General features: G+C 37.8%; 1 long non-coding RNA gene across 1 annotated transcript; it reads left to right on the top strand.

Annotated features, from left to right (window-relative positions):
* The first annotated feature begins 38,808 nt into the window (after positions 1–38,808).
* LOC112611062 lies at positions 38,809–124,886 on the top strand. Its single transcript, XR_003116535.1, has 4 exons — positions 38,809–38,888; positions 56,892–56,959; positions 121,137–121,322; positions 124,647–124,886. It is a non-coding gene; the product is annotated as an uncharacterized LOC112611062 (long non-coding RNA).
* Positions 124,887–144,179: the final 19,293 nt, after the last annotated feature.

Here is a 144,179-nt window from a genome sequence, read left to right as displayed (position 1 = left end):
GGAGATTGAGTTACCTCTGTTCTTCATTTACTCATTACTAGCTTAGTGATTAGTTTTTGAAATGAAATTGTATTCTTAATTAAGTATACAATGTTGCAATCTCAAAAAAATATGGTAACTTGTAACTTACAATATTAAAATGCTTCTAAAGGGCAACAACTTAAATATTTCCAAATAGAAAATGAAGAGAAAGAAGAAAAAATTAACTAAAATAATTTTACAGTTATTTTTTCAACTCATTAATAATCAGTTTGCATAAACTATGGCAACAAAGAGAAAAATCTAGTTTAATCAATTTTTAAAATTAGAGTCTCTCTCGTTTTTTTGTTTTGTTTTGTTTTGTTTTTACAATAAACTTTTTTTTATCAAACTTGTTTGCCATGTTAAAATAACTGTTGATTGGAGTTCATTTTGTCGTGAAAATCATTGCACCGAGAAGAAACAGTGTCTGGCTTGCCAGATTATAAATAATGCGGTAATCTGGAACTGCATCCCTTTCCATCTAAGATAAAAGTTGTTGAATAGAAATAAAATCAATGATTTTGAATTCAGACAAATGGCTTCAGAAATCTTTGCAAAATAACCGCTTTTAGTGATCCAAAGGGTCTTATGAATTTTCTTGGGAATAATATCTAGCAAGTAATTCCAAATTTGATAACAAATTATCTTACATTTTAGTTCCTTTCTCACCTACTATCACTTTTGTTGAAAGATTACCCTAAAATTAACCTAAAAATAATCTGTCCTGCATCTCAGTGATGTGTGTGTGTACCCTCACCTCATGCTCAACGTTTTTCTTTCTCTCTGGACTTCCTTACTTTTCTCTAACTAACAAACTATCGTTGTTGTCATTCTGACTTAAGAGGTTTCCTTTATGCCTTTTTCTCATCTTTTCCAAATTCAGTAATGAGAAACTCACGGTTATTTTTTCTTGTCATTGATAACTCATTTTAATTCCCACTGTTACCATCTTGGTACCAGAACTCATTACTTCACAGCAAGACGATTTTAATAATTTCTCAGCTGATCTTTCTTGATCTTGTTTCTGGCCTCTCCAATATTTTCTGTATGCCACTACTTGCTTTATTCAGTTCATCTTTCTACTCAAAATCCATCCAGATTTCCTCATAATTAGTAGAATAGCTTTCAGATTCCTTTAGATTTTCTTTAAGATTTTCCACATTCAGACTGCAATCTACTAATCTAACATATGGTTTTGCTCTGTATCCCCACCCAAATCGCATCTTGAATTGTAATCCCCACAGGTCAAGGGAGGGAGATGATTGGATTTGGGGGACAATTTCTCCCAAGCTGTTCTTGTGATAGTGAGCAAGTCTCACGAGATCTGGTTGCTTGATAAGTGTGGGGCTCTTCCCTCTTGGTGCTCTCTCTTCTTTCTCATCTGTTGGCATGTAAGACGTGCCTGCTTCCCCTTCTGCCATGATTGTAAGCTTCCTAAGACCTCCCCAGAAATGTGGAACTGTGAGTCAATTAAACCACTTTTCTTTATAAATTACCCAGTCTTGGGTATTTCTGTATAGCAGTGTTAAAATGGGCTAATACAGTAACCTCATTGATTGGCTCACTCAGAAGACATTTTTAAGAGCTACGCTGTGCCAGAGGCTGTGCTGGGAACTTGATGTATCAAGTTAAGGAGTATGATTATCGGTCTTGACAAGCTCACAATGCTTCTCAGCTGAAGGACCTTAGAGGCTGGTAATGCTTTCCATTACTCCCTCCACAATTTCAAGTGCTATTTTTTGATTTAATAACTAGTTCATTCACATTGTTTTTCCATGAAACCTTCTCTAACTATCCCAGTCCATTTTGGTTTCTTCCTCCTCTGAACTTTCATCTTATTACATTTACTTATGATAATCTAGATCACTTGTTTTTAACTGGGGAGGACTTTGCTTCCCAGGAGATGTTTAGCAATTTCTGGAGACATTTTTAATAGTCAGAACATGCTATTGGCATGTAATGAATAGAGGCCAAGGAAACTGCAAAACATTCTAAAATATGGGGACAGTCCCCAACAGCAAAGAATTATCTGGCCCCAAATGTCAATAGTGCCAGTTAAGAAACCCTGATCTAGGTAGGTGTTATCTATATATAAGCCTTATTTCCAATTATGCTGTAAACTTATTGAAGTAGAAACCACTTATTTTTCCATATATTTTTCTTTCTTTTTAAAATCATAGCGTAGGCTGGGTGCAGTGGTTCACACCTGTAATCCCAGCACTTTGGGAGACCAAAGCAGGAAGAGTGGTTGAGAGTTTGAGACCAGTCTGGGCAACATAGGGAGACCCCATCTCTACAAAAAATTAAAACATTAGCTAGGCATGGTGGCATGTAGTCCTAGCTACTCAGGAAGCTGAGGTGGGGGGATTAATTGAGCCTGGAAGGTCAAGGCTGCAGTGAGCCATGTTTCTACCACTGCACTCCATCCAGCCTGGGTGACAGAGTGAGACCCTGTCTCAAAAAGCATAGTGTAGTGGGTTAAATGGTGCGCCCCCCCAAAAAAAGATATGTCCACATTAAATCCCTGGAACATGTGAATGTTACCATATTTTGAAAAAGGGTCTTTGTAGATGTCATTAAGTTAAGGATCTTAAAATGAAGATATCAACCTGGATCATTTAGACAGGCACCAGATTGAATGATAGACAATAAACAGAAGAACAATAAATGGTCCTTATAAGACATACAAAGAGGAGATGCATAGACAGGAGAGACATACACACAGAGAGGAGGAAATGTGAAGATAGAAGCGGAGGTTGCAACCACGCAGCCACAGCCCAACACACAGAGGTGAGGAGAAAACAGAGATGGAGATGGAAAGGATGTGGCTACAAGCAAAGGAAGATAAGGATTGCCAGAAGCCACCAGAAGCTGCAAGAAACAAGGAAGGAGGATTCTCCTCCAGAGCCTCCAGAGAGACTGCAGTCTGCCAAAACTTTGCTTTTGAACTTCTGGCCTTCGGAACTCTGAGAGAGTAAGTTTCTGCTATTTTAAGCCACCAGGTTTTCAGTAATTTGTTATGACAGCCTCAGGAAATGAATACACCTAGTAGGAACAATGCATTCATTACCCATAGTGGGTGGTTAATGAATATATCATATTTATAATGAAAACCGTCTTTCTTCTTTGTAGAAGTTCAATTATGCCTTCTTACAAAAATTAATCAAATTAATATTCTTGTACTTCGCTATAACTTTCCTCAGTTAAACTTCTAGATGTGTCAGCACAGGCATACCACTTGCTCACATGAGAAGCCACCCAATGTAAATATCAGATGCCAATGCAAATTCATATGTGTAAGTAGTCATTAATTTATTTAAAATATACTCCATGTAGATGTACTTTAATGAAAACTTAACCTACCCTGCTAAACTTAACAACTATAAAATATAATTTCATACTTTAGAAGTTGGTTGTGTTTAATGTAGCTTGTAGCAACATCAGCTTTAATCTCTAGATGGCACTATGTTATAAGGAATCAACCCAAAATCTGATAATACAATTTTCATATAACTCTTCTTGGAAATGAAGAAAATTGTGCTGCTAAAAATCTTCTGAGGAATTATATACCGCACAACGAAAGTCCGATTTTACTAAATATGGATAGGCTTCTAATTTATACATTACTGTGGGATAAGGAAAGATGATAGGGGAATTGAGTTCTTAAAACATGCTAGTCAACAGTAAAAAATATGTCATAAAAGTTGTTCACTTATGCTTTTGGATTATTTTGTGTACATTTTGTTGGAAAATTATATATAAACAACAGAGCTAGCGCTAGGATTCTTATATGAGAATGTCCATGTAACCTAACACTTTATCTTTGATAGTTATAGGTGAAGAATAATGAACTACTTTTCACTTTAGCTTAAAACATAAACAAGATAACACATTTGCTTTTTTAATCATTATTGAAATTCCAACTTTGGTCTCAGTAGAAAGACAAAGCTACTTGTATCATCTTTTTCTTAATTCTCTTCTTTACATTCCTGACCTCTCCTCTGAAGAATATATTTTGCCTTGAGTCTCTAGTGACTTCTAGGGATTTAAAAAATTCTTTTAACTTCCCAAAGCCTTTAGTAATGAGATTTTTCTCTATTTGCATATGTGGTAAATTCAATGAGGCAATCAATAATCTCTTATCTAGGATTTCTTCACTTTCATAGCATTTTGAACCACTCCTAAAGTACACTTTTTCATTTATTATCTTGTATTTTAATTATCTGCAAATAGGTCTTGCCATCTCTATAAAATTATACGCTTCTGGGGGGATGGCATCCTGACTACCTTTATGTACCTGCTATGTGCTTAGTAACTTCCTATTGAATTAAATGGATTTAGTAGCACACAACATTATCCTATTCAAAGTGAAAAAAAAAAAAGCAAATTTGTAAGTTGACTTTCAAAAACCCCCAAAACATCAGAGTATCTTTGATTGAAGTATAAAATGAAGGTTTCAAATAAAATTACACATAATTTTCTTGGTGAGATCAATGATTTATGCAATAGTTTTTAGGTAAAATTTGAGTACCTTCAAAACCAGTTTGTTTGAATTTTTGTACTCTCTATGTACAAATAGAAAAATAATCTCTATCATCACCCCTACCAATCCCATTCCCTTAACCTTTACTCTTCCTTCAGATCTCAACTTATCTGCCAATTCTTGCGGGAACAATTCTTTCATCTTCAGAAAGATGCCACATTTCTGTGTTCCTAAGTCATACCACCTTTCCCCTGTTATAGCACAAAATTAGACTTTCACTGCTTATTTCTTTGTCTATGTCTTTTACTAGTCTTTAAATTTTAAAAGAACAGGAATCATGTGTATTTTATTTACTCTTACAAGCCCAGCACCTAGCACAAAGCCTGCTGCATCTTAATCCACACACGTGGATATGGGGAGACGGAATGATTTCAGGATGAAAGGAAAACATTTACATTGTTTACTTTACCAATATGTTGGGATATTTATGAAGTGCCAAGCACTTGTGTATTCTAGACACAAACAACAGAACAGTGAGCAAGGCAGAAACTTCCCCTGCCTCCATGGAGCTTCCATTTTGGTGGGGCAAAGACAGGCAAGTCAACAAATAAATACATACGTAAACAACTGAATACAAAATAAAGAATTTGTAAAAAAAAAAAAAGCTAAAATATAATAAACAAATAAGTATATAACATACATAAATTAGGTAAGCACATGTGATGAAGAATGATGGAGACCAGGCCTGGTGGCTCATGCCTGTCGTTCCAGCACTTCGGGAGGATGAGGTGGGAGGACTGCTTGAACCCAGGAGTTTGAGACCAGCTCATGATAATTTGAAACAAAAGATGATGGTACTTAATTATAGCACATTGAATTAAAAATACGCAGGGACATTAGTAATACTTAGTAATAAGAAAGAAGGAATAAAGGAAGAGGGGTCCAGGCAGGGTAGCTCATGCCTGTAGTATCAGCATTTTGGGAGGCTGAGGCAAAAGGATCTTCTCAGCCTGGGAGTTTCAGACCAGGCTGGGCAACATAGCAAGACCTCATCTCTACAAAATACTCTAAAAAAAAAAATCAGCCAGGTATGGTAGCACATTCCTATAATCCCAGCTACTCTGGAGGCTGAAGTGGAAGGATCACTTGAGCCCAGGAGTTGGAGGGTGCTGTGAGCTAGGATTGTGTTATTGCATTCCAGCCAGGGTAACAGCGTGAGGCCTACCAATAAATAAATAAATAAATAAATAAATAAATAAATAAATAAATGTGATGAAAACCTTTCCAAGAAGATACAACTGAGACAAAATCTGAATGAAGTGGATGAGGGGAAGGGTACCTGTGTGTGTTTGTGGAAGGACATCTCCTTCAGAGGGCAGTTAATCTGATGGGCATGGAAGCAGAAGATTGCTTGGTGTGTTCCAGGAACAGGCGTGAGGCTGGAGTGCGTGAACAGGAGTAGCAGAGTGTGGTTGGAGATATGGCTGGAGAGGAAACCTGGTGTCAGATAATAAAGAACCTTGTAAACCTGACAATGACTTTGGATTTCACTGGCTATGGGAGGTCCTTGTACTGAGGTGGTGGTGATGGCGGTAGCAGGCATAGCCAGATTTGGTTTATATTTGAGTTGGAACTGTCAGAATTTGCTGATAAATGTGGAGTGTGAGGGAAAGGGAGGCATTAAAGATGACACCAGGTTTTCGGTGAAGGCAACGGGAAAAATGGAGCTGCTGTTTATTGAGACCGATAAGAAGTAGAAGTTTTAACTTTTTGAAGCAGATATGGGGACAGAGAGGCTTTTGCTTTTAAGGTAGGAGCTATATCAGTGTGTGTGTATGCTAAAGGAAGTGATCCTCAAAGGTGGGAATGATTAAAGTTGCAGAAAAGAGGGGATAATTCCAGGAGTGCTCCTCTATTTGCTGAGAAGAGCTGTGAACCTATACAGGTGAAGTGGTTGCCTCAGATAGTTCACCCCATGTGCAAGGAAGGACTGTAAGGGTACAAAGGTACAGATGCAGAAAGATTGGTAGATTTGAAGCTGAGAGTACATCAAAGCTCTTTTTGATGCCTTTTATGTTAATTAATGAATCAATAAATATGTAATGTTTCTGAGTCATTGCAGGAGGCTATGAAGAAACCCTGAGTAGCCTGGCAGCCTAAGGGTAAGTTCTGAAGTCAGAGAGACTTAGGAATTGATTCTCAGGTCCTCCACTTAGTAGTTGTGCAGTTTTGAAAAAGTAGTATCTCTGAGTCTCATTTAGAAAAAGGAAAGAAAAAGGCCACCATTTATGAGACAGTCGACCATCTGAGAGCCAGGAATTTGTGTTAAAGCTTTACATGAATTACTTCACTTAATCTTACAAAATATATATAAATCAAGTACTACTTATCTCCATATCTTGATGATGTGAAAAACCAAATTTGGGAGGGCTATAAGGATCTTGATTAGGATCTTGATTGTCACTCATATCAGATGAGTGACAGAGGCGAAATGCCTCTGGGGAGGCAGACCCCAGATCTCATGCTCTTAAATGCTAAATTAAATTACTCATTAATAAACTTCATGGAAATACCAGCCTTTGAATGAAACATCTGAAAGTCTCTAAGATAGCTTTGGGTCTCATCCGTCATATACCACCGCTAGGCAAAGTTCTGAGATGGCCCTCAATGTTCTCTGCTCTCTGGTGCATATACCCTGTATAGCCCCTGGATTTGTGAAGATGAAGATTTTGGTCTCTGATTATATTATGTTCTATGGCAAAGTTGACCTTTAAAAAGGAAGATTGGCCAGGCGTGGTGGCTCACCCCTGTAATACTAGTACTTCAGGAGGCTGAGGTAGGAGGATTGCTTGAGCCCAGGAGTTTGAGACCAGCCTGGACAACATGGCAAGATCCTGTCTCTACAAAAAAAAAAAAACAAAAAAAACAAAAAAAACCAAATTAAAATTAGCTGGGTGTAGTGGCACATGCCTGTGGTCCCAGCTACTTGTGAGGCTGAGGCAGGAGGATCACTTGAGCCCAGGAATTCAAGGCAGCAGTGAACTATGATCACACCACTGCATACCAGCTTGGTTAACAAAAATGTGTGTGGCCTCAAGGACCACACAATGGCCCTGGGGGGCCTCTAGGAGCTAGAAAACCCTCTGCTGACAACCAGCAAGGAAACGTGGACATCAATCCCACCACCACAAGTAGCTGAATTCTTCCACTATCCTGAATAGCTTAGAAGTGGAATTTTCCCCAAAGCTTCCAGATAAGAACTCCATTTGGCCAACACCTCAATTTCAGTCTTGGGAGAACCTGAATAGAGAACTCAGTCACAGACTTCTGACCCACAGAACTGTGAGCTAATAAATGGCCATGGCTTTATGTCACTACAATTGTGGTAATTTACCACGCAGCAAGAGAAGCGTAATACAATATCTCAAAGATTGTTGTGAAGATCAAGTACCCAGTATTCCTACTTACTTATCAAATGGAGGTAGGAGACCTGCAGGACTTATTTTCTGGTCAGAATCCTGCTGACCAAAACAGGATCTGGTCTAGACAGGTTGAAATGAAGAAACTGTCAGGAACCAGCAGATGATGAAAAAAGAGATCCCAAGGTGCTCACTGCTCATTAGCATAAGACACTCCCATCAGCACCATGACAGTTTACAAGTGTCATGGCAATGATCTGCAAGTTACCACCCCTTTCCATGGCAACAACCTTGAGGTTACCACCCCTTTTCTAGAAAGTTCTAAATAACCCACTCCTCAATTTGTATTGACTTACCCCTTAATTTGCATGCAATTGAAAGTGGATTTATGTGACTATAAATGTGATTGACAAGAGCCCATATGTGGCCGACTGTGGGTGCACTGCCTCTGAGTTAGCTCTGCTCTACAAGGAGCAGTACCATTCAGTGAAACAGTGCTCTCTAACACCACTGGCTTGCCCTTGAATTTGTTTCTGGGTGAAGCCAAAAACCCTCCCTGGCTAAGCCCCAATTTTGGGCTTGCCCATCCTGCAATAAAACCATAGTAATTTTCTTGAGAAAGCATTCATTTTCAGTCAGATTTCATTCACTTGAGAATGGAGACCTAAAATAGCAGAAAAGCCTGAAAAGAGCAACTGGTTATGGAAGCTGAACAGATCTGGAAGAAAGCCCAGATGTGAGGAACACAGGAGGAGGTGGTGTGTTGGAAACCCATACATGAGCCATGGGAAAATAGGAGTGGCTATTAAGGATCCTCAGCAAGTTCACACTCTAGGGTTCTTGCTGTGGTACCTAAGGCTGAAACTAAGGGGCGGTTCTTAAAGTGGAGGGAAGGTATTTAGGGTGGCTAGAGCCAAAGCAAACTTGTGTGGTTGCATTTCACTCTGGCTTTGCCCTTAATATGCTTTTCTAATTAGACTTTAATGTTTAGTCACCTAGGTTCAAAGCAATGCTGTTATTTTTGCTGGTTTTTTGTTTTGTTTTGTTTTTTTGAGATGGAGTCTCACTCCGTCCCCCAAGCTGGAGTGCAGTGGCGCGATCTCAGCTCACTGCAAGCTCTGCCTCCCAGGTTCATGCCGTTCTACTGTCTCAGCCTCCTGAGTAGCTGGGACTACAGGCACCCACCACCATGCCTGGCTATTTTTTTTTTTTTAATTTTTAGTAGAGATGGGGTTTTGCCGTGTTAGCCAGGATGGTCTCAATCTCGTGACCTTATAATCCACCCACCTCAGCCTCCCAGAGTGCTGGGATTGCAGGCATGAGCCACCGCGCCAGAGCAATGCCGTTATTTTTAAGTCAGTCCTTCTACAAGTCATTGAGTCTGATTAATGATACATTCAAATATTTCTTACTTTTCCATTTCTTATGCTTGCTCCTTATTTTAGCACTTTGTCTTCTGGTAATTGGTTTGCTATTGCAAACACTTCCAGGCCATTTCTGTGCATCAGACTGATCTTACCCGAACCTTTCACTCCTCACGGCATTTCCTTGCTCGCAGCTTCTCTGCCTGGGACTCTGTCTTGCCTAGAACTTTGAGTTGTAGCAGTCTTTTGGTCTAGCTCGATTCTTGTATGAAGAAACTGAAGCCAATGCAGTGCACTTGTTAGAGCAGCAAACAGGGCCAAAGGAAGGCCTAGTACAAGATCTCCTGATTTAGCTCAGTGCTTTTGTCCATCACACTATTCATATTTCTCACAATGGCTTCAAGGTTTTCCTCATTTATTTCCAGCCTTACCCCACCACCTTTGCTGTCTTTACTCCTCATTGTGAATCTCCCACTCCAGACAGCCCCATTTCCTCTCTGTCCTGTGAATGTGTGGGACTCACCTTATTCCACTTAGTGGGTGCCCTCTTTTCTCCTTTGCCTTTCTAATGATGGTGTTTATGCTTGCCTGTCACTCTACCAGCACAGATTTCTTCTTTCTCTGAATTCTGCCAGCATTCACTGTTTCATTTCAGACATAAATGAAACTTTATGTATCATTGAAACATAAAGTTTACAAACCACCTTATTTGGTTGTAAATGTTTCATGGGTGCCTGCCTTATTTTCCAAGAAGATTGTACATTCCCAGATGATATCCACAGTTTCCCTTTTATTTGTAGCCAGTTCTATGCCTCGTACAGAGTAAATAAATAATATATTGAATTAAATTAGTCTCAGTGTTCTGCACTGTTTACAGATTAAATCGCGATCATTTATTTAGGGCCTATTAGGTATTAGGCAGAAGGATAAAAGGTGAGTTAGGTTAAATCTCTCCTCAAAAGGAGCCCACACTCTAATGGGGAATTTGGGCAAGTGAATTGGAGAGTTAAATACATTGGAGAGTTTTGAGGTTATACTACTCCGAATACCAATCCAATTATTACAGGAAAGTGAGATGTCATGGCTGGTCTTGCTCTTGGCACGGCTTTTCTCCAGATGAGACTGATGATTCATGCAGGGATTTTACCCATGCTACATGTTACATTAGTTCCATGCTCTAGCCAGTTGAACGCACTCAGAGAACTAAAAAATGTTGCAGCAAAGCCACATTTTAAGGACTTGCTGTAGCACAGATTCAATTATTCTGGGTAAATAACTTATCTGATTAGATGCCCTATTGTATTTTCATTTGAAAAGTGCTCTGATCCAGAGCCAGTTAATTAAAAATCCATTTTCAACCTGATCTTTTTCATTTTAAACAAATATGCCCTTACCATATTGTGAACAATTTAAAGTTTAGAATGTTGGCCCTTCAGAAACATGTTGAACTTAATTATAATAAATTATGTTGCTTTGACACTAGCTACAAATGAAAACAAATGTTTTTTACATAATACTTTCTAAAAAGGCAAAAATAAATAAATAAATAAATAAATAAGACTGAAAAGTCCAGTTGACAAATTGCAACCGGTCTGCACTAGGATGCTTTAGTACATCATTCAGTATCACTGAAATGTAAAGGAGCTTTGTTAGGATTTTAAAAATTGAGGACTTGGATTCCTACCCAGTTGCAGTAACACAGGGTAGCATTGTTAGTTCTGATTCAAGTGCAACTGATCAAAAGGTTATTGAATATTCCTTGTCTCTCTGCCAACTCTGAATGTCTTCTCCCTGACTGGAATATTTGGATCCTGTTGTTCATTAATGCTTATCTTACATTCCACTCACTATCATTATCTACCTTTCTCAGTAATTAGCTAATTATATTTCAAGATAATTAGTTTAATGAAAGTGTGGGAAGTATGCAGTAAGAATCTAAGTGATATTGTCATGACCTCTACGTGTAGATTAAGTAAAAAATAAGGGACACAAAATACACAAAAATAAGGAACACTTACAGTATTATGCATGTTCAAATGATAGGATATACTTTAGTGAAATATCTCAAATAATCTCTAGTCTCCTTTTTGTTTCTACAACTCCTGGAGAGTATATAATGGTCCATTGCATGTTAGAGATATGAAATTATTGTTTCAAGCCATTAGGGCAGCTTTTTGGCCCCTATAGTTGTAATTTATGGTGTTCTGTTTATGGATTTCTCAAATACAAATAAAGAAATGCAGCAATTTAGGAAAATGAAGTGAAATAATGTAAGATGAGTAAAGTAGCTTTATTAGTAGATGCAATATAGCCACACTTGTAGAATTTCTCTACTTTTTAAAAAAGAGCATATTAAAAAAAAGAGCAAGTTGAAAGTAAAACTAAATGCTTATTTATTACCTTGTGATCCATTCATTTGTAGCTATGTATGTATGCATTTACATATGTATGTCCTTGAATGTGGCACTTTGCAGTTTGCTATGGAAGAAGAAAAGTATATTAGACATGATTTCCATCTGTAAGGAGGTTATTTCTCCTTAATGGCAGTTATGAGAATGTGCTTCTCAGTTCTCCAACTCTGTGGGTATTGAGTATGACTGACTGTGTTAGTCCATTCTCGTACTACTATGAAGAAACACCCGAGACTAGGTAATATATAAAGGAAAGATGTTTAATTGACTCACAGTTCTACATTCCTGGGGAGGCTTTAGGAAACTTAGAATCATGGTGGAAAGCAAAGGAAAAGCAGGCACCTTCTTCGCAGGGTGGCAAGATGGAGTGAATCCAAAGAGGGGAAATGCCAGATGCTTATAAAACCATCAGATCTCATGAGAACTCACTATCACGAGAACAGCATGGAGGAAACTGCCCCTATGATCCAATTTTCTCCATCCAGTCCCACCCTTGACACAAGGGGATTATGGGGATTACAACTTGAGGTAAGATTTGAGTGGGGATACAAAGTCAAACCATATTACTGACCAAGGACTTCTGCTGTTGTGCTTTGAAGGCCATCACTGCCACCATTTGCACTGTGCACAAGGAAAATCATACAGTTATCACAGCCTTCCAAGCTACGGTTAAATTCTCCACACTTCCTAGTGACTGTTCTCAGCTGATGACTGAGTATAGCTGAGATACTAAAACAGCTTATTCCCAGAAGACATGAGACTCCTAAGATAGCGCAATTTGGATTAGGGACTCTCCATGAATATTACTGGACCTTCCTCTGACTGCATCGCAGTCTAGGACGATTCCACCCAAGCTTCCTTCCCACTCTTCTTCCTTTGGGATCAGACTTGCATTGTATTTGAATAGTTCTTCCAGCCTCCCGCTCCTTATTTTCCTGTGCAGACACATTTTCCCCAGTAAAAATCCTCACATGCTTAATCTTGTCTTGACATCTTATCTTGGAGGACCCAGACTAACACGCTAGATGAATAAATCAAATATTACTCCGGAAAAATTGAAAACAACATTATCAGTAAGTACAAAAGAGGAGGAAATGGGCAATACAGTGGAAGATGTCACAAAATGACATAAAGTACTTGATTCAGATAGGTAAAAAGGGACTGATACAGAAATTGTAATGCATAACGTGCTTTGGGTACAGTAGGCATCGTAACTGAATGGAATACAAAGAACTGAGGATATGCTGGAAAGGTTTATTGAAATCAGATTATGGAGGAACTTGAATTTGGCTGGTCTTTTTTCTCTACATTTCTTTTGAAAATGTGGCAGCAGTGGAGTTCCAAGGATTTGAGAATGCTGGACACTAGCTGGCGTTTTCTTTCTCAGACTATCAATATAGGGGCAGGACTAACGTCTAGTGGAGTTCAGCAGCCCAGGAAGAAAGTTGTGAAAAGGAACTTTAACTCTGGACTGGGATTTGGGATCCTAACCACTTTGTAGTTTCCCAGTGAGCCAAAAATGTAACTACACATGCATGCAACAGATTGCTTTTGGGAATCAGACTTCAGTTCTGCACAAGAACAAGCAAAGGGGCTTCTTTCACTTCTTTCTTCTAGAAATGGGGTAACAATGAGCAGTTATGGGCTAGAGTTGAAAGGTTTTGTTTGGCAATCCAAAACAAGGTTTGTTTGACAATGAATGTGCTTTAAAAAATCCAGAAATTTAACATTGAAATCTAATTTTGTGACTGTTCTTGAATAATCAGTTTATGTGAACAGAGTTTTATTCTTGCATGGTCGCAAAACTAGAGTTGAGTAGCAATCCCTCTGTTTAGATAGGGTAAGCGTTCTTTGGTATACCACAATCCCCACTTCACCCTATTGTCTAACATCTGTTTCATGTTGTAAATCTATAGTCCTGTCCAGTGTTTGTAATTTTTGAGTGTATGACCCCAATCTAAACTTACACTTAAACTTTAGCTTTTTAGATCCTCCCACGTTAGTGTCGAAACCTCATACCGGTTCAGTCGCATGGGCAAGGCGTTTTGCTTTTGGGCAATTACTTTGTGTATATGAGTTAAAACAGCTGAAATGCATTGGATGCCTGGGAAATTTGTTGTGAGATTTTCTTGTTGACCAAGACATAGAAGGCTAACATTTTCTACTAAGCTGCAAGAGGAATGAATTGACAATCATGGCAACTGAGTTTCCATGCAATGATTGTTGAGAACAATGGCTGGGGAGTCTTACTCCAAGGAATAACCTGAGTGCTTTCCTCCTCTACAGGTGCTGAGGAACATCAAGCATTACTTGAAAACAAGTGCCCTCAAACTATTCAATATGTTATCACGTTATATGTCTATGTTATGTGAGAGCTTACATAATCTTCCTTTAAAGGTTCAAAAACTTTTATTCAAAGACCACAGGAGCCACCTACTCTGTGTCTCAAATCACGAGGCTTATACTTGATTTCTCTAGTCACGGCACCTACCTTACAGATCCATAGATTGGAAATCAGCAAACTTTTTCTATGAAGTACCAGATAATAAACATTTCCAGTTTTGTGGCCCATACAATCTTTGTCACAACTATTCAACTTGGCCCTTGTAGCATGAAAGCAGTCATAGACATTATGTAAATAAAGGAGCATGGTTGTGTTCCAATAAAACTTTATTTACAAAAACAGGCCGTGGATAGGATTTGGCCAGCAAATATAGTTTGCCAACACTGCCATGGAGCATAAGGAAAATGATACACTTATCACAGCCTTCCAAGCTACAGTTAAATTCTCCAAGAATTTAGGAAGTGTTAAAACTCCAGCCACCACTCCATGTATTCCAGGTCCCTTCCCTCTCTGGTTAAAATGTAAGCTTCTCCATATTTCTACAATATGCTTTCCAGAAAACTCTCATTTTTTTCTTCCTAACTTCCTCATGAACTCTCCAAGAATTTTGTCATTCCTAAGCCTCTGTAGTTTCTTGGCCTTACCGAAAGCCTGGTTCTCTCCCTGAGCACACCACCTCTATAGCCTGTGTAAGTGAATGGAACAACCGGAACCTGGAGCCTCAGGTCATTGACCTTCTCATGCTCAAATAACTGAGCTCTGGCAACTCCTGACAACCTCCTGTGACATTTCCATTGCCTATATTATTTCCACATTTCTATCTGCAGTCCTGAAAAGAATTTCAACTTGTTTATCCTACCGCATGACTGATAGCCTTTTAGAGACCTAACAAAGAACTCAAACTCAGTATTTCCAAAACAGAATTTACTATTGCTGCCCCTAAGTCTGTTCCATCTTCATCTTCTCACCTCAGAAAATGACTTCACTTGACTCTCATTGCCTTAGTCCCAAGCTTATCTTGTTCTCTTTTTCTTATTCCCCACCTTCAAGTCACGAAAACATATTCCAACTCTCACCTTGTCATTGTCACGCTTTAGAGTATTCTACCTTTGTCTCTTCCCTAGATTACTGCAATGACTACCAGCAACTTGATATTCCTGAGGCCCACTGTTTGTAGTCTACACATAGAAGCCAGAATTGACTTTTAAAGCACGAAACAGATCACTCCTCCACTTTAATTTTCTGACATTAAAAAAAAAAAAGGAGCAAACTCCATGCATTTTTCTATTAGACTGTACACATTATGGCCTGTGTCACTTGGATGTCATTCTTATTTTATAATTTGAGATGGAGTCTTGCTGGTCACCCAGGCTGGAGTGCAATGGCTCAATCTCAGCTCACTGCAACCTCTGCCTCCTGGCTTCAAACTATTCTTCTGCCTCAGCCTCCTGAGTAGCTGAGTGGATTACAAGCACCCACCACCACGTTCGGCTAATTTTTGTATTTTTGGTAGTGACGGGGTTTCACCATGTCGGCTAGCCTATTTTCAATCTCCTGACCTCAAGTAATACCCTGCCTCAGCCTCCCAAAGTGCTGGGATTACAGGCGTGAGCCACAGCGCCCCATCGCATGTCATTCTTAAGCACTCTTCTCCGTGTTTGCTCCCCCTTGTGCCGTGGGCCTACTTTCCATTCCAAGCTCATTCCCATCTTAGTGCATCTGCACTTTTGCTCTGTCATCTTTCCAAATTGTTTTTCCCTTCATGCTTCGAAGAGTAATATTTCTTGTCATTCAGATTTCAACTTAAATGATGTCTCCCCGAGATCCTGACCTCTCAATAGAAAGTAGGCACCCTGTCGTTCCGTATCCCTTCGCCATAATTTTCTCTGTGGTATTCATCACACTCTTTGCCATTTTATCTATGTTTGTTTTATGGCTCCTCCAGTAGAACGTGAGTTGCAAAGGAACAAGAATTGTCTGCTTATTCGATTACATTGGGTCCTTAGTCAGTTGATTCATCACCCCTTCTAGTTTTCTCTCCTTGGTTTTGGTTGTAAATTGTCTTGATGATCATTTCAGCAACTTTCCTGCCAATTGTTCAGGCCTCTTTTCTTTTCATCACACCATTCTGCCAAGTTGTCATCCCTGGATGAATCTAACTTCTACCTACTCTGTGCCAATAGTCTGTCTGATAAGATTTGCTGCAGAAAATTACATAACCAAGATTGGTACCATTATAAATTTACAGTCATCACCTCCCCTGGGCTCTCATTGTTGCCTGGCATTCTTAATATATTTCCCAATTGGCTCATGCTGATGTGCATCACAACAATTATTTCAAATCTCCACCCCTTCACTCTCACCAAATAACCTCACCCCGATTCCATTTAAACAAAGTCCCAAGAGAGGTGTTTTTACACCTTCCACTACCAAACCTACAAATCTTCCTTTCTTCCTTCCCCCCTGTCATATGGGCAGAGGTGGTTGTTTCTTGGATGTAACTGCACTCTTATTTTTGCTTTGGACACTATCCTTTCCCCTCTTTCAGGATCTTGACCTATTAGTTATTTTCTGTTCTGTTTCGGACACTTCCTCCCCTTACTGGCCCTTCCTCACTCATTGTTCTTGATAGGTTGAATTCATTTTCAGTTCCTGGCCTCCAACAACCTTACTCTCTTTCTCACTCCTTCCTTTTTCCACCTCTTTTGGGATTTCTAACAGCTTCCTCTGCCTGCATCATTCCCTCTTCTGTTCCTCAGTGCCCCTTCCCCTCATATCATATGGTTAATTCCCTTTCCTACAGATTTTAGCTTAGATGTCCATTCTTCAAAGTGGCCTTTTCTTTCTGCAGACTGTATTAGGGCCCTTACTATTGCATCTATATAATTTTAATTTTCCTTTTTTAACCCCCATCATAGTTGTAATTATTTGTTTAATATCTGTTTTCCTTGATCAGGGAATGAATGCTCCATGAGGGAAGGGACTGTGTGTATCTTGTTCGCCCCTGATATTTGTACCTGACACAGCACTGGCATCCATGCAGTGGATATTTGTTGGATGAATGAATAGAAGAAAAAGGAAAGGAAGGAGAAAGGATGACAAAGGAAAAGGAAGAACAACCAAAAAAAAAAAAAGCACATCCGAAAGCCTGAAGCTGATAAGACCGTATTAATTTCATGTCTCCTTTCACTAGAGTCACCCTGTGGCTCCCAAAAGATGGGAGGCCCTGGCCTTCCTATCAGGTATGTGGTCCAGTCTCAGTGCATTACCCATATGGGTGATAAGCATTCTGAGCTGGCTCCAAGCTCCTCCAGCCTGATGTGCTTAATACTCCATCTCCTAGTATTGTTGCCCAATGAGTCTGATGTGTACTCAGACCTCCCTGAGGGTGGATTTAGTGTGGGGACAGGGAGGAGAATGTTGTGCTCCTCTTAGTGGTCATAACCCCTAACAAGGAAGTTTTGGGTGGAGGGGAGAGATTAGAGTTTGTAGGGGTAGACTGGGCTAATAGGAGGATATTGCAATGGATGAAAAGCGAGGTGATAAGGATCTATGTTAGAGCAGTGAGAACTCTGGCTTTATACTGTTAATCATGTGTATACTACTGAATATTAACACACAGCTTAAAAATCACTAACAACAGAAGACTAATTCAAACGAGTGTGCTCTTGTGTGTTTCCACCTAGGGAGATTAGGCTAAGAAATTATTAAAATAAAAATAAAAAGCTAATTTGAACATGTCAAATTGGCTTAGTGAATAACAAGAACTTTGTTTTAAACAAAGGAGGACATATTCAAAATATCAGATTACTGTTTTAATTAGTAACTAGGGTTAAAAGAAAAAAAGAGAGAAAAGAAACAAAAAAATCCCTTCAGAATTCAATTATAGAATCCTCTTAGATAAATGCTATGTGAATTTGATTTTCCTTTTATAATCTTTACCGTGTCACATAAAGAGTAGCAGATGACATAAGCAGATGGACTTGTGTTATCTGCTACTGCTTAAAACCTTCTCTAACATTTTTTTGGCCATATTCATAAACATAGGGTATGGTAGAACTAACTTACATCTGTTTAAAATCCTTGGTAACTTCTGTTAAAATTTATTTTAGTAAGTTATAATATGGCAAGGCTTTTCTTTTTTTTATTATGGACAATATTCTATCCATTTTAGAAATAAAGTCTGAGGTATATTTCAATGCTTCTAGATAACTATGAGTTTGAAAAAGGAAATGTGCCTTTACTTGAGCTTTCATATGGGTGAGCATTCCTAAGGGAATCATTGATTTTGGATGACAGTTTCAATTCATGGAGGAAACGGGAGAAAGAGATGGAGAGTCTCGTTTTAATTCATAATTTCTATAGCTTTTCACAATTTTCAAAGCATTTTAGCACCATCAATTTCATTCTTTACCTAGGCTTGGCATTTTGAGAAGTAGTATGTTTTTCAAATGAGCAGAAAACGAACCACTCTGTGTGCATTACCTTCATTGACTTTATCTGAGAAAAAAAATGTAACCATCACCACTCTTTACTTGGTAAGAATTTACACAGGGAATTGCTTGAGCATTGTACCCAGGAAATGTCTTAAGAACTCTTAAATAATTAATCTTAATGAAAGGAATAGGTTAATACTTATGTAGTTATTGTTCAGGTTATGAACAAATTCAAATCTAATGAAATTTGTGTTTACTCCAGTAAATTTTTAAAGAAAATTATGTATTAAAATAGGACCTCTAATAAATGTAGAACTAAATAGCAGTAACATATATACTGTCTGAAATAATAGTCATAACTTTCAAGTTCTGATTATATGACTACTTTTTTTGTTTTAGAACAAATCTGATGACAATCTAAAATTGTCTTAAAAAGCAAGATTTAAAAGTTAGAAGCTGTAAGCCTCAAAGAAGCTCCAGGTCAAATGTAGTTACACATAGAAAATGTGTTAGTGAAGTATACATTCACTTTCAGGCAAATACTCTTAAAAGAGTTTCTTTTGCAGGGATCATTGAGGAAGGACAATTCCTTCAGTTATGTCTGGATTGTTGCGGCAGGTCACTGATTTCAGACGGACTTTATGGAGTCCTAGCGTCCCATAGAATTCCCTGAGAGCCTCTCAGAGGGTAGCAGGGAGATGAGAGGGAGTTGGCTACTTGGAAGATATCCTAAAGCATACAGTTGAAACACAATTCCAAGAAAGTAACCACATAAACCACATTGACTCAGTAATTTTTGTTTTTTGGCAGATACCTAGCCAGAACAGAAAGAAATAAAATAATTATAATAAGAAAATATCATAAATAATTTTTGTGGAGAGCTTACTAGGTCCCAGGTACTAGAATAAATATCTTATATATATTAATACATGTAATTTTCACCTCATCCTCACTAGGTGGCTAATATTATTATTATCTCCATTTATGGTTGAGGAAACTGAGGCAGAAAGTAATGAAATACCTTGTTCAAAGTTTATCCAGGCAGCAAGTGGTAGAGTCCAGATTGAGGTTGACTCTAAGCTTCCCCAAACTTCTCCCTTCTAAAGAGCAGCTGTGCCTTTATATTTGATTTATTGAGGTCTCACTTAAGATGTTTTGTTTTTTAAATAATGTTTTGCTACTAAACACAACTAATAACCACCATACAAAATAAACAAAATAATTACTTCTTAAATAAGGATGTTAAAACGATGAGCTACACCAAATAGCAATCAGATAGATCAGCTACTGTTTTCTAAGCATTTGGGCAGTTATTTCTATTTGAATTCCACCCAAGAATCCCCATATAGTCTCAATGTGTTTTTGAGGTTATTTTCGTGTAACATATTGGCATTAGAATATTTATAACATGCTTTTCTCCTTGATTCTTAATCGTCCTAAAAATCCTCCTTGTACAATTCAACAATTTGCTAACAAAATTTGCTAATCTGTTCATTTTCAAGACAATGCAAAATAATTATTCAATATGTAAGTGCATTAAAATGATGTCAAGTCACTTTTATAGGACCAGGAACTAACAGCGGGGGAGTCTTAGCTAGTAGCAAACATAGATCCTGAAGTTTATACCTGTTTTGCCATTACTGTACTCAACAGCTCCAGATGCTTAGAATCAGGTCATAGAGAAAAGTCCAAGTTGATGGGTCAAATGAAAAATGATACTTTAAAAGATTAAAAGTCAAGAATTCCCAAGCAAGAACAGAAAAGATTGGTTGAGATATGAATAGCAGTCCTTTTGTGTGTATCAGATATTTTTGGTTTCTAGTACCTGAGGATAGAAGAGTCAGCAATACCCACAGATATACCCACTTATATTCCACACCAATGTGTTTACTTCCAGCTCTTAATGATGGAGCTGAAGGCCTACAATTCAATAGGACCATTAGATTAATAATGTCACCCAGGGAATACATCAATGCCAACCACTGTTTCTCAGCAGAGAAACCTTCTCATTCTGAATTCCTGTGAAGCACTTTCCTTCTTTGTTGGCCACACAGTCTGAAATATTTAGTTCACCATGGAAAAAGATAAAAACTTCAACTCTATCCATTTTTTTTCAAGCTAAAGAGAAATAAACCTTAATGCCTCTCAAGCTTGTGATAGGTGACCTTTGTTGTCTGACAGGAAAATGAAAAGCCCCCTATTTTTATATTTGGCTTAATAAGGTACTTGAGGTAGTATGCTCAGTAGCCAAAACTGACTGGTGATTTCCTTTCTAGATGACCCATTAAAATTGGCTGGAGATAATGAATTCATCCATCACTTATGACTAAGTGTACTGTCCCCTGCATGCACTCAGGATAATAGCATTTCAAAATGAAGGGTATTAAAATCATCAGATAAATCTAACATTACTGAGGAAAGTCATTTCAAAATGATCACCCGGAGGTCATCATTATGCACATTCATGCCAGTTTCCAACTGGTCGAGGCCCAGAATTGGAGAAGGGAGCAGGGCAAGGAACAATTTCTTGTGAATGACATCACGATTTTTTAGCTACTAGGTTGCTCAGCCTTTTTCAGGAAGAAAGAGACTGAGATAGAGAGAGATAAGAATGTTTTTCAGTTCCAGGTTTGTAGAAAATTTTCCTACATTTTACAAAACTGAACCTTTATTTGTTTTATTAATATGAAGCCATATGAAGTCATATTTTCAGAGAATAGGATGAAAATGTGATGAAAGGCACACAGCTTTGACACAGATCCAGGAGAAGCTGTCTCTAGCATAAGAGTGAGGCCTAACTCAGCTTCAGTCTGGACTCTACCACTTGCTGCCTGGATAAACTTTGAACAAGGTATTTCATTACTTTCTGCCTCAGTTTCCTCAAACATAAATGGGGATAATAATAATATTAGCCACCTAATGAGGATGAGGTGAAAATCACATGTACTAATATATGTAAGATATTTCTCACAGTACCTGGGACCTAGTAAGCCCTCCACAAAGGTTATTCATGATATTATTCTTATCATTGTTTTATTTCTTTCTCTTCTGACTAGGTATCTGAAAAAAATAGTACTGAGTCAATGTGGTTTTCATGGTTACTTTCTTGGATTTGTGTTTCAGCTAAATTCTTTAGGATATCTTCCAAGCCAGCTTGCATTTTCCCTTATTAATTGGATTTCATAACACTCATGATCAGAAATTACTCTTGTTTAATCCAACTTACCTATTACTTTGGGAAACATAGAATACTGAAAGCATAATATTGGATTCAGTTTGTTGGTGGGGGGTGGTAGAGCAAGGAGTCTGGAATGATAAGAACCCTCTGGAATATGAATGGTCTGATGTTCTTTCATTGTGGAAGGTGATAAAAAGACAGGATAGGAATGTCAACCTATCTCAACCAAAACCTTCTATCGTTCGTTATGGGTGACTTGTTTTGGTAAAGGAACATGGTGGAGCAGAATGGATGTTGGAGAAGATACTACAACCAGTTTGCCTATAAAGCAAAATATGCCAAATTCCCCTAATCTGCCTTCTCCCTATTACCCTGAGATCCTATAGAGCTGAAGTAGGATCCTCCTTCCCACTAAACGTATAGGGAACATTCTCATTTGTTTTCTTTTCATTGGATTAAGAGACTATAACCACCCACTGTGTACAGGACAAACTTGCTGATGAAAACTTTCACATATTTGTGGCCCATCTTTATTAAGAAATATCTATTTAGCTAATTTACTCTTTGTTTAGATCCTAGGACTACAAATATAAGTAAGACATAATCCTTGCCTTCAAGGATCTCATAGTCTAACAGAGGAAAATCCTATGATAGAATGACTCTAACAAGTAACAAATCATTTAAGCGTAAAAATTGTTCTAGAAACTGAGAGGAGGAAGAAGCTGGTTGACCAAGTAATCAGTTGCTGCTGACCAATTTTTATAGCATCAGTGAAAATTCATTCATTTAAATGAAGCTCATTCAAAGAGACAGATGGTCTCAGAAATTAAAATATCCCTAGATGGCTTTCCTGAGTTAACATATTTTGATAGAACTGAATAAAAAGAAGACTTCTTTAGGCTTTAATGTTTTCTATGTTATAGCACTGAAAGAGGTGATTCTTATTCAGCAAGGACTTCTTCTAGGCATTCTTGGTCTCTATGTTTGCATTTTGATTCTATTAATATTTATAGAACAGCCACAGGGTGCTCAGCGCAGTCACCAGTTATATAATTTCATTGAGTTTCACTCTTAAAAAGCAATGTTGGAGCATCCAACAGGGATAAATATTTATTGGTGAAACTATGTATCAGAAGAAATCATTTAAATTCATTACTCACCATGCCCCTGAGCTATAATTCTGTAGTATTGGAGGCAAAACTAAGAATAAACCCCCAAATGCCATAACTTGGGTTTAGAATTCAAGACAACAAATGTGGCTATGTAAATTCTATATTTCACAAATAAGATTATTATTCCTTACCATAGTAAACTGAAATGTAAAAGATAGGGGAGGAGTGAGATTAAATGTCTTAATGTGATAGTTAATTGAATTATAAGCTGCAAGTTTTGTGGGCCACTTCTACTAAACTACATACATTGAAATATATTTAAATATAGTAAAATTTTGGTTGCAAGGTAATACATAAAGGTCAAACAGAAATTAGATTGTATTTAATATATGTATCTATTCATCTTTTCTTGTAGATACTTTTACATTTACGCCTCCTCACTTTACCATTTATCACTCTTCCCACCAACACCATTCCCTGGATGGGTTCAGAGTTCCCAACTTAAAAATTCATTCTCAATTGTATGACTAATCTTTTTAACAATTGTTATTATTTTGTTAAATATATATAACATAAAAATTACTATTTTAACCACTTTTAAGTGCACAATTCGGTGGCATTAAGTACATTTACAATGTTGTGCAAACATCATCACTATCTAGTTCCAGGAAACTCCATGCCCATTCAGCAGTCACTCCTTCCTTCCCTCCTTCCCCTAGACCGTGGAAGCCACTAATATGCTTTCTGCATCTATGTATTTGTCTATTCTGGATTGTGTGGCTAATTGAGATGACTAGTGCTGACCTGAGAACAAACATTTTGGTGCCTGGGATGCTGACTTCATTCTTATTCTGGGAAATGCTTTCAAAATTTTACTTCTTTTTAGCTTTGGAATGCATGTTCCAACACTTACCATTACTTGCCCTGCTGTAGGATACTGACTTTTAACTCTGTATTGCCTTTGAGCTCACCTTCTGTTTATATTAGACACCCAAGTTGTTAAGAATGCTATCTGTGAATGGCATGTGAATGTAAATGGCATGAGTGTAAATGACATAGGTGAATGAATGTAAATGGCAATAGGATAGTAGAATGAGTAATTAATTCAGAGGAAGAGAGCTACTACTTAGGGTTTACTGTCCAACATGATCTTAAAGTTCAACACATGTTTATTGAGACCTTCCTAAGTGCAAAGTGCTGTAAGTGTGTGAAGGTAAAATTTCTGGGGACTATGGATGGATGCACAACACTCAGTCCCTCCAATGATAGAAAAGAAAATAAAGGACCATCTCTCAGGCCTCACCAGCAAAGGAGGCCCAGCACCTTACTGAACTTTGGGATATCAGAGACAGTATGTCTCAGCTGGCCATTCTACTTGATCCTTTATATCAGCTATTCTGCAAATCCACATCCTTTGAATAGCACTTGAATCAATGGGCATCTCTGAAAGTTGTCCAAAAATGCTTTGACTGATGACAGTTCACATGAGTGGCAATTTTGCCTATTATAGTCTCTGGGAAAGGGAGGCCATCTGAATTACTTATGCAGATGCTTATGGTAAGTGTCTGTTGTAAGATGAAATTGACTGCTGCGAAGCTACTGATCGAGCCTGCACTGACCTGGGGGACAGCACTAATAACTGGATCCTTCAGTGTATCAGAACTCATAACACATTGACCATCGTAGACTGGGCACAAATTAAAAGACTTTGTACTTTGAATACAGAGCTACCACTGCATGAAAGATTTGTGACTTTCCCCAAACGTTAATGGGAAGGCCACTTTGCATGGGCTCTGACCTCTGCTTACTCCTGGGAGTCTATCAGGCATATGGCTCCTTTGGGGGCCATAAAGGTGGCCTGATTGCTGTTGATACTTGTCAGGGTATGGAGTTGTTGCAGTCTGATCAGCTGACTCTGGTCACACTATTGTGGCCCTTGAACTAATCGAATGTGTCATGGTTTTGGCTTTTCAGACCATTTTTAGTCTGACAATTGTGAGCCTTCTAACACAAAAGCCACATGGCAGTGGACTGATAGTCAAAATATTCAATAGCCTTTGATGCTCTGCGCTTTCCACAGGCATCTGGTATTTGGTGCATTGGAATGGCCCCCTCAAAAGTTGACTGAAATACATTTTGACTCTACCTCCCTCACCTTCTTCTGATCCATACACCTTCGTGAAGCAGTTTGCTCACTGAATGCACTATTCTCAGATATTCTCAGAAAAGGATTATTGCCTTTAGACCACTTCCTGGGTTATGATCAAGGCAAAAAGCATTGGATAGGGAAGTTATACAGACCTACTTTGAAAAAATTGGGATTCTGTTCCAACCATGCCTGGGCATGATTCTTCTTTCTTTTTCCTTAATGACATCCACATTTTAGTGTGGTTTATGCCTCCATTGGCTGGCAGCCTGGCCTAGGAGATTCAAACTTTATTTGGTTCAGCCACCTGGAATCTATTCTTGAATTGACATGATCCAAGATCATATGGCTAATGACCACTTGGATAAGTACATTAGTCATGAATTCCCACAAAATGGCCCACATAAGACAAAACAGAGAACATAACGGGTCTTCGAAAGATTTAGTAAAATGCCTTTATCATTCCTGTGGCTGGCTCTTCATGATGAAATGTCTGGATGCAACTACGGGGAGATTAGAAAAAAAAGTAAAGCTACAGCTACTGGACTAGGACATGCTTTTTTGGGGAGGTTTTGCGGGGAGGTGAAATTAGAGCAATGACCTGGAGGGAAACACTGTAGGCCCTGAGAAGTACAAGAGAATGAGGGACATTAGTGATCACTGACTTTCAGATTCAATACTGGAACTTTTTTCACAAAGGAAAATACTCTAAGGCTCTCTGAAAGTTTTGTAAACACCTCGAAATAATTAACTAACTGTTGGTCTGTCATCTTCTGTCACATGATTTTGACTATGATTTGATCTCCACTCCCTAAAACTTTACCTGGGAGTCTGTTGGAAACATCAGGGAGGGCCGAGCTCCTGCACTTCCCTTGCAAAACACCCCATCAGTACCTCAGAATATCATTTCTAACCCCATTCCTGCAGTCATTGTAGTGACATGGAAAAACAGGCGGGCTAGACTGACACCCTGAGGCAGTCTCTTCAGAAACAAGGAGTAGATTCAATTATTTGAACTGAACTGGAAATCTAAGCCCTGCCAGTTACCTAAGAAATTGTGTTGGAAGCACTGCCTCCTGTTTCCTTAATTGATATAGGTCCCAGTTAGGGGGCACTGACATTTAATTTGGTCCCAGTCTCTGTTCAGATTAAGTACTGTGGCTGATGAAGTGGTGTACTCAAGAGAAGATTTACCAAAAGACAAGATAGTATAGAAATGAAGAGGCAATATCATTGGGAGACAGTTCTTCATGGGTTTCTTCCTTTTCTGCACATCTTATGAGCAGAGGGACTAATTCACCTTTGTTCAGGGCTCTCTTTTAAAGGATTTTTGTGTGGCAAACAGCCTCAGAAGTTGGAGCTATTTTCACCAAGTACGTGTTACTGTATATTATAAAACACTGGGATTTCCTAAGCTCAGGGTAACTCTGCTGTAATGCCATTCACTCCAGGTGCAGGTGTCACCTGACCCTTTTTACATTGCCTTATGGGAATTGGGACTTAGGGGTCAGCACAAGAAAATTGACACTCTGACCAATGCTCTTTCTGTGAGAAATAAACTGTGCATTGTTTCTGACCCAGGAGTCTCTTGTCTTCTGTCAGCATCCATGAAACTGGCAGAAGCTTGCTCAACTTGCTAGCTTAAAAGCAGGTTAAAAATTTTAGACTCTACTATTTCTTAAGAAGCCTGCCCTGAAATAGGGTCTAAGCTGTGATGTGGATGATGCTGTTTGTGAAAATAAAATTTCCAAAGGTTGAAGCCAGATCCACCAGCCAGAATTGCTCATGAAAATATAGATCATTCTAATATGCTTTGGAAAATCAGACAAATTAACTTGAGGTTTGATGATTGGTTTTACTTAGAAAGTATGACTTTTTGGTGGGCTAATCAACTGCCTTTCTATTTTAGCTAAATTGACTAAATAATATGATCCCATATAATCATATTCCTTAACCAAAGAGCCAAAACACTAAATGTTTCTTGGTTATAGCAACTAAGCATAAATAACTGTGAATTGCTGCATACTTGAATGAGTAACTAGAACACAACTCTCATAATATAAAACAAGATAGAAAGAAACCCAGTTTTGCAAACTGGGTTATAGTTTTGAAGTTAAAGGAAGGCAGGGATCAGGTCCCCCATTTTCAGAAAGAGGCACCATTGTGACAGTGTAAATTGATTTGAGAAACAGTGCTGAAAGCCCATGATGAGTACTGAAGGACACTGGATTAAGGTCACAAAGATGATTCACAGCACAAATGGGGAGTTTCAGGTCGGCAGAAAGAAAATCCATTGAGATGCGTAACTGAGAGAGTGACAAAACTAAGTCCCACAGAATGTGGCAAGCTGGACAGCTTAAATATATCTTTTCAAACTCATGCTAACAGGGAACCGATTAATATGTTGCTAAATCTGAAGGTGTGGTATATTGGAGCTAGGAGGTGGTGTGCATTCTGCAATCAGTGGTTGAAAATGTTGGGAAAATCAGGGAAAGGGAAAGGAGTCAAGGAGTTGCTGCCTTCTGGAAACTTAGTATCTATGTGAATAGTACACACTGAAGGAGCTGAGGGAGGGAAGGATAGAAAACAGAAGACTGTGCTCCAGGAACTGGGAAAAATTACCTGAAGGAGAACTAGGATAGTGCCATAAGCATACTTTCTCTGACCTCATAATGGTTTTCTTGGAGCTTCTAGCATGCTTAGACTCATCTCCACATGCAAAGGACAGAATGTTTATTGTTATTCTTGGTGCCATTATTATTACATGAATATATATGATTATGTCACACTAAAATATGTCTTTGGACGAAAAAGTAATGAAATTTTGTCATTTTGTTACTTTATCAAAAAGTTGAAAGTCACATGAATTCATTTTATTTCTATTTAGCTCTGAAGAATAAATTTGAATTCTTTCCTTCAGTGGCAATATTGCTTTTAGTAATTTCTATCAAAAGACGACAGATGAAATAATTTTGGAAAGATGATTTGGACTAAGTATATGGTTTCATTAATGGGGTCTACAGTATACATTTGCCTCATGAAAATATGAATATGTATAAAACATACTTGTAAATTCTGATTTCCTAAATTACACCAGCCTTGGGGAGGGATAGGAAGATAAAACTTGGGTAACCTTCAGAGTGGCATTACTCAAGTCTCAAGTCAGATCTTGAAGTTTGTAACTATACTTACTTTAGATTGCAAACTTTATTATGTTTCCTATTTTATAGGTAGGAAAAATGCCGATTATTTAGGGAAATAGATACTGAACCAAACTCCAACTGAGAGTTGGTTAGAGAAAAGCAGGGATCGGGAATCCTATTAGCAGATGAGGGCTTTCACAGATCTTGGTTCCCTCTCACTTCTATTTCTCCATTATTTGCATCTTATACATACTTTTTGTGCCAAATAAAAATACATCTCAAATGCAATGTGACATTCCCCAAATGAGGATCATCCCTTTCCATTTTGAAGTAGGATGACTCTGTTATTGCAAGAATGACTTCCTTCCCTTCGTTGTGTTCCTCCTGTTATAATAGTGCCAAGACACAAATATGGTTATTCAGCAAAAAGAGTTAGTTCTGGTTTCTGCTACAAACCAACACAGAAAAAACCCCAGAAAACTGGCTCAGTCATTCAAAGCCAAGGTTAAAGAATTCTTTTTTCTAGTTTTGATTTAATTTGGGTGCCACTGCCATGTGGTCACAAATATCCTTTGCTCGACCAAACTTCAGTCAGGCTTCTGAAATTTCTCCTCAGCCCATCTCTGTACTTCCTTATAAAATCCTGGTTTAGCAAGGCGGTTTAGCAAGGCAGTTTAGCTGGATATCTGCTCACACCAGATATCTGATTGGATTCTTCATCCCTCACCATCCCCCAGGTGAGGTCTCATTACCCTGGCCTGCATTCAGCAAGAATCCTGTTAGGTCGGTTTAGCCAGAATCCCCCTTACCTCTGATGTTTCCTCTTAGTAATTTTCCATCCTTTGACCCCCCACTTTGCTCCTTGGATGTAAATTCCCACCTGCCCATGCTGTATTTGGAGTTGAGCCCGATCTCCAATGACTACAAGACCCTATTGCAGTGGTCTCTATACCTATTGCAATGGTCCTGAATAAAGTCTTTCATACTGTGCTTTAATAAACATCATTAAATTTTTTTTTTTTTTTTTTTTTGAGACGGAGTCTCACTCTCGCCCAGGCTGGAGTGTAGTGGCGTGATCTCAGCTCACTGCAAGCTCCGCCTCCAGGGTTCACGCCATTCTCCTGCCTCAGCCTCCTGAGTAGTTGGGCCTAGAGGTGCCCGCCACTGCACCCGGGTAATTTTTTTGTATTTTTTAGTGGAGACGGGATTTCACCGTGTTAGCCAGGACGGTCTTGATCTCCTAACCTGGTGATCCTCCTGCCTCGGCCTCCCAAAGTGCTGGGATTACAGGCGTGAGCCACTGCTCCCGGCCTAAATAAGTGTTTCTTTAACAACGGTGTCACTTTGTCACTTTTTTTTTTTTTTTTTTTTTGAGACAGGGTCTCACTCTGTTACCCAGGCTGGAGTTTGGTGGCTCTATCATGGCTTACTGCAGCCTCAACCTCCCCAGGCCTAGATGATCCTCCCACCTCATCCTCCCAAGTAGCTGGGACCACAGGTGCACACCACCACGCACAGCTAATTTATGTATTTTTTGTAGAGATGGGATTTTGCCATATAGCCCAGGTTGGTCTTGAACTCCTAGGCTCAAATGACCCTCCTCTCTTGGCCTCCCAAAGCGCTAGGATTACAGATGTGAGCCATCATGCCCTGCCTACATTTAACCAACAATCTTGCCATGCCACTCATGTGGCAGTACAGGGAAAACATCTTGGGTGTCTGGAACAGGATAAGTAAACACCACAGTGAGGCAGAATCGGTGGCCACCGCCTGGTGTGAACCTGGATAGTGAGGGTTAAGGCCTCTCTGTACAGTATCATCTTCCCAAGTCAGGAAAGGGCCACTGATTTGACATCACAGCTTTCTCTCCCTGGATTCAGAACACTGTTTTCTCCCTAAGAACCTCACAGGAAGGCACAAATATACTTCCAGGGTAATATCTAGCAAGAGAAAATAAAATAACAATCTCAAGACTGCCTTTAAGGAGCAGTAGTGAAATTATTCCCATACTGAGGGGGTAACATTTTAATCCCCAGCTCACTTATTGCCTAATTTGCTGGGGTTGATTCCTTTGTATTCTTTCAGAATTATTAGCTAATATTTTAATAAGGGTCACTGGGAGATGGGATGTGATCATTAAACAGGGAAAAGAGGAGCTTCACACACAAGCTTTAGTCTGCTTTTCAGTTTTGCCCAAAGTTGGATAGGATCCAGAGACTGGAGAGGGTCTCGGTTCCTCCCCACCTTCACGTTTCCACTATCCACATCTCAGGCACACTTTGTGCATCCAACAATAATACACCTCAAATGCTATGCTGTTTCCTGAGCATCTTAAGGAGCTTATTTTTATCATGCCAAGAACTTTCTGCTTTCCATGAAAGTAGTTCTTTTAGTTAGCACCTTGAATATTCCTTTTTCTAAATTCTTGCTCTCAAATGAAGAACTGCTTTGAACACTACAAAAAATCTAAGTAGAGAAGAGGACTGGGAGAAGAACAGACAGTGGCCATCTGTTGCTCTGGCTATACTTATGCAAATTGGGAAAGCTGTTTCTTTTCTTTTTTTAAAAGATATGTTTAATTTTGAAATTATATAAATGTTTAAAGTAGCTAAAAAGCCTAATATTAAACTAATAATTTATCTCAAAGTTTATGAAACATTATTGACTTTACTCACCTTCTAGCACATAAACATACCTTCTAGCAGATAAACATCCAAATAAATATTATCAAAATCAGATTACAAAATGGGAAGCTTTATTCTTGCTCAGTTAGGAGTATCATTTTCTGAAACTTTTTAGAAATAAACTTTGGCAATTGGCTTCAAAACTAAATTAAAATTAGACCAAACATTATTTTTACTATATAATCATATTTTTCCCCCAACTTTTCATCAGACTTGAAGCCATATATTTCCTAGCTGTTTTCAAAATTCAAATCTGTTATCAACACAATTTGTTATATTTTATTTTTCAAGTCATTTTATTTTAGTTTCAGAAGAGATCCCTGATTCTATAGAAGTAACAATGAAAAAAATGTCTAAAGCCACCAATAAAAACCAATATTATAAAAAGTATTATAAAGGGTCAACAATTATTTGGGTGTGTGGCATATGGCAGGTTTGTTTTAAAAAGTCACTTTTCTGAATGTTATACTGCATATATTTCTCTGTTTTCAAAACCAATGTGATTGAGGAAATCAGCTCTGAGTGTCAAAAGAACTTCCTGAGTTTTCGTTCGTTTGCTTCTTTATTGTCGCGAGATCGTTTATTGCTTACATTGAAACATTTATTTATTCTTCTATAAAGATGCCAGTGCCAGAATCTCAGCAGAGAAGCAGTCAGTAGATGTAAGAGGTTCTTTTCTGAAAGAAATAGATTCATGCTTCTTGTCTAGCATTTATGCAGTTATTCTGATAATGAATTTCTAGGTCAATTTTGTGAGTGGAAGGTATACAACTCTCACAACCACAATAGGCATTTGGAATCTGTAGTAAGAAACACTAGACAATTTGAAAACAAAGTCAGAAACAGGAACTCTTAATGAAATTGATAACGAATATTCAATATACAATATGAAAGATAGCTAACTGCAGAAATCATACACTAAAGAAAAAATAATAAAATTCACCCATTCTAAGAAGGCATTTGTAAACATTTTAATAACACCAAGTTGTTGTTTTAATATTTAAACCTCATCAAGATAATTACAGCAATTGAATTCAGTGGGTCCAAATGCCAGTCCATGGATAAACTGCATCAGAATTACTTGGGGAGTTTTAAAATTGTTTCCACTTTAAACATTTTTGATATAGTCCCTAGGGCCTTACTTTAAAACTATTGAAGCAAAATTGCAAAGACCAAGGTATCTTTAATTTAAAAAATATCTCAGGTGATTCCGATACAGTTTAGCTATGGACAAGGACTACATTTGAGAACTCCAGATGCAAAGGAGAGTATCCTTAGCAGTTGTCTCAGAGAAACTGCAGAGCAGAATAGCCTTTAGTGATCAGAGATGAACCCGCGATTCCTGCTTTAAAAAAGCTCTGTGTCAGGGGAGAGGGGTTGGAGGTTGCCAAGAATGGGTTCTTTGCAGATGCTGAAGAGAGAGAAACCTGAACAACTCTGAAGAATCTAGATGGACTCTGAAAAATATGGAGGCTTTTACTGAGTATTAGAGGATGTTAAATTCAGCAGGTGATGGAAGACACAGGCAAGACACTATGTGTGCAAAGGGAGGGATAGGTCTATAAGAGAACATGTAATGATCTCTTAAAATGTTTGCTGGGCCTCTCTCCTTAGAGTTAAATTTCCCTGCAGGGGATCTTTGGCAGATGTCCTTTGAGCTGAGAGCAAAAGGGCAAAGGGCATGACCCTTGCCCTCTGGCTGGTCCCTGTATTCTCTTATGCAGCTGTTAGAGATGCTTATCAGCCTTCAAAGGTTGCCCGCAGGGAATCCCTGCTGGGTGCCTACTGCCACGTAGAAGTCCTTTTCTTTAGGGAGTCTCTCTCAAGCTAGAGGCAAATCTAACCAACACGTGTTTAACCTAGGACAGTATGTAAAACCCTTTTGTATGCACCATTTCATCTAATCTTCACAACAATTCTGCAAGACAAGTATTATTTCTCAACTTTTTTTTTTTCCTTAGGGGATTAAGTCACTTGCTTAAGAACACAAACAGCTAATAAGCTGTGCAGCAGGAACTCAAACCTATGTCTTGGACTCAGAATCCTGTGATCTTTGCTCTACATTTATAAAGCCCCTCTGCTTCTGAGTAAACTGATGAAATTGAGATTCTGGGTTTATAAGGCTGAAAGCCACACCTGCACTAGTCCTACTTCCACCTTGCGATTTTAAGTTTCCTTGGAGTGTTCTTTTAAAGGACTATGTGGATCTCAGTAAAAGCACAACAAATATTTGTTAAAAAATAAATGGATATATTTTATACTTTGAGAGTCTTTGCAAAGTGTATCGAAGTTAATCTTCCTTAAAAGTTCAATTCAGAGGAATTTTATCTCTTCTATGTCTGAAAATTATGCTCCCTTGCCTTTAATTAACGGAGGACAGTGCCTTAAAAATAAGGCTTTCCCAATGCAGAGAGCAACATACTAACAGATTGAAATAAGGTAAGCTACTGGTCCAAGGGTGTAAGGTTGAGAAGGGAAAATACAAAATAGTGGGTATCAAGACCTGTGTGAATAGAAGGGGAGCTAGAGAACAGGCTTACAAAAGTGACAACGAGGACATTTTTATAATGATGTCGAGGGTTTCCCCAGTCTACACCTGCTATTTTCGTAATTTCTTTATGAATACTTTGAGCTATTTAGCAAATTGTAGATCATTCATACTCTTTCACTTAGTCCTCTGACTTCTATTGCCAACCTAGCAACTGTTGTTTTCCTCAGCAGAAATAGATATAAAAATAAAGCATCAGATCAAATGTGCTTAAACGCGGTGATCAAATTCTCTTAGAGAGTGGCTTTAAAAGCCGGATGCAGCTGAGCCCATTCCTTAAGCAAAAACATGGAAACCCAGTAAGTAAAACAAAAGCAGAGCTGATGTAATAAAAACGGGGTCAGGGGGACAAACCTCTATTTCATCACATCCTTCGGGGCGACCTCTCCTCTAGCAAAGGAGAGCCACTTCTGGGATTTGAAACGAGTTGAATTATCCTGTTTTGTTTTCTATAATACAAACAACGGGACCTAGAATCTATTTTTTTGAATGTCTTTTCTGGCTCCACTAAAAAGTAGAGTTCAGGACAGTAAGGAATCCGGGTGGCACATAAACTAAGTCCCATGAAAATGGGAAGTGGGAAAACTGACACACATCTAGTAGCATTTCAATAGCAACAAAGAACTATTTTTCTTTGAGAATTTTCACAGTGAATATAATCTCATGAAAGAATAAATGTTCTGTCATTTTCGGAATTTAAAGAGTGGGATGAATAACTTTTAAAAATACTGAAAAGTGCATTGTATCTCTTTGATTTGTGGTTTAGCTCCACCATCCATCATAATTGTAGGCGATAGGAAGAGAATCTTGATCATGAATCTACCCGTGCTCTTGTCAGCGCTGCTGTCCTCAGATAAACATAATTTGTTTCTACTATTTATTTTTTTTCTGAAAATATTTGAATAAATGGAAACATAGAAGCATTTATTTTAGGCATATTCTTTTGTAGAACTGAGTGGCTTTGGAGCTTGTTTAAAGCTTGGCCAACCAAAAATGGAGAGAGGAAATTATATGTACATTTTATAATATATAGTAAACTTTAGGTCAGCTTGCTTTCTACTGGGCTAGAGGACATTAGATCCTTTTGTGCTTTTGTAAATCACAGGATGAGGTATTTATGAAGCTCTTATGAAAATTACATAATTTTCAAAGTGCTCTTTCTATTAAGGATATGTGTATTTTTTCACTGAGTAATGTTTCACAAGCAGCATTCTTCTGTCTATGTGCAATAGTTAGAAATCTTGAAGAAAGGAGATTCAACTGAACTTGGACCTGCCATTGTTGAGTACTTCTCACTTATAAATTAGATTTACCCTTATATGATATACAATTTGTTTTTTTATTCAGTCAAATTCCTCATTCACTTTATGGCATTTCTCTAGTCTTGGCCTTTTAGGCATCCAAGTTTTTCAGAACTTTAGTCCAATTAAACATCTCTGAAAATATTCATAGGTATATACCAACTATCTCTGAATCCCAGAGAAAATTAGGAGATGCTCGGCTTATTCTCTTTTTGTAACTAGCTCTTTTTTTTTTTGAGACAGAGTCTTACTCTGTTGACCAGGCTGGAGTGCAGTGGCACGATCTCGGCTCACTGCAACTTCTGCCTCCCAGGTTCAAGCAATTCTCCTGCCTCAGCCTCCAGACTAGCTGGGATTACAGGCGTATGCCACCATGCCTGGCTAATTTTTGAATTTTTAGTAGAGATGGGGTTTCAGCATGCTGGCCAGGCTGGTCTCGAACTCCTGACCTCAGGTGATCCTCCCGCCTTGGCTTCCCAAAGTGCTGGGATTATACGCGTGAGCCACTGTGCCTGGCCGTAATTATCTCTTTAGAAATAAAAAGTCTTCTAAACTTATCTCCATTCTGTATTGACTTGAAAGGCCATTACATACACAATAAAGCTTAGAGGTATAAATACACAATGTAAAATGTCTGTTTTTTGAGTTTTTTCTTTTCTTTAAAGTAACTTATTTAGAGGTTTCGGGGGTACAGAACACTAAGGAAGACAGCACAGATTCAGTAGCAAACAATTCCTGCATATCAGAGCATTTCTTTGAGGAAATATCATGGAGAGGATGTATGAAAATTTTAGTTGTCTACCTAAGAAAAAGCTACCATGTTTTTATACACAGGGACTCAAAATAAGTGTAGCCACCAATTTTATTTTTCCACATAGTCCTTTGGCATTAGGTGGCAAGTCAGATGATGTTGTTGCTAACACCCTCCTTTTCGGTCCTTACAATAGAGATGGTAATTCCTAAAATGGCTATGTAAAGAGGGTGTCATGAAAATAACCTTAAAAATGAGTGCAAAAGTTGAAAAAAAAAATGAATCCAGATTATGGGCTCATTCCACAAGAATGAATCAAACAGGGCTGATATTCTTTTCTAAATGCAGATGAGTGTTGGAACGGCATGCACGTTCTGAAAGGCTCAGACAACCTGAAGTTTCATTTTTTTGAGCCCTTCAAAGTTTTGGCTTTTCAGAGAAAGACTAAAGAGAGGAAATGACTCAGCATCATTGAAAAAAGGAATAGATCAAACTTGAACTCAAAAGTTCTATTTTCAGTTGAGGAAGTCTTGTTGCTAAAGCACAGATCTGTTCGCAACTTGAACACACTGAACAAGCTCCACTTCTTTTGCAACCTCTATTCTTACAACAGAATATGTGTAGATGTGTACCCCTTTATAATGCTCTTGTTTTGCATGCAGTCAAATGGTTATGAAGTTTTTGTACAAGAATTTCCGTTTGAGGCTAACCTTTATTCCTGAAGTGTCATATATAGTTCCTCTTAAAATATTTATTGCTATTACTCTTGATTCCTTAATGTGAGGTTTGGTAGAGCAGTAACTGCCATCTCTTACCGTGTTGTTATCTTAGTTGCCAACTATACTTTTCTATTTTTTAGAGCACTTTTACATTCCCAGCAAAATTGAGCAGAAAGTACAGAGTTCATATTTAACTCCCTGTCTCTGCAAATGCACAGCCTCCCCCACCGTCAAGGACCCTCACCAGATGGTACATTTGTCACAACTGATGAACATATATTTATATTTATCACCCAAAGTCTATAATCTCCATTAGGGTTCACCCTTGGTGTTGTATGTTCTATGGGTTTTGACAAATGCATAACGCCATATAGTAACCATTAAAGTATCATACAATATCACCTTAAATATTCTCTGTGCTTCACCTATGGATATATGTGTCTCTCCCTCTCCCTCCTCCCAGCCCCTGCCAGCTACTGCTCATCTTATTGTCTTCATACTTTTGCCTTTTCCAGAATGCCATCTAGCTGATATTATACAGTAGGTAGCCTTTTCAGAACAATTACACTTTTGGAAAACCCAAAGTATTTAGTTGCATATCATAGAATTCATTTCTAAATTCATGGCTATTTTTAAGATTAAAAAATTAGTAACAATTGAAAATATAGTTATTTTAATATGATATAAATATATATGTGTTTCATATAAAATAAAAATACATACGTATTCTTTGCATGATCGCTGCATCCAATGTCACGGGCCATTTTCAGATCCTGAAAGAGGCAAACTATTGTCTTAACTGTATTCATATGTAGTTTCCAAATCTCCTTTTTCTGTATTCTTAGATAAGATACCTGCTAAGAAAAAAGACAAATAAGGCTAAAATATTTGAAAAAGAGAGATTTACTTTTTTCACTTTAAGATTCAGTTTTTCAATTTTTATCTACTTTTCTGTCAAGAAAGGAAATCCTGATTTCTACCAGGGTCATGACTTCTTAATGTATTTCCTGCCTAACTAGAATTTAGAAGACTTGAAATTTTCAAAATGGATTGCTGGAGGCTTAATTTTTTATTACTTATTTTAGGTTAGCCGTCTTGTTCCTCCAAACTAAACCTCGAGTAGTTTGGTTTATGATTACCCTGGCAGCTGTGAAACAAGGTGACAAGGAGGTCTTGTTTTTGTTTTGTCAGAAGTAACTGTTAGGGACCTTGTTAGGCTGTAGTGATTTCGTCCCTCTACATGGATGGTGTTAAAATCTCCTCATAAAGTGAAGTTTTAAAATCTCATAGTAAAAAAATCAATTTTCCTTTGAACTGCCAACCAAGTTTCCATGTCACATTTGTAAACGTCATTGTGGTGAAGTGAAAACTGCTTGAGAACTCCTAGAGAACTGTGGAAAGAAACACTTATGTGTGAGTTTTGCTAGCTGTCAATTCTTAAATATGGAAGCCTAAGACGAGAAAGTGATAATATTCAAAGAAGAGGAGGGATACTGAAGGAATAAAAGAGTGTGTTAAGCTTTGTTCCATGTGTTAATAATGTTAATACTTTTTAATTGTTATTAAAAATTTGGTAGTTGGCTCTTCTTTTTTTATCAATGAAATGTCAATTAATTTTGAGAATAATTTTCAACGCCGTGTGAGATTAAAAAAAAAAGTCACAAAACCGAGAGACATTATTACCTGAAGAGGAAGTGGTTTAGGAAACTTGTCAATCACAGTCATGACTAGGGAACCACTTTGGTCACCACTTCCGATCCTAACTAGCTGTTATCTGGAGAACAGTTAGTGGCACCCAAGCTAGATGTCACATTCATGACAATTGCTTGCGGTAGGGATGAAGAAAATGGATTTAAGATATTTGTCTATGGAGTATGTTTTATTTTAAAAAATCAACTTTAAAAATTACTTGTAAAATATTCTAGTCATCAGCTGACCTTAAAATGTAAATGTTCTTTAATGGAAAAAATATTCCTGATAAAGTTTGCATAAAACAAAGAGTGTCAAATGCTGTTGAAAAGTAAAGCAGATTTCTAATCTAAAATAAACCACCTCAGTTATATGATATACTGATAAGCGGACTGGTTGAAAGTTACAGAAGAATTAGATACGACATTAAAAACGTACGTCTGGACAAATGATAATTTGTTAGAATGCGGTCAAAAGCGAAGCATGCAGAGGTGCAGTCTAATAAAACTTAACTTTCAAATCAATTTTCTTTTTTTTCTTTTTTGAGACGGAGTCTCGCTCTGTCACCCAGGCTGGAGTGCAGTGGCGCCATCTTGGCTCACTGCAAGCTCCGCCCCCCGGGTTTACGTCATTTTCCTGCCTCAGCCTCGCGAGTAGCTGGGACTACAGGCGCCCGCCACCACGCCTGGCTTATTTTTTGTATTTTTAGTAGAGATGGGGTTTCACCGTGGTCTTCATCTCCTGCCCTCGTGATCTGCCCGCCTCGGCCTCCCAAAGTGCTGGGATTACAGGCGTGAGCCACCGCGCCCGGCCGAAAATCAATTTTCAACAGATGTGAGTGCTCTCAAAATTCTCAATGTATGAGATATCTTTACAAGAATCATTACTTATTACAAATCCTGGCATAGTTCTGTTTCTTTTAAATGCAGCAGGGCGAAAATATGTTATCTTATCAGCTGCCTCCGGAACTCCGGGCGGTATTGTTTTGTTTATGCAACATTCACTAGGACAGGGAGACCCTGAGGGAATGGGTGTTGGCAGGAATGAAAGTAAAGAAGGAACAGTTCTGCTTCTGCGAGCCAGGTGGAGAAGAGAGGGTTGGAAGTGAACACTACCAGAGAAGTAGTGTTGGAAGTGAGGTGGGTGTCAGAGATGCCAGAAAGGTTAAAGCCTGGAGTGCTACATGGCATAAATCTGTCCCTCCTTGGGACCCCCAAATCTCCAGTAGAAGTTTTGTTACACTTAATAGGCCTGATTTTTGTAGCTTTTGGGAGATAGGATAGAAGAGGGACCTTTGTTCTATATTTGGGATGACCCCAGGATGAAAATATAAAAATAGGCATGAGACATATGGCAGGGGTAAAAAATTCAACCTGAGGAAGAAAACCGTATCAGAAGAGATTATGAGAATTTAAGGCACACCTCCTCCTCCTCCATTCCCAGGAATTTGAATATAATTAGGGAAGATGTTGAATTTCCACAATCCATGCATTTGAATGTTTGAATTAATCTTATTTAGATTTTAAGTAGTGAGGAGACCAGGTGACATCATCATTACACAATAAAGTGTGATTCCGTCCATGATTGTGTTTGAAACTTCAGAAGAGGTCTTTTGCCCATGTTTTTAGTGGATTTTCTTTTTCATATTAACGTGTAGAAGTTCTTTATATATATGAATACTAATTCTTGGTCATATTTTTCTACTATATGGCTCTTTATTGCTTTTATAGTATCTTTTGATGAGCAAAAGTTGGAAGTTTTAATGAAGTTGTGTTTATTAATATTTTTCTTTATAGTTGGAACTTTCAGGGTCTTAAGAAATCTTTCCCAGTTCTGAAATCATGAAGATAAACTGTCTTCAACAACTAAGTCTTAGTGTTGAATCCATTTAAAGTTAATGTCTATGTATGATACAAAGTGTGGATGCAATTTTATTTTGTTTTACCTTTTTGCCATGGAAGTGATAATAATGAATATCTTTGTCATTAAGCTGCTTTATCTTAAAGTAAATGTTCTCAATGTTTTGCCATTAAGTGTGGCATTTATTTTAATGCTATTTTTATACATGTTCTTTTCAGGTTAGGAAATTTCTCTCTTGCCATTTTCTTGTTTGTTTCCTTGCTTGGATTTTTTATGGGTGATGCTGAATTTCATCAGCCCCCTTTTTTTGTATCCATTGGGGTAATAACATAATTTTCCTTTTTTATTCTTTTAGAGTAGTAACTGATTTTAATACTTTATTATTATTAATTCAATCCTATGTTTCTGAAATAATTCCAGCTGGGTCTTGACATATATACACTTTTAAACAATGCTGTGCTCAATTTGTTGAATTTATGCTCATAAGTAAGTTTGATAAATACTGTTTTCCTTGTTTTTCCTTGGTATCACAGCTTGAGCGCGCCATCTCAAGCTTGAGAACTACATTCAAAATGTGTTGAGGAGACTATTACTTTTCTATTCTCTGAAAACTTGTGTAGGATTGGAATTATCTGCTACAAAGCCATTTGGACCTAGTGTTCTCCTTTGGAGAAGATTTTTAACTGCTGATTTAATTTCTTTAATGGCTCTAAGACTACTAAACTTTTACCTGCTCTTTGAGTAAATTTTGGAATTTGTATTTTTAAAGGATATATCTATTTTTGACGACATTTTCAAGATATTTGACATTACTGTTGCCCCTAAAAACTTGTCGCCTTTTTAAAATCTCTGTAGCATGTACTGTAATGTCTCTTTTTTATTACAAGTATTTTTTATTTTGTGTCTTCTATTTGTCTTTCAATTGATCTAGCCAGAAGTCTTTCTGTATTATTATTCTGTCCAAAGGCTTAATTTTTGGCATTGTTGATTCTCTCTATTGTATGTTTTCACTTCTCATTGTTATGATTTTATTTTTAATATTTCTTTCCTCTTATTTTCTTTGCTTTTGGTTTTCTACTCTTTTTCTAAATTTCTGGGTTGCACACTAAACTTATTAATGTTGAATGTTTCTACTTCTCTAATGTAGGTATTTCATGATATATATAATACTCTATGCATCAATATATCTATGGCAAGTATTTTTTGTTGTGTTGTGTTGTGTGTGTGTTTCTTTCATTTTTGGTGTCTTTATTTATTTATTTATTTATTTATTTTGAGACCGAGTCTCACTCTGTTGCCCAGGCTGGAGTGCAGTGGCCTGATCTCGGCTCACTGCAAGCTCCACCTCCCGGGTTCACGCCATTCTTCTGCTTCAGCCTCGTGAGTAGCTAGGACTACAGGCGCCCGCCACCACGCCCAGCTAATTTTTTGTAGTTTTAGTAGAGACCGGGTTTCCCTGTGTTAGCCAGGATGGTCTCGATCTCCTGACCTTGTGATCCACCCGTCTCGGCCTCCCAAAGTGCTGGGATTACAGGCGTGAGCCACCGCGCCCGGCCGTCTTTTTTTTCCTTTTACTTTTTTCTCCTCAACTTGTTTAGAAGCTATGTGTTCCGCGTCTATTCTTCTAGAAGTATCAAAACATTTACCTTCATCCTGAAAATTACAAGAACCTTAAAATGCTTTAACTTTGATCTTACTTCCTTTCTAATTTACATACGGTGGTACCTGATATTTTAATTCTGCTGATCTTTAAAGACAGAAATTAAATGCTACTATTTTATTCAATCAATATTGTTGAGATTTAATAAAAAATTTAACGATATCTCTGCTTATGATCCCTTCTCATACTCAGACCTCCTCCCTGGTATTATCTTTATTCTGCCTAAAATACATCCTCAGACTTTCCATTATTAAGGATTTGGGATGACAAAATGATTTTTCGTTTGTTTCTTTCTCAAGGATTTGGGATGACAAAATGATTTTTAGTTTGTTTCTTTCTCAGTTTTTGTTACAGAGATTCAGTTTTACTTCATTTACTCAAAAGAAGGAAGTAGTTAAAAAGACAGGCTGTGGGACTGAGGGAGGGAGAAAAGTTAATTCATCTTAAAAGGTAGAGAGTTTCTGTTTGCGATGATGAAAAAGTTGTGGAAATTGATAGGAGTAATGGTTGTACAATGTTGTGAATGCACTTAATGTCACTGAATTGTATACTTGAAAATGATTAGAATGGTAAGTTTTATGTTACTGTGTTTACACACAGACTCGCACACACACACGCATGCACGCACAGGTTCTGTGGGTGCATGTATAAATGTACCCGTATTCAAATCGCCCATCTCCTGCTAACAGTGATTTCCAGGCAAGTAAATTAACCCTGCTCTGCCTTTCTTCTCGTATCTGTCGAACGGAACTGTACATGAGGTAGACTGCCTACCTCAGGGTTTTTATGAGGACTCAATGAGGTGGTATATGTAAAATGATTAAAACAAGGCCAGTTTATATTCACTATTCAGTAAGCATTAGCTATTATTATTGTTCCTTGTTCCTTATATGCAGAGATCACTAGGCAGTGATAAGAAAGACAACACAGGCCTAGGGAGGCCATGGAATTCACTCCAAGCTTAAACCCAAGCTGAAAAACGTCTATGCTGCTTCCCCTGAAATCATGGCTGCATACCCAATGATCTCACACAATTCAGGCTTGTTCCCACTCACCTTTTCTGGGATGTGAACCTGTGACTTTAATTTCATCATTTAAAAACCAAGTTTCAGTTTAATAATTTAGTGTTTAAGATGGTTTATGAAACAAAAGTCATCATCCTGTGAGGGTAACTGTCGTACCATTTCATGTTAGTGTTAGAATACTTGAGTACTTGTCAGAGAACAAATCTTGGCTACCTTTCAATTCTTGTAATAGTCTGAAGGTGCTTGTGAGTAGGATGATTTTTGGCTGTTTTACGTATTTGTTTGTAGTTCTGAACAAAGATATCTGTTTAACCTGGATGTGAAGGCCTGGTCTATTTTCATTCTTTAAAATTGTTTTTTTTCCTTTCTTGTTTTGATGTCTTGAAAAAAATAAAATTAAAGATATCATTGTAGTTTATGAAGAAAAATAATAGGAAGTAACACAATATAAACATGTTTAATTTCTTAATCTGCAGATTTTATTGGGCATACAGTATATATTTTTGAATACAGTTAGCAAATTGCTAAAGATTTAATCAATATGAAAGAATTAATGTTATCTCCATTCTTGTAAGAGACATATTCAACTGCAGTCATTAAGATTGCTAACCTTATTTATCAGGCAGTCCAAGTATCTTTTAAAAGTACGTAGAATGTTTAGAATACTTATACATGCATAGACTGGAAAGAGTTTATATTGAAATTTACCCAATTGTTTGGTTTGGAAAAAAATGTAAACCTCTGTAATCACATTTGTAATATGAAAATTATTAGTGAAGACAGAAAGTATCTAACTGACTGAGAACTCATCAACAGAGAAAAAGCTTCTTTCAGGCACCCATGGGATATCAGAGCTCTGCAGCCCCTTGACGCTGAGGGTCCCTCACAGGCACAGCCACTTCAAAGGCTCCCTTCTTCCCAGCTGGCTCTCCACTTCCTGTGAATTCCGCTAGGAATATTTCACCAAGCTGGAAGATAAAAATACCTTTCAGGGTCAAAATCTCACAATCTTTAATAATAAGATGTTTTAATTGGCTTTTCTGCTTTTGTTTTTTAAACAGGGCAGCATAGCCTAATAACTCAGAGCTAGCGTATCTTTTGGTGGTCAAATGTAAGAAATCCACGAATTCCAACTTTTTAATATTATAAATAGAGCAAGATCTGGTGGCCGTTGATTTTCGAACCAATTAAAGTTACGCCACAAAAAACAGTGATGACTACTGTACACTACTGGTTTTATGTAATATTTTAAGTGCAAATTAAATTAAATCTCTCTAGGAGATATTTCATATTCGTTGTTTATTCGTAGTTTTTGTTTGTTTTGAGGCACATGGGACCTGGAAGAATAACTCACTGTAGAAATCAGCATCTTCAAAGATGAAGGATTGAATTTTAAATCCCCAAACTGATGAATCATAGGGCTGCAAGGGATCATGTTTTGTATTTTTATTGTTATTTTGCCTTTTAGAAGGATGTATGTTATGTAGTCAAATAAGGTTATAGTCCGTATTGAAAGTTTCTCCAAAGAAATAAATGTAATATACAGTTCACTTTTTCCAATAGTAGACAGAGCTATTTGCCCTACGGAAATAGAGAAATCTAAGTTAACAGTTTACTTTTGCCTCGCTTTTAAATGTAATGTCTTCTGTCTTTTATTGTTCAGAAGTTTGCTGTCAGTCTATTGTTGATCCTTTGTAAATAATCTGTCTTTTTTTTTTTCTGGTTTCTTTAAATACCTTCTCTGTGACTGTAACTCTACAGTTTCAATATTATCTATCTATCTATCTATCTATCTATCTATCTATCTATCTATCTATCTATCTATCTATCTATCTATCTATACAGTTTCAATATTATTTGTCTGTCTCTCTCTCTCTCTCATCTACCTGTCTACCTATGTATCTATTTATCTATCATCCATCTATTATCTACCCAACCATCTATTAATCTTGAGAAGATCTTTTGCTTTTCGACTCATGAATGACAGTCTGAATACATTATCAATTAGTAACATTCACAGCCATTATATTTTAGAGTAATATTTCTACATTCCCTCTGTTATCACTCTCCAGAACTCCAAAGAGCTGTATATTTGAACATCTGATTTTGTTTTCTTTGATGCTTAAATTGTCTTTTATTTTCCTAATTCCTTATCTCTCTTTGATACATTTTAGGTATTTTCCTTATCTTTCAATTTGTCGATTGTGCCTTACATTTTGTTTTATCTCCTATGTCATCTGCCTATTAAGATTTAATTTCTATGATTATATTTTTTACTGTTACAAGTTTGAATTGTTCTTTCTCAAAGCTAGCCAGTCTTTTTCCATTATGTCTTGTTCTTTTTAGAAGTTGATTTCTCTTTCAATAATTTTAAACATGCTCATTTCCAAAGGGTTTATCAGAGTCTTTTATAATATGAAGTTTGTGGGATTCTAATCCTTTTGGCTGTCCCTGCTAATCATTGCTCATATGGAATATTTAAAAGTAACTTTAAACATATTTTTGGCATTGCAATTTTAGGGTACTTGTAGGTATGTAGTGAGCTTAGGTGGAATTCGTGGCCCTCCAGTGCAGATTTGCTTTTGCTTCTACCAGATACCCTACAAGCTATCAATGCTCGGAATAGTTTTGCTATGGTTGCTAATACCTTGGCTTGGGAGTTCCTAGACAAACTAGTAGAAGAATTCTGAACCCCAAACCCACACTAGGTGCTGGTCAGTTGTTTTTGATTTTCAGGGGAGATTCTCTTTTTTTTTTTTTCCTACCTAAGCCCATGGCAGAGACATAGCTTCCTTGTTATTTTGTATGTGAGTATATTTTTGCTTTAGTCTACTTGTCATCGATAGTGAAATATTTTGAGGTTCCAGATTTCGGTAGGGGTTTTAGTTCTAACTTCCTCCTCCTGTTTGGGCCCAAGGCCTCATTTCTTGTCACTTATGGTATTTAAACCCAGGCTGTAAGTTTATGGAAGCTGACCACATCTATCATCCACGGTAAGGACAGCTGCCAGTATATTCGCATACTACTTTAGTTTTTCAACTCTCTTTTGTTTCTGACTCCTGAGTACTTTCTGTTCTTGGACTTTCAACTGTGGATTTAGGTGGATTTTACCCAGCATTTCTGGGTGTTTGCATCTGGATCATTTTTAGTTTATCATTTTCCACCATCTTGTTAGAATATGTCATACAGCTAGTAAATGCTGCTCCCCTGAAAAGCCAGTTGATGCTTTAAAATGACCTCTTCCTAAGCAAAATGCCATTTTTCTCCTTGGCTTCTCTTTGAAGTGAGTATAGTTGTAGTTATAATGTGTTGAATTATTACCATATATTTATGCTTCAATTATATTATTTAATGCTCACATAAAAACCTGACAGGTTGGGTATATATGCATTTTATAAGTGAGGATATTGAGACTCAGAGAGGTTAAATGACTTGACCAAGGTCACATAGTAGAAGAATATCACAGGCACGATGTCAGTGGAGGTCTACTCAATGCAAAAACTTTGCTTATAAGCCTTTACAGGTTCAGTATCGCTTATCCCAAATGCTTGGGACCAGAAGTGTTTCAGATTTCAGGTTTTTTGGGGGTATTTTAGAATATACACATATACATAATGAGAAATCTTGGCGATGGGACCCAAGTCTAAACACAAAATTTATTTGTGTTTCATATACATCTTATATACATAGCCTGAAGGTAATTTTACACAAGATTTGCAATAATTTTGTGTATGAAACAAAATTTTGACTGCAACCCATCATATGAGGTCAGGTATGAAATTTTCCGCTCGTGATGCTGTGTTTACCGAAAATAGTTTTGGGATTTTGGAACATTTTGGATTTCAGATTTTCAGACTAGGGATGTTCAACTTGTGTCTCTGTGGTCCACAGAGATAATTAGTTTCAAGAGATACTATTTGATATGAATTATCTGGTATGCTCCTTATAAAAAGTTTTATTGCCATTAATATTTGGCTTTAGAATATGCTATTTATATGTATATATTCACATGCACACATGGAATTTTTTAATTTAAATAATGATCCCTTCCCATTAATGTTTGACTTTAGAATGCATTTTATGATTTAACAAATTTTCTCCCTGTTTCCCAGCCAGACATTAAAATTAATCAGAGCCTATTTATCACTAATGAAAATTCACAGAGTGCCTTATAAATATATTCTTTCATTTAGCTATGTGACAAGGCAATGCTAGCAGTGATTGAATGGCAAAATTGTCTATAGGATAATGCCTACAGTTTTCACCTTGTCCCATGAAACCTTTGTGAACTATTCCTGTCTTGTTACTACTCACCCTCCCAAACATTGTCCTATGCTTTTGAAGTAAGAGTTGAAGTAGGAAGTGACCCACGGAATGCTCCTTCTCATTCTAATTTAGTAACTGGATGGGTTGGGGCAGTTGCTAAGACAGAGAATGTTGGAGGTGAGGATCCGGTTTGGGGATTGGAGGAGAAAACAAATAAGCATTGAGTCTAATAAGTTTTAGCTCTGGTAGGACATCCCAGTGAAGATGTCTAGGAGGCAGTTTGGTTCTGGAAAAAAGGGGAGAGAACTTTGGCCTCCATCTTCCCAATTACAGTGAATTTTCTGGGCAGCAGGGGCTGAATTTATATTTTACAATGCCCCAACACAGTGCCTTGCTCAACAGGTGCTCTCTGTCTAGCATCTGAGTCCGTGAAGTTATTTAGCTACATTATCTCCATGCATTTCCAGAACACCCTGTTTACCTAAGCCTTAGCCCTTTCCACACTACATGCCTCAGATACTATCACACTGTTTTGAAACCTTCTGCTTAATTTGTGTTCTCCCCACTGGACTATAAGCTTTTGGAGAGCAGGGACAGCTCTCTTGTTTATTATCACAAATGGTACCTGGTGCTAAATACATACTCGTGGACTAAATGAGTAGGTGCTGACTAATTATAGTTCTAATTCAATACGAAAGCACAGCAGGTAAGGAAGGAAGCCAGGGAATTGTTATGTGGGAATGAATAGTAAAAAATGAGGGCATTCTCTTTGGGCTAGGTCAGAAGAAAAGTGCCATGAAAGATAAGCCTCATGAAATGTACTTGTTTGGAATTATTGCTTAGTTTTTAACTCGGAAATAAACTGGAGTAAGCTCACTTATTTCTGCTCTTATTATACTTTGGTGTTCTGTACATTCCAGTTCCTTATTCATTTTTCACAAGTTAGAAGGGTTATTTGGAATTATACAAAGAGGTCTTCCATTGCTATGAAAGGAATGTGTGTTGGTAACTTCCACTAACATTTATCAAAGTTTATATGTCCTTAACTCAATGTAAACAAAATGCCTCAAATTTCTGTCTCTTACAACCTTTGTTTATCATTAATAATTTTCCTATTTAAATGACACAAAAATGTACATGCTTTAAAACTATATTAGTTGTTTAAAAATGTCAAGAAAGGTAAAGTTTATGTAGTCTGCCACCTGCTTAATGCCTATAAAATCATTCCTGCTGGAGATACTGAATTGTTTTCCATTATATTAACATTGCATGAATAAAAATCCAAGCCTTTTAAATCACAAGTTTCATAAGGTGTTGATTGGCCTGGAGCAGGATAAATTCAGACAAATATTTATGGTGCCAAGAGTTGTGTGTATAAATATTCTTCCTCGAAAATGTTTCCAGTGTACTGTTAAACTGCCAAGGTGATATAATTTAACAGGTAAAGCAGTGAATAGAGAGCCAGGGGTCACTGAGTTTGAATTCTTTCTTCATTCCTACTTCAATATTTGATCCTGAACCATTTGGACCTTACCAAAGTCAAATTTCTACTTTGTGAAATGAGGACAAATTAATCGTTCAGTTGCTGGGGCATGAGGATAGGGTCCGTGGTTAAAGAGACTTTAAAAATATACAATTACTATTAGAATGTAGATAGTCACAGCATTGCTTTAATAGTTCATTCAGGCTGGTATAACAAGGGCATTAAACCAAATCATGACTTAATCACCTCCCAGAGGCTCCAGTTCTTAAGACCATCACCTTGGCAGTGAGGATTTCAACATATGAGTTTTGAGAAGACATAAACATCAGACCATAGCAATTGTCAGGTATGAGGGAATTGGTTTGCATTTATTAATAATCTTCACAAAGCATCATCAAATTAATTTGCAGTGACACTTGTTACTATTTACTGACTGCTTGCTGTTACTCAGACACTGCCCTAAGTGCTCGATGTACCCCATTTGCTCCTTGTAACAAGGAGTTAATAATACCTTTGAGGCGGGTATTATTCCAATATCAGTGAGAGTAATATTAAAGGAGGTGAATGAACTCAACATCACCCAGCTTGAAGATGGCAGAATCACGTTCAAACCCACATGATTCTAAAGCCAGAAGTCTGCGTTTTTGTACTCCATGCTATGATGTCTCCATGCTTTGCAAATGAGGTATCTGAGGCTTAGAAAGGTCAAGCAGTTTGGTGAAGCTCACAAGCTAACATACTGGACTGAGATGAAAGCCCTGATGTGTCTGACAAGGGAGCTCTAGCTATTTGTAGTATTGCTTCTCTAATATTATTAATGTGCTTGATATCTTTTGCACCACTTTTCTCTCTTGGATTACCAAGATAATTAGAGTCAGTGTTCTGCTGAATGCCTTGACCTCCCTAATCTCAGAAGCCCAATCTTGCTAATGAATTCTACTTTGGGGGATATGAAGGTGGATTATGCATCAAAGGTGGAATCAGCTGCATTTAAACCTTTCGGAATTCAGTTCCTTATTGTTTAAATGAGGGGTTAGGATAGTTATAGTTTAGCGTCTTTGAGTGCAATGAACAAATGTGGTCCATCTACTGAGGCCCTGGTGCCTAACTTTGTAGATATACCAAAAATATTCATCAGCTTTATTGAAGTTGCATTAAATCCCTTGATTTTAAGACTAGGTAAAACAAAATTTCCACTCTATTTCACTGCTTTTTAAAATGGCAAATATGTTATTTTCTTTACCAGATGAAAGGAATTAAATATAGTGGCCAAACGATGTACTTAAATTGTTTATTACATCTTTGTTCGTTAGACAGAACATGTGAGATGGTGGCAGGATCAAACTACTTAGGTAGATCCATTTAGAATAATTCATTTGCTTAATTGAGATGAAGCTGCCAAACCAGTCGTGCTGTCTTGCTAAGACTGTTGAGCAGAACGTACACTGTAGAGAAGAACATTCACAGAGAGTGTAAAATGGTTAAACAGTAAAGCCCCAGGTAGTTGCAGCCGTGGGATATATTGATTAGGGACATGAAAGTAGTGTCAGAGAGTCCAAGGATTTCAACATAAATGGGCGTATTTTTCATTTTGACTTCACACTGCTCTCTTAAGATAGTCGTAGAGCATGATTGCTTCTAACTTAATAGCATTTACACTAACACGATTTCACGTGGGTAGAGGAAGAATGGAAAGTTTCTTCAGCATTAAGTTACATGTTTCTAGGAATGTCCAATGCCAGCAGCAGCAATAGTTACATCTGAGTTCCAGCCACTTGTTGCCACAATACAGGACCCTCCCAGTTGGTCCCGTGGTGTCGTTAGTAGGTTGAATAGTGCTGTCTAAATATGTGCATGCTCTGATCTTTGAAACCTGTGAATGTGCTACCATGCAGGGCAAAAGGGACTTAGCAGATGTCATTGTTCCAGACCTTGAGATGGGGGAGATTATCTTAAGTTATCTTTGTGTGTCCAGTGCAATCATATGAATCTTTAAAAGCAAAAAATCTTTTCTGGTTTTTCTGGTGGCCAGAGAGATGTGATGAGAGGACTCTACCCATTGTCGCTGGCTTTGAAAATAGATTAAAGAGGCCACAAACCAAGAAATGCAGGTGGCCCCTAGCAGATGGAAAAGGGAAGAAAACAGGATTTTATCCTCCCTAGAGTCTGCAGAAAGAAGTGCAGTTCCTTTGATTTTAGCCTGATGAAACTTGTGTTGTACTAATGATCTATAAAACTATAAAATCATAATAAACTTCTGTTTAAGTGGTTATATTTGTGGTAATTTGTTAGTGAAGCAATAGAAAACTAATACAGTGTCATTGTACATATTTCCTGAATCACAGCAATGAGATTCAATAAGAACTACCTTTCGAAGGGTGTGTTAGGTATGGTGTTAAGCTATATGTGTGTGTGTGTATATAATTATCATGCAACAACCACCCCCTAAGAATCTATATTATTGTCTCCATTTCATAGATGCAAGAACTTACATAAGTTCTTTTTTTAAAGAACTTAAAGTAACTTACATAAATCACCTAAGTAACTTACATAAATCACATATCTAGTAAGTGATGCAATAGTTATTTGAAACCAGGTCAATCTGGAGTCAAAACCCATAGTGGGTCTACACTACCCTTCATATACAAAATGTTAGGATTATTTTTCTTTATCAGAAGGTATTTAAAAGCAATCACGTTCATGTAAAATAGACTTTGTTACGTCAGATCTTTAGTTACCTTAGATGTCAAGTCATTTTCTCTAGAAGAGTGCCTGCTGTATTATAGGCATTCAACATGTGGTAATAGAATGAATGATCAGTGCTGTGTAATAGACATGTGTGATATAGGTATATGTTATTATGTTTATTGTATTCTGTGTACATATTATATTACACCATACCTGTATATGTATAGGTATCAGCTTTTTTTTTTTTTCTTTGTCAAAACGGCAGGGAGATGTTACTTTTGCCACTGAAAAATCAGAGATTCGAATAGGTTTCTTCTACATCTATAACATTTGAAGTTATAATTACATATTATTTTTAAGAAGTTATTTAGGCCAGGGGTGGTGGCTCATGCCTGTGATCGCAGCACTTTGGGAGGCCGAGGCAGGCAGATCACTTGAGGTCAGGAGTTCGAGACCAGCTTGGCCAACACAGCGCAACCCTGTCTCTACTAAAAATGCAAAAAAAAAAAAAAAAAAAAAAAAAAAAAAAAATTAGCCAGGCGTGGTGGTGCACGCCTGTATCCCAGCTATTCAGGTGACTGAGGTACCAGAAACGCTCGAACCCGGGAGGCGGAGGTTGCACTGGGCTGAGATCGCAACAATGCCCTCCAGCCTGCGTGACAGAGCAAGGCTCTGTCTCAGAAAAAAGAAAAAAGAAAACAAAATGTGATTTGGAGGTCATGTGTGGTTTATTTTCATAATTAGCATCAGTAATGAGAGTATATTTAATAAGGTAAAGAGACTAAAGTGGAGGGAATCTTTATGAATTTAGATGTTAATGTTATTTTTCATTAGAATATTTTTAAAAGATTACAAACAATGCAAGGGAAGTTAAATGGCCTTTGCTTTTTCAGGCCAAGGATTTCATTTTCTTTTTAAAATTGCCGGTAAAATTAGAAAGGTAACAGCGTCTAATTCAACGATATTCATTTTATTTGAAAGTGTACACTAACAGCACAAACTTACCAATAGTGCAACCTGACTTACTGGTTAACTTTCATTGTATGTTAGTCCACCTTTAAATGATTACTACATGCCTTAAGGAAGAATCTTAATGCTACAGAAACTTCACTTTTATAAGGACATCAATTACAACTAAATTGGTAAAGAGGATTGTTAATTAAGAAGCAATTCTTCATATAACCTTTCTTAAAATAACCTTTCATTGTACATTTCCTTCCAACTATTTTGTAACAATTTCGGTGAAGACTCCTAAAGGAAAATAGGGATTCATTTTATTAATTAGAAAAGTAATTCCTATCATTTTACTAAAATGACAAATGTTAATATTTGACAACAAAATAATCATGAGAAATTGGGAATGCTATTTTGCATTTAGTAGAAATGTATTGAGTAGCTAGGAGCAGGATACTTAACCAGGCACTAAAGTAATTTTTAAAATACTTAGTTTTGTATCCTCTAACCTACGTCTCCTTATTTCTTCCCCCTCTCCCTTCCATCCCTGTTTTATTCTTTCTCTTATGTTTGAATTTTTGTTTTAGAGTCTACATATAAGTGAGATCATGAAATATTTGTCATCTGTCTGCATAATGTCCTTCAGCCTCATACATGTGGCAAATGGCAAGATCTTGTTCTTTTTTAGGGCTGAATAATATTCCATTTTATGTCTACCACAGTTTCTTTATCCATTCATTTGTTGACAGATACAGAGGTCATTTACATATCTTGGCTGTGTAGCTAATGCTGCAATGAACATGAGTATGCAGATATGTTTATGTGCTAGTGACTTTATTGCCTTTGGGTATATACCCAGAAGATGGATTGCTGGGTCATATGGTAGTTCTATTTCTAATTTCTTTAGAAATCTCCATACTGTTTTCCTTCATGGCTGTAGCAACCTAAATTCTCATCAATGGTAGACAGGAGTTCCCTTTTCTTTACATCCTTGCTGACATTTGATGTCTTTTGTCTTTTTGTCATCAGCCATCCTAACGGGAGGTGAGATGGTATCTCATAGTGGTTTTGATTTGTGTTTCCCTTTTATTAATGCGAAGCATATTTTCTCATACCTGTTGGCCACTTTTATGTATTCTTTGTAGAAATATCTAGTCAGGTCTTTTTCCCGTTTTTTAACTGGGTTATTTGTTTTTTCACGATTGAGTTATCTGTAGTCTAGAGATCTAATGTTGTAACACAAAGACCATGGGCAGTAAATTTGTACTGTATGTGAGATTCATGCTAAAGTAGTAGATTATAGCTGCTATTGCCACCAACACACACATACACACAATATGTAACTGTGTGAGGTTATAGATATGTTAATTTGTTTCACTATAGTAACCTTTTCAGTATCTCTGTATCCCATAACATAATGTTGTAGGCTTTAAATATAAACAATGAAACAAAAACTATGACCATTCTGCATTGAAAGCATAAACTTTAACAAGTATTTGTACATCCACATTCATAGCCACATTCTTAATAATAGCCAAGAAAGAACTCATGTGTTTATCAATGTTTAAAAGGATAAACAAAATGTGGTGTGTGTGTATATGTAATTTTTATACACACACGCACACACACACACAAAATGGAATGCTATTCAGCCTTAAAAAGGAAGGGAATTCGGCGGGTGCGGTGGCTCAAGCCTGTAATCCCAGCACTTTGGGAGGCCGAGACGGGCGGATCACGAGGTCAGGAGATCCAGACCATCCTGGCTAACACGGTGAAACCCTGTCTCTACTAAAAAATACAAAAAACTAGCCAGGCGAGGTGGCAGGCGCCTGTAGTCCCAGCTACTCCGGAGGCTGAGGCAGGAGAATGGCGTGAACCCGGGAGGCGGAGCTTGCAGTGAGCTGAGATCCGGCCACTGCACTCCAGCCTGGGCAACAGAGCGAGACTCCGTCCCCCACCCCCCCCCCCAAAAAGGAAGGGGAATTCTGACATGTACTAAAACATGAATGAACTTTGAAGACATTATGCTAGCTGTCATAAATGAGTCATACATGGACAAATATTGTATGAGCCAACTTATATGAAGTAACTAGTCAAATTCATAGAGATAGAAAAGAGACTGGTAGTTGTCAGTAGCTGGGAGGAGGGAGAATGAAAAGTTAGTGTTTAGTGGTTACAGAGTTTCAGTTTGGGAAGATGAAAACCTTCTGGAGATGAATGGTTGAACGATGTTGCTGAACAATGTGAATATGCTAATACCACAAAACTCTACACTTTCAAAGAGTTCAGATGGGATTTTGTATTATGTATACTTTACCAGAATAAAATACTTTTCAGTTATTCACAAAATCTTAGTTGTGAGATTAACATGCTGATTTATTGAAAGTCTGTAACACTGTTATTAATATACATAAATTATATTTGTATATTTTAATAATATAGAATTACACATAACTTTTAAAATTATATATTCTATAATGTATTGGTGCCTAAATAATAAGCAATGTGAAATTCTTCACATTGAAGACCAAAGATATGAAACGTGTGTTTTATATGACAACAGTCTGGATTGTGGCATATATCAAATATCTTGATTCGCCAATTCAAACATTTTGTAATGACTAAATAGTTACAGCCATGGAAGTAGGGGTGGATTTTGTCATAAGAGTAAAAAATAGGGAACATTTCAGAGGGTAATATTCATGGTAATTTGGAGAATTCAAATCAGAAGTCAATCATGGAACCCAATCAGATCCATGGAGTACCAGTACCCAGAGGGCAATCATCAAAATTGAAATGAGACTTGGGGCACAGGGAGAGAGATTTGAACCACGTGAGTTCAGGAAGCACTTCCTCATACCAGTGGCCAAGAAGGAGTGGTTTAGAAGGAGACAAGAAGAGCAGAATTGAAGCCCATGAAAAAGCAAATGTCTTGGCAACTAGTAGTTAATTACATTTGCTTTCGCCTCTTCCCCTCCTGAGTTCTGTGCATTTTCAGGGAATCCCCTTCCATGTGAGAGAGGAATTCTCATCACCTGCTTTGGGATGTTGCTTCCTAATTATCCTTTGCCATCTTTCTCCCTAGTCTGTCTTTACACCCTTCTCTTGATTATGATGAAGTCAAATTTATCCACAAAAATGCTTCCCTAAGCCTTCCTGCTAATTTTTATTTTAAAGTTATCTAGTTGATTCCTTTTTCAATCTTACAGATTTTTTAATTCCCTGAAAATAACCACATGCATTAAACTCAAAATGTCTTATAGTTTGTGTAACTCTTGGTTTGCATAAACCCTAAAATGAAGTAATGTGTACATTAATTATATGCTTTGCCATTTACTTGTGGTTTCTGTGAAAGCAAATGTCACTATTTTTAGTTCCTGGTCTTAAAATTACTCCTTCTCAAATGCTGTTAAACCTTAATGAATATCCAAATTCATATAAATTATTTAAGCTATAATTTCCTATACTAAACAGTCATTAGATTAACATACATCCTTAGAGCTCTTCCCAGCTGTACCAAATTAGCTTTTTTTGAATACTTTTAGATTTGAAGCAATGCAGAAAGTATTGCTCTTCTAAGTTGTATACTAAGGTTACAAACAGCAATTTGACTTAAAAATGCCATTTAGAATGTTTCCTCCAGTTAGTATTCATGCAGTAAAACCTCATGTTTTCCCCTAAGAATTATTGAATTTTAAAACATATCCTGATCTTTTCATTTACATACAAGTGAGGAAACTAAGATATAGAAAGTTTGGATGAAGTGCTCGGCATTTCAAAAGAAGTCTGTATATTGAACTGTTCTTTCCCTCCTTTCTTTCTTTTTCTTTTATTTTCTACTAAGAAAGCAAGTATGACAGAACCATCTTAGTTTGGATAATAATTCTCACTTAGAAAAAATATAAACTAATTGAAATGATGCAAATCAAAACAGAACACATTCATTTAAATCTTTATTTTTAAAAACTAACACATATTTAAGAACGTATAAATTCCAGTGTGTATCTACCAAGGTATTCCTGATTTTATTTTTCACTACACTCTTTTCCTGAGTGTTTTCATCCCTAGAAGACATACCCACATGGAGGAAGCATCTTCATGTTATTCCAACAAATGCATTTTCTTTTTCTTAAATTTCCCCTTTCTAGCCTCTAGATATAGGCTGTCTTTCTGTTTCTATCTCATATCTTTTAGAGATTCTTTTCACATACTTCGCTGTGCTAGTTATTAGTATTTCCTCTCTGACAATTCTTTATTTCTCTTCCTTTGAAAGGGAACCCTGCTGCTGTCATTACTTTTTCTTCAGATTTCCTTCAGATCTCTCCTTTTGCCAGCTACCCAATTCCCAGTTTACAGGGAACCCGCTGATGGCAATATTTCTTTCCTTTTTTTTTTTTTTTGATTCAGAATACTCAGAATGCTGTTTGAAGAATAATGATGATAGGTATATTGTATTTACAAATTACTGTCCATCTGGTGATTTCAATTTAATTTATGTGCATGAATTCATTAGTAGTCTCAATTTTCACACGATGTATTGGAACAACTTGTGTTGTTTTTTCTCAGTGAGGAAACAAAGGACAAAAGGGAGACAAGATTAGGGACTAACATTGTCTATTAGCGTGATGTGGGCACAGTGTCCAATAGAATAGGGTTTGTCTTAGTCCATTTTGTGTTGCTGTAAAGGAATACCTGAGGCTGTGTAATTAATAAAGAGAAGAGATTTACTTGGCTCATGGTTCTGCAGGCTATACAAGAAGCATGGCACCCACATCTGCTTTGCGGGAGGGCCTTAGGTAGCTTCCATTCATGGGGGAGTGGAAGTAGGCATTACATGGTGAGACAGAAGCAAGAGAAGGAGAGAATGGTGTTAGACTCGTTTTAAGAGTCAGCTCTTGTCGGAACTTCGAGTGAGAACTCACTCAATCCTTTAAAAATGGCATCAAGTCACATATGAGGGATCCGTCCACACACCTCCTGCTAGGTCTCACCTTCAACACCGTGCATCAAATTTCAACATGAGATTTGGAGGGGAGAAATGCACCAACTATAACAGGGACTTTTTTGGGACAATATAATAAACATATATTTCAAAAATTTGATAGATTTTGGTAATTTTAAGGAAATGATATTAAGTGAAGACAGATTACCAGGATTTTAATTTTATTCCAAGAAATTCTACTTTCAATTTTCCTTCCCCTACTAGCATTTCTAGGTGCAGACAAGGCATTTGTGGCATAGAAGATTATGCTCTTCTTCTTGCCATGTCTTAAGGTGGGTTTAATTTCATCTTTTTGGTTTATTATGTTGCCCTTCACATTTGCATCTCAGTCTTTTATCCCAAGTTGTGGCCTGATTATAATTATGATGGATACCAAAGAAATTTTAGGAGCTATCTTATGTTTCCTAAAAGCAGAACTTGGCATGGTGATTTTTGTGCAAATGGTCTATTGGAAGAGTACATGCAGGAGAAGGGAAGAGAGGGAAGCAAGGCAGGACAGGGAAGAAGCTGCCGAACAAAGCAAGATTTCAGCGGAAAACTCACTCCAGCTTCCCAGAGAGAGCCCACAACTCCTGAATTGCACCCACTTTGCAGTAGGGGTTTGACCCGTTGTACCTCCTTGTCAGCCATTTATTGTGGACTGCCTTGGAGGCAGAGTGTAATCTCTAAGGTAAGGCAGTTCTCTGAAGTAGGAGCAGCTCTGGGCCCTCAGTAACCTCACAGCCACTGGAGAACAGGTAATTTTGACTGGAAAAGAAGATTGGAATGTGTGTATGGTTGAACTTTGGCAGTGTAGCAGACCACCTAGAGGCTTGAAACTGCAGTGGCTGAGTTCATTTCAGATTTCTTTAGGTTGTTCCTGTGGTGGGGCAGCTGGACCATGCTGCAGGCCTCAGGAGGTTTCAGCTGATCTAAGCTGGGCTTGCCCCCATGTCTGGGGCCTTAGCTGGGATGGCTGGGGCAGTGGGCGTGGCTGGGGCCTCTCTTCACATAGTTCCTTATCTTCTATCATAGGGATCTGAAACTGTGACCCATGGGCCAAATCCAGTGTTTTTGCTTGTTTTTGTAAATAAAGCTTGATTGGAGTACATTCTTTTATATCTTGCCTGTATCTGCTTTATCAGTAAAATGAAAGAGTTAGGCTGAGACTGTGCAGACACCAAAGCTAATATATTTACCATCTGACTCTTTACAGAAAAGGTTTGCTGATACCTGATTCATAAAGGTAGCTCAAGCTTGCTTGTGTGGTGGGAGGGTTCTCAGTGCAAGAGTGCAAGCTGCAAGGCTTCTTGAGGTCCAGGCTTGGGGCGTGCACAAGGTTACTTCTGTCACATTCTGTTGGTCAAAGGAAGTCACGAGGCCAATTCAGTGCCCCAGGAATGGAGAAATAGACTCCACCTGTTGATGGGAAGAACTTTTTTAAAAAAAAAAAAAAGTGTGGCCATTGTTTGCTGTCTACCATGATGAGGCCCCAACAACATCCCCTACAGAATTCAGCCTTGTCCCTGTCCACTGCAGATGAAGACAGGGGATATACGTCAAATATCATACAACTTGTTAGGGGAAGAACTCAAACTAGAATCTCGGTCTCCTGATCAATATTCTGCTGCTATCTGAACTCTGTCATGGTGACTTTACTATATCATTACCTGCAAGAAGCATCTCTTTTTGGCTATTGAATTGTTACTCCTCAGAATTTTAACAGAATTCTACAACACACCAAAGAAAAATGGAATCAAACTCATGCGGAAACCTGCTTCCCCACATCCTGGGTTCGATGTACAGTTACTCTTTGTCTCCTATTGTTTTCAAAGTCAGCTGCCTTCCCTGATACTCTTTATGAAATGTATCTCCATAGTTTTCAACTTGAATTTATTGGCAAATTCTATTCACCTTCATTTTTTTTTTTTTTAACAAGTATCTGTTAAATAGTTAGAATAAACCTAGCCCTACACTAGGTCATGGGAAATAAAAAGACATCAAAATGCAGTCTGAGACCTCAAAGAGCTTTATAATGAAAAGTAGTGGTTTCCAACCTGTGTATATTACAGACCCCTAAGGATGACAGAAATGAGAGTTGCACTTTCTGTAGACTGACTCAGGCTTCACAAATTACCTATATAATTACTTTTCAAAAAGATGTGTAGATACTTCTATGACTAATAAAATACAAGTGTATGAATGTATACTTGTTTGTCATGATGTTTGCCACTCAATATTGTTAAGAGTGGAAAACTCTTAATATTTTCAAGCATGAACCCTGAATGTCTCCACATACTGCAAGGCATATCCCACTACTGGTGAACCCATTTCTGTAGCTAGTAATACAGGCAACTAGTAGATAAAGGGATCATAGTCTGACTTCCCTCTAAATGCGTGCTACTTGGAGAGAAAAGGACTGACTATTATTTGCTACAGTGTTTGCTGCTTGCTCAAAAATAATGCTGGAGACCAGGTACGGTGGCTCAGGCTTATAATGCCAGGACTTTGGGAGGCCAAAGTGGGCAAATCACTTCAGCCCAGAAGTTCAGGACTAGCCTGGGCAACATGGTAAAACCCCATGTCTACAAAAAACACGCACAAATTAGCCAGGCATGGTGGCCTGCACATAGTCCCAGCTACTCAGGAAGCTAAGGTGGGAGGATTGCTTGAGCCTGAGAGGTTGAGGCTATAGTAAGCCATGATCATGCCACTGTCCTCCAACCTGGGCAACAGAGCAAGGCTTTCTCAAAAAAATAAAAAATATTAAAAAAAAAATGCTGAAATGTTGTGCCATATGATCCAGCAATCCCACCACTGGGTCTTTATCCAAAGGAAAATAAATCAGCATATCAAAGAAATATCTACAGTCTCATGTTTATTGCAGCACTGTACATAGTAGCAAAGATATAGAATTGGCTGGGCACAGTGGCTCACGCCTGTAATCCCAGCACTTTAGAAGGCTGAGGCGGGTGGATCATGAAGTCAGGAGTTTGAGACAAGCCTGGCCAACATGGTGAAACCGCATCTCTACCAAAAATACAAAAATTAGCCAGGTGTGGTGGTGCACGCCTGTAATCCCATCTGCTCGGGAGGCTGAGGCAGGAGAATGGCTTGAACCTGGGAGGCGGAGGTTGCAGTGAGCTGAGATCGTGCCACTGCATTCCAGCGTGGGTGACAGAACAAACAAACATAATAAAAAAAAGATACAGAATCAAAGAAAAAAAAAGATATGGTTGATTCCATTAACAACAATGTATTTTATATTTGAAAGTAGCTAGAAGAGACGACTTGAATTGTTCCCAACATATAGGAATAAATACTTGAGGTGATGGATACCTCAAATACCATGACTTGTCCATTACATATTCTGTCATGTAAGAAAATGTCACACAAACCACATAAATGTCTCAAATATAATGTATGAATTAATAATCAAATTTAGAAAAAAAATAATGCTGAGCCCTAGGCCCTGCGTTTCTCATCTGTGAGCAAACTCAGTGGATGTGAAAGACCTATCTGGGCCCATAATACTGCTCTGGTAGTACTGGGTGCAAGGGCTATGAGCCTCAGTATCCTGATGTGCTTGCTGCTTATTTCGTTATGCCAGAGTCTTTGTTTTTGGTCTAGGAGTCTCCTTCTTCTGCCAGCATTCATGAAACAGTAACAGGCTAACTTATTAGCTTGCAAGTGGTTAAAATCTCAGAGCCTTCAGTTCATGACAGACCTGGAAAGCTTCAAAATTTAATTTTTTTAGCATTAAAATGATCTCTAGTACTCCATGGGCTGGAAATCATTGGTCTGAGGTCTTAGATAAATAAAACACTATTAATTAAAAGATTTATATGAGCTAAAAAGAAAAAAGGAAGGCCATTGGAGAAGAGAGTGACCAAGAGCAAAGGTATGGTGTAGAGGAAGAGATCAAAAGTGTGGAGTAAGAGAAATGTGCCTACTTCATTGGCTAAAGGAGAAGGGATTGAGTGAGAGAATTCTGAAAAGGTTGGCTGGGACCACACTTTGGAGCACACTGAGTGTCAGGCAACAGGGAACTCTTAAAGGTATTCTAGCAAGAAAATGACATAATTAGTTTTTATCTGGGAAAATTAAATTTTAGTAGGGAGAGACTGGACATGAGAGAGCAGTAAGGAAGGTTTTAAAAATGCTTTGGGCACAAGTTCTAAACTATTAGTATAAAAGGAATAAGAGGTGGACTGATGAAGATATTCCATGAAGAAAGATAAAATGATTGGCTGGGTGCAGTGGCTCATGCCCGTAATACTAGCACTTTAGGAGGCCGAGGGAGGAGGATCACTTGAAGTCAGAAGTTCAAGACTAGCCTGGCCAACATGGCAAAATCTCTTATGTACTAAAAATACAAAAATCAGCCAGGTGTGGTGGTGCATGCCTGCACCAACTACTCAGGAGGCTGAGGCAGGAGAATTGTTTGAACCTGGGAGGTGGAGGTTGCAGTGAGCTGAGATTGCACTATTGTACTCCAGCCTGGGTAACAGAGTAGACTCTATCTCAAAAAAAGAGAGATAAGATGGTGTTCTAATGGATTGCCTTTTAAGGGATTGAGCAAGAAAGTCAGATAGGATTATGGTTTTAAAGTGGGAGACAGTGAAAGCACTGAAAAACAAAAAACAAACAAAAAACATATAAACCTAGAGAGAGAGAACTCCAGGGAATTTCAGGTGTGGGTGAAGATAATGGGTTCACTTTTATTCCATTTTGATGGAGGTTGGCAATACAACCAACCTTCCTTCTTTCCTTTCTCCCTCCCTTACTCCATCCTTCTCTTTCTTCTTTCTTTCTTTCCATCCATCTGTTATTAAATATTTAGCTTTTTGCCAGTCATATGCTAAGACTTGGGAATAGAAATAAAAATGTTACAATCTAAGAGTATAAAAAGGTGGATTTAAAACTTCAGTATAAGGTGACGAGTTAAATAATAGAGATAATACATGCTATGAGTATAGAAAAGGAACAGCAAGCTCTGTCCAGGGGAATTGAGGAGACCATCCAAGTGGAAGTGATATTGGAGTTGGGAATGAAATGCTGGGTAGGAGCTTATCAGTGTGAAAAGGGATAAGAAGAGGACACTCCAAAGCTTGGGAATAGTGAACATGTGCATGGTACAACCAGGTGGAAAACATATCCAAGAAGTCGGTGATGAAGGATTAGAAAAATAACTTGGCATGTCATTCTATGATATTATACTAGCTCCAACTTGGGCACAATGGTAACAGCTTATCTTTCTATGTGTTTACTATGTGCCACGCCTCTTATTTAAAAATGTTTTACAGGCATTACTTTTTCTAATATTCAAAATGGTGATATAAGTATACAGGTGAAGAAACGGAGACTAAGAACTTGACAGATCCTGGAGTTTATGAATGGTGGGGGTGGATTTGAACCCCGTCAGAGCTAGGATACTATTCTCTTTATCCTTCCTCTGTGTGGAGCTGTGCTCGATGGCCCTGAACCATCCAAACCTGGTTCCAGAATGCTCTTCATCATCATGTTATACATTATCACATTCCTTTTTTATCCTGCTCATCCTATTCCTACCTACATCATCACCTTCTTAAATTGAATAAAACTTCTCTGCATCTTCTGAAACATGCAGAACTGAAGGGAACGTACATGGATTTTTCTGGAGAGATCATCAGATTCTCAAAGGGATATGTAACAACAACAACTACTACCATTACAAAGATTAAAAATCACTATACAAAATGGTCAACTTTAATCGTTGGATGGGTATTTCTGTGGGTTTTTTTTTTTTTTTTTTGACAGAAAATCAGGAAAACAAAATAAGAGGCAGTTTTCTCAAAACACGATCAATTATTACTCAACATAAAACCCCAAGGTATATTTCAATTTGTGGTAAATGATTCAGGGTAGCAGAACTTTTCAAGTTATCTCTACTTTAGTTTCTGTCTTTCGTGAAATCTAGAGTGATGAGGCTTCACAGTCCCTTATGGCCAATGACATTTACTATCCTGAACAGGCAGCGGACAATCAGTAAGCGATTCCCCCCCCAGCACCCCCGCTGCTATTTCATTCTTTTTTTTTTTTCCAATATTTCCACATTATTTTTGAAGCTGAATTAGAAATGCAATGCTGACTTTTTTTCCTAAGTATTTTAGATAGTCTCACCAAAAAGTGGAGAGAGGTTTAGATGCTAAAAACATTAGCTAGCAAGTTTTTTCTTGCACTCTTCACATTAAGCCTGTGATAAAAGGCCCACTTGAGGGCTGTGCTCAGTGCCTAAAGTGAATGCTTTAAATTTAATGATACAATCAAAATCATTTTTCCCTAGTAACTACTACCGTGTTCATTTGAATGGATTGCAGAACATTATGCTTTGTGTATAAATATAAGTTAGATGGTTTAGTTCATGTATAACAAGTATCCAGCTAATAATTTACTTTGCCCATTATTTATCTCTGTCAGGATGAATGTCTGCCTCTTTTCTGTCCCTGGTTCATAGCCATTATTATAATAATGTTGGTTCTGCATTTTAAGAATTCCATATGGAGTTGCTGAAAATTGCTTAGAAGTACTTCATACTAGAAGGTTAAATCTTAAAAAATTTTGGTTTTGCATCTAGCAAGCTAAATTGCTCCTAACAACATTATATTAATTAATGTCAGGTCAAGCTATTTATTTTTCTTTGTATTCAACTCCAAATACTCCAGCAAATTGTTTCAGCTGTGCCAGCAACAAACTGATTTGAACAGTAGAGGCTGAATGGACTCAAATCACTTGCTATTGTGAAAATAGCTATTCATTACAAATTTGACAGTATTTTATCAGTTTTCAGAATCACTTTTAACAATAATTCAACTGTTTCTTAAAAGCTGGCTTGAAATTGCATAAATAGCATCTTTTCCTATTTTGTCTAAATACATGCATAAATGTCATAAGATGGAATTGGTCAATATGTAGGGACAGATCTATCCCTGGATGATTTTCTGCCCTTTTTAAACAGTGATCCTACTTTTTAATGTTGTCCGCCTTAGAAAGGCGATGAAGCAAGCAGATCTAAGGGCAATGGGGAAGGGAGGATGCTAGGTGGATAAATCATGGCAAGTTCATTTCTTACTTAGGGATCCTCTTTTCTGGCCCTGACATTTTGTTCTGCGCACTGCTAAAGTTGTCTTTCCATATGCCACATGGGATGGAGGCATGTCTCAGGCCCACTCATGATGTGAGAACTATCCTTGTGAAACTGATTAACCAATGGGGTCTACTCGTGATTTAGTTATACTGACCAAAGCATTCTTACTTTGGGGAAGTTGGGGAAGTTGAAAGATCAAATGAGCTTTAGGCCATGAATTGAATTCTTCTAGGCGTAATACATGTGTGGCTATTATAGCACTAGTCATCTAAAATTTGCTCAATCACGTTGACAAGAATGAATATATCAGTTTTGTTTTGTTTTGTTTTCTCTTTTTTATTTTGGAGACAGAGTCTCGCTGTATCCCCCAGGATGGAGTGCAGTGGTGCCATCTTGGCTCATTGTAACATCTGCCTCCCAGGTTCAAACGATTCTCATGCCTCAGCCTCCTGAGTAGCTGGGATTACAGGTGCCTGCCACCATGCCTGGCTAGTTTTTGTATTTGTAGTAGGGTCGGGGTTTCATCATGTTGGCCAGGCTGGTCTCGAACTCCTGACCCCAGGTGATCCACCCGCCTCGGCCTCCCAAAGTGGTGGGATTACAGGCGTGAGCCACCACGACCGGCTGAATATATAATTTTGGGAAGTCACATTAAGAGGAGACTATTAGTTAACATGTATATTATAAAAATGTAATAATTTATAGAATGTTTTAAATTTAAGTAAAGATTAAACGTGTAAAAACTATGGGAACTTTTCAGGAAGAGTCAAGGTTCTTTAACTTACCAATATATAAATTACCATTAATAATTCTTCTTTTAATCTTTTATATCCTAGCTAAAAGGATCCAAGGGTCACCCAATCGTCTTGTTACCAGGAAATAACTATCAATCAAGTATTGAGAAATAATCCAAGAGAGATAAAAGTAGAACAGTGTACGCATTTACACTGATATATGTATGTAAAAGTGAAAATAGACCATACTCTTTTTTTTCTCTCTTTTTTTTTTGAAGAGATGGAGTCTCACTCTGTTTCCCAGGCTGAAGTGTAATGGTGTTGTCATAGCTAACTGCAGCCTCAAACTCCTAGGCTCAAGTGATCCTCACTCCTCAGCCTTCTAAGCAGCTGGGATTAGAGATGTGAGTGAATCATGCCTAGTATAGATTATACTTTCCTTTATACATACAGTATCTGGTCTTATTGTCACACTTTAGACTTTGTTTAGTTTCTGCATTTTGTTTTGGTATATTTCTGCAGGCCAAGGGAAGACATGTTTTATCAGTACACTTCTCAAGAAGAAGCAAGAGAGGAAAAAAAAATCTAAAGAGATTTAAATAGAAAGGAAAATAAATATTGATTTTTTCAGTAGAGTTTTACTGACAGTATTTTGTGATGTTGGTCTTCTACCTGGTGGGAGGGTATAATGAAATCAGTTTTTGTAATGACCATGCCACCATACCCTGAAACTAAGGTGCCTATAGCTGGATGGTAATGCTAAAGAGCCATAGTCTCTTGTTACTTTCTAAAGTTTATCTCACAATGATTGATACAGTTGTAGGATCCTAGTTGATAATACAATTTGTGCTGCCATTTCTGTTGGTAATGTTGGAGGACAGCACCAGGACACATTCAGTCTAAAGTAAATTTGGATTTCTCCATTGGGCATTAGATGGCAGTATTAATCAAGACATTCAGAGCTGACTTATGTGGGAGCTATTTCTAAATTATAATACTCCTAAGAGCATTTCATGAAACAGATATTTATCCTGCATTTTCTACTTCTGCAAAGAAAATGCGTAAGGTGGACTGCAGGTCTGGTTTTGTAATATTTTGCATCTTATATTTATTTTTGCTTTAGGGAAGTTCCCAGAAGACAAGTGACTTTATTTCCAGTTAGTTATCACTAACGTGTCCAAAATGTTTCTTGTACAATTTGTAGTTCTTCTTTTCTTGTGGATATACATTTATATATGTCGATGATTACAATTTCAGAGTTAGAGAATGCTCAATATTAAGAATTATTTATAATGGTTACATAAACTTGGCTTTATCATGCCACTTGCAAGAGAGTAGAGCACTAGAAGCCCTGCTCTGCAGCTTACTAGCCATGTCTATGGGCAATCTGTTTAACCCCTCTGTGCCTAACATTCCTAACCTGTACAATGGAGATAATTCTTGTTTCCATCTCATAGTGTTGCTGTTGAGGACTGAGTGAATTATTACATGTAAAGTGCTCAGAACAATAGCTGGTATTATATAAATATAATATAGTAGCTGGCATTATATAACACTTAGAGCCAAAGTGTTATATAAATATTTGCTGTTTTGAAGGGGAAGGTGGGAAGGGGGTGCCACTGTGTGTAATAATAACCCTTCTGGAATGTTTCTGTTCTGCAGTACACAAGGTATCAGGAGTGCAGTTCATACAAAGCGAGGTCTCGTGGCTGCTGAAGCCAGGCGGGTTGATGTTCAATGGAGCTAAGCAGGTGGCATCATAGCTTACTTGCCACACAATAGGGGATTCTTTTTGGTGATGACCAAACTCAGAGGTGACTCCTCCGACCAGAAGTGTTATGGAATCAGGTTCCCTCTATCCCTGCTGCAACGCAGAGCAAATGACACAGATCTGGCAACGTTGAGGGGTGTCAGGCTCAGAGCCCTCCCAAAGGAACAGGAAGCTGCGGTATGCACACATTGAGAGAGAAGCCACTTTCTGGGACATGAGTAATCCTTGGCAGGCATTCAGAAGAGCACTTTGGAGGAGAGTTTGAAGATCATTTACCATGGTATACAAAGACTCGGATATTGAAATGTGAACTTTTGAGATATTGCAGATAACATCTGAGACTTCTCAGTCCTGATGTTGGGAGGCATTTGACCCCTTCCCTCCCCATGAAGGGCAGAATAAGAACATTGTGGGGGATTAGAAGAGGGTAAGCAAACCCCAGAGATCCAAAGAGAAGAACTATAGCTCAGATCCTTAGCGTCATACATGGCTCATGGTTTTCACCAATCCTCTGTGAGGAGAAAGTATATTTTCTATAATGTGCATGATAACAATAATAGCTAACACTTTAAAAAACTAGGTGCATGCCAAGCACTTTGCTTGCATTATTTCATTAAATTCACATTACCATTAAGGTATGTGTTTTTCCATTATGCTCCTCAGGAGAAAACTGAAGCTAAGAGGTGTTAAGTAACTGCAGGTTATATAACTGAATTAACTAATTCAGTGTCAGTACATACATTAACTGATTAGTAAAACAGAATATAAGTCTTTTATCATATTAGCTCAGTCCTTCTCCATGAAGCCTTTTATAGATTCAGAAAACTCTTAAGTTGAAGAACCCCTCTGGGTAATTTTACAGATACCTTTGGCTTGTTACAGATGCAACAGGCCCGAAAGGATTTTACCTGGAGATCTCAGTAAAGGCACTAGGTCCCAGAACAGACAAAATAAGCAGCTTTCTTTCTAGAATATTAGGTAGTGCTACATGTATGTATCTCTGTATACAAAGACACACACACATATATTTATATATATGTGAATGATTGTATTCATTGCATATGGAACTTGCCTTCTTTATGCCTGATATGTCATCCAATCAAAATTAAATGTAGGATAATTTTCACCATTCAAATGCTGGGAATTTAGGAGCTCTAGACTTGACTTAAAGACTTATGTATTTTAATTTTCCAAGATATAACGTTCACTTTAATGTATCAATTTGACCTCGTCTGCCCTCATTACTCCCATCCGTCTCTATTATCAAATGGAACAACTTCAGATTCCATCGTTCCTTAATGTCTATTAATGGAATTCAAGTTTTTCATTTAAACGTTCCCAAATTAACCTTTCTAATAAGGAGTTAAGCACCTCTTTTAAGCAAGGATTTTTTAACTTCAAGTGATCTGAATGAAAATATCATTTTAACTCTCCCTGACATCCCCTTTCCTTTTTTTTTTTTTTTTTTTTTTTTTTTTTTTGAGGCGGAGTCTTCACTCTGTCCCCCAGGCTGGAGTGCAGTGGCACCATCTCGGCTCACTGCAAGCTCCGCCTCCCGGGTTCGCGCCATTCTCCTGCCTCAGCCTCCCGAGTAGCTGGGACTACAGGCGCCCGCCACCGCGCCCGGCTAATTTTTTTTGTATTTTAGTAGAGACGGGGTTTCACCTTGTTAGCCAGGATGGTCTCGATCTCCTGACCTCGTGATCCGCCCGCCTCGGCCTCCCAAAGTGCAGGGATTACAGGCGTGAGCCACCGCGCCCGGCCCCCTTTCCTTTTATATTCCATAAAATTTATCATTAGCTTTCAATGAAGCTTCTAGGGATGTTTTTTTCTTGTGCTTGCATCTGACACTAAATAAAAAAAAAAAAAATGTGACTCATCTGCCACAGTGGTTGGATATAATGTCTGAAACCACTGTTTACAAGGTCCATTAGTGTTTACAGCCCTGCCACTTTCCTTCATGGTCTGCAAAGCATTTTAGTTCACACTGAGTTATTCTTTCATAGCAACAAATTTTCTATATCTCTTGGATATCTCTTCAGTGTTGAAAACTCCAAAGGGAGTTCTGCTGTCTTCTGTGTGAAGGCCAGGTAACACGTTAATGTTGCAGTGCAGCACAGCCCAGTGCATGCACCATGATTTGTTTGTGATGCAAGGCGAACTGTGCATCCGGAACTCCAAAGTCAAAATGGTATCAGAGATGATGCTGTCCAGTTTCTACTAAACTGTTCAAAAGCTTGGTGTATTTTTCCAGACAATTCTGTTTTTCTTTAACAATCTCTGGTGCCATCACCACTTCAGGTCCTCCATACCTATAAATCCGTTATGCATGAACATATACACACATGGTAAAATGTGATTTGGATGGAGACAGATCTTGGGCTAAAACTTTGTCTACAGTATTCATCTATAAAATGAGTAGTATAATACTTAGTACCCAAGGAGTCAAGCAAGGCCAGGACTGGAGCGAGGGAAGAGAGGAGCCCGTAGAGAAGGCCCTTGCAGGATCTTGAGTGAATTCCTCCTTACATTGTTCGCCCAAGGCACCTCTCGCTTTGCCCTGGTGCCATGATCCTAGTTTCAAGAAACATGAAGGGTCTGAGATTTTATCTTACTTGCAAGCTAACAAGTTAGCCTACTTTAGTTTCCTGGATGCTGGCAAAAGACAAAAGATCCCCGGGCCAGAGACTGAGGACTCACGGCATATGGAGCAGCCCGAGCTTCCCAGTCGTGCTAGTTCCCTTGCCACCCAAGTCTGCTCTGTAATGGTGAGCAGCCTAGGTGGATGCTGTGTCCTCAGTGGGTTTGTCACATAGCTCAGGAATTCCAGGCTTAAAGAATCCACATCTTTTATTATGGTGTGCAAGCAAACTGGCCTGACCTTTGTACCAGACTAAGATATTATTTTCATTATATTGGGCAGTAGAACAGAAGAAGGGAAAAAAAAAAGCAGCAACAACAAAAACCAACCAAACAAAACCCCTGCCCTCTGCTCTGGAAAGAGACACCATTTTTATCTTTCAAGGCTGTTTGCTGTACAAAGATACTCTGGAAATAAAGCTGTGAGTGACTTTGCTCATAAAATGTGCACAGTTATCAGAGACTCATGGAGAATTATCTGCTAACACAAGGTTTTATATGACTACATGAAACAGTGTTGATAAAGCACTCAGTACCCATACTCAGTATGGGTGAATAGATTGCCCACCGACATGGCTAGCCTGGGGAACGTAATAGGAGCTCAATAAATGTTAGCTCACTTTTTATTCCTTCCTCTCCACTCTGAAGCATGGTGCCACTTACATCATTTCCCCACAACCAGAGGGTTAATTGAAGGTAGGAATCATATTTTGTTTTTTCTACTATGGAAAAACATTTTCAGTTGGTTTCTGATTACTTTATGTCTGCATATGAATCCAATTGAGTCAACCACTACTGAGTTCATGTGAATTGCTGATATTCTCTCTACTTCAGGACCAATCAATTGAATCATTGATGATGAACCAATCCTCACTAAAGCAGACTGTGTTTGAGTAGTCTTGACCTACCAGGCTTACTGATGCAGATCTAGCAACCAGTATCAGAGACTGGTGGATTACTGGGCAATTTATTTGCTCTCTGATCCATTTCCCTCCCTTTGCCCTGTATAGTATAATATTGACTCCTGCTACCTGCATTTCTCTAGCTTCTTATCCAATCAACTTCCGGCTGGGTTTGGCCAGTGGGAAAAAGAGGCAGGAAGTAGAAGGAGAGCAAGAGGGTAGAAGCCAGGGAATTTCTCTCACCCCTAACCTTCCTGTTTTGGATGGGTTTCTAACTATAGTTGTATCAACTATGCTTCTAGCTTTGCTAGGCAGCACCACTCTCTATAATCCCACATCCTCATGGGCAGTCCTAACTCTTGTGTTCTATTAGCCCTATCTTCTCCCTCTGGTTCTCCAAACCCATAGATAGTAGTATCTCCCTGCAATTGCCTGGGTTGCCTCTCCAATTCCACATTTGCCTCCCTTTTTTTTTTTTTTGCCCTGTGTAATTATCACATAGAGGTTCTATTTCTCTACTGGTTTCTGTTCTGATAAACTTAGATATCTATACATTTTCTTATAATACTTTCTTCTAGACTTTTCTAAGGTAGTCCAGCCTGTTGACCACAATTCCATCCTGAATCCTTTATTGCCTTGGGAGTTATTTGGTTGTAGAAAAGAGAAAGGAATTTAAGCTAGCTTCATTGAAGGGGGATATATTATAAGGATGTTGGATATTTTTCCAGAAACACAAAGTGGGACATGCAATCGATCTGCCTTGTCTGCTTTAATAGCTGATTTTCTTGAATGGGGATAGATTTAATCTGGACCTTTGGGGTTGATTTTCAGCAGGAGGGCCAAAGCAAGGAAATCTTTCAACCTAGAATTTCATTACTGTTCAGCTGAACTATACTAAGGAGCCAGTCCAGTAATGAACTGGGTAGGTATTGACAGGACCATCAGGAGGCAGCCAGGGAAGGCCCAACATGCTAAGTAGGCCTGATTATAGGAGTAGTTGGCTATATGTCTCAGCTAGGGAGACCCTTATCTTAGTAATATGCACCCCCACGGGGCAACCATGGCCTTTAAAAACATTCATCAAACTAATATCCATAGGAATATTAGTGTGATACTAGTGGTTACAGATACCTAAGAGTAGATGGTGACTAATAAGAGAATTTGAAATAGAGGCCTGGATCTGTATTGACCTCGAGGCATATTTTGTATTTTTTTAAGGTACATCTTACTTTCTGCCATATTTTTAATTTTTTTTTTTTGTAATTTGCCTCTTCCTTGGGAAAATGGGGTGCAAACATGCAGCAAAACATCATGATTAGCATAGGTAAAAGCATTTGATCAAAAGAATTTGATCAGACCAAGCGTGTTGGCTCATGTCTGTAGTCCTAGCACTTTGGGAGGCTGAGGCGGGTGGATCACCTGAGGCCAGGAGTTTGAGGTCAGCCTGGCCAACATGGTGACACTCTGTCTCTACTAAATATACAAAAATTAGCCAGGCATGGGGGTGCATGCCTGTGATCCCAGCTACTTGGGAGGCTGAGGCAGGAGAATTGCTTGAACCCTGGAGGCGGAGGTGGCCGTGAGCCGAGATCACACCACTGCACTCCAGCCTGGGCAACAGAGTGAGACTCTGTCAAAGGAAAAAAAAAAAAAAAAAAGCATTTAATCAAAAGCATTTGATCAAATTATTTAGAGCAATAATTTTATATTGTATTTGTTTTGTGGGACTTTAATAAAATTATGGTCTTTGCTATCTTTATTGGTGAACTTTTACACTTTAGTGGCATCTTAAATATGTTATGTTTTAGCATTTGCAAGCATCTCAACCTCCTAGGTAGCCTCAACTATACTTTCATACATTCATATTATTTTCATAAAGGGATACCGTTATTTTATAAGTTTTTTTATTACTGTGCTAAAGACTCAAATCAAGTTTGTGTTTTTATAATCACGGGTGTAAATGAGACTTCATAGGCTAATTGCTTTCCACGGGATTTAACTAGGTACTCTATACTTGAGCAAGGTTGAATTTTTACATCTTTAAAAATCAGGGTACTGTTGACTGAATTGTGCCCACCCCTCCATACTTGTGTGTTGAAGCTCTGGCCCCATAGTGTGACTATATTTGGAGGTAGAACCTTCACAAAAATAATGAAGGTTGAATGAGGTCATAAGGGTGGAGCTGTGATTGGATTGGATTAGTATTCTTATAAGAAGAGACCTAGAGGCCAGGCACAGTGGCTCACACCTGTAATCCGAACACTTTGGGAGGCTGAGGTGGGTGGATCACCTGAGGTCAAGAGTGTGAGACCAGCCTGGTCAACATGGTGAAACCCCGTCTCCACTAAAAATGCAAAAAATTAGCTTGGTTTGGTGGCGGGCACCTGTAATCCTGGCTACTTGGAGCAAAGGCAAGAGAATCACTTGAACCTGGAAGGCAGAGGTTGCAGTGAGCCAAGACTGGGCCACTGCACTCCAGCCTGGGTAACAAGAACAAAACTCCGCCAAAAAAAAAAAAAAAAAAAAAAAAAAAAAAAAAAAAAAAAGATCTAGACTCTCTCTGTCCCTCTCATCTATGAGGACACAGTGAGGAGGTCGCCCTCCACAAACCAGGAAGGTATCCCTCCCCAGAACCAACCCATGCTGGTACCCTTATCTTGGATTCAGCCTGCAGACCTGTGAGACAATAACTTCTGTTGTTCAAACCACCCAGTCTATGGTATTTAGTTATGGCAGCCTGAGCTGACTAGTGCACAAGGTTTCACTCTAGTAGATCATGCTGGTGTTGCTACATCTGTTCTTAATTTAATGGCAAGTGAGGTGTCTGAATTACTTGAAGTGGCCTTGAAACATGAGGTAGGAATAAGTTTGAGGAAACAAATATTTGTTTGTGAATCAATAACTTTTTTTTTCATTGTCAGAGAGAGATGACCTAAGCCCCAAATGATTGCCTTTTCCAAAAATTACAATATGAGGTTTTTGGCAAAAATTTTAGTTTATTAAAACACACAATACGGTACTGAAATGCAGTAATTTTGCATTAATTCTGGATTAAAAGAATCACATATTTTTAAACAGATTGAATGCTAAATGGAGAGCAACTTGTGAACATATCTGTTACTTAGGATTTTCTCTTTTAATAGAATTCATTTTAGCCCCACCACAGCCAAGTAGTATTAGTAATGGCTGGGATCCAGGGCTGGAAATAGTATCACTCAATCAAAATGGATGCTATAAGTCTAGTCTTTAAAATGGAAATCCACATGTATACATTTAGTTTGCATACCTTACTAAGAACGATGAGCAGGGAGGTGATCCATTTTTAGGTGAACAAATAGCACTAACATTAACCAGCAATAAGCTTTACCAACTTTATTTTGAGTGGATAAAGATTGATCCCAGTTTATGAATGGTTACCCTGTTGTATCAAAGATGGGCATTATTTCTTTTAACAATAAGTAAAATATAATGTTCGCCATTTTGGATGCCTCGTAGCCTTTATTATATATTTTTAGCCTCCTCCCTACCTGATAATTGGTGTAGTTTTCCCAAATATCTAGCCTAGCACATACTTGAAGAGTTGGCACTATTTTCTACAGAGAACCACGCTTGGGAATTTTTTAACAAACATTGATTGAAATGTACATATGTAAGCAGCTACTCTATGCCTATCACTCTGCTTCAGGCTCAACCTACCACAGAAATAAAGCTTCTATTTTCTGTCTTCAAGGCGCTGAAGGGCTCCTAGGGAAAGCAAACCTACACACAAACAGCTTTGGGTAGAGGTAGGGCTGCTGGAAGTGGACTAAAAATGGAACTAGTCTGCTTCAGCTTCTACCTGGAAAACTGCTATGGCTCACGTAAGCCATATTAAAGACAGATCCTCCATACTTGTTTGCTTAATGCTTATAAATAATACACATCTACAAAAAAGAGAGCAATCTTGCTTCGACCTCCATGATTTTAGCAAATCCTTTAAACAAGTCTGGTTTTATATGAATAAGAAAATAGTATCTTTCCCTCTCTCTACTCTGGACACCTTCCTATTCTCTTTCCCTACTTTCTCCTGTCTCTTACTAATTCACAAAACTCCTCACTACTCTCATACTGCCATTGTCTGGTAGGATAACAGGGTCCCCCACCATATGACCCTCTAGTCTAGAATGAAATCTTTTTTCTGTAAGGGGCCATCTATCTAGTAAATATTTTCGGCTTTGTGAGCATAGCCTTATCTGTTTGCTGCTTATTTATAGTTCTTTTAAAATATGCATATTATTTTAGCTCTGTGGGTGGTATAGTACCATATAGAGCAAACAACCCTCATTAAATTGTCAGGCTTTAGTGTGCATCAGAATCATCTGGAGGGCTTGTTGAAACACAGATTACCGGACCTCACCTCCAGAGTTCCTGATTCACTCTATCTGGGGTGCGACCTGAGGATCTGCGTTTCTCACCAGCTTCCAGGTTGTGATGATACTGCTGGTCTTGAACTGTGTTTTGAGAAGGCTTTTAGCAGCACTTCTTAATCACAATGGTATCTTAGAATCACCAAAGGAATTAAAAAAAAAAGCAAAACAAAACTCCCCAAATTATGTCCAGGCTTCATCTCAGAGCATAAGAATGGTTTTTATATTTTTAAATGATTAATATATATCCAGGTCCTATCCCTGATGCTTTGTGTACACTTGCGTGCGCGCGCGCGCACACACACACACACACACGTGCAGAGATACCTACATGGCTCCCTTGTGAGTATTATATGCAATCAGGACGGAATACCATTGCTCTCTACCTTGCTCTAGAACCCCTCCTTCCTACAAAAGATACCTACTAAGTACCTTTTCCCAAGGTACCTTGTGCTGTGTGCTGGGCAATACCTGATAAGCTGAGATATGTTTTTAAGTTATGGGTACTCATTTTAACTTATATTACCCCAGGGTCTAGTCTGATCCCTTTCAACACACAGGTGCCCCCTGCCAGCAAGATATCAAAGTCAAAGGGTCCTCAGGAGAAATAGTGGGATTAATAGAGTATATCTGGAGACTCTATGGTTATTAGCACACTGACACCTAAAGAGAAGATAATTTTTAGTATAAAATAACTACCTTGGGTGAGAAGTTTGTGGACTCCTTTTACTTGTTTTTAATGAACATATCCACTGAGGGGTAGGGTAAGGGGCGAGATTTGGTGTGAGAAGAGGGAGAGACAAGTGCAGGCTTAGGCTAAGTGGAGGGGGAGCGGATATATCCCCAGTCAGGCCCTGGGGAAAATGAGACAGGAGAGTCTCCATTTGATGGAGAAAGACACAGCACATAAAATGCCATCTGTGGGCAGCGGCTGGGTCCCACAGAGGGTGAGCACATGGATGTACACATGCCTGCTTGACGGTGTGTGTGCGCGATCACAGAAGGGCAATGATGTAATCACTTGATCATTTCGCCCAGGGTTGATGTTTCTCTTGGACTACTGTTTCCAGGTGTGCATGTGTGGGAGCGAATGGGGTATGACTCTTTCTAGAAGCCCGACCGTTTGCTTTTTCTTTTCCAACCCAGCTTGGAAGGGGCTATCAGGAATCTACAAAGTCAAAAGGGCAGCAAGGCGGTGGCTCCTCCTCCCACTGTTTCAGTGAGTATCTGGGAGGAGAGCTGCAGAAAGATCGAGTAGAGTGGGAAGGTTGGAAGGATCGAAGGGGATAAAGAAGAGGAGAGGGTATGGGATAAGAAATAAAGGGGCAAGGAAGCCGAGAGGTGCCTGCCCCCCTGAGCCCCGCCCTCGTTCCTGGGCTAGCGCGTCCCTTTCTCCTGGGCTCGCGGCTCCCGGCGTACAAGATTGCGCTGAGCTGGGTGGGATCTGGCCAGCGGGGACCACCAGTGCCAGGCTCGCCGTTTCCCCGCAGAAGGCTGGGTGTACCGAGCCCCAGACTCAGTTGTGAACGCAGATTGTCTGTTCCTGGGCGGAGGGCCGTCCCCGCGTCCCACTCGGGGCTGGGCACTGCGCGCTCGCGGAGGACGCGCCCGGCGGCGGCCACGGAGGCGCGCCCAGGCCCGCGGGCACCGGGGCAAGCGGCCGAGGAGCGGCGCCGTCCACCGGACGTGGAAAACAACAGAAGATCCACCCTTTCGCTTCTTCTCTCTTCTTGCTGGTCCTTTACCCTTCCTTCCGGGTTGTGTGGGAGGAGCTGGGCTGCCTTGTGAAGGCGCCCGGGGCTGGCGAGGGACGGCGCACACTGGGGGTTCCCGGTAGGGAGTGTGAGTGGGTGGGGTGACTGGGCGGCTCTGTTGGACTCAAGCTTAGGTTTGGCCCTGGCCGCCAGCTCAGTGCTGTGCTTCAGGGAGTGAAGCCAGAGCCTTCAGTTTCGGCAAAACTTGACTGAACCACTTTGGAAAGACGCTGGGGATGGGGTGGGGTGGAGCTGATCAGTGGCTTCGGAACAGAAGGCAATGCCGCTTGCCATTACACCTCCAGTTCTTGGGCTCACGCTGTATAACTCTCATCAGATCGTTGTCATCAGAAGATGGAAAGTAAACGGGACATTTGGGGTTTAAGATCGCCAGACTGTAGTCTGTAAAAGCCCACCTGACCTTACCTTGTCCATGGTCACCCTCAAATCCTAAAGCAGCGTAAAAATATGAGAGGCTGCTGAAAGGGCTGTGTGGAAAGCCTTCCCACAGTGAGGCTTAATCCTTTCTTCTTCTGGACTGTTAAAGTACATCATCATTCTTTCCCGATGATACCATGCCAAATTAGAAGTGCACTTCCATTTTGTCTTTATATACAGAGTGCCTAGGCACAGGAAAGACTCACAAAATATTGTGGAATGCGTCAGAATCTCCTGGAGGCATTGCTAAAGCAGTCTTGGGTCTCACCCTTGGAGTCCTGATTCAGTAGGCTTGGGGTGGACCCTGAGAATCTGCATTTCTAACAAGTTCCCAGGTGATCCCGATGCTGCTGATTTGGAGACCACATTTTGAGAGCCACTGCCCTAGGGATTGATTTACCATCTTCGGTGCACATTAATATTAGAATCACCTTCCGAGCATTCAAACCAAACCAAAGGAACAACAAACAAAGTATGTCCAAGCCCCAGTGCCAGATATTCTGAATTAATAGGTTTTGCTGGTTAGAAATTGGCTCTGGTGGCCGGGCGCGGTGGCTCACGCCTGTAATCCCAGCACTTTGGGAGGCCGAGGCGGGCGGATCATGAGGTCAGGAGATGGAGACCATCCTGGTTAACACGGTGAAACCCCGTCTCTACTAAAAACAGTAATAATAATAATAATAATTATTATTATTATTATTATTAGGTGGGCGCCTGTAGTCCCAGCTACTCAGGAGGCTGAAGCAGGAGAATGGTGTGAACCCGGAAGGCGGAACTTGCAGTGAGCCGAGATGGCGCCACTACACTCCAGCCTGGGCAACAGAGCGAGACTCTGCCTCAAAAAAGAAAAAAAAAAAAAAAAAAAAAGAAATTGGCTTTGGTGTCATCCTCAGGTGATTGAATCTGCTTCCAGGGCCGAGCACCCATGCCGCGGCGCCAGCAAGTGCCACCATTAGAACCACCTGGTTAGATTAAGAATAGAGGTAATAGATACACCCGCTACCTCATTAATAGGGATAAGTTTGATTGATTTGCTTGTCCCGAGAAAATGGCAAATCGGACAAATGCAGTCTAATGTGAAAGGCGTTGTGAAAAGAAGGAGGGTCTCTCTTGCAGGCAGATGATCCGAAAAGGGGTAAAGTAAGGAGGAGGATACTTAAGTAGAGGTGACCTAATCACCAGTGATATTCTCATGTGGACCTGCAATTCATCCCAACTGCATACTGACTCCTTAAGCCTTCTTTTCCCAATTAGCCAAGAAACCTTGTTTATGGAGTTGTGATTTAGTTCTAGGAGAGAGGAAGTCATTATTTGACAGTGGGCGATATTTCTCTAACATCTTATGTGCCTAATCATATTTAAAGTTATGAGCAACAGGAAGAACCTAGAGTCCCAGAGAGGAATAGCAAAAATAATAGGTAACTATAGGTGTGAATTAAAGGCACATCTAAGCCCCAGGGTTTAGAACATAGGGGAGACTTAGAGATTCTATAGGTCTGTGGAAAACATGCTGCTGTCGTGGCATAGGTGGTCCCAGTGGGAGGCGAGTTCCATAAACCTTAATTTGCATTCACTTTTCCAATCTGCATGTTGCACTGCTAGTGCAATGTGTTTTCTTACCAATCTGATAGTTGACATATAACCTCTCATTTTCGTTTTTGGTTGAAATTTTGAATTGCTACTGAAGCTGAAATCTTTATATGCCCACTGTCAATTTTAATCGATTATCCTATGATGTGATTATTCTAATCCTTTGTGCATGTTTCTATGGTACCTATGGGTACCTCTTTTTCTCAATAACTTGTAGGAACTTTAGGTGTCTTAAAGACATGGATATCTTCTGTATACCTTTGTATACATGGTATACATTTGTTGCTCCATATGCCAATGTGTACATTGACTTTTAGGTGTCTTAAAGACATGGATATCTTTTGTATACATTTTCCAAATTTTTGTCATTTTCCTGTGATAAATGCTTTGATATTTATTTATTTCATGTAAGCTTTTTTTTTTGTCTGGAAATAATTTTGCTATATAAAATGAGGTAGAGATTGGTTTTTGCTGCTTTTTCCAAATGGAAAACTAGTTATTCTAGCACCATTAACACCTAATCTTTTTTCTTGATCTGAGATGCTGCCTTAACCTATAAATATATACATATATGTGTGTGTATATATAATGCGTGTGTGTATGTATGTGCATATATATGTGTGTGTTTATATGCGTATATGACTTTATGTGTGCATATATGTGCACGTGTGTGTGTATATGTGTATCTGTGTATACGTGTGTGTATGTGTGTGCATATATATGTGTGTGCATGTGTGTGTATATGTATGTGTATCTGTGTATACGTGTGTGTATATGTGTGTGCATGTGTGTGTATGTATATGTATCTGTGTATACGTGTGTGTATGTATGTGTATATATATGTGTGTGCGTGTGTGTGTGTGTATATGTGTGTGTGTATTCTGTCTCATCTTGTCATCTGTCTATTCCCTGGCCAGTATCTCCCTTTAAAAAACGTTTGTAGTTTTTTAGAAAGCATTTTAATATTTCAAAGGGCAAGGACCTTCTTATTATTATTTTTAAAATTCTGGTCTACTCTAGCTCACTTATAATTCCAACTGAAATAAGAAATTGCTTTGTCGTATACTCTTTCCTCTCAAAACTTATAATTATGATAACTTGGAACAACTGCAGATGTTCAAGGATGTCATTCAGATGAAGGGAACAGCCTCAAGGAAAATATATCACTGGAAAAGTACAGCTCACGTAAGTTTGTTTAACAGGTACAAATGAAATTTGCTTATTTTTGGTCCAGAATGGCAAGGTATTGAATATTCAAAGCTGTTTTTAATTAATAAATTAGTATAACATTAATTAGCTGACAAATGTGGATATCTAGGCTGTGTAGGGCGTATTATTTGGGATAAAACTAAACTTCAAGAGACAGTTTTAAAGAATATAGAAGACGGTTCCTTGCTCGGAGGATAGTTGCAGGTCAGTAGGGTGACTCTACTCCTTACTCCTTGAAGTTAATTTGGTATCTAGATTTCTGCTAATTTCATGTTCTGGCATTGATATTGTTTGGCTCTGTGTCCCCTTCCAAATCTCATCTTGAATTGTAAGCCCCACATGTTGAGGGAGGGAGGTGATTGGATCATGGAGGGGTGTTTCCCTCCTGCTGTTCTCGTGATAGTCAGCTCTCATAAGATCTGATGGTTTTGAAGTGTTTGACAGTTCCTCCTTCACGCTGTCTCTCCTGCTGCCTTGTGAATAGGTGTCTGCTTCCCCTTATGCTATGATTGTAAGTTTCCTGAGGCCTCCTCAGCTATGTGAAACTGAGTCAATTAAACCTCTTTCCTTTACCCAATCTTGGGTATTACTTTATATCAGTGTGAAAACGGACTAATACAGGCATTCTCTCAGGCAATCACAATACTGAACTGCTGCCCTGTCTGGGTTGCAGCAAGAAGAAAAAAGAAAGAGAGCATGGAACAGATATGTTCATGGTTTTAAGGCACAGCCTCATTTCATTATAAGACTGAAAAGACATCCATCACTTCTGCCTACATTGTTTTGCCAAAAGCATAGTGATATGGCCCACCCCAACTGTAAATAAACCTAGATCCTGGAACCATGGGAGGGGACATGCTCAGCACTGTCTATACTGTGTAAGAGAAAGATCAGATTTTGTTGATCGGCCGGGCACAGTGGCTCAAGCCTGTAATCCCAGCACTTTGGGAGGCCGAGGCGGGTGGATCACGAGGTCAGGAGATCGAGACCATCCTGGCTAACATGGTGAAACCCCGTCTCTACTAAAAATACAAAAAACTAGCCGGGCATGGTGGCGGGCGCCTGTAGTCCCAGCTACTCGGAGGCTGAGGCAGGAGAATGGCGTGAACCTGGGAGGCGGAGCTTGCAGTGAGCCGAGATCGCGCCACTGCACTCCAGCCTGGGTGACACAGCGCGAGACTCCGTCTCAAAAAAAAAAAAAAAAAAAAAAAAAAAAGATTTTGTTGATCAGCTTGCAGTCACCATTCAGAGAGCAAAGAAAAAGCATGTGGTATGGTAATGTCTGATCATCTAAATTCCTTTCTACCCACACAATTGCTATCAGTGTCACAAAGAGCAAAAGCTAATTCTTTAGTTCATCAACCCATAGTTGCCTTCGATGTCACCTTCTTACAAGAGCAATTGTAGGAGCAACTGTATAACAAGCTAGGGGTGGCTAGTAAAAGTTGGCTAGGGGTCATTCTGAGTGATAATTTCCATTTCTCTAGACATTGTAAAACCAAACTAGTGAAATCACTGTAGTTGTTAGATTGGCTATGATGAATTTTTCTGTCTAGCATTTCTGAACTTTTTTTCCTAACCACATTCTCATGTCTGGCACTGTCGCTATTGATAACTATGGAGCATCAGGAAAGAACAATGTGGTCTTAGATGCTACAGATACATTCTGAAGTCTCAGCCAGCCCACTTCTACTAGGCTGAAACATCTAGTGTGCCAATAGGCAGTGTTTTGGTTAAGAGTAAGACATCATTTCTTTATTTTTTCTTTTGTAGAGACAGGATCTTGCTATGTTGCCCAGACTGGTCTTGAACTCCTGCCCTCAACCTCCCCAGTCGCTGGGTTACAGGCATGAGCCACTGCACCCCACTAAGACATCTCCTTTCCTTTAAGTGATTGATGGTTGGGAAAGTTGCTTTCATATTTGATGCACTCGTAATGGGAAAGCCAATCCACAGGCCCTAGAGCTGAGCAATAAGGCCATAAACTAAGATTTAGACCTGCTCTGTTAGCAGCCAAGCCAACACTGGTACTGGATGTAGATTTAAACTTCATTTTATTCATTAGAACTACAGCATTTACTGTTATTTTGCAAGAAAAGATTTATAGTTGTTTAGGTAGATATTATTTTCATGCAGCTTTAGTGGAATTATGTTTGCTGCTGTGTGAAATTCTTCCTGATAATCTAAAATTAAAGCGATTCTTTGGCAATTTTCACATTTTCCCACTAGAGAGTTTTTCTGATTTTTTTTTTTTTTTTTTTTTTGCTCATGTAATGAAACCAGTTGCAATTTAGGACAGATTTATTCTAATTAGCTTGAGTGTCATAGATTCCTTAAAGACTGAGACCTTTGGTCTGACAGTAGGAAAATAAGATTTGATCTCTCCTTTTTTTTCTTTCTTTTCTTTTCTTTCTTTTTTTTTTTTTTTTGTTAGCAGTGAAGCACAACAAGCTGTTTGACTTTTCTTTGTTTCATGGAAAAGATTTTCCTTTCTTGGCCTGTTGCCTTATGTCCCCAAGAGAAAAAAAATCCCCTCTTTAGCCACATGGATTTTTGGGTGCAGATGAAAAACTTCTTGGTATTTTCTGTTTACTGGTAATGGAAAACCCAACCTATGGTATGTTTGATGACGGGATTACAAAAAATTTCCTAGAAAGGGGCTAGACTGGGGCTCTCTGATATCAAGTGAAAACCAGAGTCAGGGATTATGGACCATTTTTGCCTTCAAGTGTATTCATTGCCATGTTTAAATACTGTGTTTCTTGAAGATTTAGGATAGCCAAACCAGTTTTTCCAGTAAGCAGACTATATATGTGTGTGCATGTGTGTACTGACCTGCCACCAAGGATCCTGAGTACCACTTCTGGACTAATTTCTAATACCACTTTCATTGTATCTTTCTCTTCTTCAAAACTTTAGAATAGTTTCTCATGAGCCAAATAGTTTCTCATGAGTCACTGACTTCTGTCTCTCAGGGTGTCCAGACTTTTGCCCTCTGTGTCTGTTTCCTAACAACTCCTATCAAACTCTGTGTTCTACCAAGTAAGCTTCTTCATTGTCATTGTACAGATCATGCTTATTTCTCTCCCTACCAGGAATCTAACACCTATTACATTTGCTTGGTTAATGAATGAATAAACAAATTCTTGACTTAAGTGCTTTGCTCAGGCTGATACCTAAGAGATGTGGACTGAAGAAAATGAAATTCACACCCTTTTCTCCATTTTGCTTCAAATTCCTGAGTGCCTGTCTGTAGCCAACTCTTCCTTCATGAAGCCTTCTTTGATAACTGTCCAGCTCTTTCTTTTCCCTTCAGGTCATTCATCCTGAAATCATGGAGTATATATTTGGGTATTGAATTTTATGATTACTTTAGTATTTTATTGTACAATTTCTTATATTCATTGACTCTTTGTTTCACAGTAAGTATTAACTACACCAAAGCTTTCCAAGTGCTGGTACTCTGCCATATATTATTTTAAATCCTCTAAGGAACATGCACACACTATCAAACATATAATACATCCTTAAAATAAATACTTTGAGAATTGAAATGAATAATATTGATATTCAAAAAGAATGTGATCAATTTGTGCTATGGCTACAATTCAGTTCAATTCAATTCAGCACCTGCCCCTCTATACTATTATCACTAAGCCAATGAATCACATTTGATATGTATTTCTTACACACATACGCACCCAAAACCAATAGTCTACTGCAGGATTAATTTTAAGGTTTTGATCCTATGCAAAGGAAGTAATTCACTGATCTCTCCATTCATTCTCCTTCCCAGTCATGGGAAACCACCACAAACGGTTGCAACTGCCCTTATTCTGTAAATCCTGGGCAAGGCTCCATTGTTAAAACGTTGCCCCGAGTTTAATGGTTGCTCTGCCATTTACAAACTGTATGACCTTGGGCAAATTATGGAGCCTGTCTGAACCTTGATTTCCTCCTTGTAAAATGAGGATAATCATGGCACCCTTTCAAGGCCACTTTTGGGATTAGCAGTAACACCTATAGTAGTCACTATTTATAGAGATTACTATGTGCTTGGCAGTATGCTATGTACATAAATTTTCTCCTTTAATTGTTACTACATTTTTGGCATAAATTAGATGCTCAGTAGCAGTGACTATTATATTTCATGCTTTGGCTTAAATGCACACTGAGTCAGACTGGAGATTGCCAAAGACTTATTTTTCATTTCCCAGCCTTGGCAGAAAAGTTTAATAAAGTCAGGCTACCACCAGGGACTTGTGGTCAGTGTAATGGTTACTCTGAGTGGAAACCAAAATGTGGGGTCCTGCCATCCCATTCACCTGATGGCCCTTGGGACAGAGATGCTTGCTCTCACAGCAGAACCTGGCTTAGGAGACAAGATGGATTCTGCTTTGAGTGGCTTGTGAGCTGATTTCTAGGACAGCCTGGCAGAAATGGTGACTCAATTTCATCAAGCATGAAAGGAACTCACCTTATGTAAACTTGGGTGACACTTCAAGAGAGGGCAACATCTGAATGTTATTGGCAAGTCTTATTTCCTCTGAGCTAAACAGGCTCTGAGCTGAAATAATGGGACTTATCTTTCAATAGGAGGGATTTAGATTAAACTCTAGTGAGAGTTTCTTAACTGTAAAGGTTTTGAGCTATTGGAAACACATCAACAATAGAACCCATAAGAACTTGTTCAGGGTTTTCATCTTTCTGCATGGATTTCAGGGTCTTTCTAGGAAGTGGGCAAATGATCTAGATGATCTTGATCAGTAACTTCCCTGGATAGTGTTTCCTTCTCTCTCTTCCTTTCTAATCCTAAATTATATTTTAAATTATATTTATTTTCCCTGTTAATGCAGTTCCACATTAGACTTCCAATGATGGGGCTTGGAGATTGGTGTTTTTGAAAAAGTCTTCAAATGATTCCATTGCCTAGCCAGGTTTGAGACCATCTCTTTGGAGAGGACACATCCCAAAGCCTGGGAGAGCCTGGGCTTCAATCCTACGTGGGTTTGACTGTGATGTTGTCCTTTCTCCTGTCATCTTGCTGTTGTGTCTCCCATTATGATCCACATGGTCCTGGCTGAGGTTGGAAGAGGGCTTTCTCTCCATTGGTCTTACAATAATTTTATAAAGTGCTTGAATGGAGTGATCTTAAATCTTAGTTTCTTACAGAGTCACTAACCATTATATCTTCCATTAACTTATTGTAACCTCTACTCAGAGCATGCCATAGAGCCTTTTCCATTACGGTATCCTGACAGAAGCTTCGGACTACTCACAGTTAAGTGCACTTTTTGAGATAACAATCAAAGGCATTTTTAACGTGCCAGATTCATTAGCATCTTTATTATACAGATGATGCCAATGAGGCCTGGAGAGGTTAACTAACTTGTCTAAGGTCACACAACTTTTGAGTGGTAGAGCTTGATTCAAAGCCAAGTCCATCTGGCTTCTGAGCTGATGTCATGGTAGTAGAATCCAGTCACTAGAATGCTAGAGATTGGTGGCAAAATGGCTCACAAGATAAAACAAAGCACTAGTCCTAGAAAGGGCTGTTGGGATGTTTCTCTTAAACCAAATATGGAACTCAAGAATACAGATGAAGGCAGAATTTATTTTATTCACAAGATAATATGTTGAGGAGATTGAGTGTTAAAGAGGGGTAACTAGACAAACTCCAGAAAGCATTCAAGATCACTGGACACAGAAGCCTGGTATCAAGATTCTCCTCAGTTCTGGAAGAAAGAGGAATATAAAAATTTAGTCATTTATTCAAAGTAGCTGTCCTGGTAATGCATGTGTTGGTGCCATGATGGGAGGAAAGTGGAGCTGCATAGTCTAAGTGGTAATAGTTGCTGACACTTTACGAGCACTTGCCCATATTCCAGGCAACACGGTAAGCGAGTGTTATGCATTTTTTCATTTCATCCTCAGAATAAATCTATGAGGTAAATAGCATTTTTATTTTTGTTTTTGACATCACCAATATGAAGCTGTAATAGATTTACCCACGTTCAAAGATAGTAAATGTTGTAACTGAGATTTAAATCTTGGACTATAGAGCCTTCACCATTAGCCCTCTCCACCTCAATTTTCTCCTCCCCCAGCCATCACCCTACAACTTCGTTTTGTGATGGAAGATCAATCAGGAAAACTGAATTCTAGCTATTTCCATTCATCAATCCAACTAAATTAAATTGAATGCACTGTCAAACATTCCATTTTCATGGAAGCTATTTGATATGTCTTACTTGGTGGTGGGGGCAAGGAGAAGGGGCTTCAGTATTTGAGGAATCCGCCCCACGTCCCCAACACACACAGGCATAGTCTATGAACTGTGGTAAGAGACGCGGTTGTTTCTTTTTAGAACCAGTCATGTGACATAGGCTCAGCCTACAAGATGTTCTTGTCTGAGACTTTGAACTTTAAATCTCAAGAAGAAAAGTGACTGGTGAGAAATTTTCCAGAGTGGCGGTGGAAGCATCAGAGGAGACTTGAGTGCCCACTGGGAGTGTTCCTAAGAGAGCATCTGAATCAAGCTTTTCAGTGGTAGGTGTTTAACCACCTCCTCTCCCTGAGTAGTACCCATTTCTGAAACTCATTCTGCAGCGTCCTCCCCTCAAATCAAGTCTTTGAGATATTGGATATCTTTCAGTATTTTTTTTTGCTTAAAGTTGAGTTGATTTCTGTTGCTTGCCACCAAGAATCCATACTCATTGACTGCTACACTTCAAGAAAACTTATAAATACAGTAATTAATTATACATAGGAAATACACAGACTTTTGATACAAATAGGCATTTTTAAAAAAACCTGTTATCATTTTACATAGCTGGCTCCCTCAAAATCTTGGTCACATTATATAAAAGGTTTTTTCTTCTCTTTTAATTTACTTACATTGATCTTGCTCTCAAAGTTTCTTTTTGATCTACTTTTCTGATTTATTCATTTGACTGTTTCTTCAGATTTTTTTCCACAGCCAGGTGGGCCACATATGGAGTCTTTAATACTTCCGTCAGTGCTCTCTCTGGGTGTTCTACACCTAAGCTTCTCTAATCATAACCATGATTGCCTTGTACTTTTACAAGGCATTTGCTTATTTAATTTCTTTAGTGTACTGTTCCATTAATGACTTAGTCACAGTCTGCTTAAAGCTTCTGCACCTCTCCACCTCAGAAATGGAAAAAGAGAAGTGTTGCCTTTTTAAAATCCCTGAACTGGTTTATACTGCAACAGAAAATGAGTATTTTAATTCTTTCATCACTGTTGTATCTCCTCTAACCCTGAGTTAGGTTGTTATAAATCTCTTCTCTTGCAAAAGCACTTCTAAAGCTTAAGGGTATTCATTGAGTCTTTGGTTATGATGACTCTGATGTAAAGGACTACATTAGTTGTTGAATAACATAAAGTAACAGGGAGAAAAAAATGCTAGTTAAAACTACAAATAACATAACTGCCTTTGCCCCTAAGGAGGTAGCATAATTTTTCTCTGGAGTCTTTTGTTTAAGAAAATACGTTAACAGTCTGACCTTGGGAGTAAATGTGTATAGGATTTAGAAGGAGACAGCAAAACAGAAGATTGGTAAATTGGCTTTAAATAAAATAAAAAGAAAGTAGACAGTGGGGAGCTGCCTGGAAGTGAAAAGGACAGATGAGGCTTTGCAATAAGGCAGAAGTCTGCCCAAGTAGAGGGGATACTCAGAAAACAGCCTCTCGCGATGGGGATGGTGAAAAGAATTTTGAGGATAGAATGTTTAATAGTTTAAGTGTTTTTTTCAATTCTCCAGTAAAAAAAGTTATACCTAACCTTGATTTGTTTTTGGGGGTGTGAATGGGTGGAGGTGACTGCCAGTCAAGGGGTAGAAGTCTCTGATGGGGTTAGGAAAGAGGTGCAGAATAGAAATGACTCAGTAGGAAAAAGAAATAGTTTCTCTTTCTCCCAAAAAGACCAGAGGTAGGAGAATCCTGCGGGAAGATGATGGTGGGCTGAAAGCATTTGGATTGTAATTGTTACTACATAGACAAAATTTTGGGGAAAGAATTGACCAACTGGGGAAGCAAAAAAGGAGCGAAAAGAGCAGTTATCATAAAGAAAGAATCAGCCTGATGAATAAAAAAAAAGCAGGAAGAATTGAACCTTCCCTTATTTTCCTCCCTACCTTTTGTAATGCTGAAATGTGACAAGGTCTATTGTTCTTTGTAAGTGTCGCTCTTAAGCCTATAGCCAAGTGGCATGAACTCTATTTAGCACTGTCTAAAATGAGATGAGAAAAATCAAGTTATTTCCCCCCAACAGCATTAGTCAAAAGCAGAAAATATTAGAAAAATATCCAAACATCTAACAGAAATGTAACTAAGTAATTATTAAGAATGTAAATTTTTTTTAGTGAGAATGTTTGTGTAATGGAAATGATTTCCTTGCAGATGATAGGTAAAGAAGTCACTGTCCGCTATTTTGCATTTATGTTTATGATTCCAAATATATAAAATTTGATCATAGCCATAAATTCGTAATATAGCCAGCCTTATTAATCATTTTATGACTGAGAACAACTTTCAAATCTAAAAAAAAAAAAAAAGATTACACTCCATGGGAATGAACCGTTCCCCAACTAGGATTTCTAATATCTGTAAGAGAGAGATATAATGGTTGAGAGGGAAGAAGTTAAGCGTCTTTTACAGAACTAAGACAGAAAGAGAATGAAGAAGAGGATGGGCTAGGGAAAGCAAAGGTATTGAGAAAAACACAGTTGGTGAGAGTTACTTTTCAAAGCATCAGAAATATATTTTCTTCCATTTTTATCGTGGTTGGGGTAAGTTCTCACCTTTAGGAGGTACCTACAAAAAATAAAATTTCTACTCAAAAAGTAAAAATGGCTGCTTATTTCTAAGTTAACGCATTACAGCAACTGGTCAATAATCTTAAAAATTTATGCTACAGTATTGATATGTAGCCACCATCACCATCAACATAGAACTTACAGTAGTTTTGAAATAAATATTTCGGTTTAATGTTTTTATACTTGAAAATATTTGTAAAGAAATTCCTAATTCTTCAAAGATTCCCTACTCAGTTCAGTTTTAGAACTTAGAATACAAGTTGTGTCATATTTTTAAGAATATGTAGGTTCTTATAGGCTATTGGTGGCCACCTGAATCTGAATCTTCCTACAACTTCTCTGAAAAGCCATACATTTCAAAATAATAGCAAACAAATCATCCATAACCCACATGTAGAGCATAACTAGGATATGGTGATTTCCACCAACTGATACGTAAGTAGGGAAGGAAATATTTAGTTAAAACTAGAAAAGCCAGTTTCATAGCCCACAGTGAAATGGAGAGTTCGTTGGAAACTGACTGGAAAAGTTATCAGAGACTTGGCATAAAGTCTTCCCTAGAAATAAAGAGTTATTTGAGTCTCTTTCTAAAAGAAGGCATTTAGATATTTTTCAAAATAACATTATTTTTTCTAATAGGATTACTATGCTGCGTGGGGACTTGGTGGAGAAAAAAACAACCTTTAGGCAGGAAATGATTAATTTGTGTGAACTGAAAGCTGTTCATCATATTCAACATCATTCTGCTTCCTATTCCTCATTTAAAAGTAAAATATAAGAGGAAAAAATAAATATGCAAAAACATTATTAATTAATGTAAACATTAAAAGCAATCCAATATAGTGAAAAGATAGAAACTCAATTAGATAGAACCATTGAAAGGAACCATATAAAAATCCTTGTTAGCAGTAAAGAGTTTGTGACGTGAATGTGAGTCAAGTGTAAATCAGGAGTAGCTTTTCTGGGACAGTTACAGGGGAGGGCTCCCCAGCATCAGGCACCCAGTCTAGTTACCTTTGATGACAGCCCAAGTCCAGGCAGCTATAAGGCCCCCAAATGGCATACTGTCTTTTCTAACTGACATAAGTTCTGCCACCTGCAGGATAAAACCTGCCTGCCAGTTTTTAGGTAAAGACACTTGTTTCTTTCTCTGTTGGTAGCAGGCTCCTGCTGCAGAAACACTTCTCTTGCTAACTCAGGTACCTGAACAGAAATCACGGAGGTTCCTCTGCTCCCAACCCTGCCCTACTCTGTTTAATAGGTCTTGTCCTCTAGGTCTCAGCTGTGACTTCCTCTGCAGAAGACTTCCCAGAGCCCAAACCCATTTCCCACTGCCATTGTCCTGCCACCACCACCTGCCTTTGCTCATATCCCAGATGGTTCAGGTATCTTTTCCTATATCTGGTGTTTACTGAACTTACCCTCATCCTTCCCCTTCGATTACATTATTATTTCCTGTTGACTTACCTTCCACTAGACTGTAAGCCCAACTTTTCCCCCTCTTTGAACTGTCTATCATTATGCACATTGTGTATACTCAACAAATATTTTTTTTTTTTTTTTTTTGAGACGGAGTCTTGCTCTGTCGCCCAGGCTGGAGTGCAGTGGCCGGATCTCAGCTCACTGCAAGCTCCGCCTCCCGGGTTCACGCCATTCTCCTGCCTCAGCCTCCCGAGCAGCTGGGACTACAGGCGCTCGCCACCTCGCCCGGCTAGTTTTTTTGTATTTTTTAGTAGAGACGGGGTTTCACCGTGTTAGCCAGGATGGTCTCGATCTCCTGACCTCGTGATCCGCCCATCTCGGCCTCCCAAAGTGCTGGGATTACAGGCTTGAGCCACCGCGCCCGGCCCTCAACAAATATTTGCTAAGAGAGTACCTTTGTTCTTCACCTTGAGAGAAGAAATTGAGTATAATGATGGAAACTTTCAGAGGTACATAATAAAATATGATAACAATTGTGATTGCTCTATCATATGCCTCACGCACATGAGTGAATGGAATAACCCTGTACACAGCTTTCCATTGAGAGCCATTCCACTTGCATTTTTCTGTCAATTTAGGCAATATTATTCAAGTATATGAAAAAATATAACTGGAATCATTCTCTGCAAATTATACCCCCACTGTAGATAGATTAGATGGATTGGTTTGAGTATGTCATACAACTTTCTTAACTTCTGACATTCAGTCTAGCCTTTCCATGCCTGTTGCAGCCACCAGCATAGTTTGGACCTTTACAGACCTCTGCAGAACTAGTTTTTAAATTGTGAAAAGGTAGCTTCACTCCCTGTCACTTCATCCAATCTCTGCCACACATTGCAGCTGCTTCAAACTTCCCCCAGCATAGAGGTGATCATGTCATTCTTTTAACCAGCAACCTATAGTGAGTGACTCTCCCTTGGATGTTTGTCTTATTGGCAGTGAATAAAAGGTTATCCAACTTACCCTCCATTTTAAATTTTTCCCTCTTCTTTATTTTTTTAATCAAGATGAAATTCACATAACATAAAACTTACCAGCTTAAAGTTAACAATTCGGTGGCATTTGGTACAGTCACATGTTGTTCAACCACCTCGCTCTAGTTGCAAAACATTTTCATCACCCCAAAGGAAACCCATACTTACTGAGCAGTTACTCCCTGTGTTAGTCTGTTTTTGCTTTGCTATGAAGAAATACCTGAGGCTGGGTAATTTATAAGGAAAAGAGGTTCAATTGGCTCAGGATTCTGCAAGCTGTGTAAGAAGCATGGTGCCAGCATCTCCTTCTGGTGAGGCCTCAGGAAGCTTTCACTCATGGTGGAAGGTGAAGGGGGATCAGGCACATTACATGTTGAGAGCAGAAGCAAGAGAGAGAAGTGGGAGATCCCCGACTCTTTTTTTTTTTTTTTTTTTTGAGACGGAGTCTCGCTCTGTCGCCCAGGCTGGAGTGCAATGGTGCGATCTCGGCTCATTGCAAGCTCCGCCTCCCGGGTTCACGCCATTCTCCTGCCTCAGCCTCCTGAGTAGCTGGGACTATACGCGCCCACCACCACATCCAGCTAATTTTTTTTTGTATTTTAGTAGAGACGGGGTTTCACCGTGTTAGCCAGGATGGTCTCGATCTCCTGACCTCATGATCCGCGCGTCTCGGCCTCCCAAAGTGCTGGGATTACAGGCGTGAGCCACCGCGCCCGGCCAGACTCTTAAATAACCAGATGTCCCATGAACTCACAGCGAGAACTCACTCATCACCACCAGGATGGTGCTAAGGCATTCGTGAGGGATATGCCCCCCGTGACCGAAACACCTCCCATCAGGCCCCATGTCCAACACTGTGGATTACATTTCAACATGAGATATGGAGGGGACAGACTTCCAAACTCTATCACTTCCCATTTACTCCTCCCCAGCCACTATCGCCAATATCCTTTCTGTCTCTATGGATTTATCTATTCCAGATATTTCATATAGATGAAATTATACAGTTTTGACTCTATAATTCATTATGCAGGTCAAATTACTGACCTTTGTCTGACTTTTTGATGCAGGGCATAATGTTTCCAGTTTTATTGATGTGTCAGTAACTTCATTTCTTTTTATGGCCAAGCAATATTCCACTACATAGATATGCCACATTTTGTTTAACCATTCATCCATTAATCGACATTTAGGTCATTTCCACTTTTTGGCGATTGTGAATAGAGCTGGTATGAACATGCATGTACATGTATTTGAGTACCTTGTTTTGTATCTTTTGCATATATAAGTAGGAATGGGATTGCTGGGTCATATGGCAATTCTATGTTTACTTTTTTGAGAAACTACCAAGCTACTTTTTAAATAACAACTGAAAGGTTTTACATTCCCTCCAGCAATGTACAAGGGTGCCAATTTCTCCACATTCTTGCCAATATGTTTATTTTTATAGCCATTTTAGTGAGTATGAAGTGGCATGTCATTGTGGTTTTAATTTGCATTTCGTTAATGGCTAATGATCTTGAATGTGTTTTCATGTACTTTGGAGAGATATTTATTTAACTCCTTTCCCCTTTTAAATTTGGGCTGTTTTTATTTTTTATTTATTTATTTTTTGTTATTGAGCTCTAAGCGATTTGTATATTCTACACACCAGACTTTTGTCAGATATATTATTTACAAATATTTCCCTGCCTTCTGTAGGTTCTTTTCACTTTCTTATTAATGTCCTTTAATGCACAAAAATCTTTAATTTTGCTGTAGTCCAGTTTAGCTATTTTAAAAATTTTGTTGTTCATGCTTATGTTGTCATATCTAAGAATCCATTACCAAATCCAATGTTGTGAAGATTTGCTTGTACATTTTTTTCTACGTGTTTTATAGCTGTTAGTTTTTGTATTTTGGTCATTGATCTATTTTAATTTTTGTAAATTGTGTGTAGTTGTGGTTTTCCTCTTTTAAAAATATCATCTGTCACTCAGGCAAACAGAAATAAAATTATTTCAAATAAATTCCTGTCTCTAAGCCTTTCTTATTTCTTCTGTCTACACTGACCTTCCTTACTCTCATCCTCACCTGAGCTAGTATTAACAATCATTCAATGTTGCACAAACGCTAACTCTACCTTATATTTTATCTTAATCTCCTGTATCCATTTTCCACTTCTCATCTCACCAAAATTAGAAGTAATTTGTCTTTTCTCTGAACCCCCATGACCTCTCTTATGGCACTCCATCGTATATTCATGTATTCATTCATCCAAACAATTATCTACACATTCAAATATTCAAAAAATAATTATTGGACACCTATTCTGCTAAGCTCTACACCCTTTTCAAACTCTGTTATATGTGTTGTTTTTGTGAAGATATCTTCTTTCTCCTACTGCTGTGAAAGTTTTGAAACATAGAAACAGCATCTCATTGATCTCTGCATCTCTCACAGCTCTCAGCTCAGCAAACTGAGTGAATTAATGAATGCAGGAATATCAGCATTTTCTAAATATTTACCACTGTCAATGTAGACGACTGCCTCTAGATCCTTGACCTTCACATATCTTCAGCTAACATGAAGCATTGATCTCAAAGCTGGGGAAGTTTGGAGCAGTACTCTTTCTCCAAACTTATCAAATTTACTGCACCATCTCTCCTTTATTCATAAATAGAATTTTCAGTTTCTCCGGGGTGGGAATTGTTACAGCAAGATAACCATCAGCTATTTCCTGGCAGTGAAACCAAAAGCATACAGGACTACTTCAACTTGCTTAGAGATTTTATATAAATGTTTGTGCCAGACTCATTTGAAGCTTTAGTAAAGCCATTTAACGAAATCCCAATATAAGAAATGGTTCGTACATTTTTAACCATTTCTTTCCCAAATATTCCTTATATGAAGACTAGAAGAAGTTATGATAGTCTTGTTATTGTGTATGTGTGTCTGTGTGTGTGTATGTGTGAGATATGCTTCTTCTACCTCATTCATTATAAACAGGTTTTCAAAATTTTTCTAGTCTTGAAGCAATGAAAATGGCCATGGTGAATACAGGATTGATAGCTTCTAACAGAACATCTGACATTTTAATTACATCCAATGTTGAATAGAGACAAATTGTTGGATATTTTCTAGGTCTAGACTTTGATTACTTATTTTCTCCAAGCTACAAAATAATCCCAAATTAGCAAATTTCTGAATTTAAATACTATTTCCTATACAGTACTGGTAAAAAAAAAATATATTATTTAAAAATGAGAAAAGATAATGTGGCAGGTATTCTATAAATGAATTCAGTTGGTGTGCTAAAAAAAAAAAAAATAAGACACAAGAACCATGATTCATTTAAATACTTCATTCAATTTAATTTGAAGTAAAATCCTGATAATGGCAGTTCTGATTAGGTGGTTATTTTCAGTTTCTCTTGTTTCCCAGTGTTAAGTTCCCAAAATACTTGCTGATTTTAAGTAATGCATTAGATGGCACTATTCACATAGTTTAGAACGGCAGCCACTGCAGCCGTTTTCAATGCACAAACCCAAATATACACCTTCTTTTTGGATTTTACACCATTCCATCTCTGTCTCTAATTGTTAGTTTCCTGGCCTCCTTTTATGCCTTTGGTGCAAGTAGGGAAAACAAAAATTTAAAAAAACTTCTATAGGAAAGTTAGTAATTATGGATATCCCACGACAGACATAAAAGCAGATTCTGTGTCTTTTGAATCTTTATAGCTTACTTAAGCAATAAGGAAATGTGGAAGATCATAGCTGTTTCTCATTCATGGCTATTTATGGTTCACAGAAATACACATCACTGTCTTTTGCTAATACAGTGCCAGCCATGCTCGCTTAAAAGTGATGGGATGACTTTATTAGTAAGAAAATGTTCAGATTTGAATCATATTCTTCATTAAAAATTGTTACTAATTTAAAAGTCTTATTAGATTTTACTATTTTTTCCTTATTATTTCCTCTTTTGCCTTTTTATAGATTTTGACCATTTGGCTTTTTAAAAGAAAACCTCTATTCTAACCCTCCTTATGTTTCTATTTATTTTTATCCTCAAATCCAATAAGGATAATTTGGCAGGTCGAAGCCTGACTTAACTCCATTGGAGCAGAGTCCGCATGGACCAGATGCCAAATAATTTAATATATCTTAGAGCCATCAGGGAAATATCTCAAAAGCCTAAATCAAGATGCCATTTAGCATCAGGGCATAGCTTTCTTTTAGAAATTTAGCTTGGAAAAATAAATCCTCAAGTCACTGTTTTTCTTCAAGTAGCTGAATGGTCTACGCTCTCCAATTTCCACCACCCAGTAAAATCTGTTTTCCAGTTTTCCAGAAACCCTGGGACCTCTTGACCCAGGAAGGTATGATGCCATATGTTAAATCCACTTAGACTAAATTTAGAAGCATCTTTTCCCCTTCCCCAAGTGAGATCAAGCAGTCTTTGAGGAGAGGCTAGGCATTGCTTCCGGAACTAAAGGTTGCAAGGTCAGAGGAATAAAGGGGGCTTTGTAATACCTGAGACTTAACCCTTCTTATTCCTTCCAAAAACACCACAGATTTTGGATATGTGTAACGATAAGCTTTCAAATGGAATAAAATCTTTTTGGGGGGAATGAGCACTGAAAATATATTTGTTAAATGAATGCTAGCTGATGGAATAATAATGTATATCCAATTATAGTAACAAAATTCTTACATAAACACAGAAGCTCATAATTTCTATTATCTTATGTTACCAATGAGAAAATTGAAAAACAGAAAGACACACTTCAAGTTTACAGATCTAAGACTCATACTCATCTTCTGATTCGTGATTGAGTATACTTTTAATCAAACTTGGAAAGCTCAACTAAATTCTATGTTTGTTTGTTTGTTTCTGTTTAGCAATCTAGATTATGGATGTCTCACTTAATCATTGGCTTAAATGTGTCTTGATTTATTAACTCAGGGCAAAGCTATAGGTTATTCCCTTTTCTGGTTAGAAAAGAATTATTGGAATAGCTAGGAAGTCTCCACTTACTTCTTGGCTGGCTAAATTGCCCTATTACTCCTAAGTTAATTTGAATACTTTTAGGAGCCATGTTCTTCTGGGTTTAAGGATTTTTGAAAGGGTGAATAGTATTTTAGAGAATTTATCTCTTTTTTTTTTTTTTGAGACGGAGTCTCGCTCTGTCGCCCAGGCTGGAGTGCAGTGGCCGGATCTCAGCTCACTGCAAGCTCCACCTCCTGGGTTTACGCCATTCTCCTGCCTCAGCCTCCCGAGTAGCTGGGACTACAGGCGCCCGCCACCTCGCCCGGCTAAGTTTTTTTTTGTATTTTTTAGTAGAGACGGGGTTTCACGGTGTCAGCCAGGATGGTCTCGATCTCCTGACCTCGTGATCCGCCCGTCTCGGCCTCCCAAAGTGCTGGGATTACAGGCTTGAGCCACCGCGCCCGGCCGAGAATTTATCTCTTAAAGGAAGACTGAAACAGAGAAATGCCCTTTAAGTGAGAGTTTTCATGAAAAGACAAAAATTTAGGAAATTGTGATAGACTCTATTTGATTTTTAATATCCACCATATGTCTGATTTTATTCAGGGACTAGAGGAGTGGGTTAGTGCTTATTTTCACAGATTGTATAAATATCAGTCCTGCTATTGCTTCTTCCTTCTAGGTGATAACATTTTGGGTTGTACTAAAGTGCTAGGAAAAAACTTAAAACCATCACTTATTATTAATAGAGACAGTCCACTTATAGGTCTTTGGTTTTTCCGTAATGCTGTGGGCTGTGAGCTTTTAGAGTGGGGATTGTTTTACCAACCAGAGATAAAGGTGATCGCCCTCAGGCATTTCAACATTAATATTTCATTTCTTGTTGTTTATTTTTCTCTCTGATTTTTTCAGATTTTGCTTAATGATCTATACATCTAAAAGTAAGTTTTAAAATAAGGGTCCAGTAACATCTTTTTTTTATATATTTTTTACTTATGTATCTATTCCCTTGTAGGACACCAAACATCAACTTTCCTACTTTCCTTTTCCTGTGTGTCAGTGGTAGGAGGGTAAGTAGACCTTGCTTACTCCCGTGCCCACAGGGAAGGAAGCACTAACATTTGCAGAGTGCTCTCTGGGTCCAGGCACTGTGCTAACCTGTTACATATGTGGTGGTATAATATTTCAAAGTGCTAATTGTCCGGTGGAACAGCCAGTTCTCCCCGGCTTGGCAGCTAAATGGAAAAGCAACATGGCCGTGGGGACGATTTACAGTGGGGAACAAAGTTCTTTAGCTTTTAAGTTCAAAGGGCACCATCTGGGTATGAGACAGGGAAATTTCTGAAAAGGAATGCAGTCAGGGAGAACAGGTTTTTCTTCCTAGTGTGAGACTAAAGAGATAAAGGAGCCTGGAGTTTGCAACCAAGTTATCCCCACAGTCATCCAGTTCTAAAAACACTGGCCTTGATGTTACTTTCTGCTTCCCTTCTTTGAAATATGTCTGTGGCTTCTTCATTTCAGAGGCCACCAAGAATCAGCAGTTTCTCAAAGGATAGCAGACTGAGGCTACTTCTTTGGGATTTGTAACAAAAAGGGTTTGAGTACAATGGACCGTTACAGAAGAATTCATTAAACATTTTAGTGGATGAGTTTGCAGATAGTGATCTTTGGCAGTAAATCTCCCTATTCTTCCTCGTTTCCAAGTTTCCAAGTTAATAACAAACAGGTCTCGTCTCAGCCTCACCCTTTTTGCTGCTGCTCCCATTGGGTTTCAGAGAGCTTGCAGACTTCTGCTGCGATGACTTCATCTCTAAGGAGGATCTCTATAAGTATTTTCGAGCCTTTGTGGCAAATCTTTGTAAGTTCCCCATTTTCTTTAAGCCCATCCCTGGGGCCTCCTCATTGGCCACTAGCTTTCTGTCTCTCACTTGCGTTTCTCTTCTCTATATATTTGCCCTAATGTATCCAGCATCTGAAGCACACTAACACTTGCCTGAGTTATCTTTTTTCCCCCCATGAGCTTTTGTCAATATGCAGAATGAAAAGAGTTATTCATTTCCTTTAGAAAATTGTCATTTTGTAATAGAAAGTTTGACTTCTGGTAGTGAAAAATTTAGCATACCACTAGGAGGAATCCTCTCCATTTCCTCCTTCTCCAGAAAATAAATAAGCCAAACCCCTTTCTAGTTTCTTCTTGAGTTTCTAATTTTAAAGCATCCCCGAAGCAACCATGCTCAGAGCAGCAGTGACCACCAGCTGCTGGAATTACAGAAGGGAGACAAAAGCTTTCAACTCTCTACTGCACATGGTATGTTGGCTACTTCAGCAGTGTGGCCACTGTGAGAGAGCTGGGCTACATGTTAGGGTTTTAGGTTCGTGCATAGCTCCTTGTACAGATGTCACTTCAGACAAAATCATTTGTCTTAATTCTTCATCTGCAAGACAGATTTCTACTACCACTGAGTTAGGATAAAATGAGATGAAATATATACAAATATTCAAGATAAACATGCTTTTATAATGCAGAGTAGTGGTGGTGTTCTTTGGAGATAAGGTGATAAAAAATTCACTGTCTTTTGTTAAAGATGAATAGACTCAAAATATATGTACTGTTTAGACAGGATTTTTTTAAAGATTAGATTTCAGTGCAAATCTGTTTTGAAGATAAGTACAATTTGAACTGTTTTGGACGTCTTTGTTTGATAAAATATTTAAATGAAACAATTTTTGTAAAGTTGAGTAAATTATGTCACTTATAAGTCAGATTTTTCTTTTATTTTATCATAACAGCCAGGCAAATTAAAAGTCATTGTGCAGAGTGAATACAAAGAACAATGACTGTGAGATTCTTGCTACTTAATAAGAGTTGTTTAGTTCCAGATTTTAGAAAAAGTTATCACTTTTTATATTTGCTGGTGGCAATCAAATGCAAGGAAAAAACAGTTTTGAAGAAAAAAAACTAAATAAACATTTCAAAGGCTATGCAGATCTATTTTCATTTTCACAGATGGAAATACTGCAAAGTTGGTTATAGTATATTTATTTTATTCAGAACAATCTCAGTTGGATCTTCCCTTCTGTACCAAAAAAAAAAAAAAAAATGTAATTTAAATGAAAAAGTGTGTTTTCATGTAACATTGATGTCCTATGTGACCTGCATTTCAAAATTGATAGATGATAAACATAATCTTTTCTACTTTGTTTAAAACAATACTGAAATTGTAAGTTTGTTTCTCTTCAAATGCTATGATATGGCAGGGAAAGAGTAGAAGATTTGGTCAGGAATTAAGGCTGAAAGATTGATGTAGTCCAGAGAGTTGCAACATGAGAAAGCAAGAGGGAAATAGGTGACTGCAAAAATACCATCTTGCATTTCTGAAGGAAAATGATGGAAAGTGGAAGAAAACCTAACTTGCATCAGAAATGCAAAGCCATCTCAGGACTCCATTAACTACATTCCTGGAATGAGATTCAGAAGTATCACATCTCTCATTTCACCATCCCTTTCCAACATTTGCTCAACTCTGATGGAATTTTAAAGCTACGTGCATCATCAGGTCAATATTTCAACCTGGAATTTTACATCTGGTTAAAGACACAGCACTGCCTTCCTTTCACTTTGTACCATGCACTGGTGCACTGGTGTCTTTTTGTAAGCATTTTTATCTCCTGCACAGGACTAAGAATAACTTTGAGGTCAGAGAAATCTCCCTCTCTCTATTGCTAATTGTATCTCTAGCAGGGCTTAGCACAGTACCATGATTTTAATTAAATTTAAGAAATAAAATATATCCAGTTTACATAGTGTTTGTTTACTGATCAAAAACTACAAATACACCTTTACAACAAATAAAATAATACTGTCCATAGGACCAATTAGGCAGAAGCCTACACAGACAACTGAAAAAAATGTGAAAATTTCAGAAAAATAAATACTACTGTTATAAGAAAAATTTTGCTCTGAGAAATGCAAGAAGAAAGTATTTGCATATGGCAGAAATGGATAGATTTCTCCATTTGCCCCTGGCTCTCTGTTCCCACGTCTATTCTCCACCTTGGTCTGTTTTCTAGGAATGCAGCTTCTGTGAACATTCATGTACAGGGTTCTTCATGCTTGTATGTTTTTATTTTTCTGGGATAAATGCCCAAGAGTATATGATTGCTGGATTGTACGCTAAGAGCATTTTTGGTTTCATACATTAGCTCCACTTTTACTTCCCAGATAGCTTTGTAAATACTATCTTTACAACTCTTCAAATTGGCCATCACTTTCCTGTTGAGATGGAAAGACTGAAATTAGAGAAAAACAAAATGTTGGAAATATAAGAAATTTCTAAATTATGCAGAAAATGTTTAATCATGCACTCTTTGCTATAAATATATATGCCTTAATTGTCTGACATTCAACTGCAAACATGGGGCAAGAAAGATGGACAAAGAATAATAATTGTCTTCCACCTATCAGAGGAAATCCAAGATAACATTATTTTCTGAAATAGACCAGCAGAAGTTTAATTTAGCTTTGGTTATATCTACTAGCTATTGTCTTCCATAAGGCTGTGTGTACTCTTCATAATAAAAAATTAACTGGAAACATCAAAAAGTTACAAAGCTCAAATTAACATAAAAAGGAGAATCACCCACGTATATCTGAATGTGTAGTAGCAGGACTGTATCTCACATTGCCTAACACAAAAATTGCATAAGTTGTCACAAAGGGCAGAGAAAATATCTTCTGTCTGAGGTATAATTGTGAGGTACAGGATGCTCTGAGCCTCTCCCCAAATCAGAGTGCCTCATGTCACTAATGATTCAGTTGTTAATGCATTCTAAAAATATTTCCTGGCCACCTACTGTGTAAAATGCATGTACAGGAAGACAAGCTGTAATTCTATGCTCCAAGATAATTTTCTGAGGACAGTGCAGTTCCTCAGGAATTGCTTGAGATAGCATTCAAACACTAGTAAACAGAGTAGCAAACTTTAACAGAGGAACTCTGAATTTGAGTTTTAATAGCTGTGCAATATGCGTAACAAAACAATGGAATCAGATAAATTCATCCCAAAACAAAAATCTTGATTTTGTAAAATATTGGAGGTGATCACAAAGATAAGTGTTGTTTTATTGATTTTAATTTTTTCTCATTGTCTTTATTGTGCAAATGACACAAACCTAGAGACAAAATTGTTAGATTTTGTAACACTGAAATTTCTGCTCTACAAGTACAAAAATCATGTGTTTTTCAAATAAAATCAGAAGCTCAACATGCTGTGTTGTATAAAAGGGTAGTGTAGATAAGGAAACAGCTCAAAGAAAAAAAATTAGATACAAATTCTCTTATTACTCTCCAGGATGCACAGGAATGGAAAGTGGACAGGAATTAAAAGACCTTGGACAAAATCTGCCTCTAGCATGTTCCCACTGTGTGTAACCTTGGTAAATAAATCACCATCTAGATTCTCCTATCCTCCTCGATCTCTCTCTTTCAAAAAATTAAATAAAAATGGCAGGATAATAATGCCTACCTTCACAAAGTAATTATAAGGCTTACTTCACCAGAGTGCTGAGGCAGTAAAAATACAGTAGGAAAGCACTATTTAATAAATGCTTACACACCTATGCGAACAAATAGCAAGATTTCATACAAACAAGTGCTGCAATCCAAATAGTCATGCTTCTTCCTCCATTGTTTAAAACTTTTGGAAATCCTCCTATGAAATGATATTATTAAGATCAGTTTTTCAGTCTCACAAGAGCATCATTCCCATTATGTTACAGCCTCGTGTCCTGTTTGGTCAGACAACCCCTCCTTCTTCCTTGGCTTAATAACCTCCTTTATTCATCACATGGCATCAAAATTACCTTTGATTTTTCTTTTCAAAATGGTGAATCAAGTCATCAAAGAAGGGACCAGTCACCATGAATGAAGCTATCTAAAAGAATTTGTCTCACGCTTTTAAGTCGGCTCTGTAGTTTAAATAATATATACTTATAGAAAGCTGCATAAAGTAGGTGTAAAGCTTGATCAGTTTTCACAAAATGAACACATTGGCTAATCATAACCCAGGTCAGGAAACAGAACATCACTGCCAGCTTAGAAGCCTCTTTTTTGCCCTCTTGTAGTCATTAACAATTTCCTAGCTGCCCAAAGGTAATTACTATCCTGGTATCCATCTATACAATTTATGGAGATAAAGTTGTTATATACAGGATGACAAAATATGTACATTGTGTCATATTCACTCAAAATTAATAATTACCCACCTCATTACATTTATCTGTAGTCAATTTTCGCGTGTTAATGCATTGAATGAATATTATGAATATGTCATTATTATTCATTCTGATGTCTTGATGATTATTTGATAGAAATATTCACCAGTTTCAGGCTATTTCAAATAGTGTGTTTACATGTGTTTTGGTGAACATAAATATTTCTGTTGAGTGTATTCTTATGAGTGGAATTACTACTTCCATGGACATATATAATTTCCATTTAATTAGATACTGCCAGTTTTCGAAAGTAATGATACCAATTTAGACTCCCATCACATTATATAAAATTCTAATTTCATTTTTTTAGGAAATATTACTTAATTTCTAGACATAAGGTGATTTTATAGTGATTTTGCTGTTATTAATTTCTAGTTTTTTATAGTCAGTGAAGATATTCTGATTAAAATCCTTTGACATTTGTTGCAGCTTACTTTATAGACTTGTTTGTGGTCAGTTTTTGATAAATACTCAACATTTACTTGATGTATTAGTCAATTTTCACACTGCTATAAAGAACTACCTGAGACTGGGTAATTTATTAATAAAAGAGGTTTAATGGACTCAGTTCTGCATGGCTGGGGAAGCCTCAGGAAACTTAAAATCATGGCGGAAGGTGAAGGGGGAGCAAGGCACATCTTACCATGGTGGCAAGAGAGAGAGAGAGAGAGAAAGTGCTGCACTTTTAAACCATCAGATCTCATGAGAATTCACTCACTATCATGAGAAAGCAAGGGGGAAATCCACCCCCATGATCCAATCACCTCCCACCAGCCCCCTCCCCTGACATGTAGGGATTACAATTCAACATGAGACTTGCATAGGGCAGAGGCAAACCATATCACTTGATGAAGAATGTACATTCTGCAGTTGTTGGTGCATTGTTTTATGTTTGGTCAATTAGGTCAGATTAGTTACAAGCGTCCAAATCTTTTATAATCTTATAGACTTTTTTGGTCTGATTTTTCTTTCTGTTATGAAGATGGGAATGTTAATATCTCCCATTACGGGTCTGGCGTTGTGGGAGGCCAAGGTGGGCAGGGAGGCAAAGGCAGGAGGCCAAGGCAGGTGGATCACGAGGTCAAGAGTTCGAGACCAGCCTGGCCGATATGGTAAAACCCCATCTCTACGAAAAATACAAAAATTAGCTGGGCATGGTGGCGCATGCCTGTAATCCCAGCTACTCGGAAGGCTGAGGCAGGAGAATCGCTTGAATCCGGGAGGCGGAGGTTGCAGTGAGCCGAGATCACACCACTGCATTCCAGCCTGGGAGACAGAGTGAGACTCCATCTCAAAAAAAAAAAATGTGTATATCTATATATATATTTGTGTATATATATGGGTGTATATATGTGTGTGTGTGTATATATATATCTCCTATTGTGATAATTCAACTTCTGTCTTGCATTTTTTGCTGTATATATTTTGAAGGTATGTTATTAGATGCATAGAGTTTTTTTTTGTTGTTGTTTTTAGAGGCAGAGCCTCGCTCTGTTGCCCAGGCTGGTATGATTTCAACTCACTGCAACCTCTGCCTCCTGGCTTCAAGCAATTCTCCTGCCTCAGTCTCCGGAGTAGCTGAGATTACAGGTGTGTGCCACCATGCTCAGCTAATTTTGTAGTTTTAGTAGAGACAAGGTTTCGCCATGTTGACTAGGCTGGTCTTGAACTCCAGACGTCAGGTGATCTGTCCACCTAGGCCTCCCAAATTGCTAGGATTACAGGCGTGAGTCACCACACCTGGCCTAGAGTTTTGTTTTAATCTTCTTTGTGGAGGAATGTGAAGGATTATTCCTAGTAATGCTTCTTTCCTTACATTCTGTATTGTCTGCTGTTAATTTATATACATTAGTTTTCATTTGATTAGTATTTGCATAGAATATATTTTTTCCATCCTTTTACTTTCAACCTTATTTTATTCCTTTATGTATCTTTATAATTGTGTCTTATAAGCAGCATTTATTTTGGATTGTTTCATACAGTTTGATAATTTTTAAAAATCAGAATATTGAGTCCATTTATCTTTGTGGGTATACTTTTGTTTTTTGCTTGCCTTTAATTTTTTTACTAAAGTGAAATTTTCATACAGTGAGACCCATACATGTATCTTGGCTATAATATGACAACTTTAAAAAAAGTATATACTCATATAAACCACTCAAACCAAACATAGAATGTTTCTATCTTTCCAGAAAGTTCCCTGGGTCACATTCCAGGCAGTCTCTACTCCCATAGACAACCATTTTTCTGAGCTCTAACTCCATAGACTGGATATGCACTTCATATAAATGAATCATACAGCATGTAAACTTTTGAGTATATGGTTTCCTTTATTTTGCATGGTACATGCTTACCATTTATAAGTAATTTTTTTATTGTTGAATAGTGTTATATTGTATGACTGTTTTTTTGTGTGTGATATACAGTTGAATTGTTTCCAACCTTCATATATAATGAATAAAGATTCCATAAGCATTTATATGTACATACATTCTTATTTTTCTTAGGAAAACTTCAATGGGGTGGAATTTCAGGGTCAGAGAATAGATGTATATTTAATTCATAAGAAACTGTCAAAAAATTTTCTCAAGCCATTGGACTACTTTACAATTCTATTAAGCCATGTGTTTGTGATATAATCACTGATATATTTGACATTAAGTCTATCGTCTTACTCTTTTCTACTTGTTCTGCCTGCGATACATCTCTTTTTATGCAAGATTTTTTTGTATTTCATAAAATATTTTATCACTCCACTTTCCTTTCTTTAACTTTGTAGGCAGACATTAGTTACAAAACCGTATTAGAAGTCACTGTATGTATCCTTAACCTATAAGACTCTAATATAAATTGTATCTTTATCACCTCTTATACCTTATGGAGATCTTAGACTCTTTAACACCAGTTGCTGTCATTCTTGCTTTTTGGATTATTATAATCATGTGTTTTACTTCTATAAGTATTTCTACCACATAAGGTGAAATTATATTTATTTTCAGTCAATATTTATTTAGATTTACCCACATATTTAAAATTTCTTTTTTTATTCTTTCTTGCATTTCTGTGCTTCTGTTACAATTTTCCTTTTGCTTGAAAAAACATTTTAATATTTCTTGTATGCAGATATGTTGGCAAATTTTGTTATAGTTTAAGTTTGTATAGAAAAGCATTTATCTCATTTTAGAAGACTATTATTTCTTGGTATAGATTTCTAAGTTGGCTGTTTCTTTTTTCTTGAAAGATATCATTTCGTTGTTTTCTGGATTTATTTATTTCTGTTGAGAAATTTACTATGGAAAGTATTTTGCCCCTTGAAAGTAAAAGCTTGTAATTTTTCTGTAGCGGCTTTGAAGGTTACCTCTTTTCTTTTGTTTTCAGCAGATTTTACTAATTTGCCTAGGCATGGTTTTCAGTGTATTTACTGTACTTTGGGTTCATATTGCTTTTTGAATCTGTGGGTTGATAACTTTTATTAGTTTTGAAGAGGTCCTGGCTATTATCTTCATAAATGTTGTTCGTTTCACTTTTGTTCTTACTCTCCTATGGGACTCTAATCACACATATTAGACCTTGGCATCTTGTCGCACATTCTCTGAAGTCTTTGTTCTGTATATTCTAGCTTTTTTCTCCCTCTGTTTTAATCTGGCTATTTTTTCTAGTGACCTGTTTTCCATATCATTGTCTTTTTTTTCAGCTGTGTCTAATCTGTCATTATGGCAATCTATTGCACGTTTATTTTAGTTTAATTTTTAGATCTAGAGATTTCATTTGATTTCTTCTTTCAATAGGTTTCGGTTTTCAAATGCAATTGCTCATTTTGCCAAGTATGTTCTTGAGTTATTGGAAAGTCTGTGCCTCATAACTCCGTTGTATCTATTACATCACCATCTGTTTCTGTCATCCACTGTCTCACTGGGTCTCCTCTCAAATTGTTCAGTTCACTTCTCTATGCTTACCTTCTCTCCAGTTTATGGCTCCTTGGAGTTTGGACTCCAAGTTTTAGCTCTCCAGTTTGGTGAGACTGCAGGAAACCCTGGGATTGCTCAGGGAGAAAAGTGGCGTAAAATAGGGAGACTCATCTCAATGAATTTCTCTAGCCTTTGGGATCTTGACTCCTTTATGTCGGGGCTGTTTTGCTAGTTCTTTAAAACTTTCAGGCAAATTCTTTTTTTTTTTTTTTTTTTTTTTTTTTAAGACATGGTCTTGCTTTGTTGCCAAAGATAAGAGTTACTGGCATGCTCATGGCTCACTGTTAGCCTCAACCTCCCAGACATGGGCTGGGACCATGCCTGGCTTATGTTTTTTTTTTCCCCTCTTTTTTTTTTTAGTAAAAACAAGGTCTCCCTGTGTTGCCCAGGCTGGTCTCAAACTCCTGGCCTCAAGTGATCCTTCTGCCTCGGCCTCCCAAAGTGTTGAGATTACAGGCATGAGCCACGCGCCTAGCCTCAAGCAGATTCTTGAAAAGTATTTTCTCAAGCTTTTCTAGTTGTTCTGGGTATGAAGACCAGTCAACACTAGTCTGTCACAGCCAGTGGTATGTACCTTATGCTTTCATAGCGAAGCTAAATGATTTAATAGCCACAGAACCGCTGCGGTTGCACTTTAATCCAAAGGCCCCTGGGATTTTTAGCTTCATGACAGAGGCAAGCTGCCATCAGGAAGAAGCTGATCAGCTGTTCTTCCGAATTAGCCACAAGCAAAGCTTAGAGAAACTGAAGTAGTATGTCGTTGGCCATACTACCTCCCAGACATATTTCTGGAAAGAACAGACACTGGATAAAATCGGCTCTGAGCAGCTCTGATCTATTCATGAAAATTTCACACCTGAATTTTCACATTTTTTGCATGATTACTATATTATGGAAATAGTAAAAAACATGAGGAAATCTCCTTATACTTACAGGCAGAAGTGGAGACTGATACAATTATGACATCACCTTGGGCAATGACTTGCAATTAATTGAAATATCTTAATAATCAAGTCCATTGCCTTCCTCCAAAGCACACCACACACACCACCCCTCACCAAACCACAAATCAGTATATGTTAATTTAAATTTAGGATAAATCAAGAGAAATATTGTCAGCTTCTGTTTCAACTTTAATTGAACTAAAATACCACAAGGATTACTTTTTATTTTCTAAATTTTCAGATTTAAAAAAAATTTAGCAAAATTGGAACTATTATGACTAAAAGACAAAATGTACAATTAAGAAAATAATTAAGTACTATAATAAGTCAGAGTAATGAAATTAGAAAATAAGTCTATAAAGACAAATATAGTTCACTCATTTCCTTTCAGTTGTAATGAATTCCATCCTGTACTACTGCAACTGTATTACTGCTGTGTACATTGTAACTGCATTATAATGCATTTCTGTATAGGTAATTTGATTTTCTTTCTTTTAAAAAATCAAGTCCTATTTTAATTGTGGTGGGGGAGTTCATTATTTAAATGATGCCATAAGGAATGCATAAAGAAAAATAATTTATTTGGTAAAGTCAACTCTTCCTTTTCATTTATGTTTTCCAAATTTGAAATATCCATTATTATTTTTTTAAAAAATGAAACATAGGTGTTTTAGAGTGGGTATAAATTATAAGTAATTCTGATACCCTATTCAAGAAAATGGAATTGTATTTGAGGTAATATGACAGATTTTGAAAACACAGTTTAGAGCCTTTGATATTAATAAATACATATTTATTTAGTTTGATACCTGGAATCTTTTATGGGTGCATTGTCAAGAGAGTTACTTTATAGGAGGAACACCTGTATTTCTATGGTTCTGAGAGGCAGTATTTAATACTCAGCATGCCCTTAAATGTTACAATAATACGAATTTATGTTTTAATCAGAACATTAAATGTAGCCTTTTATGTTCTTTAAGTTCTCATTCTCTTTATTCACTTTCCTTTGGTAGTTGTCTAAAAGCCAGAACCCTGCATGTTAGTTTGCTTAGAAATGTTTAAACCAGACTGCCAAAAACCTTTCCTACAGCTTTAAAAAACCATTTTTCAGACGTATAGGAATTCTTATTTGTTGAAAATCTGCATGAATCTAAAATTAAACACAACAACAGCAATTCATGTTGAAAAGAATTTATAAAGAAGGAAACCATGGTAACAGAATCATTTATTTTTAACTGTACCAACCCTTATCTCTACTTTCACCCCCAAACTAAGCGCACTAAAGCCATAGCCTTTTCTAGACTGCCTTATCCCCATTGTAATTTTGCACTCGTCAAAAATAGCAACAGGAATTGTCATATTTCCATTACTAAGTACTGTGCATGCCATGCTTCTCTTCCTCTTTAGTTGCTCACATTATCCTGTAGACAGCCTTTGAGGAACTTTTGTGGTTGTCAAGGGGAAGCTCAGCTATTGCATACTGCAGGGCCAATGCCATTGCTAATGCCAATGACAGGCTCTCTATTGGTTAGATTGAGGTCCTGACTTAATTCCTCAGAGATCCCACATCTTATCCGAAGCGAGCTGACCACACAGGACAAGAGCAGATGTAACTGCAGCATATCACAACACAGCATCCCTTGGCTCCCAGGGATCCTGTCTGTACACATATCTGAATAGCTCTGTTTCGCTACACCACTGCCTTTTATCTTCCTGGTCATACTTACATCTCTGTGCCAGGAGAACTTACACTTACAACATGCATGCTTTCCTTAACCAAAGGCTAACATACTACAGGAAAAGGTTGTTTTTATTAAAATGTCTTAAAAGTGCTCATCAAAACTTTTCACGTGATTGATAAAGCTGGAAAATGTCAATGTATTTTCCTGTTACTAATTTCAAAAACAAATTACTTGTAAGACCTAAGTCTGAAAATCTAGTCACCCATTTTAATAAAATATCAACTGATAGGATATGGTATTTAAAATGTGTCTTTTGCAATTCCTTTGTCTGTTTTGATTTCTGTTAGCTCACTTGCATGAGGAACTTAGGGTGTTCAGAGATAAGGGTTCATTCCTCCTTGATTCAGTTGAGCTAATCATCCTAGAAGGCCCCTGAGAAAAACACAGGCTTTATTTTGGAAGATCAAAGACTTGAGTGATGCAAATAGGTACAAGAGTATGTTTGAAGGCATGAAGGGCACTAACCCAGTAACCCAATTGAATCACATGGACAATTGATCTTATATTTTCTGAAATAAATGGAAAATCTGATGGTTAAAAGGACATTGGCCCATTTATCTATGAACCATGCTCAGGGTTAAATAAGAGACAAAGAGAAGGCTACGTCTAGTAATGTGCTGGTTACAGCAATAGGAGAGCAGAGGCACTGACTCTTTATTAGTTCATTTACACTTCTTTTTTATTTGTTTCTGTCATTTGTTCCTGTGGCCCATTTCTCCGAATTTCTCCCATTAGACGAGTCTGTAGATCCATTTTCCTGACTTTTCTTCACCAAAGGCCTTCTGGAGTATGAACCAAGGTTACCAGGGCTATCTGCATAAACACACTGGCAAACTCTCACATAGATACTTAACAAAAAGAATGAGTATCTACCAATGGCAAAGTGTCATGTTTTCTCTGAAGTAAAGGAAAACAAAAAAAACATTGTTTGGAATTCTTTGAAATCAGACGAAGACAAAGCTACGTTGTTTTTCAGCTACAGTACAGAGAAACAAAATCTGCCTCTCTTTGGAGGAATTATGAAGAGAAAAGCAAGAATATCATATGGTTTCTCTGTTTCCACAGCTGCAGTTACTTTATTTTCTGTGATTGCTTTTTTGTTTCCAAGATTTCCCATTTTTGGTAGCAGCTCTGAGGATTATTCAGCAAATATTTATTTTGCCCCTACAAGGTATGAGTCACTGCCTGTGATAAATGATAGCTGTGGAAGTCTGGCCACGGAAGCACAGAAACTTGAGGGAGTCTAGGTGTAAATAACGTTTTGAATAGTCATCTCTCACCATCCTAGAGAGACATGAGAAAGAAAGCTGCTTATTCAGCACAGAAAAAACAATAAGAACACAAAAATAAAGAGAAAGGACACAAATTTTTTTCCCCACATTAGTGGAATATTGCTAAATGATTATCTTTGAAAGAAACCATATTTTGATAATATAATTTGATAAAGAAATAAAAAATAAAAGTTTATTTTTCTGAGCCTGTGGCCAGCCTTGTAATAGTCAAATGTGATCAATTTGGATACTTTTGCATTGAAAAAATTACTAAAAAGTTGATAAAGCCCAGACTAACAATTTTTGTGATTTGGATATGAAATTGGACATTTATTAAACATATTAATTAGGTAAGCAAGTAGTAAAGGAAATTTCGAAATATCTGAACAAATTGCTCTTGGGTCTCCGAGGTGCACCTGTTCGCAGGAAGGTACAAGTATTTGAATTCTTTGTTGCTGCAAGGAAACAGTAATAAAAAGAACAATGAAGTCAGCTTGAGGAGAACAGATTTGTACTTGGATATTTTGTTTATAGCCAACTCACTTTTAAATGGATGTTTTAAAGTGATGTATATAATAGGATAACAATAATAAATACATGAGGCAATCAAGGCAAGGGAAAAAGCAGGGTGGAAAACAACTGAGGCTAAGCCAGAGGAGCAGGAATGTAAAGTGTCATTGTCATGGGGCACTGCCTGCTTCCCCGGAGAGAGCCACGGTTTTGCTCCTGACCTTTCTGGCCACTGTTCTAAATAGAAACCAAGCAGTTACATGTTTCACAGTGTCCATGAGCTAAATCCGAAGGAGTCATTCAGAAGAAGCGTAACTATTCCCAGTTCTTAGACTTGAGAGAACTTTCTCCCTCCCATGGGTCCTCATAAAAACGCTAGTGCATCATCTGGTGCAGCTCCTGGAGAGGGTCCTCAGCGGCAGCCAGAGGAATCTCAAGGAGGAGCTGCCTCCCAGCATGTCCCACACAGCCACTCCATAAACAAAGCCACTTCACCTCTGGGTGACCAGAATGGTTCAACTGGAAAGGCTGGTGGCCTCTTGGGCTCCATCCAACAGTAAAGATCTATTCCTTGGAGTCTGATCATTACATTAGGTCTTTAAAAAGCTCTGCTTGCTAACATTTTTTTTAGCCTAGAAACGCAGAATATTCTTGAATTCAGACTGAGTAAATGTCTATGTATTCAGACTTCTTACTCATTGATTTACTGTACAAGACAGAGTCCAAAAAGGAAACAGAATCAACACCAGTAATTTATCGAGGAATATTTAATAGAACTACTAACTGGTAGCAGGTGAGTAGCCACTCAGAGAGTATAAAAGAGAATTCAGGGAATTCCCTTGAATTCTCTGAACGTCCCAAATGAAGAAATACACTTGGAGAAGGGGGTTCCTCTCTAGCACTAAGATTCAGACTTCATTGGAATCTAAATTCATTGTGGCTGGACCTACTGGATGGCAGAGAAGTTGGACTGCTTCAGGCCAAATCTGGTCCATGGCCAGTTGGCTGGGACTGGTGAGCTGGGAAATCCAGGTAGGAACTGGCATTCAGAAAGCCTTCCACTGGGGTCCAAGCAAAACTGGCTGGAGGGCATGTGCCACGTCACCTCTTGGACACACACCTCCAATTGCTACACTATAAAACAAGAAGAAAGGAAGCAACCAAATCAAGAGAAGTCTCTTCCTCTGGCACTGTCCCTCCTCTGATGTCTCCCACTGACAAAGATTAACGTGATACTGACTAGCAAGAGATAAGTCTTTTAGGGTTCCATCTCCAATGTTCCAAAGCAGGGCAATGAAGGGTGAATTTGAAGCACAGGGGCAATAAATGGGTAACTGGCATACTTAATGTGAACTCCCCACATCTGAGATTGGTCTCAGTAAATTTAAGAAGTTTATTTTGCCAAAGTTAAGGACCTATGCCCATGACCAGCCTCAGGAGGTCCTGACAACACATGCCCAAGGTGGTCAGAGCACAGCTTAGTTTTATACATTTTAGGGAGACATGAGACATCAATCAACTTGTATAAAATGAGCATTGGCTCTGTTCAGAAAGGCTGCGACAACTGGAAGCAAAGGTAGGACAACTTGAAGTGTGGAGGGGGCTTCCAGGTCATAGGTAAATAAGAGACAGATGCTTGTGTTCTGAGTTTCTGATTAGCCTCTCCAAAGGAGGTAGTCACATACACATTTATCTCAGTGAGCAGAGGGGTGACTTTGAATAGAATGGGAGGCAGGTTTGCCCTAAGCAGTTCCCAGCTTAATTTTTCCCTTTAGCTTAGTGATTTTGGGGCCCCAAGATGTATTTTCCTTTCATACTACTTTTCCCCAAATCATTAAATTCCAAGATATGTAATGCACATTTATGAATGCTCATTACAGATTTTATGCTACAATAAATAAAGTGATGCATTTTATAGTTGTTAAGGAGTTGCAATAAGAAACAGTGGCAGTGGAGTCTAAGGCATCCGAACTTTTTCTAATAGCCCATAGGCAGCTGACAATGAATGTTTGTTAGATAAGCATGCTGCATTGCTATATTGACTTTCTGATATTCATGCATAGAAGCTTGTGATTCAGACCATTATAACATCATTCAGTAAGCCAGTGATTGCCAGAAAAAGGATACCATATTTTGAGTAAATGTGAATTCATTTATTTGATCAGTCAACAAATATTTGATGAATACCTACTGTATGTTAGGTATTGGGGATATAGAGCAAAGCAAACATTTTAAAGCCTCAAAGACTTTAAAGTGATAAGTGTCTTGAGGAAGATGTGTAAGTGCTATGACAGCAAATAATGGGGAGACTTCATCTACTCAGGAAGATTGGGAAGAATTTATAATTGCAAGAGGTGCAATTGAGGTTGAACTGAAAGAGGGAGTTAGTTGTTTAATGGCAGGGTGTAGTGGGAAAAGGTATTCCAGGATTGGGGAATATCATGTGCAAAGATCCCATGATGAGAAAGAGCATATATTCAAGGAAATGAAATAAGGTCTGTTTGGCTGAAGCATGGGGATAATGGAAAGGGATCATTGAGGGACATGAATTCTCCAGCAGATTTCATTTGCACCATTGGTTCTCCTGGGTCTCCAGTTTACCTGTCTACACTGCAGATTTGGACTTGCTAGTCTTCATAATCATGGAAGCCAACTCTTTATAATAAATCTCTTTCTCTATTTATATGCACATCCTATTGGTTCAGTTTCTCCGGAGAACCCTGACTATTACAGACTGTAATAGGTAGGAAAACTCCTTAAATCATTCTTGAGGATTTCATTCCATCTCACTGGTTTATCACTGAGGGCAATTTCCCCCTCCTGGAAACATTTAGCAATGTCTCAAGATGTTTTTGGTTGTCATCACTTGGGGATAATGTTCCCGGCATCTAGAGGGTAGAGATTAGGCTAAGCCTCCTAAAATAAAAAAAGACAGTCCTCTTCCCACCCCAATAAAGAATTATCCCATAGTTGAGAAACCCTGCTCCATTTGAATGGATAGCCACTGAGATATTTTATGCAGGACTCCGGGTGGAGGGTTAGGGTGGGTTGGGGGAGGGAGGACAGTGAGGGTGATCTTTTGCATTTCAAAAGTATCTTGCTCTGGAGAAAGCTAATAGTAGATACAGGTTGACATCAAAGGGGTCATAAAGAAATTACAGTCACTATTAGCCATGTGAAGCCTAAAGTAAAATTTGTTTACTATCTCACATAGTAGTATTAATTTTTTTTTATCATGACTATAAAAACTGCACCCATCCCTCAGGAGGATGGAGAAAGTCAGTGACATTATTCATTCAAATGGCTTAACATAGGGGAAAAAAATTAAAACATGGATAATATTTGTCGTTTAGTTATCTCATTCAGATGACATGTGTTACAGATTTTCATGAAATTAAGGAATCTATTTCCTATCAACTCAACTTTCAGACCTTTCAAGTAAGAAAGCAATGCAACAAATTCGCCCAAATTTCCATATGGTTAAAAGCTATTGAAGCCTAGCTCTACAGGAAGTCGTAAATATTCTAGTGGAAAGGTAATGAAAACTAAATCCTGAGAGTTTTAATTGGAAGCCATAGGACCCTTAGCTAAGATCTGAGGGGAAAGAATTTTGACTGCTCTAGGAAGTATTTGGTATTGTGGTGATAGATCTGAAAATTAGAAAAAAGTACATTCAGGCAGCGTAGGATGTCACAGGCTGGCCACTGTTAAGTATTTTCTCAACAGTTATCAGCCCATTCAAATGACCCTACCTCTAACTCAGGAAGGGTAATATTTTAACCCTCTGGGCATCTTTTAGTCTAATCTTTTTCTGTGTAGCCACCATAAAAACTATAGGCTGCAGATACACTGCTATAAACAGATTTATGTGAGAATTTTAGAAGAGATTTTGTTTTCAATTCTCTTTAAAATGAATTACAAATATTGAAAGTCTTTGTTGCAAAGGTTTTAACTAAATGAGCATTTATTTGGCAAGCTCTTAATTTTCCTTTTAAATTTTGATTGAGCCAGGTGTATTGGCTCACCTAAACTGACTTCATTATGGTGCCAATTTTCACTGTTTTCGAAGTATCAAACACGTATTTTGAGCCTCAGAGAAAGAGAAACTGCCAGGAAAAAACAAAACAGTGGACTGTGAATGAATGCAAAAAGTGGGTGGAAATAGCTAAAAATAAAACTATTCCCAAAGCAAATATTAAAATGCTTCTGTCTTGATGCAAAAAGAAAAAAATAAGAATCTCCATGCTGGCTGGGCAGTAAAAATAACCACAGAACATCCCATAAGTAGACAAATCCTAAAGTGTTATGATCCAAGAGATTTCATTCATTCTCATCTTGGTGAAAAAGTATACATCATTCTTCGTTGTGTCGAACCTTCTAGACACTTTTATTAATGTATATCTTCAAGCTTTTTTCCCCCTTATTTCTTGCTTAAAACAAGCAAGCAAGCAAGCAAACAAACTTGAGTATTAGAAAGGAAAACTTGTGAAAACTCGAATCATGTTTTACCAATCAGCAGTGTGTATTAAATAGATTCTGAATAGTTGTTATTATCGTAAAGACTAAATGAGGTTTGGGACTTAGAACTGTACGTGCTAAGAGGTTGAATATTCTACCCGGAGAGCTTCTACCTACGCTTTTGCAAGCCTGGTTTCCTCTCCTGTACTTGAGTTAGCTCCAACACTACCTTTTATTCCCAATGTTTGCACATATTCACCTTTCACTCACAACGTTGATAAAAGGAATTGCATGTCTTTGGAAATGGAAACAATCTAGAAAGTGAGTAAAAGGAGGTATTGATGACACACAGCTGTGAGATGATGTCTGCAATTTTTAGTGACTAGAGTGCAAAGTACAAGAAGTATAATTTATTAAAGCACCAATCTTTCCACCTCTTACTACATTATATTTTAAATCAAAGAAAGTAAAGATTTTTAAGAGGGAACATGAATCCAAGTGTTTACACTGTAGTTATTGAAATCAATCTACGCCACTGGAGGAAACTTTAAACGTTAGAGCATTTTCCTCCGTGCTTTGTAATTTTTTCTTTTATACTTATTCTCTCTTCGCCTGATGGTTGGCAGAGAAACTATTTGCAAACATTTATATGACTTCTGCTTATGTGTTCCAGAGGGGAAAACGCCTTTTGTTGTAGGTAGTAAAAATCAAGCAAAACAGACAGGGGCATGATTTGCCAAAGGTCAAAGGTCATGACAAGTGAGTGACTCAAGAAGCCTTGAGGTCAAAGGTGCAGCTGGAATCCCATAACCTCCCCTCCACTTTTTACATGACAAAGGAAAGCTGTGCTTTCCTAACTTCTGTGAAGGAATCTAGCTGCATGTTCACATTTTCCCTTGAAAAATTATTTTCAAATGATTCTGCCTATGATTATTTTCTCCCTTGAAACCAAGTGGCATGAAATAGGCTTTTATATAAATTGAATGTCTCCTTAGCCTTTTATTAGTATTCTATATCGGGAACCTAGAAGAGGAAGAACTAACAGAGATTAATATGTGTTTTTTAAATGGAAAATAAGCACATTTTTTAGATCAGCACAGACTAAAGAAGTACATTTATCCTTTTTTGTTGTTTTCTTTTTCAATCCCTTGTGTATTTACTGACTGTACCAAAAAATGTTTTTCTTGCAAAAGTAACTAAGAGTAATAGTGATCTCTTATGCTTTCCATTTGGAACACGTTCTTCTGGTAAATCCTTAATACAGCTCCAAAAATAAGCTGTAACAAGAACCATTCTGGTGTTAACGTTTTTTGTTTGTTTTCCTGATTTAAAACAATTACAACTTTAATGATGCCAGGAGGGCCACTGTTTAGGTCAGAATGTCTGGCAAATCTCAGGATATCTTAGTAGCTGCCTATATCTCTACCATGTGAACTGGAGGAAAAATGCAGAACCTTACTTTTCAACTCCATTGGTTTCTAACCTCTCATGAGCACTTAATTCCTCATAGAGAAGGAAATAGTCACGCTGTAGAATCCTGTGGCCCATGAAGGGTAATTGGATAACATCTTTTGAAAGATTTACAAGGCTGCCAAGGATTTTGCCAGCTTTAAACCTGATTGATTCAGTGTGAAAAGATCTGAACAATTCTGACCTAAAAGTTTAAAGACAGACCTTTCCTGTGAAAGTATAATTTAGAGCCTGTAATAAAATTGTATTGGAAAACACCACATTGAAGAACACAGCCATAAATTGCATTATGTTAAAGAACCCTTTTCCCCTTAAATCCTCTGGAAGAAGCCTAATTGTTCACCAGATACTTTAATAATGAAGTGTTTTCGTTTTTGCTCTCCTACCCCCTAAATAAGTCCCTAAAGAAAGACAAAGCTTGCCAGCTACTTTGCCTCTCTAACCAAAAAGTTTGACTTCTTGGTTATATGTACAGATATAATTTATGTACCTTTTTTTCTCATTAGGTACAATAAAGGAAAGCAAAATTTCATTTATCTTTAACAAACAAAGAGTAGACCAAATAGACTTGTCCCGTATTTTAATTTTTCAAAGTGCTAATTCTCATCTCATATTAATTTCCATCTTGACAAAATATACACACTCATGATTAGTGGAATATTTTATCGGTAAGCTGAAATGCTTCTGATGACTCAGACAAATTAATGATTAAACATCTTCCAGCTAATTACTCCAGGCCATTAATTATTTATCCAAGTCCATCAGTCTATCATCTATATTAGCCTCACTTTTCTGCTGCCCATTTTAGAAGAGACAGGTTTGGAAAAACTAAAACATACGAATTTCAAGTAAACAAAATTAAAAAGAGTATATACATTTTTTTTTTCTTTTTCTCTAGAACCTGGGAAATTGAGACCATGGTATTTAGACAAAAGCCCCTTTATCTTTAAACAATATCCGCTTTGTCACACGCTCACGAACTTTGTATTTCCTCCTCAAATTTCAGTTTGAAGGATTTAGGGAAAAATGCCATGTGCCCACTTACCTGTGATTTGAGTGCTAGACCATTTTGCCTTTTGAAATTTTGAATCATATGAACTAGTCTTAGATGTTTAAAATAGGAATCCTGATACGTGTACTAGGCATATTTACAAGTGACCAAGTATGATTGCTTTTTATAGAGACTGGTGAGAACAGAAACTTTCCAGCAAATTGAAAGCCTACTTCCGTCTCATTTTTTTTTTAAAGACAAAACAAAAGCAGAACTGTGACATTAAGAAAAAAATTTTGCTTAAGAGATACGTAAAGGAGCGAGCCCTCAGCAGTGTAAACTAGTTGATAGCGTGAAAGGGCACTCGGAAGGAAAGAGGGACACAGAGCTGTACTCTCACATTTCTTTCCTGAAGAATTAGGTAATAAGTTGGCTCAGCCTTTCATCTCCTTCCACATCCTAACTAGAGTTAGGTGTCAAAAAGGTAATTTAACCAGCCACCTGAAAAGCCTCTCCGTCTTGTGAACTAGAACAGCTCCCCGCTTCTGGAAGTCATCGAGGGTGGAACAAATTCCACTGTATCAACTTCCAGCTGGTCATTAGCATTTTCTGTAGGATGTGTTGTTTATGATTTTGGTCTACAACAGTCTCTTAAACTGGCACCGTCCCCAGAAGTTCCTCAGAACGTTGCAGCCGGTTAAGCTGAAAATTGTTAACTCCTGTACAAATACCCCAGAGTGAATGAAGAGGCTGATTAGAAATTGGTAATAAAAATATATTTTGACATGTTCACCTCACAAGTATCTTCATAGGAGTCATCCTACAGTGAAGGCTTGGAACAGTGAGACAACCTTCCAGGGAGTCCTGATTTTGAGTTCTGGTGCCACCTTGTGGGCAGTGGGAGGAAGAGAAGATTCGAAAGAGGTTTGACTGAGTCATTCTTCAGAAGATCAAGACTGTTGTCTGATTAATTTCCTTCATACCCTTTGCATCGGAAACAAAACAAAACAAAACAAAAAACTCCAAACCAGAAAAAAAAAAAGGCAACACTTTATCACTTTCCCGAGGAGAAACTCTTTAGCACTTCCCATCAGTTAAAGGATTAAGAGGATTCAGACCAAACCCCGATTTTGCTGACATTCAAGGCCTCTCACAATCTGATTCTAGCCGATCTTTGCAGCATTACTGGGAACTGCTCTTCTCCATGAATTTCTCATGACGGCCAGACTGTTCTGCTCCTCCCAGACAGTCATTACCTTTGCCCATGTTATCTTCCCACCCAGAATAGACCTTTATATCCTTTTACAATCTCCCGTTTGGAAGGACTTTACGATTGGATTTGATGTCTTCAATGTTTGTGCCTCTCAAAAAACTCTCTCCTAAGAAGTCCTTGAACCTCTTCTTGAACATCTCTGGGGCAGTGCATTCAACATGATTAAGATGACTTATGATCTTTTCAGTGATCTCTAGTAGTAAACGCTTTCTTAAGTTGGACACGTACCTTTTGCTCAAGAGCAAGGTGAGTGCTGGATGTATGGGTACTTCTGCGCATAGAGTCTGGACCAAGATGAAGATGAGTTGGGTTCAAACTTCAGCTTTGTAGCTTTCTAGCTGCGTAGCATTGTACACATAACTTATCTCGTCCTCACTTGTTTCTTCACCTGTAAAATAAGAATAAAAACAGTGTCTACTATCAATCATATCAGTGTTGTAAGTCATCTTATATGTATGAAAGTACTTACAACAGTATGTACCATGCAGTTCATGCTTTGTAAGTGCTGGCTTTATTTATAGCTTTGGGAATTCATCAAGATGTGGGTGATGATTGCAGTAATGGAAACAGATGAAAAGGGAGTATTAAACAACATATCTCAATGTGTACAGTTGGAGCATCCAACCTAAAGATGCCACACTAGTTAAAGTTCCATAGGGATACAAGTTTGGGATATGCTGAATGCTATATACAGCTGCATACTGTGTGTGTGCCTGTACTCTATCTATGCAGATATATGATAATTAGCATAATCGAGGCTCCTAATTCTTGACATATAACAACCCACCTTTGTCTAACTTGGCATTTCCTGAACTTATGTGATTCGTGAATCCTTTTCAAAGTAACATCTTGACATCTCATTACATATGTATGTTGTAGAAGAAGAATCCTCAACTCAAAATGTTTAGGGACAAAGCAAATAATGTAAATGAGGGAAGAAGGCCAGGTAAAATACAGTATGGAGTAGTGTGAGTTATGGAAATCTAGAGGACGCATGCTTCGCCTAAATGCATTTCACTTTGGCTTGTGAAAAAACACCCTGTAGGCCAAGGAAAACATATCTGAAATCTGAATCTGGGCTGTGTTCAGCAAATTTGTGATTCCTGTAGAGTGAGAAAAGGGAAGTAACTGCATAATCTGGAGAAGAACCAATTTTTAGAGATAAAGAGAAGCCAGGAAAAGAGACTGTGAAGGAAAAGTTAGGAGATGTAGCCAGAAAAAAGCAGCATCCTGGAAACAGAAAGAGGCAAACCAGAGGGGTCTCTGGGTCTCGAGAGGTCATGTTGGTTTCCTATTGCTGCTGTTCCGAATTACCACACATTTAGTGGCTTAAAGCAACACAAACTTATTATCTTATAGTTCTACAGGCCAGAAGTTTGATGTGTGTCTGACTGGGCTAAAATCAAGGTGTGGTCGGGGCTGTGTTACTTCTGGAGGTTCTAGGACAGGGGTCCTCAACCCCCAGGGCCACGGACTGGTACTGCACAGCAGCAGGTGAGCGGCGGGCAGGTGAGAAGCTTCACCTGTACTGTAGGCTGCTCCCCCATTGCTCCGCTGGCATTACCGCCTGAGCTCCGCCTCCTGTCACATCAGCAACAGCATTAGATTCTCGTAAGAGCCCAAATCCTATTGTGAACTGCATATGTGAGGATCTAGGTTGCACACTCCTTATGAGAATCTAATGTCTGATGATCTGTCACTGTCTCCCATCACTGTCTCCCATCTGTGACGGTCCCATGGGACCGTCTAGTTGCAGGAACACAAACTCAGGGCTCCCACTGATTATACTTTGTGGCGAATTGTATAATCATTTCTTTATATATTACAACATAATAATAATGGAAATAAAGTGCACAGTAAATGTAATGTGCTTGAACTATCCTGAAACCATCCACCCTCCATAGTCCGTGGAAGAATTGTTTTGCACAAAACTGGTCCCTGGTGCCAAAAAGGCTGGGGACCACTGTTCTAGGAGAAAATCCACTTCCTACTCTTTCCTAGCTTCTGGAGGCTGCTTGCAGTCTTTGGCTTATGGCCCCTTCCCCCAGCCAGGAGTGTGGAGTCCTTCTCATATCACACCATTTGACCTCCTCTCCTGCTTCCCTCTCCCGCTTTGTTGCCCCAAATAAATAATGTTTGTTTTATTAACTGTAAGCCAAATAAATTAACAAGCCGGCTTTCTAGACACATACTAGGTATTATCACCATTAGTATATGTTACTGACACAATTAATAATGTCTCAAAAGGTATTGAACTTACTGAAATATTGTTATGGTTATTTTTAAAATGCTGTTAGTGCTATTAATCATATGTATAATTGTTTGATAATTTTTTGAACTTATATGAAGCAAGGTATAATATGGAAACAAATTATAATTGTGTAGTAATTAATTTTAGGTGTTGAAGAAAATATTCAAGAAGTTGTTGGGCATATCACTGAGGGTGTGTGCAGGCCTCTAATGGCAAAATATTTTGTTTTTATAAGTGATTATGATATCTGGTTAAATTATTGCCTTATTAGTAGGAATTTAACAAAAACTGATACCAGCTTGAACTCAAGTTGTTATTTTTTCAAATTAACACATAAATATAGGCTAATAAAATACACTTGAAATAATAATTGCTAGTTTTCTCTCTGAGAAAGAAAATTGGAAAATTCTTTATATATATATATCTTTATCTATCTATCTATCTATCTATATATACACACAGACTTTTTTTTTTTAAAGATTATACTTTATAGTGATTTATCTTAGTCCAGGTGCAGTGCCTTACATCTGCAATTCCAGCACTTTGGAAGGCTAAGCTGGGAAAATTGCTTGAGGCTGGCAGTTTGAGACCTCTTCCACTTTTAAGGGACCTTGTGATTATAGCTGGTCCACCTGGATATTCCAAGATACTCTCCCTATTTTAAAGTCGGTTAATAACATTAATTCCATTTTCAGCCTTAATTCTCCTTTGTCATGTAACACAACATATTTACAGGTTCAGGAGATTAGAACATGAATATCTCTGGGGACCATTATCCTGCCTGTGACAAAGGGTAAATAGAATACTGAAGAAAGGCCAGGAATCTCTGAGAGCTGAAACTAGGGCTTTCTCATCCTCTCCTCTCCTTTCCTAAATCCATCCTCTTACCTTCTACTAATGGGATAGAAAGTTGGGAAAGGAGAAGATAATTGAACCCCATTTGACAAGAAATTATGCCAATAATTCACGGTGTGTGGCACTAAATAAGGATGGGATGTCTTTTGGTACTAAGAAATAGTTCAGGGAAGCAGCTGTATGATGTCTGTGCAAATTAGAATTGAAATGCCCCTCCAGGAAGATAAATAAAAAGAGGGAGACTCTTCCAGGAAGATAAATGCTGAAAAAGCTACCCTTTCTCCATCTGTGAGTGGGTGATACCAAAATGATGCCCCCTTCCAGGCTGATACGGTTTGGCTATGTCCCCACCCAAATCTCATCTTGAATTCCCAGATATTGTGGGAGGGACCCAGTGGGAGGTAACTGAATCATGGGGGCAGGTCTTTCGGTGCTATTCTCATGATAGCGAACAAGTCTCATGAGATCTGATGGTTTTATAAGGTGGAATTTCCCTGCCCATCTCTCTCTTTGCCTGCTGCCATCCATGTGAGATGTGACTTGCTCCTCCTTGCCTTCCGCCATGATTGTGAGGCCTCCCCAGCCATGTGGAACTATGAGTCCATTAAACCTCTTTTTCTTCCCAGTCTCGGGTATGTCTTTATCAGCAGTGTGAAAACAGACTAATACACAGGCCAATGCAGTCCTGCGAAGGTCTGCAGAAATGGACAAGTGGCACACCCATGCAGCCCCTGGCTGGGTTCCATTGCATGGGGCACAGTCTTCACAGCTGTAGGGGCAGGCAGAAGACAGCCCAGGTTCTGGGCTTTCCTGACCCTGTTACCCCTCCAACTAGTTCCTGCCTACCAAAAGACATCCCACCATTATTTTCGTGCTCAGAGACACACTTTTTACTTTTTCTATGGTCTTCCCCAAATTTCTAGGATTTTCTCAGAGCATTTTGTACAGAGCTCTAGAATAGCCCATAGCACATGTTACTTTGGTTTCTTACATAATTATCTTTCTTCTTGGCAGTGAATTCCCAGAAAGCAAAGGAAATTTATTTTTTTTTAACTCAGTAGAGTGTTTATATTTATATCATTCAATTTACCACTGATGGGGTATATGAAACAATTTTACTTGATACGAAGATAAATTTTAAAATGTTGCTAGTTAAGTATTTAAGTGTTTATCAGAATATGTATGTAGCATCTTGATATTCATAATGTGGTTCTCAGACTCATCTGAGAACTTGTGAGAGATGCAGAAATGGCTCCAACCCAGACTGATGACATCAGAATCATTTTAACTTTATCCCAGGTGATTTGAGCTCACGTCAAAGTATGAGAAGTGGCCAGGGGGCCTCACGCTTGTAATCCCAGCACTTTCGGAGGCCAAGGCAGGAGAATCACTTGAGGTCAGGAGTTCAAAACCAGCCTGGCCAATATGGCGAAAACCCATCTCTACTAAAAATACAAAAAATTAGCCAGGTGTGGTGGCCGGTCCCAGCCACTTGGGAGGCTGAGGCAGGAGAATTGTTTGAACCCAGGAGGCAGAGGTTGCAGTGAACCGAGATCGCACCATTGCACTCCAGCCTAGGCCACAAGAGCGAAATGCTGCCTCAAAAATAAATAAATAAATAAATAAATAAGAAAGAAAAATATAAGGAGCACTGAGAGCACCAAACCCATCATCTAGTGGGTGATGCTGTGTAGAATGGGCCACGTTTTAAAAAGGTCAGTTGATTGACGCTTCATTTAAAGGAAAATAACAGGTAGGCATTGCCTCAATATGACAAACTGTGAAGGAACTAAACAAATGACTGATATGTGGGAAACAGTGAACTAACGCATGAAGGTGGCCGTAAATGTGTGTGGGATTTGTTGAGTATTTAATTTTCTGTAACTTTTGACAACATATTGATCTACTAATCTAACAGGTACCTAATTCTTTCTTTCCTTCTTTCCACCTACACCCAGATTTTTTCTTTTTCCTGCCTCACTCACTCACTTCCAGGCTTTGCCTTATACATTTCTTCACTCAGTCATCAAGCAACAGATAGTTATTGAGCCCTTGTCTATGCCCCATCCTAGGTATCCATACATGAGTCAAAGTCTCTACTTCATCAATATAACATTATGTTACCATACATATGGTCTCAGAAATCCCTTTAAGCCCTTAAAGTAACTCCTTTATTACTGACAACTGTGAACAAACTCAACTCTTCTCAGGATTGAGTTAATCACACAGAGCGAGGAACACAGGTACATGTTACAATAGTTACATTGTAATGTGAAGTCCATCAGATTACATAAGGATTTCTAGCTGCACCTGCACAATCAGCTGAGCCATGTTGGCAATCAGGATTCCACCCAGATGCCACAGGTTTCAGGAATGGAGTCTGCCACATATTCATTCAAACTTGATGTGCCCAGTCATCAGCAGACTTAAGCACTCTCAGGCAAATAACAGCAAGAGGTTAGAAAGCAGAGAAAGAACCCTAGGCTCAGAATCGCTAATTGCTAACTGCTTTGGGGCTACCACTTGGGACAATACAGTTTTATTCTTGAGATCCTGGGCATAAATTGTTCAACCCTATTGTCCTTAGCCTAGCCATCACTAAACCAGTAATCTGAGAAGCAAAATGCTCTACCTATAGTTCTTCTCAAATTCTCAAAATACCCATACTTTATGTACAAAAAGGAAAATGCTTGTTGTGATTCTATGTTGCCTGTTTGTGGATAAATCTTTTAAGATGTAACATTAGGAACACTGTTAGATTGTGTTATGCTGGTTTGACACTTCCAAATGACTGATTCAAGTGATTCATGAGTGGTTTGGTGTGTGGTTTTAAGATAGAGAGGCAAAGAGCATTTTTGCCCATAGAATATGATTAATTTTGTAACAATCCCTTATTATTTGGACATCTAGAGAGACTGGCAATCAATACTTTATTCACTGGATAATTGATTCAACAATCCAATGCAGGTCTAGTATGAATTGTTGATAATGGAAGCATCTTTGTTATCTAAGACATTTAAATGCTCACTTCTGCATGTTATTTCGATGTAAGAGCTGTAATTTAATGTTTATCAGGTATCTTAAGTGCTTTATTTATATCTTCTCATTTAATCATTACAACTTTCATTTTACAGGAGAAAAATATGAAATCTGAGGTACAGTTGATTTGAATCCAAGAAATCTAAAGGAAAAAGTTCAAGCTCTTAATCCTTTCATACCCTCCTTGTTGTTAAAACTTTTTTTAAAAAGTTAATCTTGTCTATGAAGCATGAATCTATAATACTAGGGAAAAAACTGACTAACTTGAAGAAAAAATAAATTGAAATGGAAAGCAATTAATTCCTCTTAATATGAATAAAGGACGATCTAAATGCTTTTGGAGAAATGATTTCCAGTAATGAAATTTTCAGGACAAAAATCTTCTTTTCTGAATAGGCAATCATGGTATTAATCCTCTGTTCCTTAATCTTTATATTTACATTTTTTACACTTGTTCTTAAAGCTTGGTGTTTTCTACCAAAACCATCTGTACATCTCTGTCTGTCTTCATATGCTCTTTCTGTACACATGCATGCATGCATGCACACACACACACAGATTTCATCATTTATTCATAAAATGTTGAAAATTACTGCTTTGGCCCTTTTTAACTCTCTCGACAAATCTCTCAGTTCTCTAGTGCTTGGAAAGGAAGTATTTATTTTATTTTATTTATTTTGAGACTGAGTCTCACTCTGTTGCCCAGACTGGAGTGCAGTGTTGCAATCCTGGCTCACTGCAGCCTCAGTCTCCAAGGTTCAAGGTGTCCTCCCAGCTTCCCTTGTAGCTGGGACCACAGGCATGCCACCACACCCAGCTACTTTTTGTGTTTTTTTTTTTTTTTTTTAGAGATGGGGTTTCATCATGTTCCCCAGGGTGGTCTGGAACTTCTGGGTTCAAGTGGCTGGCCCTACCTTGGCTATGATTATAGGCGTGATCCCCAAGTTCTATGATTATAGGCGTGAGTCAACCTCCCTCTCCAGGAAGTATGACAAATAGAATGAGCCTGCAACCAGAGTCCTTTGATTTAAACCCTTGCCCGCCACGGACTGAATGTTTGAGCCTCAGTATCTTTATGTGTAACATGAGGTCTATAACAGAACTTAACAAACAGGAGATTATTCTTAATGAGATTAAATGCAGTGAGGAACGTCAGTGGTTCCCTCTCTGTAGAGGAACTTAAGGAGTTGAGCATCCAAGCTTATTTCTTGATATGCTGATAAAAGACATAGCCTAGTTTATGGCGGATGCTGGTTAAATTCCAGCCGTCTCTCTTTCAGTCAATAGGCTTGGACTCAAAATAAGCCCCATTCAGGCTGATTTGTCTCCATATATCAGTCACAAACTGCACCTCTTGCAAAAATAGCTTTCCCTCCAATGTGTACTGGCCTTGAAGAAGACTGAGAAATAGGGCAACAAAGATCCTTTAAAATCAAGTTACTGAAAGTCACTGAAATAATATACAGTGAAAGATGTATGATGCCATCATTATATAAATAAAGTCAGTACAACCATTAAAGAACTTACAAGTATGGGTTTTTTTCTTCTCTATGGTTACAATAATTTTTACATGACCATGATTATATTATATCTGGATGGTTTAGATGTCTGTCTTTTGTGTCTTTCAAAAAATTAATATTTATTCTTTGACATTATATAATTTCTTAAATAAATATGAAGAGAGAAATGTTTTGAATAACATTTCTCCAGCCCTAAATTTTCTATACTTAGCATATATTGTTTCTTTTTTAGTAACTTACAGCAACTTTATTTTAAAATTAGTTTAGGAAATGATGTTTTTGGAAATGGCTTCTTTGAGGTCGCTTCTTGGAATGATTACAGTCATTGTGTAAAGCCAGCAATAAGAGAAGAATTTGAAAGTAGAGAGTAGAACGGTAGTTACCAGGGCCTGGAGGCAGGGGTAGAGGAGATATGGGTCGAAGGACACAAAATTTCATTTAGAAGGAATAAGTTCAAGAGACGTACTGTCACATGGTGTCTACAGTTAATAACAATGTATTGTATTATTGAAAATCCATGAGAGTAGATTTTAAGTGTTCTGACCACAAAAAAAAAAGTATGTGAGATAATACATATGTTAATTAGCTCTATGTAGCCATTCCATAATGTATGCATATTTCAAAACAACATGTACGTAATACACAATAAATATATAGAATTTGTTATTTGCCAGTTAAGAAAAGGGTTTGACACTTCAAACAACAAAATACTTTTGGCGTATGAAAAGTCATTTACAATCACACCCCAGACTTTGTTGTTAATATTAGCTGGGATAGTCATTGCTGAAAAGGTCTTCACACGCTTATAAAAGAAGTTTCACTAAATCTAGTTAGCATTGAGAAGTGTTGACAAGAAGAGTTGAAAATAAACCTCAAGACAACTTTTTGATTTAAAATTCTATTTCTTGGTGTGTGAGTGTTGTTTTTAAGGAAACATACACTTTATTGCAACATAACAAATAAATGAGAAAATAAGACAAAGAAAATGTTATTTCACTCAACATAGCAGGGTGGTCTTTAAATAAGTGCATAAATAGCCCATGAGATAGCTTGAAAGGTCACCCTGTTGGTCTAGCCAAATGACTTACATATTAGCAATTTGTTTGCAAAACATCTTCTTCTTATAGTTTCAATTGGATTGCATAAGATTGTTTTCTCCTGATAGATAATCTGGACTTTCTTCACCAAAAGAAGGTTAATATTCCTACACATTTTAAACCAGAACATTAAATTTTATACTGAAAATACATCTTCCTTGAGGTCAAGAATGTAGGGGAAGGCAGATTTTTGGTGTTCTTTTCCAGATGATAGCCTTGTAAACCAGGCTATTTTCATGAGGGTATTTTCTTACTTTATTTAAATCTTCTCTGAGAGTAGCAGGAAATAAATCTGGAGACTCCAGCTTCTAGAGCTTTTCCACAAAGAAGATACTGTTTCTGATATAAAGACACAATAAATTCTTCTTTCTCCATGTTCTTCAAAATCCATAGAGCTAAAATAATTACTTATTTTCATTTACTATAGAATAGCATTATTTCCAAAATTGCATTTAAATCATCTACATACAGAAGGTTAAATTTGTTTAAAAATGAATAATTACATTCATTTCCTTATGTTTGTACTCTGAAGAATGTGGAATTTAAACTAAGTGTGATTGCGCTTTAGCTATGGGCAAGTCACTTATTCTCTTCAGAGGATTAAAAGGATAAAATATTTTTTAAAATTATCTGTCTATCGATAGATAGATAGATACACACACACACACGCACATATACATAGAGTTCTTATACAAACCCTCATTAAATGTAATCCAAGTTTTAGACCCACAGTACTGATTTAGGTAGGCAAAATATCAAACTAACAACAACAAAAAAATACCAGACATAAAAATTGTGCCTCGTATTCCAGACACATCATTATTCTCTGCAATATCCACAGACCACTCTAATTTGAGCACAACCTAGATGGACCAGGAACACAAGTAATGTGAATGACTGCAATAATAAAATGAGTATGTTAAACTATCAGTTACTTGACTTTAACTCTATGCTTGAAATACATTCAGTGAGCCTCTGCTGTGTGCCAGACAATGTTCTGGGCAGCAGAGATGCACTCGTGAACAGTCCTTGCCTGTATGGAGCTTACATTTTAGAAGACAGAGACAGAGCAATAAATAACTCAGCAAACAATTCATCAATATAACTTCAAATAATAACAAATACCTTGAAGAAAATCAACTAGGGTCTTGCCTTGAGGGCTTGGGAATTAAATGTACTTTAGTTTGGAAACCAGAGAAGTCATGGCTGAGGGATTTATGTCTTCACTGACAACTAAAGACCCAGAAGAAACCAGCAAGGCAAAGGTTGGAAATGAATGTTCCCAGCTGTGTCCTTGAGGAAGCAGGAAATGCAAAAGACTCTAAAGGAAGAAGGAGCTTACTTATTTGCCAAAAAGAAAGAAAGCGGATGAGAGCAACTAAAGCGCAGTAAGTGAAGGGAGAGTGGGAGGAAAAGGGTGGGTCATTAAAAGCCTTTTTAGTCATTTTAAGAGTTTTGAAATTTTTAAACAGGGGAATGAGATCATCTGATTTTTGCCTGAACAATGACCCTGGTTGCTACATGCAGAATGGCAGCAGGGAGATAAGGATGTAAACAGAAGACTAATTAGGAAGTTCTTTTAATTTAGGGAAGACATGATGGGCTTGGACTGAGGTAGTAGCTACAGAAATGGAGAGGATGTTATAGGTCCTATGACACTGAAGAGAATACTCTGGAAGCAGAATTGATAGACTTCATGATAGGTTATATGAGGAGGGATCAAAAAGGAACCAAGGACAACTATGCAGTGGTTGGTTTGAGCAATTGATGGTACATGATGCCATTGCCGAGATAAGGATATTTAAGGAGGAAGATAATGCGGTGAGGAAACTTTTTAGAACAACTAGGTGAACCTTAGGTGTGGATATTGTCCATTTTTCCAAATGTGATGCAGTTACTGGGGAACTGAGAAAAACTAGTGCTTTCTCCATCTTTCTAAAATGTAATTCACTTTTTGCTCATGTCTAAAACTCTATGCACAACCTAGATTCTTCATGCCTAATATATGTCCACAACACCATATCTACAATTCCGAATTCCATTAGCTTGGAAAAGTCATAGATTTGTGTAACCTACTTGGCAGCAAAATTCACCTGATCTGGTCTAATTTGGTGGCAAAATCCAGCTTGAATTTAAGGGATGTCATTGGTAATGTCAAAGCAAGATTAAATGGAGACTCTGCCTGAAGCATGCCTTACCAAACAAAACCAACAAGGCTTTAAAGAGAGCCTTAGCCTTGCTTAAGTTGCAAACATAAGCAAAAGTTAACTCGGATCTTTTTGGGTAAGTGCTTATATTACACAGAGACAAAACTTAACCTTAGCCAATCATGAGCAGCCAACTAACGTATGATTATGTGACTAGGGAATTTCCAACAAGGTAAACCATAAAAAGCAATTTTGTAATTGCCACTAGTCAAATAACTTGTTTAGTTTTCTTATTCACCCTATAAATATTTGCCTCTGAAGCTGTGTCATTGGAACACTAAACTTCATTTAGTCTGGTGTTCCCCAATTTATGAATTATTTCTTACTCAAATAAACTCTTTAAAATTTTATTGTGCCCCAGATTTTTCTTTTACAAGGATCTTTATCCCTTTTAATATTACTATTTATACATTTTGCTATAGAAATATTAGCATTTGATTTCAGAGTGCCACTCTAGACCCCATTGGGGTTACATAGGATATAGTACATGTACTGTGGTATCTTTATGACTTTTTTTAAACAATTAAGAGTTCTGAAACTCGTCTATACTCTGGTCCTAGAGAAGGGATATAGACCTTTAAATTGGATAGTATTTTATTATGTGTTTTACTGCTTGGTGTAAAGAAATATTGGATCGTTTGCTGAGAGAAATGGTTTATAAGGTATCCTTCATGAAGGGAGGAGAAATTCAGAAAGCAAAATTTGCTGGTATTACAAACTCTAGACCTTGGCATAGAGGGCAATGTAGGTGACTTCAGTGTAATGGATTATGAGGGTAGGAAGGAGGGGTTCTTACTAAAGGGAAAGTAACATAGACAGACAGATTAAATTAATCAGCAGTCTAATGACTTAAGAATTGTGTCAAAATTCCTAACTCAGCTTGACAAAGTTAACTTGGGGCAGCTTGAACACTTAATTTTATTGAGTCTAGGCTGCACATTTTCCACATTTTAATTTTTCTGAAGTTGGGACATGTCTTATGATTGATGGAATCTTAAAATGGGCTCTGATCAGGTGGAGATGATGGCATGTTTTTTCCCGCCCATGTTTGACCTTGTCTATTGCTTCTGTACCATATGGCAAATAAAAACTTTGATATCTCTATCATAAACTATTTGAGAGCATTAGTAGGAAAGTTTATGTCTTTTGACTGTTACCCAAACTTTTCCATTGTCAGAATCAATTAAGATCAAGAAAACACTACACCAAGACTGAAAGGATGTTGGAAGCTTGAAAGAAGACCTCAAAGACAATATTTGGGCATATTTTAAGAGCATAATCAATACTCTGTATGGCACCGAGGATGACACTTTATGGGAAAACAGAGTTATCAATGACTTTTTGTTGGAAATTATCCAAAAGCGTAAGATTCTGCAAAGAAGTTTGTATATTTCTTTGCCAGTTTATTTTTATTTCTATTTTCATTTTACAAGTGCATGCGAGTGATATTTGAAAAGTGTTATATTCATGTATGTCTAAATTTTTCAACAAGTGTCAAAGATTCTAGGTTACTAGAAAGCATTGTGTCAGTTTAATTGGCTGATTTCTTAAAATTAGCTCCACACGAACGAATGGTGTATCTAAAATTGATAATTTGATAATTGTCTCAGATTTGAGGAAACACTATCCTCCATTATAGACAAAGGCTAGAAGGACCTGGGAATGGGGAGAGGGACTATGTAAGAGACAAATATTCCAATCTCAGATGATTATTCTTCCACTCTCCTTTATTCTCTAAGTTCATCTTTTACTGTCCCTCTGGACTTTAACAGGCACTCTGCTACTAATGCTTCAATGGAGCATCTACTTAATTAGATTACAGCGTTTAAAGGACATCAACCTTTGATTACATGTCAAAGACCCTGGACTTTAGGCCACAACCAATGTAAGTGGATGATTTCCCAATGATAGCATATGCCTGGGAAGGTTAGGCTTTATTTTCCATGAGTTCTTATCTAATGCAAAATAAACTTTGAATTTATATTTCTTGAGTTTTCCAGCACACAATGTTTTGCTATTATAACTTCCATTATTAAAATAAGAGTATTACACCATTTGTAAATGTTTTTGATGTGGAAAATTGTATACCTATAGGTTGCAAAATCTGTGCATTGCACTAGAAATTTTGCTGAGTTTTCAGCTGTTAGCCACAGCATTTAAGTGGTACAATTCATTGCATATTTAACTTTATTTAAATATCATAGTGACTGGACCATTGGTTTTCAGATTAAATTTCTTTGTATAATCTGAGTTGATTTCCCATTGTGTCTGCCAAAGTACTCTTCTTTCTTCTTGAGGACAGTGCAGTAACACATTTAGAAATTACCTTTTTGAAACATTTTGAAAATTGACTCTTCAAATATGACTTTTGATACTTAAGAACATGACAAAATATATTTAAAACATATCTTTTAGTAGCATATTATGCTCTATATAAAACTGTGTACCTGTGAATGTTCAACAGCTATCCTCCTCCCTGAAAAACAGCAACTTATTTTGTTGCATTTGCTGATTTCCATGGTATAAATACTCCCGCATGGCCAGTTTCAAAGTACCAACTTGATGTCACTGGATATAGAGTTAGGAAGAGGTATCATTATAAAGTGTTTTTATAGTAAAGATGCAATAAATATAAGCAACTACAAAAGCACAGATAATAGTGAAATGCATTAAAATTATTGGGAAATATTAAGTTTTGAGTATTCATTTCCTTATCTTGTAATTTATTTAATTGTAAGTTTATATAATTAAATTTTTGGCAATGCCTGTATTTAACAACTGGTTTCCAAATTTACAATTGTACTCTTTTAGGCCTACATGAACTGGGTGTAGTTCAGCACTCCTGTATATATGATATTTGATATTGCCTATTATAACACAGGTTAAAAACAGTGAAACTTAAACTCATGTGAGACTCCTTCTATCCCTTCCTCCCTCCCTTCCTTCCTTCCTTCCCCTTCCCCTTTCCTTTCTTCCTTCCTTTCCTTCCCCTTCCCTTTCCCCTTCCCCTTCCCTTGCCTTCCCTCCTCTTCCCTCCATCGTTAAGTTCTTACAGATTTGCTAGACATGTCAAAATGAGTAGAAGTCATTATGAACAAATTAAATTATCAAGTTACCTATTTATGCTATTGATATGGGGAGAGACAGAAATAAGAAGTTTATACTTTTCTAGGATTCTATAATATACATTTTCATTATATATCAGGACATATGTACATATCCAGTTGTGCATCTTGATACAGTTATTTTTGTTTCTATGAAACCATGTTGAATGCTATAGAAAGCATTGATAATGGTAAGTTACTAAAAAAGGCTCTCTAGTATGAGCAAGAAGGTGAAAGACTGAGATAAAAAATACCAGCTGTCAGTTTCTGTATTCTGATTGCTTTGCTAGTGTGTTTTATTCTCAGACCACTTTAAAGAAATAAAACCAAAAATTTTAAATAATGAATTTCTGGAAAATACTTACTACTGATTTATAATTAACAAAAAAAGACCTATGTATAAAAAAAGTAAATAAATGTGTGCATTTTTGTTAAAGTAAAAATCAATTTTAATTATTTTAATGATTATTTGTAGCATTTGTATTTAGAATTTTTTGTTTTGTTTGTTTTTGCCGTTAACTGATAAACGATTACCGCAAGCACAGTGGATATTAGGGCTTCACCTATGCATATACTTACCATATCCAAAATTTATATTTACTAAATTCTGAGAAACGCAGAGTTAGAATGTAGTAAGGTGAGGAAAGATACATAATTACTAGCATCAGGTGTTAGAAGGGCCATACAATTAAATTCCACAGAATTCAAGAGAAAAAAAATGAATGTAGTCAGGTAATCTCTCTTGTTGAAATTATGACACTATTTAGTTTATAATCAAATTGCTGACTGCTAACAATTTTTATTGACTTTTTGTTATGTAGCCCTGGAATAAGAGGTAGCGATAAGGAAAAAAAATTCAAATTCTCTTTAACCTAAAAGTCATTGTCTTGAATATGACTATATTGATGCTTATGAGGATTTTTTAAAAACTTGTGTATATCTGCATACAAAATGATTATTCAGAATTTTCTGTCTAAAAACTTAGTATTAATTTTTTTGTTATAATTTTTAGAATTTAGTTATTTGTTAGCCCTACAAATCTCATATATTTATAAATCTAGAAAAATGTAACAATACTTTGAAGAAGTCTTTAAAGATTAGTGCTGTTTAAAACTTAAAAATGAGTATTTTAAAATAAATTTATAACTTTATTATATTAAAAATACTTTCTAAGTAGTTTAATTTTCTGACTGACCAACTTTCAAGTACTCAAGTATTACATAACAATTGAATAAATTAAACTTATTAAAATGGTTGTGTCACTAAATGTTCTAATAATTTTCATTAGTGTTTCACTTATACATTTAAACTTTAAATCACAAGTTGAAATCAATTATTTAGCAACACATATTCAATTAAAATCATAAGGTTATCTGTTATTCTGTTGACAGTAGGACAAATTATCTTGAACACTATACAAGCCATAGAAAGCAATGCTCAGATGTCTTAATACAAATATAATTAACACCAGAATTTTGATCTTCTTAGATCTTTTTATACTTAAGTTTACATATTCTCTGGGTTAAAAGAACCTTATTTATTAAATGAACAACTTTGTCATCCCAAACAATTTGGGAGGTTGCTTTTTCAGTTGGTTATGATAGAATAGCGAATGACCAGAGACATTTGAGAGAATATTTACTGGACTCTCTTTTCATGATGTTGTTGGGACATCCTTGACCCCATTTATAATCTGGCATTATCTAGAGGCAAAACCCTATTAGCTTCAGAAGTCTATTTTCCAGGTCTACTCATGGAAATCTGAAACTTCCACCCAAGATGCTATCCTATTTGATCAGACTGCATTTCTTTGGCTCTTAATATTTATATAATCCCCTTTGCTAGTTATAGGAACCTTCACATTTTCGGGGTTCCTGCATTCATTTATTTCATATTTTTCTTATCTCTTTAGAACCATAGCAAACGTAATGCTGATAGCTGATTAAATTTTGAATCTCTTTCGTGGCTTCATTTGGCCAAATCTTCGGAGATCTTTCTACTGTGAGAAAGGCGTTTGATGCTTCCCATTAGTGAAAACAAGATCTTAGACGTGGTTCTAGGACTGTACTGCCACAAGAATGGAGTAGATTCATGCTGAAGGGATTTCATTAATGTTATTTGCTCAATCATTTGTTTCTTAATATGTAAATATTCTATTAAAGTGTCTTCTCTGTACCCTTCAAAACTATAGGCCAGGCGCAGTGGCTCACACCTGTAATCCCAGCACTTTGGGAGGCTGAGGTGGGCAGATCACTTTATGTCAGGAGTTCGAGACCAGCCTGGCAACGTGATGAAACCCTGACTCTACTAAAAATAAAAAACATTAGCCAGGCATGGTGGGGGGTGCCTGTAATCCCAGCTGCGTCGGCAGGCTGAGGAGGAGAATCACTTGAGCCTGGGAGGTGGAGGTTGCAGTGAGCTGAGATCGTGCCACCACACTCCAGCCTAGGTGACAGAGCAAGACCCTGTTTCAAAACAAAACTACGTTATGAAGGGAGACTATGGAGAGCCTTTGTATACGTTTTAAACTTCTCTAATTGTAAATATTGCTAGATTAGATAATAACTGCATTTAAATGCTCAGTCTCCCCAGAGTCCTTTAGGAAAAAAAAAAATCATTGATTTCTCGTGAAAATTTATGGAGCATAAACACAGTGGGACACATAGATCAAAGACGCGGTAGCAGCAAGCTGCAGTAAAGCAGAATATGCCTAGGGGATGGGCTCTGACACATGCCCATAAGCAGAGGGAGGTATGAGGAGTGCAGGGGAGGAGAGACACATCAGGCAACTGTATGTAATGGAGCACTATTTCAATCCTGCCTTCATATCTTTCTGTATTTAATGGAAAATGATTTGAAAATAATATGTTCTTTGCTTTTGAGTGCCTGCACCCTGCATATTACTAGAATATTCATTACCCAAATCTTAAATCAAATGACAATCACAACAGCTCAGAAATATTCATAAATCTTAAAAATGTTCTTACAAAGTGAGACTTGGTGTGGGCTAGGCAACTTTTCACAATATGAGGAAAGTAGGTAGTGGGTCCACTAGTTAATCTGTTCAAAAAAGTGATTTCAGAAACTTTTCCACCGAATTTTTTTGCTTTATATAGAACTCAAGCAATTATACTTTTCTTTGTGTGTATTCTAGCCTAGACATAAGTTGCCCTATTTACTGCTCCAATCTCTTTAAAATGTTTTTCAACTAACTACAATGTGATTTTCTCATGGGGACAACTTACATACATATAGACCGTGTTTATACACATAAATTGAAGTTGAAAACTGAGCATTTTAAGTTAAAATGTTTTCAACTTTTGACTTTCAGTGAACGTAGTTGAGTTTGAACTATTATGATTCCAGTTACACCTTGGTAAATGGTTTTGCTGGAAACAAACTTTAAAAATGAATGCTCGCCGGGCGCGGTGGCTCAAGCCTGTAATCCCAGCACTTTGGGAGGCCGAGACGGGTGGATCACGAGGTCAGGAGATCGAGACCATCCTGGCTAACACGGTGAAACCCCGTCTCTACTAAAAAATACAAAAAACTAGCCGGGCGCGGTGGCGGGCGCCTGTAGTCCCAACTACTCGGGAGGCTGAGGCAGGAGAATGGCGTGAACCCGGGAGGCGGAGCTTGCAGTGAGCTGAGATCCGGCCACTGCACTCCAGCCTGGGCGGCAGAGCGAGACTCCGTCTCAAAAAAAAAAAAAAAAAAAAAAAAAAAAAATGAATGCTCAAGTCAGTAACATAGATTTGAGGGACATGTAATTTTATTTTGGATCAGTATTTTCATTTTAGAGGTTTTTTAGGTTATCGTTGTCAAGATCTGTGTTAACAATATTCACTTATCTGATGGATGAGGTACAGCTGTAAGTATCAGCTTAGAAAAGAGGACATTTATCTAGACCAAAACATTTTTTTTTCTTTGTACAATAAAAGTAAAATAAGTGGATGTAAATACGCTACTTATGCCTGATGACTAGAAAATTCAAACGGCCAAAGGGTCTTATTGGTGGGCCTGAGACAGATACAAACCTTCAGATAAATGCATAAACAAAATATAAATGTATGAAGGTGAATGTGCATGTGTGCAAATTGTTATGTTTCATGTTTAAAGCAGCTAAACATCAGGTGGAAACCTTACATTAAAATTACTTAGAAATTACTTGGAGAAACATGTTACTTTTCATAAGTTGGCAAACATATATTCTTTTCTGGATAATTTATCTCTTTCTTTCATTCAGTCCACATTTTCCTAAGGTAGTACCATGAACTCTACATGAGTGCAGTCTACTATTTAATAGTTCAATCAGTAGATATACTGTTTCTTATTCACAATTCTGGCCACTGTTGAATGGTGCTATTTTGTTCTAAGCATACAATGCTTTCATGAGCTTTCTAGGGATCATGAAATCATCTGAGAACATTTAATAATTACAAGAAATTTGCACTATCAAAGTAAAGAATTGAGCAAACTGCCAAAAAAGTATGACAATTAGGGATAGAAAAAGGGAGGAGAATACTTTCACCCTAATTCAGATTTCAGGCAAGAGGAATAGTCACTTATAGAATTATCTGGAAAACTACTTTCATACTTTTATTCATTCAGATGGCATAAGCTTTGGCCTCTTTGATAGTTTTTATTATGTACACTAACATTATGATTAAGTCTGATAAATCTGTATTTTGGTAAAAATGACTTTTTTGTGACAGAAAGCCTTGTATTCTGTAGTTTTCATCTTTTTTTAAACTTAACTTTCCTTTTTGATTATTACTGAAACCAATAGTCTGCTGTGATTTGAATTCATGCAGTGAATGCTTAACTACGTGGTACTACTCAAGTGTGAAATTAACAATGGAGCTGGGCTTGTTGTGTGGCCTCTGACTTGCTTCCCACAATTTGAGAAGGTGTCAGAATTATGGCTTCTATTAACCTTCCTTTATGAGGGATTTGTGAACCTATCAGATTTGCTTCCAGCTTGAATCAGTAGAAGTAAAGTTATAATTTTTGTTGTTCTTCATTTTGAAATGAAAAAGGCACATCATGTTGAATCATTTTGAGCCACTCATTGATTTTAATTTGTCCAGCTGGAGACCCCTGTGCACTGGCTGTGATTGTGGCTAAAATAATTGAGAACTTAGAAAACAAAAATGGAGCCACTGGAAGATACTTCATTATGATGAACAACCATCTCCTCAACTTCCAGAGAAATTTGTTTCCATTTTCCAGGAAGCGCAAGTTAACACCATATTTATGGTAACTCGTTTACTGAGAACACTTTCTAGTGGATTTAACCCTGAAGGCAGGCCAGTGACATTGATAGTAAGTATAATAGAACAAATCACAAATATCCTTCTGCGTCAAAAAAATCCTCTTTTTATTTGTATATTGTTACTTGTATGTCTTGTATACATAACCTTTTAATTTTCATATTATAAAATAATATAAATACAAATACAAATAATATAAAAATAAAATAATATAAATATAAATTGTATATATTTATATACATATAAAATAGAAACTATATTTATATAAATATATAATTATAAATTATAAATATATATAATTTTATATATAATGTATATACATGTTTATATTTATATAAATATATATATAATTTATATTTTATATGTATATAAACATAAAGTGCATATATAAATATAGAAGTCTAAAATCTTAGATCTAATGCCATATTAAACTATAACAGTAGAGAGGAATAACATTACTCTTCGGCCAGGCGCGGTGGCTCACGCCTGTAATCCCAACACTTTGGGAGGCCGAGGCGGGCGGATCACCAGGTCAGGAGATCGGGACCATCCTGGCTAACATGGTGAAACCCCGTCTGTATTAAAAATACAAAAAATTAGCCGGGCACGGTGGTGGGTGCCTGTAGCCCCAGCTACTGGGGAGGCTGAGGCAGGAGAATGGCGTGAACCCGGGAGGCAGAGCTTGCAGTGAGCGGAGATCATACCACTGCACTCCAGCCTGGGCAACAGAGCAAGACTCCCTCTCAAAGAAACAAAACAAAACAAAACATTACTCTTAAAAAATACTAATTTTGTCCATCTGACTTGTTTTACTTTAAAAAATCCTCTTGTCTGTAGTAGCCTTTGAAACAGAAAAATGCAGCTTAACGCATATTCTTAACCACTATTGTAGTGGGTTTGTACTCTTGTTGTTTTCATTTTAGCCTATTTTTCCCCACTGAGAAGTATTTCAGTAAGTTTTACCGTTAAATCAGTTCAATGCAGAGCTCTTCATCCACTGAGAGGGAAACATTTGATTAAAGATTCTTCTCAACCTCGAAAGGGTCAGTTAAATTTTACCCCAGCCAATGGCTTTATTGTCTGTGCTGACTTGAACTGTGTTTCAAATAATAGAGCTTCTGCTATACTTTCAGTCTAGTACTTTCTAGCATACCTTGCTTTTGTTCCTCCTAGGAGGAAAAGTGCTCAAGGCAATCATTAAAGAGAAAAATACATTTCTCAGAGTGAGAAAAATAAATTCATAAACATAAAATAAACCTTAAGCATTATTGCTATTATTTTTATGCTACAATAGACATACTTTTCAGTTCATAAAGAAAAACATAACCAATTTTATTGGGTAAAAGCTTGACAACTCATTATTACCTTTACACAGAATTCACTTGGATCAGGATGCCCGGACTGTATACCAGCCAAGGGCATATGATAGAAAAGATAGGCTTCTCAGCTGAATTTGTATTCTCTGCTTCCAAAATATGTGTGTGTGTGTGTGTGTGTGTGTGTTTAATAGAACATGTTAATGCTACCAACAGTAGCATAAAACCCCTCTTCCCTTCTACATCTTGGTTCATCTTTCCTGAAGGCAATCATCTGAAACTCTACCACTGAAGGCTTCAATTTATCATAATTTTCCAAATTTTTTGTTGAAAAGAAAATTCCTCAGGGAAAGGTAATATTTTAAAAGTTACCAGTCATCTTTAACTGTATCAGAATAATTTTGGATCCATTCCTGAGATATGATATTGTTCAAAGAAGGAAAACCATGCTGAGGGGAGGGTGGGAAAGATGTTTGGGGCTCAAAAGACCAACATTTTATTAGAATTGTAACCAGCTGCAGCCAGGTATCTTAAGATGTTTACAGGAGAGGGTATGGCATGAATGTTTATTCAGAGAAAAGATTTCCTCCTCCTCTTGACCTGAGCAAGATGATATCCAGACTGTGCTTTAGATTTAAGGAAGATAGGGTGATCTTTCTTAACCAGAAGCTGTATTGGCAGTTCTAAGACAGAAACATCGCATTATTAACAACTATGATTATTTTCTAGCCACATACGTCCTCAAGCCAGTCAGCAATGAATCTCCTGTTTCCATGAGAAGACCTCCCCTGTTCCATGTAGATGGAAGTGTAGTTAGAAGTTTCTAAGAAAGTTCTGCTTAGGTCAGAGACAAAACACCTGACAGCAATAGTCATGTCATTTCTGATTGCTGGTGGTACTTGGGTATTTACTTTTGTTTCTCCTCTCTCTGGATGACCTCATTCACTGTCTTTCCTTTAAATGCTGTATTGTGCAGATGATTTCCAAATAAATCCCTTAGCCAAGGCATCTCTGATCTCCAAATTTGTATATAAGACAGACATGTCCACTTAGACATCTTAGGTATCTCTGCATGAACATAGCTAAAATTGGACTATTGATTCATACTCCCACTCAAACTCAGTTTTCCCTCGCTTTTGTTACGTTCCCCGTATTAGTCAATGCATTAACTTTGTCTAGTTTCTCAAGCCATGAACCTAAAATTCAGCTGTTTCTTTACTTTTCTCATTTCCATCTCCACCATCCAATTCCTCAGCAAATGCTGTATCATCAAAGAGCTCTATGCTTCACTGTCTTCACCACCATTGCCCAAATTGAAGCTGTCATCATCTCACATTAGAGATGCTGTATGGCCTGCTAATTGGCCTTCCCTCTTCCATTCTTGTTTCCCTAACACTTAATCTTCACATGGTCACCAGGAAGTGTTTTATACGTATATGTTCCATCTTTATGTTAAATTAAATACTGACATCTGGTGCACTTGGAAGAGTTGTGAAATTCTTCCATTGCACTTGTAATGAAATCCTTATCTTGGTGTTCAAGGCCCTACAATGCCTTGCCACACCTTTTTCTTCAACTTTACTTCTGCCAACCCCCCTCTCAGTCCTCCAGCCTCACTGGCTTTTATTTCCAGTTCCTTGGACATTCCAAGCTTTCTCTCACCTCAGGAATTTGGTACATGTCCACTCTGCTTGGAATTTATTTTTTTCCACTTTTGGAAATAATAGATCTCAAAATAAATATCTATTCATGGAAATCCTAGCTGCCTACTCCACTCCTTGTCAACCCCTTGTCCATCCATTACCATCTTCCGAAGCACAATGTTCGTTTCCTTCACTGTGCTTTCCACAAGGAAACACTTGCAGGAGGTGAGGTGTTTGTCTTACTCATTGTCACTCTGTATTTGTTATGCTTCCTGTCACTTGACCAATATTTGGGCATTGAGTGAAATAAACTCCTACTTTGTCTGGATCCTCCAATTGCTGTAACCATCCTGAAGCCTGTCTACCTCTTTTTATTTTTTAGGGCTTCTGTTGTTTCTCACTTATTTTCCCTACTGCATTCTGGTACTATCTTCCTTTTTGGTTTCTGTGCATTATCTTGATCTTCTGTTCCCTTGCTTGGATTCCATGGGTGTTCATGTGTTCAATTCATTTAAACTTATTTGTGAGTCCTTTAAAAGAAAGGCAGTTTGTTGAATACTGCAGGGCATAGAACCATGAAAAAAAAAATGCCTACTCATGTGTGATTGGCTCATTTTTGGTATAAGCATGGGGCAGAAAACAGAGAGGAAAGGCAAGTAAACAACTTATATACTAAGATCTAAAAACTTTCCAAGAATTTTAGCTGATTGGTTTCAGTGGCAGTCACTTTGATAAACAACAAAAGATCCAGAGAAACTAGTTATATAATATCAACTGCAAAGATAATGGAAAAATCAAGTGGTTGTGGTATGTTATTAATTATGCCACAACCAGCCAGATTCACCATCTCAGAAGGCTGATGTCACCCTGAAGACACACCCTTGACATTCATAGCAGCAGCAGCAGCAATATAATTTTTCATTGAATTATTTCATTCACTCTCTTAAATTTTGTTAAGGTTTTAGAAACAGTAAGTGAAGTAATTGCTCTTGAAAGAATAGAATAGCGTATATAGGAAAAGTTCTACTAAACTTTTTTTTAACACAGTTAATAGCATGCTTTTTCCTTTTTGCTCTTTATAAGGAGAACAGTTTAGCATTATCAAAATTCACCATCGCTTCACACTGGTCTCTCTCTGATTATTCAAATAGAAATGTTATTAGGCAATCAGCCAGAGTGTCTACCAAACCTTGGCTCCAAAATCAGTGGGCCAGTAGTAATTAAAGAGTAGTGGAAGCTTAATTGTGTAGCCAACTTATTCCAGCAAAAAACAAAAGCACACAAACAAAAACAAAGCAGAACAAAACCCAAAGAATAAAATTCTAAGCATTTGAATTCTGCAATATCAAATTAACTTTAATAGTAAAAAGATGAATGTTTTATTTAAGTCTGTCCAGGCAGACACAAAACTCTTCCGATCACTAACAAAAAATGTCTAATACCTTGTGTATGGTCAATTTAATATTGCTAGGGTGAAAAATGTTTATTTAGCCAGCCATCAAACACATATTAAATACTGGAAAAGTTTCCAAAGTTGCACAAAAGTGCTGTTTGAGATCAATTCTCAAAGCAGTTTATCAGTTCAAATGTGTTATTTCCATGTTTAATTCATGTTTGGTAGAATGAGCATCTAGTTGCCGATGTGAATGTAACTCACATGAGATGGTGTTGACTAGACAGGTGGGAAAGGGAAATTTTGTAATTTACCAAAACAAAATATTATGAACCGAAAAGAAAAGTCACTGAATAACCCCAGTGCCATCAACGAATGTACATGTTTTAGGAAGTTAAGAATAAGTGACCAAAATTCATTTTTATTCTTAGACTCTTTAAAAACGAAATAACATTGGGAACCATAAATACAGTCACTTCTCTATTTTGATAAGTTGGTTTTTTTTTTCTCTGTGATCTATACTGTACAAAGGGGGTTAGTTATGATTTTTTTTTTAGACAAAGTTTCACTCTTGTCTCCCAGACTGGAGTGCAATGGTGCAATCTCTGCTTACTGCAACCTCTGCCTCCTGGGTTCAAGCAGTTCTCCCACCTCAGCCTCCCAAGTAGCTGGGATTACAGGCGCCAGCCACCACGCCTGGCTAATTTTTTTTTTTTTGTAATTTTTTTTTTTAATAGAGATGGGGTTTCACCATGGTGGCCAGGCTGGTCTCAAACTCCTGACCTCAGGTAATTCTCCCACCTCAGCTTCCCAAAGTGTTGGGATTACAGGCATGAGCCACTGTGCCCAGCCATCATTTTGTTTGTAACAAACAAAAAACTGAAAATAATTATAAAACAATCTCTTTTTTTTTTTTCCCCTGAATGTCAGCATGAGTCTGACATTGAAACAAACACAATCCAGTGCTTATCCAGAAGGGGCACTCATTGAATTATTGAATTTACAGAATTACCTGAAATACAATTTATTACTCTGCACTGAACAAAATAACATTTTGATTAAGCTAAACTCCCAGAATAAAATGTTGTTTGGCACTGGCAAACCTCAAGGAGAATATACTACTTTCAAAATGTGATCCTAATGTGATATAATGTAATTGCATTATTGTTATCTTACAATTATTATGAGATACGTTATGCATTTAATGAAGAAAATTGAGCAACTTCATAAAGAATAAAGCCAGTTTGTGAAATTTTGAAGACATAAAATTATGGTAAATGGTTTGAGTTGTAGTATTTTATTATGTAAAATATGTGTCAATATCATTATTACTTCACTTTCCAGGGTACTTTATGAGCTTGTTGTAATACAATTTAGTTTAGTGGAGTGCACAGTGAAACAAGTATTCTCTGTTCCTATACAACTAATCTTTGCAACAGCTGTGCTTTTTACCGTCTTCAGCTGTTCCAGTTACAACAATCATCCTTTTAACAGCTCAACACCTGTCTCTTATTATATTTGTGCGCAATTATTAATTTCTTTAAATTTCCCATCCCTTTTCGTGCCTTTGCATTGCTTTATATTCTGATGCACATTTACATGCTCTATTATATTAATTCTCTAATTTGATCCCCAAAACCTAAAAATTATTAGGAAGTTAATTGTGCAGGGATCAGAGGTTTTTCTCACAGTGTAACTCTGTTAAATGACACAGTTTGTTCCAGCTTCTTGCTGACACTGCAAAGAATTGTCTAGAACGAAGAGTTCAATTACTTTCACAGTGCTAATCATGTATCATTATGTGGAGGCATGAATCCTTAATTCCCAAGCCAGTGCTCCAAGCAGCATGACAGCAATAAAAGACACATTCCAAATTCCTCTGTCCACTGCAGCATGCAGGTAATAACTGAAGAATACAATAATTGTGTCTACTTGGCTATGTTTTTCATTAATTTGAATATTTAATACCCATAATGAATCACATTCCATTAATTTTTATTCACCCACAAAAAAGAATTGATTTCAGATGCATTTTTCAAGGCTGAATATGTATTTACATTTTTTTGAGAACTTCC

Source organism: Theropithecus gelada, chromosome 17, assembly GCF_003255815.1.
Source record: "Theropithecus gelada isolate Dixy chromosome 17, Tgel_1.0, whole genome shotgun sequence".
Lineage (NCBI taxonomy): Eukaryota > Metazoa > Chordata > Mammalia > Primates > Cercopithecidae > Theropithecus > Theropithecus gelada.
This window is presented reverse-complemented; position numbering and strand designations above follow the sequence as displayed.